Genomic DNA, 111,518 nt, shown 5'->3' on the forward strand with positions numbered 1-111,518 from the left:
TGTATGGGGTCAATTGACTATTGTTTTCATGTCTTATTTGTAGATCTTACTTTGCTGAACATTATTGCTGCTTACTGTTTATCTCTATCTATAATAATATTCAAGATAAAAACCAAAACCGAAAAAAAACATCCTTAAAATAATAAGTTATAAGATGTAACCCATCAACGAGTTGTCTGATTTGTGTGAAAATTTCAGGGCAGATAAATCTTGACCAGATAAACAATTTTTACCCTCCTCAGATTTGCTCTAAATGTTTTAGTTTCAGAGATATAAGCCAAAATTATACATTTTACCCCTATGTTATTTTTTAGTCATGGCTGCCATCTTGGTTGGTTGGCCAGGTCATTTGACGCATTTTTAATCTAGATACCACAATGATGTTTGTGGCAAAGATTGATAAAATTTGACCCAAAGGTTTTTGTAAAAGTTTACTACGGACGAATAGTTATCAAAGGTACCAGGATTATAATTTAGTATGTCAGACGCGCGTTTCGTCTACATCATCTACTCATCAGTGACGCTCATATCAAAATATTTATTAAGCCAAACAAGTACAAAGTTGAAGAGCATTTGGGATCCAAAATTCCAAAAAGTTGTGCCAAATACGGCTAAGGTAATCTATGCCTGGAATAAGAAAATCCTTAGTTTTTGGAAAAATTCAAAGTTTTGTATACAGGAAATTTATAAAAATGACCACATTATTGATATTCATGTCAACACCGAAGTGCTGACTACTGGGCTGGTGATACCCTCTGGGACGAAACGTCCACCAGCAGTGGCATCGACCCAGTGGTGTAAATAGTTATCAAAGGTACCAGGATTATAATTTAGTACGCCAGACGCACGTTTCGTCTACATAAGACTCATCAGTGACGCTCATATCAAAATATTTATTAAGCCAAACAAGTACAAAGTTGAAGAGCACGAAGACAGACGATGGATGCCAACTGATGAGAAAGCTCACTTGGACCGAAAAACAAGCATTCCACTTAAAAACGTTTTATTACAATAGGTCATACATAATATTCCTCACTATAAAATAGTATCATAAATAGGCAAAAGAAAACATTTTATTTGATTACACTTAATTACAAAAGTGTAGCACAAAGTATCTTTTAATATAATATAGCATTATGTATAAAAAAATAAATAAACAGTAAAAAAAATTATGCCTATTGCACAGTCTTATGGACATCAAATGAGCATAATGAAATAAATAATATTATACATTTAACATAAAAAATTGAAATACAGATAAACAGAATTAAATTTGAATATCTGAATGAAATCACACTCATCAATAGATATAAAAAATGCTCTAAGCAACAGTCATTATTGGATCAAAAGTATGTTTAGAATGCAATGCCAAATAAATTTGTTTATAAACCATTATTTATAATTATACCATATCAATAACTATCTCCAGAGATTGCAAAAGAAAATTTATCAATGAATGATGTTGGACGTTTTGAAAATTGTAATGCATCTCAAGTTTCAAACTGAAAAAATATTTTGAACAGTTGGTTTATATTATTTACATTCAAACATTTTTTTCAAATGCAGGCCTGAACTAGTAAGTCCTCTACATACAACTAAACACATAAAAAATACCCAAGTCCTTCGAAAGCCCAAAATAAAACCATATACTAGTATGTCTTCCATTTTATATTAATATGGACAACAGTAAAACTATACTGTGGATTCATTAATATTCGTTGGATACCAATTTTCGTGGATTTCGTGGGTACAGGAGAACCACGAATTTAAATGTTCAACGAAATACAAATTTTGTAAAGGAATGAGTGTAGACTTTGCCAAAACCACGAAATTAAATATCCACGAATATGTAAGTTTTCCTCAAACCACGAAAATTGGTATCCACGAAAATAAATGAATCCACAGTATGCCCCTTTGGAACAGTTTCTTAAAACTAAATATAGGTTTGGTGACAGGTTTTCTAGTGTTGAAAAGGGGTAACATATATAACATGCATGAAAATATGCAGGAATTCTTTTAACCAAAATAAAAGTTTAAAAATAACTATGTTCCTTCTATTTGCTATTACGAATCAAAACAAGAGTTTCATGTGCAAGATGTAAATAAAAACCAGGAGTTGATTTCACAAAAAAACTTACGACTAAGTATACTGAATGGTTCAAGACTTACGACCAATTTTAGTCCTTAGTTTTTTTGTGAAATCGACTCCAGAAAAGGTTTGTTTGTTGGTGTTGAATATTTGAGTCATATGAAACAAGTGACGGTGAAAAATAATGTTTATCTAATTCTTGAACCAATGCATGTATATATCATAAACTTAGCCTTCTGTGCACAATTTTTCATTTTTCACGCAGATTTTTCAATTCAGGAAAAGCATTTTATCATTCAAATATATCATCATGTATCATGTCATGTATGAAATAAATTAACATTATGTTAACGTGTTAGTAAGTATAAATAAAATGGATTTCAATTATTTTACATGGAAGTACTACTATTGCAAATACACAAATGTTTTCATACATTTTTACAATTCCTGAAAAATATTCACTGCGCAAGATAACTCATTACAATAAAGGAAATGCTACACAAAATTGATGCTATTACACTGAAAATGTCTTTTTCTTCTTCTTCAAAACCTGTGCAGCCACAATTTTATAATAATTAAACATCACAACAACAAAATTGAATTTGTAGTATATAATAATAAACAAATACATCATTTTACAACTTCATTCAGTGATTGTCAAAGTTTTGCAAGAAAATAAGAACTTGTACATACTATTAATAAAACATTTCCAATTCAGCACAAAATACATTTGTAATATCAAATCAAAATGCTGCAAATTCGTACTGAATGCGAATATCAAAATAAGTGTTCAAATACTGTAACTTTTAATGAATGACAGCTTGATAAGAAACATTACTAGTATATTAAGACACTAGAATTTCAGTCAAATATCATCTTAACAAATGTTTTAAACTTTACTATATGGGTAACAGTATTCATTTACATTGGTCTAGCTAATTGTTAACATTAAATTCAAGATTAAGTCAGTCTTTCAAATCAACTTGGTTTTTTTCACAAGTGTCCCTGATTTTTTCAAAGCATAATGTATAATGGCCTAAACAAATCTCTGTAATTTATCTACCTAACTTATTCTAACAAGACTGATACTACAGGTACCAAAAATTATTTCAAATACATTGAAAATATCATTAATTAATGAACAAATTAGTATACTTTTTCAATAAATGAATTTATGATAAATATTTTTGATGATGCTAAAACGAATGTAACAATGATCTGACCACTAACAACTCTTTTGATAGCTTATACTATTGTTATTGTTTAATCTATACATACAAATGACTATTACATATCTTAGGAGAGACAACATGTGAATTCTCCATCTCTTTCTGGTACAAGTGGGAGCAGAGACTTACAATCAAAGAGATTGCTTTAAGGGATACGATTGTCTTTGTTTTCATTGACACATGTATACATGTAGCTGGATAATATTATTTTCAAAACTAATTCAACTGCACATTTGAAATGTAATTCACGTAATATGAATAGTTACAAAATAGCCAATCCCAGATAAAAGTGTATGAACAATGTACTTAGGCCCATTGTGTTTTATTTTTGTACTATAAATTCCAAGTTTACTTTCCACAGCAGTCACTGAGACTCAGAGTGAGAGAAGGTAATTCACTTCATATCTTATCACCTATTTACCTATGTTTATTCTAGGAGGAACCCCATTCCTAACACTTTAAATATTTAATTTTCCTTTGGGTCAGTTTTCATGACCGCTTTTTGAACACAATCCTCGGTTTAAATTGTGAACGTTTTCAATATAATACGACTTTTATCGTCATAACGAGTTAATTTTTCTTGACATGTATTTTGATTCAGAATTGGTGAAAGTTACTTACGGAAGGAAGACAACTCAAAACAATAATATGGTGGTGGGTTGTATATAAGTTAGTGACATATCTCCATTAATCTTGGTAGGGAGTGTACACAGATTCCACTGTACCCTCACAGCATTCGAGGGGTGCTCCTTTCACGGAGGGATCTTCGTACATACATCAAACATTTCGCCAAAAGGGGTGTTGTAGTTACACCTTTACGACATGGATAACATTTATTTCAATTTAAATGATGCATATGATTTAAAATTATGCAACAACAATAACCCTCAATAGCAGACAAATTTTGATGACTTGATAGAAAATCTGGACCTTTTGTTCTCTGTTTTTTACAATCCAAGATGGAGGAAGACACCCATACCACCTTAAGCGTGATCCCTTTGTTTGTTTTTACATTTTAAAGCAAGACAATCATAAGAATATGAGATGTTCCTGAATGTTTAGAATAAAACAGTTGACATGAGGGCCCTGAGCCAATGGTATAAGTCTACAGATTGCTTGAAAGCAATTGTATCTCAAAAAATAATCTTGACTGATACTGAATAATATTCCTAAAAAAAATCTTAAAGACAACAAGTAAATTTTTATAAAGCAAAACTCAACTTAAACATAATCAGCTATCATAAACAAGGAAGTTTCTACAGATAACTATGTTAACAAATAAATGTAGACACACTTATTATAAATTATCACAGACAAGCTTCAATAAAAATGTACAAGTGTTTGACCTTATTTACATTGAATGCCACTGGAAAAGGAAGTATTGATACTGTGTGTTATTCATCTGACTTCCATACCCTACTTACAAAGCATTCTTCATTAATTTACAATTATCAGTTTATGCAAAAACATTTTCACCTTACGGGATTCAGAGGTTTACTTATTCCTGTTATACTTTCTTTAAAAAAAATCAAAATAAAAGATAAGAAAAACACAAAAATAAAACCTCATGTACATGTTTGAAGTAAGAATTGCAAAATTTAAAATTGGATGCAACACCTAAAAAACATTTAATTTTTGTTGCAGTTATTGATGTTATCTTACAAATCATGACTAATGACTAGAATCCCTATAATCCCCATAAACTTTGTTAAATATTAAAATAAAAGCACCAGATATAAGTATGAAATATGCTACTATGAATCCATTTATATTCATAGGATACCAATTTTGTGGGTAAGGGTGAACCACGAAATTCAATGTTCAATGAATGACAAATTTCCTATAAGCTTGTATACAGTCTTCAGCAAAACCATGAATTTATATATCCACCAGCATGTAAGATTTTCTTAATCAACCAAAAATGTGTACCCATGAATTAAATGAATCCACAGTATCATAACTGATGATGATTCTTCAGTGCTTGTGCTAATAATTGTGATATAAGAATGACCACAGTTAATGGATATTCACATCATTATTAGTTATTACTAATGGCAACTGTAAAGACAATCCACATATGATGACTATAAGATGGTGATAGTTTAAGATAACAGAAAGATGACAGTTTTGGTACATTTATAACTTGGCATTGATTGTGACTGTTTTGGATGACACATTGATGATGGCCTCTGGAATATGGGGAACATCTATATATTTCTCTGAAATATAAATATATTTTTCTATATAGAGACTAATAATTATATGAAATATGCTATAAAACATTAAGCTTCATAATAATTTTTTAAATACTGATCTTATCAGGTAATAATTTGGGATACTTTTTTTTCCAAGTGCTAAGAATTGCAAAGAACTATTTGAATTGCAACAACAACAAAATGCATAAAAAACTTTTATCAATATGACAAATAACCTCTGCAAGTTGGTAGGTGCAAAAGACACAATCCTTAAATCTATATGTGTAAATTTTGGAGACAAGTTAAATGAAGTTGTCTTATTTGCAATCATTAATCCCATTTTTTTGTTTGTCTAACTACTATTGCGCCCCCTTTTTATCGTGTCTCAAACTTGACAAACCACATTCCTCTATTCTTTTTTGAAGAATAGAAAATTTTCAAAGCAGCATAGGTAGAAAAAGTTGAAATATGATTGGAATATCGGCAGTGATTAAATTCTATCTTACCTATTTCTGAACAAACAGCTGTAAGTTTGACTGTGTTTGGGAACATGTATGTCTGGTTATCTCTAAAATATGAATTAGTTAAATAAAGGCAACAGTAGTATACCGCTGTTCAAACTCATAAATCCATGGTATAAAAACAAAATCGGGGTAACAAACTAAAACCGAGGGAAACGCATTAAATATAAGAGGAGAACAACACAACACAGTGTTGCATTTCAGTGTTGTGTTGTAATTTACACAGACAGGAACGGACCAAGCATCAGACAAAATCCCACTAAAATAACACATATAACATCTAAATCAAATACATGAATTTGGGATAAACAAGTACCGCGCCACATCTTATCTTAATATCTCAAAAATAAGAGAAAGCAAACGACACAACATTAAAATGCAAAACACACAGAAACGAACAATAATATAACAATGGCCATCTTCCTGACTTGGTACAGGACATAGTTAAAATATAAATTTAAGGTAAATAAGATAGACTTTTATTTTCATCATAAATAGTGTGATTAGTATCATGTACATGTACAGTTACCTGTAATATTTCACATCTTTGAATGAATATTTGTCTTATTGGCAAGCATGCAATATCTTTAGTTTTATATGAACAGATTCAATCTTATACATTGATATTACTTGTAAATGTTTAGGATACTTCAGATGTCTTTTTGATATGATCATTACGGTGGTATTTTTTGTGTGGTGAAAACATAGTATAAACTTTCAAATTTGCATCCTTGATACAAAGCATTTGTACTATATACCTTTTTTCTTTCCTTACAGCACCCATTTGATGTAAGGAGTTTATTCCATTACTGAGTAAATCTAATGACAGAACTTCCAGATGTCTGATCTGTCCCTCCCTCAATAGCCTTGACCCCAGGATCTGTGATTCCTTGGTGATTGACTTTGGAGGCTTGGCTAACGGTTTCCCATGAGCATCATTGTGCATTGACAACATATATTTACAGGCGATCTATTAAATATGAAAAAAAAGAACTTTAAATCAGGCAATCTGTAAAATGTGGTCAACACAAACAAACACAAACAATAAGTAATAATGTGAAATATTTTGCATTCTGAAAAACTAAGTAATGTCCGTAACTCATGTAAAGTAATTTAAATAAATGATGTACAGTAAAAAAAGAACAGTCAAACCAAAATGATTGAAAGATGTCTTAGATGGATCAGTATCAATCAGTCCCATATACATGTATATCACAAATTGTAAGTGATATTTTATATATTTGTAGGCAGCAATAAAAAGCATTTATTTACATAGTATTGCATTATGACGATATTGTACAAAACCTAGATATATCTCCATAATAGCAGCACACCACATTTGTTTAAATATTTTCTTTAAACTTGTAAATGAAAACTTCAACCATAATGTCATTTATAAGACAAAAAAAAAATATGTGTGTTTCTTATTACATCTTTGAATAGGGATTTTTTTGAATTTTTGAATTTTTTTCCCATTAAGTCTATGGGAAGGACATTCCAACTTTAACAGTGCTAATTGAAAAATTAGGAAAGGCTTTTTTTTAGCTTATAAAATAGGGACGGTAGGATAATAGGAAACGCACATCTTTTTTTTTATTCTGTCTAAGTAAGCACTTCCTAACATTGTTTTCTTGATCAATAAATAATTCCTTTGTTTTCTAACAGGAAGATACTGTTAACTTGTAATTTGAATATTTTTATCTATAGTAAATACTTATCTGCTGAGAGAAAAAGTGAAATAATTTACATTATCTGAAATCAGCAAAAACAGTATTTCTCTTAACTATCAACTTCCTACATTTTAACTTTTTTTCTAAGACATGTAAGATATAAACTATATTAAGATACTTTTTTTTTTTAATAAAGCTATAATTTGTGTAGGTTCAAATTAAAAATTGAATCCTCACTACAAATTTGCTTTTAATACTGGAACAACTAGCAACACTGCTTAACCCTGGATATATATTTATGCTGGAAGATAGGCTATATAGTTGGCCCATTTAAAATGTCATTCTAAGAACTGAATTAGACACATTAACACTTCAATAATCAGAAGATATTCAATATTTGCATGTACATGTAGTATAAAATTGTTTAACACTTTTTTAAATTTTAATCATCATGGCTTAATCCATATTTCGTCATATAAAGGGAAAATTCCAGTGGGCTGCCAAATATGACAAGAATCTAGTAACAAAATAAAAAGGAAATGTTAACAGCAGGTTCAATCCACCATTTTCTACATTTGAAAATGCCTGTATCAAGTCAGGAATATGACAGTTGTTGTCCATTCGTTTGATGTGTTTTATAATTTGATTTTGTCTTTTGATTAGGGACTTTCCATTTTGAATTTTCCTCTGAGTTCAGTAATTTTGCTTTTTCCAAAAAAACTTTGACACAACAAAATTTCAGAAACTTTATGAAAAAGTGAAATTTACACCAGCACCATTATATTTAGTTATAAATATTAAAATCAATATACTATATGTATAAAGATAATCTAGATATACATCTCTGATCAACAATTGATTGAACAGGGAAGTTAAAAATTCTAAACCATTGATTCATTTTTATCCATATCAAATTCATGTTAATTATTGTTAAAGATTTGAATTATATCTAGTGCAATCATCAGTAGCCTTAAATTCAGCAAAATGGCATATTCAAACTCATCTTTTAGAGGACAAGTTCCATTATCTTGTCAGCTGTGTGAAGAATCAAATCAGATCAAATGGAAATGTTATCAATGTGACTTTCTCTTGTGTACAAAATGTCAAAAACTTCATATGAAAGTGAAATCTAATGACCAACACACCATTATTAATATCAAAGACATTGCTTCACAGCAGGCAAAGGATTACATTCCATGTGAAGTTCATAGTGGACAAAACTGTGCCTCATTTTGTCAGACATGTGATGAAGTTGTTTGCCCTTTGTGTATCACTAACACTCATAGAAAACATCATATGATCGAATTAGCTGATGGATATAAACTAACTATCAAGAAAATAAAAACTTTTAGTTCAGAGCTTGTTAGGAAATTATCAAATTATGAAAATGGAAGATCAACCCTGTATTCATTCAAATCTTCAGAGGAATTCAAATATGAAATAGAAAAGCAAATAATTCTGAGTCGAGGAAAAGTTTTAAAAGATGAAGTTGAAATGCACACAAAAAATCTTCTTGAAGAACTTGATCAAAGATGGGATCATCTTAAGCAATCAGTAAATGATGTTGATAATACAACACAGACGATAAACAAAAATTTAGAATTTCGATCTGAGAGTTTAACCAATGCCCTAGCTTCTGTCAAATCTTTTGATGTTTTCCAAGCATACAAAGAAGAGAAAACAGCCAGAAAACAAAACATAGAACCAGTCAATGCTCGTTTCAAAAAACTGCCACAATATATTCCAGGAAAACTACAAATTCAACAGTCATTTCATGGAGAACTTAAGGAGTCTGATGATGATTATGAGTATGCACTTGACCATTATGAACTGAAAGTAATAAAACAGTATAAAACTGAACTGAAAAGCATTGCTCAAATTGTTTGCTGTGACGATGAGACATTGTGGATAAGAGACAATAACACTAAAAAAATACAGAAAATACAATTTTTAAATAAACGGGTACAAATTGTTCAGCAGTTACAGTTTGTGACAGCCGGCATGGCATTAGCATTACAAGGAGACTTATATTTCTCTATTTCAGAACCTTATCTGAAACTGCTTTGCCATACCACTGGAAAAATGATAGAATCAAAAAATAGTGTAGGCACCTTAATAACTGGTCCCATCCACATCACTAAGCAAGATAAGATCGTAATCAGAGTAGGAGAGAAAGGACCCCTCTTCCCTATCAATGAACCGAGAAAAGTGATAGTGATGGATCAAGATGGAACAATAGAGAATGTGTATGATCAAAACAATAATGGAAAACCCCTCTTTTCTGCTCCACAAAGAATAACTTCAGACAGTGACAATAACGTTTATGTTCTAGATTGTATCAATAAAGACTGGAGTGGTAGGATAGTGGCATTAGATAAAACTAATGGAGTGAGATGGATATATAGTGGTCATCCAGATATCAACAATCCATTTAGACCTAGAGATTTAGTGGCTACAAATTTAAACAATGTCATAATTACAGACAAAGATTCTCATATGATTCATATCCTGAACACTTCGGGAGAGTGTATTCATTACATGAACACTAAGGATCAATTAAGTATCCATTGTCCATACTCTTTAGATATTGACAATAGAGGCACACTGTACATAGGATGTTTTACACATCATGGCGTACCTGATGAAGCCAAAATATATACTGTTCAGATCTCAGGATTTTAAAGTGCTCATTCTAATTATATTAAAATTACTTTGATGATAAGTTTTAAATTTTCTGTTTGGCCAATTGCAACAAGAACGTACCATGAATAATAATAAGTGTTTGCATGATTTTTATTTAAGAAATGTAAATTGTGAAATGCCTTATGGAATAGATTCAAACAATCAAAATTTAACTTCAAAGCATTTTACTAAAGCTTTCTAATTTTTAATTCTGAATTTCACAATTATTATGATTATCATTTTATCAATATTATTATTATTAAACAGTCATGTATTCCACTTTAATCAGATGCTCCCCAGGGCACAGCTTTATACAACCTCACAGGTCAATCCCTGGACAGTTGGGGAGTGGACACAACATTCAAGCTTGATACAGCTCTGAATTTGGATTTTGATTAAATAGTTGACACAGCAAAGGTTTCTGACACAGAATGAATGTGGCCTCATGAAATTAAAAAAACTTTTTTTTTGCTTTTGAGCAAAAAACTATGCTGTTGAATATAAATCCCCCCCCCCACAAAAAAAAACCTTTTTAATTTTTTAATTTTTTTTTCCTTAACTAATAGGACCATAACCCCCAAAATCTATCTCAACCTTCCTTTAGTGGTATTGAACCTTCTGTTAAATATTTAAAGAGATCCATTCACTAAAACCTAAGTTTTTGTCTGGAAACTAAATGCGTCTTCGGACAATGACGACGAGGATGACAATATAATAGCATTATACGACTCAAATTTGTTTTTGCCGTCGTATAAAAATAATCTCAATTAAAATTTCGAATTAAGTTGGCAACAATAACTACTCATTTAAATACATCATAAGTGTTAAAATATAAAATAACTTAGTCATGGTTAAAATGAATATTCATAAACAGTAACTACTAAAAACAAATTTACAGCAACACATCTCAAGACAATTATCACTTCCTTTTAGGGCAATAACTCCTTAAGGGGTCAACTGACTATTTTGGAAATTTCACTTCTTTGTAGATCTTACTTTGCTGAATATTATTGCTGTTTACAGTTTATCTCGTTAACAATATTTAAAATAATAGCCAAAAAACGGCAAAATTTCCTTAAAATTGCCAATTCAAGGCCGAGGCAGCAACCCAACAACCAATTATTCGATTGGCCTGAAAATTTCTGGGCATATAGATCTTGACCTGATAAACAATTTTACCACTGTCAGATTTGCTTTAAATGCTTTGGTTTCAGAGTTATAAGCCAAAATCTACATTTTACCCCTATGTTCTATTTTAAGCCATGGCGGCCATCTTGGTTGATTGACCGAGTCACACCGCACATTATTCATAATATATATCCCAATGATGATTGTGTACAAGTTTGGTTAAATTTTGCAAAGAAGCTGTTTCAGAGGAGAAGATTTTTGAAAAAGTTATTGACAACGATGGACCCCAAGTGATGAGAAAAGCTCACTTGGCCCTTAAATAGGGCCATGTGAGCTAAAAAAATGTAATTCGGAGTGACAGACAATAAAAGAGTAGCACTTTAAAATATTTTTTAGTTCTTAATAAAATGTGAAATTTATGAATACATTTGCTGCTCGTGAAAACCTCACAGCAATAAAATTGAGAATGGAAATGGGGAATGTGTCAAAGAGACAACAACCCCACCATAGAACGACAACAGCAGAAGGTCACAAACAGGTCTTTAATGCAGCAAGAAATTCCTGCACCAGGAGGAGTCCTTCAGCTGACCCGAAACAAATATATATACCGGTGCTAGTTCATTGATAATGAACACCTTACTAAATTGTACACAAGAAACTAAAATTAAAGATAATGCAAGACTAACACTCTAGGCCAGAGGCATATTCAAACAAATAAATGGCGAATGTGTCCATGGGACACAGATGATGCCCCTGCTGGAATATCATATAAAATAATAAAGGAACATAGCTGAAGAACAGTAAAAGTGACGTTACCCAAATTCCTACTTGATTTGACTTTAGTGGTAATAAGTATTGTATATAAAATGTACAAGTTTCATAATGGAAACCAACTTTGGGACGTACTGACATACATACATATGGATGGAAGAACAGATGTACAGACCTACAAGGGTAAAACTTAATGTCCCCTCCTCTACAGAGCGAGCATAACAAAAAGCTTAATTTAAATAATGATACTTGATGTAATTCATTTTGTAATTATAAGGATCGAATGCTTCTTTTTGTAATTCTATAGGGTCATGAAAACACTGTTTGAAACAGTGATTTTGCTAGCGCTCGTCATTTTCGTATTTTACGAAAAGGATTTCCAAATGACAAAAGTATTTCATATCAATTTCGTCACTTAAATTTGGAAAGTGTAAAAATATTTAGACATCAAATTACTTGAATTCGACCTGCCTTTATGTTTCTGACAAGTTAATTACCCTCTGATTTCTTCAAATTCAATGTTTAAGTTCCATTAACATGACTAAGGACTAGAAATTATAATCAGATTTACATCTAATATTATTTTCTGTGAGAAATATTATATTAAGAGGCTGTACAAGTAAATATATTCAGGCAAATCCTATGATATGGGTGGCACAGAATAATATTTTTTCCACTGATTTTTTGGTTCCAATGCAATGTTTATATCATACAAAGGATATATATGTCAAAAGATATTTTTGAATCTACAGAGGATGGCTGGGAGGATTTTAAAGTTCACTAACAACTCAACAAAATGTTGTACAAAATTAAGAGTTATCTCCCCTTTTCAATGAATTTTCAGTGCTTTCTTTGTATGTTTTTTCTCTTTATTTGTTACAGTTAATAAAAAAAACAAAGTTTAACTTTGAGAAAGACCTAATTTGTGATATGAAATAAATGAAAACATTTTGAAAACAAAATGTGTCATGTGCCATCCACTGCCTGGTTTTTCCATGGACACCTTCTTAATAGATAAAATATAAAGTTTTGTATAGTTATAAACACTGATCAGCTGATTGCAGAATTATTGATATTTTAAAACAAACTATAAAAATACTTAATTCACTTTTATTTTGTTTTATCAGGTGTATGTAAACATTTTAACAAATTATATGTACAAATATAGTGTAGAGATTACTGAGAGAGATCTAATTAAATAAACATGAAATATGAACACCTGAATAATAAAGTAGTACGATTTTTTGCATTGAACATACACAGTGTTTGAACAAATGCATTATCTTAATTGGCAATATTCAAATTTTCTCTAGAAGGGACAAAGTTCAATGACATGCAGAATATCTGAGGAATCTAAATGAAAAACTCAAATATCTACACCCCAAATGGTACCTTCATCATTCATTGTATACATTTAAATACTAAAATCAATACATTGGAAGAATAACCTTGATTTACCTATTTAAACAAATTCATGTCATACTACTAACTTCTATCTAGTTAAACATGTTAAATATATCATTTATTTTTGGTACAACAATCACATTCAAGCGTGTTCAGCATAATGACATTTTCAAACTCGCTATGTCATGGACAAACTCCAATGCTTTGTCAGTTGTGTGAAGAATCAAATGAGATCAAATGGAAATGTTTACAATGTGATTTTCTCTTGTGTACAAAATGTCAGAGAATTCATAACAAAGTAAAATCTACCGACCAACATACCATTATTGATATCAAAGACATTGCTTCAAAACAACAAGAAGCCAAAGATAACACAGATTTCAGTGCAATAAAAGAGGAAAAAGCAGCAAGAAAACAAACCAGAGAACTGCATCAGAGTATACCAGGAAAAATTGGAGAGGCGCTGTGTGGAGATGATGATTATGCATGTGAACAATATGGAGCTAAAGTTATAAAACAGTATAAAACTGGACTAATACTTGTCGAACGTGTTGTTAGCGGTAATACTGGAACATTTTGGATAAGTTATACTAAAGACAAAATCATAAAGAAAATACAACTATCAAATGAAATGTTGAATATTGTGCAAGAAATACATATAAATTGTTATGGTATGGCATTACTACAGTCAGGAGACCTACTTATATCTTCTGCAGAATCAAATCTTAAAATACTTTCTCATACCACTGGAAAAATAATTAATTCAAAGTATAGTGTAAAACCCTTAATAACTGGTGGAGTCCATTTGATACGGAATGAAAAGATTGTAATCAGCGCCAGAAAAGAAGGACCTGTCTTCCCTGTTAAAGGTCCACGACAAATTGTTTTGATGGATATAGATGGAAAAATAGAGAAGGTGTATGATTTAGACAACAATGGGAAACCTATCTTTTTTGCTCCACAAAGAATAACAACAGACACTGACAATAACATTTATGTTTTGGATACTTTCAATACAGAGTGGAATGGTAGGATAGTGGCATTAGATAAAACCAACATTGTAAGATGGATATATAGTGGAATTCCAGATGTCATCAAAGACAAAACATTCAATCCAAGAGACTTAATTAGTACACAATTAAACAATATTATCATAACAGATATGGATAGCTATATGATCCATATCCTCAACACTTCAGGACAGTGTATTCATTACATGAACACTAAGGATCAGTTAGGTATTGTGTTACCATACTCTGTAGATATTGACAATACAGGAACACTGCACATTGGTTGCAATACAAGTAAACAAAATAAAACCAATTTATATATTGTTCAGTTTTCAGGATTCTGAACTACTGATTCTTAAAATTCACATTTTAGTTTTGAAATGTTTGAAATACAAATGTACATGTCAATTTACCTGTGTACTTTATTTTATTTAACACTGCTTAGTCCAAGGTTATAGTTGTCATTTTACATCTCCCCTCCACTTTTTATATTAATATCGTATTCATATAACTGTGAATAGCCCTATTTTCTTGAATTTCGTGGGTACAGGTGCAACACATTCAACGAACTGCAAATTTTCTATACAGGTTGTATGCAGATATAGGCAAAATTATGAAATCTTCGAAATTTGGTAAAAAATGGAATCTTTATGCAGTTCTATGTTTTTCGTTTAGAAATGCAAACTACTTCAAAATCATTATCATTCAATAACATTTCATTATTTTTTTCTGTTACATAGTATCTCTCCATATCACCACACCTTTTTATTTTAAAACAGTCGTGTATTCTAATGTGTAAAATATTTGATAGGGTTTTGGGGATCAATCTATCATTTCTAAACTGATTCTATCAGACTATGCTTGTTTAATGTTAAAAATTTGTAAGGGTTCCGCGGAACCCAGTGTCTCGCCTACTATTGCTGTAAATCGCAGGCTCAGCAAAAATGAGGACAAAAATCAATAAAATATATTCCTCTTAATATTATCTTTTGATTGTAAGTAGCTTCTGTCCAAGTTTGGTAAAAATCTAGGATAGTTAATGAATCTAATAAATGTTTTGGAAACTTTAACTGCAGACTGTATGTAATGTTAACTGGAAGAAAATCTAAGTCCATTTAAAAGTAAAATACAGAAAAAATAGAGTTATCTTTTTACAAAATTTACTTCTGGATACTATCTTATGATCATAAATAAGCTTCTGTCCAAGTTTGGTACTTACCAACGATAGTTTAAGAAAGTTATTAAAATTTTAAAAACTTTAACCACAGAGTGAATATTATGTTTCCCCGCAGAAAAACTAAGTCCATTTAAAAGCAAAATATATACAGAAAAAATGGTTTTATTTTTTTACAAAATTTACTTCTGGATACTATCTTATGATCATAAACAAGCTTCTGTCCAAATTTGGTACAAACCCAGGATAGTTTAAGAAAGTTATTAAAATTCTAAAAACTTTAACCACAGAGTGAATGTAATGTTTCTCCGCGAAAAAACTAAGTCCATTCATAAGTAAAATACAGAAAAAATGGAATTTTATTTTTACAAAATTTACTTCTGGATACTATCTTATGATCATAAACAAGCTTCTGTCCAAGTTTGGTAGAAATCCAGTATAGTTTAAGAAAGTTATTAAAATTTCAAAAACTTTAACCACAGAGTGAATATTTGTGGACGCCGCCGACGACGACACCGACGACGACGGAAAGTAGGATCGCTTAGTCTCGCTTTTTCGACTAAAGTCGAAGGCTCGACAAAAATAAAAGAAGAATGTGTCCATGGGACACAGATGATGCCCCCATTTGCATATTATATGAAGTTATAAAGGGACATAACTGAAGAACAGTGAAAGCCACGCTAACCATATTTGTACTTGATTGAGGTTTTGAGTTAATGGTAATAAGTATTGTCTATAAGTTTCATAAAATTTGAAAGAGAACAGAAATGAAAAATTCAGCAATTTTTACATTTTTAAAGGGACATAACTCTAGAATGGTAAAATTGACACCACCTGCAAGCTTCATCTGTGTGTTGTGGTAATAAGCATTGTGTACAAGTTTCATAACATTTGGTTGACGCTAACTTTAGTTAGAGAACAGAAACAAAAATTTTGGGACGTAGAGATGGACAAGAGTAAAACTTTATGCCCCCTCTGTCACAGCAGGGCATAAAAAATCCCTCAATCTTATTCTGATATACTTCTTTGATGGTTACATAGAAACATGTTCCGATCCTTTGAAAGAGATCATGGATTAGAACCCCGGCTGGGTAAAACCAAAGATTTTAAAACTGGTATTTACTGCCTCTTGGCTAAGAAAGCTTCATAAGATAGCAAAGACTGTTCAACTCATAGTCAGATAAATGTGTCTGGGTAGGGTTACATGCCCTCCTGAGGACTGCTACTTTCTGAAACTGCATGTTAAAAATCCAGCTCAGTGAGTTGGTCTTGTACATAGCAGGTTTTATATTCATAAACATGAATTCGTCCTGAATACAGTATAGCGGGTTATATTTATGGGTGTAAAATTTCACATTTTTCATTGAATAAGGTATACGTTATATTTTGGTGGTTATTATTTTGGCAGATTTGAAATTTTTATCAATACCTATGCATTTACACTTTTATTTTAATTTATTTTGGGGATTGTGTTCTATCCGCGAAAAAATAAGCAAAAATTTACACCCCACAAAAATAACCTGCTATATGGCATGTATTTAATATTAACAATGGGCCTAAAATAGTCATCCATCAATTCTAGAAAATAGTGGTCACCAAACTCCAGAAGTTACAGCTAATTCAATTTTCATTATTCATGAAATCTAAAAAGTTGAGGGGTCATTGTCGGAGGTTTGTATTTTTTTAAGAGGTTTTCAGTATTATCGGTATATGTGTGTTAGGTGTTTCAAAATATTTTTTTATTTCCAACCAATTAAAATGTTGAAACCAATTTTTTCATAAGGACATTTTAAGAAATTGCTAAGTAGAGAATCTTTAGAACTGCACAAGGAAGAAGAGACTTGAGACACTTAAATACAAATTATGAACAATTGATTTTCCAACTTCAATTTAATTAATCGTCATATTCCATACTTGACATAAAAAAACAAGAACCAATACTTACTGTGCTCAATTAAGTAACATAAAAGTTATTGTACAACTTAATACTGAAAATAATGTTGGTATTTTGTTCAATCACTTATATAAGAATCTTAGAAACTGATAAAATACTTTCATAAACTGCTTAAATTTGATATATAACCCTTTCACAATAATTCATAAATAGTAAAATGCTATAAATTTTGATAAACAAAGGAAATAAATGCAAGTCTACATTTAAAATTTAGTAGTTGTTTTGCCTCTTTTTATATTATTCAAGGGCAAATTACATGTCTACACTTGGAAGCAGATAACTAAAATAGAGTTTCTTATTTTCTGAAAGTCATTTACATGATATAGTTTATATGATTAGTTCAAAGATATGTTTTAATTCAGAGTGATAACATAGATCTAACAAGATGTGTTTATGGCACACAGATGCCCCACTCACACTATCATTTTCTATATATGATCCCTGGACCGTGAAATTGGGGTTAAACCTCTAATTCAGCATTAAAATTAGAAAGATCATTTCATGTGTTCTAATTTTCAAGTTGATTGGACTTAAATTTCATTAAAAACTACCTTGTCCATAAACTTTAACCTGAAGCTGGACAGGTGGTCAAACGGACAAACCAACAGAAAATCATGATGCCCCTAAGTGGAGTAATACAAGAATGTGTCCAGAGTACATGGATACCCAACTTGTAATATCATTTTCTTTTTTCAGTTGACCCTGTAATTGAGGTCAAACCCCTTATTTGGCATTAAAATTCGAAAGATCATACCATAGTTAACATATGTATTAAGTTTGAAGTTGATTCAACTTCAACTTCATCAAATACTACCTTGTCCAAAAAACTTTAAACTGAAGCGGGACAGACAGATAAATGACTAATGGACGAAAGGACACACATACCGTAAAACATAATGATCAAATACAAGCAACAAACATTAAATTTTCGTCTGAATAAAACTTACCCAATATCCCAGTAAGAATGGTTCAAACATCTGACTAAAGAACGTTGTATATTTATTTGTAGATTTTTTAACTTGTAATAAATCATCTTCTACCACCACTCCACAGTTATGTGTTAATGTCAACATGGCATTCTCAAAATCCTACAAAACAATCATAAAAAAGTTTTATATTTAGTAACTTTATTTGACCAATTTTGATGTTGCCTCATAGATACCATAAACAACACAATATAGATACCAATACAGACTTCAAAATCCTTCTTTCTCTCTGTGTGTGAGCCAGAGGAAGGGTTGGATCAGGCTTACATGTTTAACCCTGCCACATTCTGTATTTCTGTGTCTGTCCCAAGTCAGGAGTCTATAATTCAGTGGTTTTCATTTGTTCCTGATTAACATATTTGTTTGTCTTTCTTTCATTCTTTATACATTTATCTGGCCATTAGTTTTCTGATTTGAGTTGTTTTACATTTGTGATTATATGGCTTATTATAGCTGACTGTGGTATGGGCTTTGCTCATTGCTAAAGGTAGTAGATCGACCTATAGCTGTTACTTTCTATGTCATTTGGTCTTTTGATGAGAATTGTGTTATTGCCAATCATATAACATCTTCTTTTTTTATATACAATCAAGCATTGTTGCAATCTTTTACAAATTATTCAAAGTTAGCACACAGACAAAATAACTAACAAATTGATGGACATCTAAAAAACTAAATAACCCTTCACCTTTTTGTATTGTGGATACAATATCTATGTGTTGTAGAAATTAAGATTTACACTTTCTTAATTTCTACAACACATAGATATTGTGCATTTTCAGTTAACTTACTTGTTTTGTACAGCCGGGCATAAAGATAAAATCTCTATTTAGAAGATGTTCTAAAAACTCATATTTACTGTAAAGTTCATCTGAAATGTAAATAAAAAAGTGTTAGCATAAAGAATGAAGAAAAGTCTGAAAAAATGTTTCTATTTTAAACTAATTTGTTTATACATTTTTTTTAGAAGAAGATCATCATAAAAAAAAAATATTGCAATAACAGTTTCAAACATATATAGCAAGCTTAGTAGCATGATAAATGGATAAACTTTCAACCAAAGTAAGAAATCTACAGTATATGATAGGTTACATTTGATTAATAAACCAAACTTTCAATTTTGCTTGGTTTGGCTTTATTTTACTCTGTATAACAAATTAAACATAAAAAACCTTTAAATCATCATAATTAAATATTTTAAATCTGATTCATATTCTTTGGAAATCAAGCTTAGGCTGCTGAAATCAATTTTTTTTAATATAAAATTATTTCTATTCTTAGTAATAAATCATACTTACTCATAGACATTGTTTCTTCTGTACATGAATTGATAGATAACGTAACCATAGAAACTCTTACAAATATATGCATCAATTGATTTTTATAAAGTGTTATTATTAAATGTTGAGCAGCAGCTTGCATTAGTTCATCTTGGCTGCCTCTGGTTGGATGCTGAATCTCTAGAAGATGGACTACGTCTTCACTATCTACTTCGGCAATGTTTTTATGTAACGCTAAGGTACTTCTAAGGACTGCATCAGCTGACTCATTACCTGCAATTATAGATACAGTAAGATACATGCTTTTGCACCATGTGATTCCTAAGTGTTTCTCTTTTCTCGTTTATCTATTGATTCGACTGTTGGTTTTCTCGTTTGAAAGATTTTACAAACTAGTATTTTTTGAAGCCCTTTATAGCTTGCTGTTTGGTGTGAGCCAAGGCTCTGTATTGTAGACAATTTGTGACTTGAATGGAGAGTTGTCTCATTGGCACTCATACCACATCTTCTTATACCAAATTATACACAATCCCTATTCCTGACTCAATACCTCAGACCCGAATAACTTATTAATAAGATCTGTGTGTACAGTGGCGGATTCAGAGGGGGGCGTAGAGGGCATACGCCCCCCCCCTTTTGCTCGGACATTTTTTTTTTTTTTTTGGTAAAAATGATTAATCAGACTAGACTTCGTGAACTTTGCCATTTTCCGAGTATTTAATTTTTATACTATAATTCTTTACTTATAAAGATATTTTTCGCTGGTATTTACTGATTGTCAAATAAAGGAAACAGTAGTATACCGCTGTTCAAAACTCATAAATCCATGGACAAAAACAAAATCGGGGTAACAAACTAAAACCGAGGGAAACGCATTAAATATAAGAGGAGAACAACGACACAACACTGAAATTTAACACTCACAGAAACGGACCAAGCATCAGACAAGATCCCACGAGAATAACAAATATAACATCAAAACCAAATACATGAATTTGGGATAGACAAGTACTGTGAAGTCGGCATGTGATTTGCTATGGTGGAGTTGACCAGTGCGTTAAAAAAACGGCACTCGGTCATTTTGAAATTCAAATTACAGTAATACACATTGCTTAGGCTGAGAATGTCATGACAATCAGGAAACCTTCAAAGCGACACAGGATTGAGCAAGAAAGTATTGACTTCTATGTCACTATTCCACCAAACAGAAAGTAATAGTAAATACTCTATAGACTATTACACTCTCATGAAAAAAAGTTCCACAATATTATTTAACAACGAAAACATGTTTAACCCCAACTACCCCAACCTATTTTATAAATAACAAAGTTGAATAATGATCCTCAGTCAGTATAAGCTCCAGAAAGATTTCAAGTCTCATGTACGAACCATTTGATTTGAGGAGGCAGTCTGAGATATTTGAGAGAAAAAAAATTGACTCTGATTCTTGTCTTAAACAAAAATTCTGGCCATATCTGGATTGAAAACAATAGTCTTGTCCACGTTTTTGCTATAAAAAACGAAAATTTCCAACAAAATTATTAAACATGAAATGAAAATAATGAATAAAAACGGGCGTATTTTGTGACCGGGGTTTGCATGTCTGACTGGAATGTCTGTTTCGCTTGACTTATACATATTGAATATTTTTTTTAAAGACAAGACTGTAACATGCCTGCTGGGTGTGACCTTTATTTCTCTTTTTATCGACCGTCATTCACAACTTCGTTGTCATTTCAGACCCTTTCGTAGTCATTTCAGACACTTTCGTCGTCTTTGATGGATTTGGAACCCCTCACTTCGGTTCCCTAAGTTACGTTTGGTGAAACATATCAATCCAATATTTTGATTATTACTGCTTGATTGTCTTTTGAACTCGTGTAAGTCGTATTGTAAATTTCATCGAATTTCCATGTCTATTTTTTACTGACAAGTAAACATCAAATATATCAGTACATAGCATTGGATCAATCCTATCATTTTATGATAGACAATTAATAGGGAGAATACAGCATAAATAATGTCCAACCCTTACACTTTACAACAACTATAAAATATACATTCCCCACGCCAGGAACCGTTTAAATAGTGTATATTACACTTATTCTATGTTTTTTAGCCCCAAAAAGTTCCCCAAAATTAAATTCAAAATGTTCGCCCCCCCTTTCCAAAATCCTGTATACACCCACCCTATTCCTTTCTGTCCAATTGTACAGAAAATAACAAGTCAGATGATTTTGGTATCATTTTGATGAATCCGGGTCCGTTCGCGCCCATTCACGTTCGCACCCTCTCATGTTCGCCCCCTTTCACTTTCGCACCCCACATGTTCGCACCCAAAATCCGTTCGCACCCTACATGTTCGCGCCCAATTTTAATTGGTTTTGTGTTTAATAACTTTGATATCAAGTTTTGGCAAGTAGGTATTCTTAAAAGTATAATTGATTTCATTGTCTCAAAATAAAGCGAGACAGCATTTTGTATGTGTTGAATAAATCTTAATCATGTTTTTAAGAGTGTATTGTTAAAAAATAATATTCCTTTCTAATTAAAGTGGGATTCTGTCAACGTTTTATTTTGTGTTGAATAACACTTAATCATGTTTTGTTTAGTGTATTGCCTATAAATTTGTTTCATTGACTTGTTTCAAAATGAAGTGAGATTCTGACTACGTTTTTTTTGTGCGTTGAATAAATTTTATCATGTTTTGGTTTATATTATAGTGTATTGCTATATTTTATTATGTCATTGTTTCAGATCAAAGGGACCAAGCTGTTAAAAACAATTTTCTTTTGTGTTTTTCATTTAAAATATTCAATCATTTACTCATACCAAGCTATAAATACATTCAGTATTTACATCAAAGCAATTAAAAACAACAATCACGATTTTCCAATTATTCCACTGGAATTTGTATTAAAATTGGGCGCGAACGTGTAGAGTGCGAACGGACCTTGGGTGCGAACATGCGAGGTGCGAACGTGTAGGGTGCGAAAGTATATTGGGCGCGAACGGACCTGATATCCATTTTGATATTGCAAAGGAAAATTTCTAAAACACGCTGATGTGGAAATTGTATGGATTCCTTTGGGTCAATTAACGCATAGCATTGTACTAGAACTAGTCATGTGTATGTGATATTGTTCTGGCTCAACAACAGAAAAATCTATAAAAAGGTACTATACTTGTGAATCATCCAATTTACTATTTTCGACCTAGTACTGTAAACCAACTTATTTTCGTGAATACTTTATTTCACGTTTAGCCCTTTCGAGTCCATTTCCAATTTAATTATGGATTTTTTAATTAACTTATGTAGTCAAATAAGGAAATATCGAAGTTTTACATATTCGAGACGATTTAAATTCGCGATATTTTCCTACTCGCAAAAATAAATCGCTCGAAAATTAGTTGGTTTACAGTATATATCATAAAGACAGTGTTGAGTGTCTATTGTACAATAATTTAAATACTTTATCCAAAATGTCTTTAATTGTTTCAAGGGAGATAACATTAGAAAAAGTTACATACAGTTGACTCTCGTTATCTCGAAGTCAGCCGGACCGGAGAAATATTTCGAGATACACATAGTTCGACTCAAACGAAAACCGGAAGTTTGACTGAACAAGGGACACAACTCTTGCCTAGCATGGTAAAGCTAAAATAAATCAGGGTGAATATGGGAAGGGGATCGATATTCTGGTATCAGATCGATGTATTTGTATGTCATGGTCTTTCGTTATTATAATAACATTGTTTTACTTATTCAATTGTTTCAGTTACAATTGTTTCCTATGGCTTTTATCCGAGAGAGTAACTTCCAATCGATAGTTTCGTTATTCAGGTCGTTTAAAGTTGACAAAATTGTTTATTCTCGGATACAAAAGACTTTAAAAAATTTAAATTCCTCTTCATTTTTCTCACTCTTTCTTTTAATAAAAGAAAATACAACAAGATTAAAGACGCCGATTGAGTAATTTTTAGGTGATCATCAACGGAAGTCATAATCCTTACTTCATACACACCCAAGCTCATTAGTGTAAATCACAATTAATTGTTTTGTAAACATTTTAAATACTTTTTCATGAACATAAACAATGTATCACTCATTATTTATAAAAATTCTATATAAGATAATCTTAGGTAAACACTCGTGGAAACAGCATGTCATAAATCAATACAGTGGTCAGTTACTGGAAATTTAATTACACGTGTATTGTCAGATTAACTCTTCAATCCATTTAAATACCGGAGGTCATGTTTTGACATATGTGTATTAGTTCGAGATAAATAATAAACTTTGAATGGTTTTGTTAACCTTGGGATCGTAAATTTAGTTCGACTCAACCGAAATTTCGACACATCCAATTTCGACTCATCAGGAGTCGAATTACATACGTTTATATGGAACAAAGTTCGGGACCACGTGAAAACTTCGACTCATCCGAAATTTCGAGTCAACCGAGTTCGAGACAACGAGAGTTAACTGTATAACCATGATAACAGACAAATGGAGATCTAATGCAAAAGCATAAAAAGTGCCAGTTTATCTGAGTATAAATTTACATGTTGTGTTGTGTGCAATACATTTTAAGCTTGTATGGTGTAGCAGACTTGTTGATATTCAAAACTTAAGTTTAATCAACAGCATGAAAGAAAGTTAATCTTCAATTATTGGGAATAAGCAGCTCACCAGTATTCTGTCCTGAAGTAAATATTTTTGTTTTATAATCTTACAAATTATTTTTTAAAGGAAATATATTCATGGTGTTGAAGGGGATTTTAGACAAGGTGTTTTCATCATTTATCATGTTTATGTTTTATTGTTTTCAAAGGCAACTTTTTCATCAAAGATAAATTTTATACAAAACACATTGCTCTGGTGGCAGGACATATTTATAGATTTCTGAAAAATGTGAAACAAGCAATAACTACATCAGCATGAATATTTCAACACTTATCTGTCATTTGAATCACAAATGATGCCATGATTTATGACTTGTTACCATTCTAATATGGTATCAGTGAAGGCCATACAATAACCTGTAATTTTCATTACTTTGTTGTCTATCTTTAATCACACCATTTCACCTTTTTTAATATAATTATAGAAAAAATATGTTGTTGTAGTATTTTTAAATACCTCACTATTTAGCTACTTTTATTCACGGTCGCGAAACACGTGACTTGCTTGTGATCAGTTTCACGGAAAAATGGCGCCGGTCTGAATAAACAAGTTCGCTTGGAGGCAAATTTTGAACGTAAGTATTTACATATCATCGTTTTCATACTATAGGACCCCCTCATCATATGCGGCGTTTTGTTCCGAATATTTTGATGCCCATTAAGTTATATTTCACTGTTGGTTTCATAGAGAACATTCACAGAATATTTCAGATCTGCCAAAGATTGATCAGGATTGTGTACACGATATGGCCGTAAACTCACTATAAATCCACTTATGTATCTTATTTTCGCCAATCGTGTACAGAAACTTGCCCACATTTACTTATTCATTCATACAAACTAGCGTCAGTGTATATTTTTGACATTTTTGTCAGCTGAACGCAATAATATTTTTTTTTTCAAAAAATGATCAGTATCCACGGTATGAACATTACATGATCGGTTCCACGGTATGAATCTGAATCGATATAATAATTATATATAAGATCCCATAAACGTTTTTTTATGGACAGGAAATACATGCAAAAAATAATTTATAATTTTATGCAAAAGTAGTACTGCCTGACGCATAGGAAACTCCGCCCTTTTTATCTAAGATTTTTTATGCATGCCGCTTAGATAAAAAGGGCGGAGTTTCCTTAACTTAAGTGTTTACTAAGGAAATTCTTAACTTAAGTAGCTTTATGCATACGGGCCCTGTTTTTTTTCCGCATGACGGGACCTATAGTAAGATAAAAATATCTGAATTAGAATTTATTACCAATGTTATTTCTACTGATCGGGCGGCCGGAGCTAGGTTTTAATTTGCATAAGGACAGTCTATTTGGAGATATGTGTGATAAGGATGATTGCCGTTATAACTAGATATCATTGAGATGGGAGCCTTCTCTGTGGGCCCCGCTGTCAATAACGCGGGGTAAATAAGTTGTATGGATAATCTGATATGAAGCATTATTTGAAGTTATTACTAAAGTCTCATGTGTGATATTAATCTAAGATTTTAAGTTAAAACTGATAAATATTCTCAACTTACTTTCATAGTATAATAGTGATATGACTGCATGATGTGAACTCATTGTTGACTACTCTAAGGTGACTTCTGGATATATGGATTAATGTTTGAACAATATGTTTAAAGGTGCTGCCCAATTGATATTTGTCACATATTTTTAGAATTATGCCTTCAATATATTATGACCCACCAAGTATAATGTATGAAATATTAACGGTTCTCGAGAGGTAGAGCGGACACAATTTGTTAAGAACAACGAACGGATGGACAGACCAACGGACTGACCTTTGACTTAGGATGCATACATTATGACACATTCTCTGGTGTTGGTTAATATATATGTTTAGTTGAAAATGTTTGTCAGATATAAAGTATGAAATAATAACAGCTGTCCTCTCAAAATATAGTGTGGATCAAATTTGTTACAATGGACAGACCAACAGACAAACAGACCTTTGACCTAGTAAGTGGTACATACATCATGACACACCCTCTGGTGTTGGTTAAAATGGATGTCAAGTATAATATTTGAAATCATAACGGTTATCTAGATATGGAGCGGACATGATCTTCATCACAGGACAAGGGGTTGTCAGCTGAAACCAAAGTTTTTGACCTTGACCTTTGACCTAAGAAATTGTACATACATCATGACACACCCTCTGGTATTGGTTAATTATCATGTTAAGTATTAGGTATAAAATCATCACGGTTATCTAGATATGGAGCGGACACTATCTTCACCAAAGGACAAGGGTTGTCAACTGAAACCAAAGCTTTTGACCCTGGCCTTTGACCTAGGAAGTTGTACATACATCATGACACACCCTCTGGTGTTGGTTAAAATGGATATCACGTATAAACTTTGAAATCATACCGGTTCTCAAGACATAGAGCGGACACGATCTTCACCACATAACACAGGGTTGTCAACTGAAACCAAAGTTTTTTTACCTTGACCTTTGACCTAGGAAGTTGTACATACATCATGACACACCCTCTGGTGGTGGTTTATAAAAATGTAAAGTATAAAGTATGACATAATGGTTCTCTAGATATGGAGCGGACACGAAAGTGTTACGGACGGACGGACAGACTGATCACTATAGGGCGACCCGCCTTTTAGGCGGGGCCCTAATTATTACTGATTTCTAATCACCTATCAGTGTCATGAAAGGAATTTACAAAGAATTACTGTACACTTCATTGATGAGTTTATCCTATCTATAGATGGACTGGTTTATTGTGGAGCGAACAGGTTAAACTCCGCCCAGTCAAGTGAAATAAACTGAGTAATAACTGTGTCGAAAAAAAGGAAATGTTGTTTCCAAATAGGGTCGAAAATATATTGTAGAAGTCTGATAGAAAGTATATTATTGATGCGTCAGGCAGTACTACTTTTGCATAAAATTATAAATTATTTTCTGCATGTATTTCCTGTCCATAAAAAAACGTTTATGGGATCTTATATATAATTATTATATCGATTCAGATTCATACCGTGGAACCGATCATGTAATGTTCATACCGTGGATACTGATCATTTTTTGAAAAAAAAAATATTATTGCGTTCAGCTGACAAAAATGTCAAAAATATACACTGACGCTAGTTTGTATGAATGAATAAGTAAATGTGGGCAAGTTTCTGTACACGATTGGCGAAAATAAGATACATAAGTGGATTTATAGTGAGTTTACGGCCATATCGTGTACACAATCCTGATCAATCTTTGGCAGATCTGAAATATTCTGTGAATGTTCTCTATGAAACCAACAGTGAAATATAACTTAATGGGCATCAAAATATTCGGAACAAAACGCCGCATATGATGAGGGGGTCCTATAGTATGAAAACGATGATATGTAAATACTTACATTCAAAATTTGCCTCCAAGCGAACTTGTTTATTCAGACCGGCGCCATTTTTCCGTGAAACTGATCACAAGCAAGTCACGTGTTTCGCGACCGTGTTATTGCTCACACAGATTCAGATATAGACAACTTACTGAACTGTTTTTAAAACTTTAAACAGTTCAAAGGGCTCAAGATTAACTGTTCAAAGTAACTAAATATTGTCTTTCCCAAAAATACATTTCTTTAGCTGCTTTCAGCAACACCTTCAGAATTGTGGTTCCAAAATGCTTTTCAACGTGCTACTTGATTTTGCCATTTAAATTTCACGATTCCATCATTGCTGATGAGTCTTTTGAAGAGCAGATGCATATTTGATGTGAAAAATTTTAAGCCTGCTATTTTTTCTGATTTTTTTTGTGTATGACTAAATGAGGAGTTAAGACACTCACCTGGCCAGTCAATATAAGCTCCCAGGTTAGTGGCCTGTCTTTTTATCCATTCCACTTCCTTCTCAAGCTGTTTGATTTTAATACCATCTTTATTCTGTACAAGGACGGCAGCCATTAATGACCAAGGGGAAATAACCATATGTTCCTGATGGAGTAACAGTACTTTATAACCTAAATTTTGTATAAGTTTATTTTCGTCATCTGAAAGGCTAGCAATATACCTGGAAAAATAAAAGTTAAAGACATTTGATGAAAATTTAGAAAATTTAAGAGGAATACACCTATCAATAAAAGTTACGTTAAATTTTGACGTCATAAAAGAAAATGTATGACTCATTCAATGCAAAAAATAATTGTTGTTTAACCTTAATAGTTCAAGTGTCACAAAATCTGAGGTCAACTGTCTCCGACTATAAGGTCTTTTATAACTGATATATGGGTTAAATAAATTGAAATACTGAGTAGGTACCTGTATAAAAACTCTTAATGAACTGAGGTCAATTGTCATCAAAACTGAGGAAATTTGATGTATTTGCTTGATTAATACTGTGCCACATAAAATGAAAAATATTTTGTGTTTTTTGTATTTTTTCACTTTTTTATGTTTAATGAAGGTAAATAAGTGTATTGCATTCTTTCTGTGTTTGCAAAGATGCTGATAACGTATTGACATAACATTATTCATATTTTGTCTGGAAAAAGCCATATTGTCCTTAAACTTGGACCAAACAATAATTCTATCTTCCAAATGCCATTCTTAATACTTGTGACTAACTGATGACACCATACAAACAGAAATATTCAATAAAATTCACCTTGTCTATTGGTCAAAATGGAGAATTTTGAAACACAATGGGGATATGAATGTTAAATCAGGACCAAGCTATTGGGTGCTTTAGCCTTACCCTTCACAGATGTTTTTTTATAAAATATACATGTCTTGATGCATTAACTAATGAATTTAAAAGATCAAAGAAAATTTAATGCACATCTCACTTTTAACTTTTTTCGTTCTATCATATTTAATTACACTTCTATGAACAAGTTTACCTGGGTGCTAAACTATGCACACTTCTATCTACTTTTCCATCTGTATATTTTCTAATTGACAGAGGCTCACCAAAATGTACATGTACATTTCCAAAATCTTCTGACAATAAATTTCTAGCTTTGAATAAACCCTACAATTAAAGAAAAGGTGAATTAGTGAATATTAATTCTGTAAGATAGTGCATGCTTTTGATATATTGTCAGTTTTGCTTGTTATAGGAAAAGACATAATTATATATTTACACAACCAACAGTGCATAGCAAATACATTTTTGTGGATAGTTGTCTCATTGGCAATCATAAAATTGAGAAAGGACATGGTGAATATGTCAAAGCGACAACCACCCGACCATAGAGCAAACAACAGCCGAAGGCAACCAATGGGTCTTCAATGTAGCGAGAATTCCCGCACCCGTAGGTGTCCTTCAGCTGGCCCCTAAAAATATGCATAATAGTACAGTGATAATGGACGTCATACTAAACTCCGAATTATACACAAGAAACTAAAATTTAAAATCATACAAGACAAACAAAGGCCAGAGGCTCCTGACTTGGGACAGGCGCAAAATTGCGGCGGGGTTAAACATGTTTATGAGATCTCAACCCTCCCCCTACACCTCTAGCCAATGTAGAAAAATAAAAGAATAACAATACGCACATTAAAATTCAGTTCAAGAGAAGTCAGAGTCCGATGTCAAAAGATGTAACAAAAGAAAATAAATACCACATCTTCTTTTTTATATTGTAGTTTTTTTTGCAATTATCTTATTACTTGACTTGCATATTTATTTTCTATACAAGCTGTTACTTGACTTGCCGGTTAATATATATTTATCGTATGACTTGGCTTGTGCCCGTTGCTTTTGTAAATATCTTGTTACTGATGAATAGTACAGGTATTTTGTTAATTTCTTTATGCTTGTACAGTCATTTTGTGTAAATTTAGTCACTTGACTTTGTAAAGATCTTGTTACTTGACTTTGTAAAGATCTTGTTACTTGACTTTGTAAAGATCTTGTTACTTGACTTTGTAAAGATCTTGTTACTTAACTTTGTAAAGATCTTGTTACTTGACTTTGTAAAGATCTTGTTACTTGACTTTGTAAAGATCTTGTTACTTGACTTGTACATCTATTTTGAGCAACTTGTCACTTTAACTTTACAACACCAGACATTTCGTACAGTTACATTGAATATTTATCATGACTTTGCTTATACAGTAAGTTTAAAATTGAGAATGGAAATGGGAAATGTATGAAAGAGACAACAACCCGACCATAGAAAAACAACAGCAGAAGGTCACCAACAGGTCTTCGATGTAACGAGAAATTCCCGGTAGGCGTCCTTCAGCTGGCCCCCCAAAAATATATATATCTTGTATATATCTTGTACTTACAGATGTAGACTCTTTAGGCTTAGGTACACCTAATATTTCATAAGCATACAAAGCTTCTTCTAAAATCTTGTCATAACTTATACTAATTGGTATAACCATGATATCTGGTATGTGGGCTTTAAAATAGGGTTCTAGTGATGCAGATAACATTCCTGAAATAAAAGTTTACTAAATTTGTTAATTTTTCTAATGATGGCACAGTTGGGGCAATATGCGCAATTGTTCCTCCAAAGGCCGTAATGGTAACGTTTTCTTCTGTTGCTCAGCCCACATCGTAAACTTGTATATGTATGATGGCTTGTTTCGAAGCTAAGACATTTTTACATATGTGGTTAAATTTTCGGGGTGCGAAGTGTGATTCATTTTTCCGTAATTTAGCAAACCCCAGGTATCCTTTTGCGATGTGGCTCCTCATGATAAAAAATCCCATTTTTAACACAATAACTTCCTTGAAATTTTAATACTTTGAACACATTTAATAGCTCCATGGTTTTTACACATTTATTCTGTGTTCCCTTACTTTCTAAATTAACACTAATGGTTCAGCTCAGTCATTTGTTTATCATAGAAATGTGACAAATATCACTACACAGAGATTTTTGTGTTCCTCATTTCAAGGGGCATTAGGGGTATTGTCCCAGTTGAAATAGTTTTGTCACAGTCTCTAATACATCAGATTTGCTTTTGCAAGAACTTTCTCTTTAAATATTATTAAAAAAAAAATAAGATCTGCGCAAGTTTTCCCCTGTAGCTGAATAAGCATCAGAATCTTTTTCATTTTCTCATAGATGCCAACCCCCTTATGACACAATCAGTAACAAACTATCAAATTTTCCGTATTATTGAAAAGTTTTCAGTAATCATTCATAAACGTGCATTTACCAATAAAAAATACTGACAAGTGGTTGCAAAGTGATGAGCACTAAAATTTGTTGTTTAACATGTTGTCTGTAGTATGTATTCCATTCATTAATTGTTCAGATGTTCTATATCTATTGACTCATATTTTTTGTTTTCTCAAGGAGGAGTAGAGAAAGGAAGGGGGAAAGCTACTTCATAAAATGCAAGTTTGCCTTTTTGGAAGTGAGTTAGTTACCCATCAATAGGTTGATAACTCCTGAGAAACCGAACATTACATTGGCGATTTCCAAATACTGGACCAGGACGGAAAAGTAATGATAAAAAATCGTGTTTTACAAAATTGAACAGAGATAATTGGGAATCCATAACTATTCCACTTTGATCGTAATAGCGTAGTTTTTATTGCAAAATCGGAAAAACTACGGAAAAATCGTAATGGTTGGTATCTATGTTTTCTGGCTTTGAAAAAGCATGTGGTTGGTGAAGAAAAATCTCTAAAAGGTATCTCAAAGATCCGAAAGAGATTGTCACTATTTTGTTTGTTTGTAAAAAGTACTGTTTATGAGTTCATTATTGAAAAGAATAAACAAATACATGTTTATACTACATTCACATTAATTACATGATAATTAAATAGGTATGAAAAGTATAAAGAACCATTATTCAACTCACAAGTTTGTCTGTGGCAATTTTGATTAATTGACATTAACTTTTATCAATCATCGACGTCAACAAACAGAATATGCACAACAGCTTTCAAATTGCTTCGTACATTTGCATTTGTGGTAAGATTCACTTATGAGGATGCAATAAAATTTGTTTTGCAGTGCAACAAACCACTGACAAATTATTTGAAAAACAGCAGGTCAGGACTAAAAAAATATTTTTTTCAAATGAGGATAGATTAAAGAGTTAGATTCCTCAAAAACTAAATAGTTAGTTGATATATATGATAAGTATAATTTGTATCTAAAAGATTCAACATGTTCAATGGTTCACAACAATATTCTTCAATAATCAACTGACTACCATAAACTAAAACATAGAAAGTGAAAGCAGATCAAATTTAGATTACTAAAATCATATTTTCTCATCTAATGGGTTGCTGCGAACTTGACGTTTACTGAAATGTGGAGGCTACAAAAGAAATATTCAAACTTGAAAACCAGCTGACAACTACTTGCCAAAAAATGACATTTAGTTCATTTTTAAAACATACCAAATTTTGGAGCATATGACTTTGACGTTCTGCTTCTGGTTCCCTCGACATAGAATTCTATAGGATGATCTCCATTGACCAGCTGTGACTGGACATATTCTGTAAATACTGCCCAGTATAACATGTCATCTCCAAAACTTCTCCGAATATAAAATGCACCACTGTTTCTCAACAGCCATCCAAAAAACTTCATACCCATAAAATCTGAAACAAATACACTATTTTGTATAAACTGGTATATTTTATTTACAGTGAAAATTTTGAGTACATATTTTAGTTGAACATTGAAAAAGAAAAAGAATATTGAATTATATTCAATGATGTATAACTCAAGTTAGTTTATAAAATAAATATATTTGCTAAGGCTGTGTTATAATTTTTACATGATATCATACAAGTGTTTTTAGCCATGTAAATTAAAAGAGTGTGGTATATTTATCAATTTACTTAAAGCTGTTTTATTATTTTTCTCATTTAAATTGTGTTTAATTTTTTTCCTTGTGACAAAATAATTTTTAAATATTTTCCTACGTAAATCTACAAACCCATAGCAGCAGCAATAACAGGCAGTGGAAGATCGTAGGAATAGAACACATATGACATCAAAAGAAAGTCAAAATAACTTCTATGGGTAGGCATCAATAGAACTGGGTATTCTACTAACATCTCTCTGACCTGATAATAAAGAAAAGTATGTTAACATATCTTTTATGGCTGGCATCAGTAATAGGGGGTATTCTTTCAGCATCCCCCCCTTGAAAATAGAAATAAATCATTCTATTTTTACCTAGGTAACATGTACATCTAATAAGACTATTTTGACAGTAACATCAATTCATTTTTATCTATTTTTAATAGCCTTCGCTTTTTTTTTAAGATTCCAACATACAGCACTTAGAAGTTCTCAACTATTTGTTTCATTTTTAAAATAACATAATAATAGATGCCTATCCTTTCTGTTTCATTGTTATTGGTATTAACCCATTCTTTTTCATGATATTGTGATTGTTTTCATGCATGTTTTTGGTAAATTCTAATGCAATTCTTTTGTATCAACAATTTTCATTGGACATTGATAAATCAGACCTGCCAACTTTTGAAAATATCCATGGGGGATTTAGCGTGCGACAAGATTTTTAAGGGTTACAATTTTAGCTACTTTTCTGTGAGCATTGTTTTTTACTACTAAAATAGTCTTTTTTTGTTGGTCGGGTTGTTGTCTCTTTGACACATTCCCCATTTCCATTCTCAATTTTATTATTAAGTTCTCTTCCAGTGTTCTCCCTAGGCCCTTAAAGGACCACGGGCCCACGATGTATAATTTTCTGCCGCGGTGGTATCGTTCTTGCCGCGATGTATAATTTTTTTCCGTGGTGCTATAGTTTTCGGTAAAAAAATCGTATGAAAATCGGTAAAGTTTCAGATGACTTCAACTTTACATCAAAATTGACCAGTTCTAACCAGTTTAATCCAGTATTGACAAGTAGATTGTTTACACCATGTGATCGATTTACCTGTTTAGGTTAACCTTGATGATTGGATTTAATCGATGTACATGATTCTTTTGTGTTTTAATTAATTAAGAGATCATAATTTTAATAACAGACTTGTGAGGGACAAGCAGACATTTGTTAATGAACCCTATGACGCCAGTCTCAAGTCAAAACAATTTGCCTTTTAGGAATTAATTGTGGAGTTACTTCCCCTGATTTTGCTAATTACAAATAAATGCTCCTCACATATAATTTCTCATTGCAAATAAAAATAAAGTACAAATTGAATGCAAAATTATTTAAGAATGTTACATTAAGGATAAAAACATTCTTAGAACATACCAACAAAAATGTTTTGCAAATTATTTTTGATAATCATACCATTATTGATGCACAGTCATATTATGATAAATAGGTATTTTTAATGAGACTGAAAATGTTTCACTGGCAACAGGTTTAAAAGCCTACTGCCACATCTTTAATGCATTTAAAAAACATATTTAAAGTACTCTCCAAGTCTGTAACAAAGTATTAATCATATAAACAAATTTGATATTGTCTAAAATAATCAGGTCTAAAACTATGGAAAAATAATTTTTAATTTACTGAAGGTTCTGTACCAAAATCTTGTTCAAAGTTCATTGTTATGGGGAATGTGTAGTGTAACTACAAGTATCGGGACAAAATGGCTTGATCAAAATATAAGAAGTGACTTTAGCTTAAAGACTAATTGTGCTTTCTTTATTTATTCTTCAAAGATATTAAAGTATACAAACTGTTATTGATTTACTTTTTCTACCAATAATTTTCTGACCCAAAGTCCTACAACACAGTACCACAGTAAACAAAACAAAGGCAAACAGGTAATGACAAAAAGTAACAAGAAAAAAAATAAGCGACACAACGCGACACAAAATACTGTAAAATTCATTTCGTCACGCGTTACCCTGGTGCTATCCAAAAATCCTGGGGAGAACACTGTCTTCTTTTTTCTTTTGGTATACTAATGATGAGCTTATAGGCCTTGATTTCTTTTATTTGCATGATTCTTGTACTATTATATTATAAAATTGACAATATAACTGAAGAATAGAGAAAATGGCATTAAAATTAAGGATTCAAAGTAGAGACTAACCCCCCCTTTTCCCCCCTCCAAAGACCTTCTCATCTATGAACCTTGACTCAAAACACCTAAAACTAAAGTAAGAAGGATGAAGACATATTTTGATTTAGTCTTACTCTCATGGTCTTATCAGTATCAATGAGAAAATTGATACAATTTTGAGTTATCTTTCTTTATATTCAGAGGTGCTCTTACCGGCGGAGGCTTAAACAGTAACACAGTAGAAGTGTATACAAAATGGCGTCGATTTTAAATCAACAGACACACGATGTCTGGTTTCAAAAATTAAACAGATTTCAAGATAAACGATGTTTTCTTGAGTGTTCATTACAGTTCTCATCTTTAAAATTAATTATGATTTCCCTGTTGAACTACAGCAAATATGCAAATTGTGCTTGTATGATGAATTGATTAAAATTGAAAGGCTGTTTGACCAAATTTGTTTATAAAAATTAATTTTGAGAACTGTTACGACCCATTAGGTAATCTGATTACATACAACCACTAATTATGACACCTGTTGTGACTGTTGATTAGCGTAGGGTCATTAACTTGTCATAATATATCCCCAGGTAAAATGATTGATTTTTTAAAATTGATCAGAAAAACTTCAAAATCAGTAAACAATACTTTTTTCAGGTATATTTGTTAAAAATCGGGATTTTGACTAATTTTATGATCCCGATATCGGGATTCGGATTGAGGGGTAAAAATCGGGATAATACCACGAAAATCGGGATAGTTGGCAGGTCTGATAAATGTTTTGAAGGGGTAAATTTCACGTTTTACCAGTCCACTTTGCGTCGCTAGGTAAACTCAATTTGTGACAATAAAATCTAAGTTTTTACGAAGACCAAGCTTTAAATACAATACAGTTATCTCCTAATTTTACTTTCCTATCACATACAAAATAATACATTTTTCTCCTGATTATGTGATAGAAAAACAAGTACTGTAAATTCAGAAATTATTGCATGCATTTTAATATTATTGCGATTTTGTCAGTTTAGACTTAAATGCGATTTTAATTTTTACGATTTTGAGAAAAATCCTGTTTAATCCATATAAAATATATCAAAATGTGAGTTTAAATTATTGCGTTTACAACTCTGTCGCATTTTTTCGCAATAATAAAAACCTCGCAATAATTTCTAAATTTTTAGTATTCTACCTTTTGTATTCCTTCTGTATTGACATAAACTCTTTTGAACAGTGATTTTAAAACTTTGACGAGAAACATTGCAAATCCTCGAATGGCTCCCATGCTCAGATTGTGGGACATTTCCTGCATAACTTCTTCCGCCTGCTTCCATACCTCTTCAATGGGTAATCCACTTTCTGAACAAACCTGGAAGATAAAAAAGATTGACCACAATAACATTAAATTGAAGAAGTTCTGACATTATTACAAATATCAATCTATACATTATATGTCTGGTCTTTTTTGTTGGTTTGGCAAAAGAAAGTCAGTTTTATCTCCACATGTTCATTGTTTTTGTTGTACAGCCTTTTACCTTGCAATTGCATTTTAATATACAGTGAAATGTTTGTTAAGAGTAAATTTTGCACTGTTTAAATGGCTACCCTTCTGTTGATAAATTGTCATAGCAAAAAATTATTCACATGTAAATTATGCACAATAAGGTTTCTCCGTGGCCAAGTCTATTAAGTAGTTAAATTGCTTCATTTGCCAGTCAACACTGAGTTAGCACCCAGCATGTGGCAGGTCTGTTTGAATACAATCTTAAATGACTAAAATGATCAGATGAAAGTTGGTGGAACTTCTTATGCATCCTGTCTTTCACAACCAATAAAGAAAAGGTTGCCACGATATAACCAAAAGTACTGAATTTTGTGTAAAAGTAACACAAACATTTCAAACAATTACACTAAAACAGAAAATACCTTTTCAACAGCATATTTGACACGATCACTATGCATAACATGTTTTCTGATCTCATCGGGTGTTCTTGGTTTGTTGTACTTATATTTTGGTTCTTCTCTCGTCCTAAATGACCAAACAACATCACTTGAATGTCTTCTGTCCTCCAAAATATCTTCATAAATGTCTTTCTGTCGAGCAGACACTAGCCTGGGATTATCTGTAAATGAAGACAATTTTTAAAACACTCAACAGAAAACATTGTGGTATACATGTATCTTAATATACATAATACTTTATAATATATGTCCAGTGATGGACTATCTCAAATTGAGGTATAATCTATCGATTAATGGTTATTTCTGACCTTTTTACATTGCCATGTTTAATCTGTCCCGTTTTACCATATTTTGTACATAAGTTTCTTGACAGATACTGCATATTAACAACAATGTCTTGGATTTCAGGCCACGCTAATATAGCCAGGAACAAAATAGCAGACTAGTTTGTGAAAGAGGCTGAAAAAAGGTCTTATTACTAAATGGCAAATAAGTTAACAATGTTGGATGTAAGAAGAGAAGTGCAATCAAGTTGTCTACAATACAGAAATGGCTAAGTGGGCCAATCTGGTTAAGTACCTATTGTTGGGCTGTTGTTCAACTTTATAACCTAACATTAAATAGGATGAATGTTGTAAGAACTAGTTCTTTCTTCTGTTGTACTGTTGCACTACTGGTGCCAGGTTAGAGGAGGGTTTGGATCCCACAAACATATTTAAACCCACCACATTCTTAATGTACAAAATGTATGTGCTTATCCCAAGTCAGTAGCCTGTAAATCAGTGGTTATTGTTTGATAATGTGTTACATATTTGTTTTTCGTATATTTTTTGTACATAAATTAGGTTCAATGTTGGTTTTCTCGTTTGAATTGTGTTACATTTGTCATTTGAGGCCTTTTATTGCCAACTATGCAGTATGGGCTTTGCTTATTGTTAAAGGCTGTATGGTGACCTATAGTCGATAATTTATGTAATATGTTCTCTTGTGGAGAGTTGTCTTATTGGCAATCATACCACTGTTACATCTACTTTTTTTTTTATAATTATTGAGATGGATGCCATCTATATGGGCCCTCTGTGAATAATGTGTGCTAAAAAAAATTGTATCTTTACATTAGGATATGGGGTTGTCAACTGAAACCAAAGTTATTGACCTAGGAATTTGTATATACATTATAACATACTCTCTGGTGTAGGTTAATATTAACTTTAAAATCATAACCATTCTCAAGATAAAGTGGACACAACCATATATCAACTGAAACCAGTTTTTGACCTTGACCTTTGACCTAGTAAGTTGTAAAAATATTATGACACAGCCTCTGGAGTTGGTTAATATCCATATCAAGTATATAGTATGAAATGATAACAGTTGCCTAGATATTGAGCAGACACAATTTGTGACCAATGGACAGACAGAAGGATCACTCACGGCCAAGGCCCTTATTAAAATCTCAGTGATTGTCATTGTGCAGAATAAACTAGAAATAATGGTTGTTCTATAAGTACTTAATGACAATTCCCTATTGACAGCAATGCTGATTGTCAATTTTGAAAATTCAATTTGCCAAATAATTTGTACAATATAGAATTATAGTTTTCCAACCACTCACTAAACATTGGAATGGAAGTGACAGCTCCCCTAAAGGCACACATGACGTTCACTAAAACCAGAGTTTTTGATGGAAATGCATCAAACCAGAAAGTTGTCTATTGGTACAAAAATGTATTTTTGTAAAAAAAAAATTAATAGCAATTCATTATCCAAAACATGATTACAAATTATTTACATTAATTTTTTTTTGTCAGAGTCCTTATTCCTTATTAAACAATAGAAAGAAAAAAAAACGATTTAGCAATGCACTTACCATGACACAAAAAAAAACCATCAGAATCTCACTTTATTTAGAAACAATAAAAACAATTAATATGGGGACGAAGTCCCCAATTACGGTAGAAAAATCAATACAAAAAAAAAAAAAAAAAAAAAAATCGGGAAAATTTCCCGAATTTTTCATTGTACTAATGAACTCAAAATCGTTAACTTTTTTTTTCAGATCTACTTCCTGTTCCAGTTTTCCCCGCAATTGCGCATATATCTGTCTTGTTTGCATGAGACTTTGAAATAAAAAATATATTTATCAGTCTAGTAAAATATAAGATTGGATCTCAATACAAATTCAAATTTAATAATTGTTTGATATGATAAAAACGTTACCTGATGAAAGAGTTTTTTTTGTTTACATCGAATATGACGTCATAACTTAAAGAACGTCACAGCTAATTCCCTAACAACAGAACCAAAATCGGGAACGTTACGTACGGTATTTCAGTTTCTTTTATCAACATGATAAAAAGAAATACATACAGACTTCGTTCCCATTTACAGGTTATGCCTGCCTCATATTACACTTATAGCAATACACTAAGTGACTTACCAAAACTCGATTACAAACCATCAGAGACATATGGTATTATATGTCTCTGAAACCATCAAACACAAAACCAATAAAAATTGGACGGAAACTTGATGGGTGCGAATGGACTTTGGGTGCGAACGTGTAGGGAGCAAAAATGAAAGAGGGCAATGTGAGTGGGTGCGAACGTGATTGGGTGCAAACAGACCAGGATTCATTTGACTTGTGATAACTGTCAATTTCCTTCAAATGTCATGAAGTACTACATCAGTACATCATCAACATGTATAACTTGTAGGATCATGAATTATGACCAAAATAAATAAGAGAATAACATGATGAATGTGAAATACAAAATTTTCCTTTGATACCTTGTTTAATCCACGAATTCCTTGACTGGTCTGACATATTTGAGGTTAGTTAATGGTCTTGCTTCCTTCAGTACGAATTCCAAAGTTCTGCAAATGTTGTTGGTGCTTTTTCTGGTTCTCTGTAAATAAACTTTCAGCATAACACTAGGACAAATAGTAAACCGGAATACAGTTCTACCGGTGGCGTGATCGATCAGGGTTAATATTTTACTTATTTCTGTAATCGAAATGCCTAACTTTAAAACACAATCAATACTTGGATGACTAAAAAGCGATTTACGACTATATTAAATAAAAATTATTACAAACTATTTACTGAAAATACTGTTTTTGTCATTATATTATGTTTTAAACACGACTCTAGCATTAAAATAATATTAATCAAAAGTTTGAACTTGATTAATGTGGTACCGAGTGATGTCGTAAAATGAAATTCGTCTGCACCTGAACAGGTGCTTGAAAAACTGACCACTTCATGATAAAATGGCCTTTGATTGCACTGAAACAGACATTAAAAGAATGCTTCTACTCGTTGGAATAATCTTTATCACAATGGACATCACATCCTGCAAACTTTCAAAGAAAAAAGAAAATGTATAAATGAAAACACTTGCCAGTTCCAGGGGCAGTTTACTGTTTGTCTGTTAATACCTCAAATTCAATGCATGGAGTTTCTATACTTACTTAGTTAGTATAGAAAGTCGCTGCTTTAAATAACTATTGTTTCATGCAAACAAATACAATTATGTTATTGACACAAACGCAACAGCACAATAAAGGGGGGATCGTCCTATCGGGACTCTGGGATCGAGTGTTTTTCAGATCAGTATTTCGGGATCCGGGAATTCCTTTTTCGAATTTCGGGACCTCTGGATTTCGTGTTTTTTAAGCCCGGGATTTCAGGATTTCGTATCTGTATCGTTACGTCGAAGGTACCAGTAGTGGCTTTTACTCGACGGGAGAGAGAGCGCCTATTTACGACGTTGGAGAGCTGTTTTGAAGCTCTCAACTGACTTGGCGCACACTACTGCTTCTTCCAGTTGGTTCCAATGAATGACAGTCTTGACAAAGAACGAGTTTTTAAATTGTTCAGTTTTACAGTTTGTAGTATCAATTGCCTTTGAGTTGTTATTAACTGAGTTGGTAACTATGTTTGTGCTCTCAAAGTCTACAAAACATGTCGGTTTGATTGTCCTTTTGGTTTTGCTTTTCACCAAAAATTTGTCAGGTTTGATAGCTGGGACCAAACCCTCAACCACTTTGTACAGAAATACCAGTCTTTGGCTTGTTCTCCTGGACTGTAGATTTTCAAGTTCCAGCACTGTTAGCATTTTGGTGACTGATCCTTCTTCTCTTGATTTATAATCCCCTGTGATGAAACGAGCTGCTCTTCTTTGGATTCTTTCTAATTGGTTGATGTTGTTTGATGTATAAGGGTCCCATACAATTGCCCCATATTCCATCGTAGATCGTACCAATGAAATGTATGCTGTTTTCTTGCAGTCTTTTTGGCAAAATATTAGGTTGCGTCTAAGAAAGCCTAGTGTGGAATTCGCTTTCTTAGTTACATTTGAAATGTGGGTGGTCCATTTCAGATCGTCTGATATCTGTAGTCCCAGGTATGGATTGTGTTTGACCTGTTGGAGTATGTGTCCATCAAGGGTATAGAACTTCTGACTTTTGTTCTTAATGCTCAGGATGTAACATTTCTTTGCATTGAATCGCATACCCCAGTCTTTGGCCCATTTTTATATGGTAATACACAACAAAATTGACATTCTAGAGCTTTAAAATAGCTTTAACTTGTAAAAGCTGTCTACTGTTAAGGTTAATTTAGGTTTTTAAACAAGGAAAGACAGGCTTAGAAGGTATAGTTTTAGAAAATTTACTAAAAAAGGAGAAAATGCACTTTGACATGGCATGTTTCATAAAATCACTTTTTTGTTGCATTTCAGTGTCAACTGCTAACCTTCATAAAATATTTATTTCTGAACCGATTTTCAAAACTAGCAGGCGAAAATGCTCGTTTTAACTAGTAGAAAACAGAAATCAATTTAAAATGGAATTGGGAAAAAAAATGTTAATCCTTAAGGTAGCAATACACAGTTAGAAGTTTAGTTTCACATTATGGCCCCTGTGAATTTTTTAAATATGAAAGTTTTTGTACAATAAAATTGATTTTTAGATAATTGAAGAATAATATAGCCTTCTTAGTGGGTTTATATGAACATTTAGATTGATTTGAACATGTTTTTTAGGCCATTTCAATGATTGACAGTCCGTATTTTCCTATCCGTACCGTTCATAGGTCCATAAATTATTGTAGTGTTTATCAACAAAGATTTTGCGCTCGATCTTTTCAACTCAATTTTATGGAAAAACGAGCAGGAAGACATATGATATTTTTTGGACCACTTGATAGATATAAACCTATGGATTCAGGAAAGGTATCACTGTAATTCATTGAAATTTTCCTTTAGACTAAATTTTGGAGATTTTTGTGACATGTTCACCCCCCTTTTTTGCTCTATTTTGTATCTAAGAAATGTAGATTGTTGCCATGGTTACACCCAAAAGGGATTATATTTCACCCTTATGACCATTAGAAATCAAATCTATGGAAGATTCTCTTTCTACAAGTATATACATGCATAACACACATATAAAGCCTTCTTTGTTAGACAGGAAGGGAAAGAGGGTGTTTAAAAATTATGAGTGTCAATTTTAAGTTTTTCTCCTAACTGTGTATTGCTACCAGAGGAAGAGAAGGGGTCCGAGTACGGTTCCTTGTGGCACTCCTGAGTCCACTGTAGCTTCTTCCGATTCCTCTCCATCAATGACAACCTTCATCCTTCTCTGAGTTAGAAACATTTCTAGCCATTTATTCAGTGGTCCTCTCACACCATATTCGTCTAGTTTGCGTAGGAGTTTGTTGTGTGGCACTGTGTCAAATGCTTTCGAAAAGCCCAGGATAGCAACATCAATTTGGTTTCTAGCATCGTGTGATTTCATGAAGTCGTGCAGTGTGACTAGTAGCTGTGTCTCACACGAGTATCCTGATCTGAATCCATGGTTGAGTGATGTTAGTACCCTGTGCTTGTCTAGATGGTTTAGTATATGTTTACAGATGATATGTTCAAGTATTTTGCATGGCACAGATGTTAGTGATACTGGTCTATAATTTTCTGGTGCATGTTTATCTCCTTTTTTAAAGACGCTCGAGATGTTAGCGTTTAACCAGTCTCTTGGCAGTTCTCCAGTATTTATTGACTTTTGGTATATTATTGAGAGTCCTGGTGCAAGTTGTTTTGAGCACTCCTTAAGGATTCTATTAGGTATACCGTCTGGTCCTGAAGCTTTTGATGGATTTAGTTGCCTCAGTAGTTTTTTAACTCCTTCATGTTTTATTTCGAGGAATGGGTTTGAGTTCTTTATGTGCTTTGTTGTTTTCGGCAATGTTTTGTCGTTGTCCCTTGTGAATACTGATTTAAATTGTTGTATCAGTAATTCTGCCTTCCCTTTACTATCATTCACTAATTGGCCATTGCTTTTCAAAGGTGATACTCCAATGTTGTCTTGTTTCCTAGATTTTATGTACTTCCAAAAAGGTTTTTGATTGTTGTTTTCCAGTCCCTCCATAATGGTGTTGTTGATGTATTCCCATTCAGCTTTACAGACTTGTCTTTTACATCTAGTTTGACCAGTTCTTTGTTCTCTTTGCTTGAAGGTATAGCCTGGTTTTCTTTTTGAACATTTTTCTAATTTTGTGATTTATCCAGGGTAAGCTTGCTTTAGAGCGGATGAGTTTTGATGGTATGTTCTTGTCCAAATTTACATTGAGTTCGTATTTAAATGTGTCCCATAATTCTTGAACTGTGGCATTGTTGTGGTTCATATCCCTGATTTTGTTGGATAATGTATCCAGTTCTTCATGGAGATCTTCCCATTTTGCTTTCGAGTAAATGTAGCATTTACGTGGCTGTTTACTCTGGTAGTGTGATTTTGTATCACAGTCTGTTATGATCATGTTATGGTCAGATATACCTGGAGCATTTGTTGATGTTTTGATTAGTGATGGGTTGGTGGTTAACACTATGTCCAGTAGATTTTCACCTCTTGTTGGTGTTTCATGGATCTGAGTGATTGAGTGTGACATTAGGACTTCAATAAGGGCTTTTTGTATTTCTTTATCTTGTGCGTTTGGGTTTATTGACATTGTGTTCCAATCAATATCTGGACAGTTGAAGTCTCCAGTAAGTATGAAATTGGTATTTTTATTGGAGATCTGGTCTAGTGATTTATCAAGTTCTTTTATATCGTTAATGTTTCTATGAGGCATATAAAATGAGCCTATTGTTAATTCTTTTTGGTCTTTCAGTTGTATTTTCACCCATTCAATCTCGCACTTTGTAACTAGTTCTGGTTTTCTACTGCTACTGCTACTATGTCGTTTTGTACAAGGACAAATACTCCTCCCCCTAGTGTACCCCTATGTGGTATAAGAGTGTCACAAGTATAATCGAGTGAAAAAATTTTATCTTCATTTTCTGGTTAAGTCTGTTTATGTGGTTCCAAGCTGTTGGTTTTTAACTGTGGATGTTATCAGTATAGCTCGTGTTTTTAAGCTTGGGATTTCCGGATCAGGACCCCTTCTACCCTCCCTCACAATAGGGAGGGGGTAGGAGGGGTCCTGATCCCCAAATCCTGGGCTTAAAACATGAAATCCAGTAGTCCCAAATTTAAATCCTGACATCCCGAAATTCCCTGAAAGGGTCTATCCTCAAATCTTGAGCTTAAAAACATCTGATCCCGGAGTCCCGATAAAGGGTCAATCCAGAAATTCAAGCTTTAAAACACCTAATCCCGGAGTCCTGATAAAGGTCCTACCCCTCACAATACCATGAGGGTAGGAATCCCTGCATTGTTAGGTGTTAAACAGTAATTTTTTGCTACTGTGATTTTAAAATTTTATCTTGTTTCTTTAGAGGTCTCAGATTATTATTCATTGCAGTTATTTTTGAAAAAAAAAAAATGAGAAAATGTACATTTCATTGTCATCAACTAAAATTACATCATTTGGAATTCTTCATAAAGGTACCTTCAATACAATCTTCAAATATGCTATGTGCTATTGAGACTATACAAAAGAAATTAAATACAATTCAATAATGAATTGCACTCAGTAACTCACCAGAAATAATGACTTTTTAGGAGAAAACCAGAGTAGCTCTTTAAGCCTCTTGCTGCCAGTTGTTTTTCAAGGTTGCATTTTGTGTGCAAGAAAATATGACAGGTTGACGTCAGATGTCCAACAATGATGTCATTCGATAGACAATCTAATTAAAATTAAATCCTTAAATTGCTCCTGTTCTGATATGTCGCCCACCTTGATGCGCGACATATCAGAACAGAAGCAGTTAAAGGATTTTATTTTAATTAGATTGTTTGATAGATGAGAGCAATTAAAGGATTTAATTTTAATTAGATTGTTCGATAGATGACGTCATGCCAAAATAACTGTTACATAATTTGGGATGCATTGAAGAAAATGTTGACCTGTTTGTTTTTTATTTGAAAAAGATACAGCAAGAGGAGAAGCTTTCTTGAATTAAAACATGGACATCAATGTCCCTCTGGCAGCAAAAGGGTTAATGGCAGTGAACCTAAATGTTGTCTATGCTGTCAAAATCAACCAAACTGTTTATTATTATATAGTAAAGAAACCACGAGGCATTCATTTAAAAACCTGGTTCTATACGTTTGTTTTATTTATAGATATGAATTTGCCTTTTGTATCTGAATGGTGCGAGTGTTCCCTTTTTGGAAAAAAGATTTAAATCCATCTTAAAAATATATATTTTTGTCAGTAATAACTTGTTTCAAGTTTATTTTTTATATTCTGTAGAATGTTCAAAGTTTCTTGGAAGATGAATTGAAGGAAGCAGAAACTAAAGGCAATAAATGTTCTCTGAAGAAGATAAATGTGAAAAGTGTTAACCAAATTAGATGGACTAGAACTGTAAGTACATGTTACCTCTTTTTATTTTGAATAAGTTTAAAACATCATACAAATATCATCATTAGGACTAAGTAATTTTCACACTTGAATTCTGAGAGACATGATTTGTAAACATAGTTCTACAGAATATATAAAGAAGATGATCATCTTTTGATGGTTAAAAAGAAAATACTTTTGCAATATTTATGGCAAAGCATGCTATTTTGCTGTGGTAATCTCATAACAGGTCTTTATAATTGTTCTTAAATTTCTTTAACAAATGGTTTGGTAATATTATTTTCATGAGACAAATTCTACTAAACTTTCATCTTTTCATCAGTTTGTCCATTTCATAAAGTGTTTTTTTTAAAGGAAATAAAAATCAGAGCTTCCTAAAATTTGGAATGTAGCTTCATTTGATCATTCTATACCATGTATACTGTGTGATGCATTTTTAGATTCATCAGTCATCAAATTATCATTTTACCACAGACATGACATACTTTATTGTACTTTTTAGCAGGGTATGATAAATAAGCAAATGTTCATAGTTCCACTGGTTCTATTTTAGGCTAAGGAGGTGATTCCTTGTGCTATCAAGCTCCTAACAGACAACAAGAATGATGGATTTCTATGGTCAGTACTTGGTACTTTGTATGATAATGCAGATAAGTCAACAGATGCAAACTTTTGTTTCAAACAAGCAACCAGAATAACAGGAAAGATAACTCCGTTTATCAAACAATGGAACTATCTGGGTCCTTTTGTCATCGGAAAGACAGAATTTGATGGCGACCCTTTAGAGGCATTTGGGGGAATCTACAATGTATCAAAGTATAGGGAACACAAAAATCAAAAGTTTTACTCAGAATTTTCTCCGGGAGGGGAAATAACATGGCAGGTATATAACCAGAGACAGCCAAAAGATGTGATGAAAATTGCCCCAACCGTGAACTGGAATGAATTAATCAATACATTAAGCTCTATGGGAATCACAGAATGGCAAGGATGGGTTATAGGAGAATTTTCTTTGAATGACAACAGACAAAATGTTGCTTTACAATGTCTTGGCCACCATACTATATATGTTGATGGGATACCAGTCACAGGAGATGTTTACCATAGAAACCAGTTTTACTTTGGCCTTCAACTCAATAGAGGTTTACATTCTATATATGTCAGACTAAGAGGGAAAGTTGGAGCTAATTTGATGTGTAGCCTACAGATTAAACAAGTCCCTTTTGAAATTTTGAATCCTCATTATCTACCAGATATTGTTGATGGGCATGTATTTGGTAAACATATAGCTATACCAGTTGCCAACTACCATTTTTCAAAGTGGATAAAAATATCAAAGATTAAACTAGTTGACCAATCAGATGGCAATGATATGAACTTTGAACTCTTAAACCAAGTTCATATTGCACCAGGTCAGATTCTACCTATAAATATTGTTTTCGAATCGTCAGAGATATTGCCATGTGAAAATATACAATTAAAGCTAAAATTATTGACTTCAGAAGGAAATAGAGATTTTCTAGTGAATTTGAGATGTAGAAAATTAAAGGAGTCTTTTCTGTTTACGTTCCTGGATCATGATGGTTCTGTCCAACATGCTGCAGCAATATATCCACTGAGTAACTGTATGGGAGAATCTTGTCCTGTTCTGTTGACTCTTCATGGGACAACTGTTCCACCACAGAACCAGGCAGATAGCTATAAATATATGGTTGATAAAGAGTTTGTGTATGGGGTTGATGGTGCATGGTTGTTGGCACCTACAAGGTAAAACTACTTTAAAAATAATAAGGGGAGATAATCCAAATAAAACACATTTACTATATACATATTCGTCATGTATGTCCATTAGTTTTATGTGATGCTGAAAATGTGCAATATCAATGCAAATGAATTGAGAGTTTTTTTGTTTGATTTACATTTTTATTGTTATTTTCTCAATATAGTATGTTCTTGCAAGTGTTGAAATACAGTGCAGGGGCGGATCCAGGAATTTATTAGGGGGTGGTCACCTTTTGAAATCTTAAATTTTTTTATTTTTTTTTTATTGGTATCATGAAAATAGTTATAACTATAGAAGACAAAAGTTACACATTATTTATAAAATTGATTCCAATTTCATTTTTCTTGGATGCCTGCGTGCAAATATGTCAACTATAACATCAAGTTCGGTTTGCTTTTATACGTTCATTCATTGCTTTATCAATAAATGTTTGAATATCAGTAGTCCTTTGCTTAATGTTGTCAAGAAAATGTTGAGCTTTTGCTCTAGCTTCAGTATGACTTTTTTGCATGATTTCTCATCATGGCCGAAATGCTAGTTGTACTTGCATGTGCCATACCTGTTAATAGTTTGCATGATAATGTTCCCAAACTATCAACCTCAAACAGAGCACAGTATATGCAGTAAGCTCCTTCTTGTGAAGGTGAGTACACTAGCCCATCATAGCAATTTAGCAAATTCAGCTGTAACAGTCTGTTCTTTCCTGCATATTTTTTATAGGAAAGTTATAGTTTATTCCAGGTTGGAAATGATTTCTTATTAAATTAAATTTCTCTTTGTTTGTTAATTTACGTGTTGGTTGTTTTACAAAACCAATGTCGTTTGTACTTATATGTAAGTTGGGGGTTGTTTCTTTAATCTGATCACTTTTATTCGTATCAATGCTAGGTCAATTTCAAGTCGTTGTTCTTCAAAGGGGGCTGATTTGTGGCGTTTCCTGAAGGAAAGAGGGTATAAGTTACTTAAAAATTGGAATGAACGAAACTTTTAGACAAACAGATGATGGAACGGGGGTATTCATTCAATATAGAATATTCATGTGACTTTAAAACTTTAAAATTATTTTTGAATTTTGGCATCACAGTAAAAAAAATATCATTGGTCGAGAAAAGTTATTATACAAACTTTAAAAATTCAGATAAACGTAATGTAAAAAAAGTATAAATTACCTGCTAAAAACATTTAAGATTGTGGACTGTCTTTTTTAAACTTTAACATCAAAGAAATCGACCAAGTAACTAGCAATTGTTGATTACATGTTCATTGTATAAACATACCTGTCACTGGTGATTACGATAAACAAATTGATTTGATCGACGAATTTATTTTTCAAAATGTTCAAGGTGCACAATTTTTTGGTACATGGTGCACCATTTTTGCAAACCCAGGGGGTGGTCACCGGCACCGGGTGACCACCCCTGGATCCGCCTCTGCAGTGTTTGGAAAAAATATGGACAATAATTCAAAAAATTAGACTTGCAATTTCCACACTTTGTTGGTATATTAATATGTAAATGATACCAACAACAGCACAGAAAATAACAATTAATATTTTATACTTTTGTAGACATGGAGCTCACAACTGGGAAGGGCCAGGAGTACTGACTGCTCTGACTGCTTTAGACACGCTCTCTAAACTCACAGATGAGTATTCTTGGTTGACAATGAAAGCTGATCAAGAAAGAGTTATTTTTTCAGGTAATTACCAGTTTATTAAGGTAAAAACAATGTTTTTTTGTTGTAATTTTTCCAACAGGTGTTATGGTTTTTTGTTTTTTTTTAATAATTTTTTAGGATAAGGAATAAATAAGCTCTACCTTCCTATTTATTCTACCGGGGCTACCCTGTTTGTTGGATTGTGAATCAGAAAAAAAATAATATATATATTTAAATCTGCATTTGTAACCATAAATATATTTCACTTACAACTTGTCTGATATTATGTTTTGCCTACTAGGGGAAGAATAAATAATCAGTGAAAATATTTCTTGTGTTTTTTTCCTGATGACTTTTATGTAACAGTTATTGCACTGATTATTGTACAAAAGTAACTATTACCAATTAAATACTTAACAGATTTGAATTATGGGGAAAATAAAGTAATTGTTCCTAACACAAATTATTTTTGATGAAGATGTGATATGAAGTATGCTGGTGCATTTAGGTTCAGAAATTATACATTTATATTTTTAAGGTCATTCCATGGGAGGTCATGGTGCACTAAACTTAGCTACACATTATCCAGACAGAGCATTAGCCCTCATCTCTCTTGCTGGTTGGATAAAGAAAGAAGAATATGGTGATAGTAACCTGTTCTTTAGGTAATTATATCTATGGATGATTTAAATCCCTGCTTGGAATTTATTTCTATAGCTCAAAATATCTGTATCTGCAGCTGGGTTCAATTCCCAGTGTTGGGAAGTGGCATACTGTAAATGGCTGCCAACTTTTTTTGTGCAGTAACTTATTAACCTTTTAATCAATGCTTTTCTTATTTTAATTTGTAGATACTTATAACAATTAGAATTGGCCAAGTTTTGAATTGACATTTTTCACTGTAACTGTTCAGGAAATATATGTCCACTAGTCCTTTACGGGCTGGAAAATGGCACTTTCTGATGTTTTAGTGCAATTACTTATTAACCATTAATAATTTCATTTTGGATGTAACACCTCTTCTGATTGGCTGACGATATTTTGTTATCAGCCCATAGACATTATTTAGTCATGTGACCGTTACCTCATCAACGTTTTTTCATAGTTTTCTACATTTTACTGGTGATTAAAGGAAGGTCAAGTTAAATATTGATTTTTTTTACTTTTACCATTCAAGACATGATCTTGATATATAAGCACACAGCGGACAAGGTACATGTGTATGTTAAACTAGCCTGAAAATGCCATACATAAGAAAAATTAATTTCAATCACAATATGTCAGTTTAAACATATTTAGTGGATTGGGAAACAACTTATATTAATCCCTTTCCACTTTGCGGTGTGAGTGCTGCCTTGTTGCGGCATTAGCCTACTCTTTTTCGAAATGTACAAGGGTGTCTTTAACGTGCAAGAAACATGGCTCTCTCTTAACACAGGTTTATTGTCCCCTTCCGACTATCATTGTTTCCTCAAGACCATACTCACAAACGGTGTCAAAGGAGAGCCAAAAATTGAGTTCCTGAAATTTTCATCCTGAACAGGAATCGAACCAGGAACCTTTATGTTAGTAGTCCGATGCACTAACCACAGCTCTCATACTATAATCACAATATGTTGTAGCTGCCCTCTTTAAAAGTTTTTAATTTTAATAAACCGAAAACCAAATTTGCTGTCAATTTGAGGGCTATTTTTTGGTTTAAAATGGCTATTCAATCATACAAGTGCAATAGATATAATGTTATTTGTCAGATTCATGATATATATACTGTAAACCAACTAATTTTCCCGAGCGATTTATTTTCACGACTTTCACGAATATGTAAGCCTTGGATCTTTCCTTATTAAACTTCATCCAGTAAATCAGAAAAATCGCGAAATTAAATAGCCGCGAAGTGGTCAAGAAATGGTAAAACGTGAAATAAAGTATCCATGAAAATAAGTTGGTTTACAGTAACTATTGAAATATTTTGTATTATTGTCTTCAGACATGACATAGCTGCAAGCCATGTAGACCCAGGTGTGAAGTTTATCATGGAATCTTCTATCACAGAAAATGACGTTGATAGACACGTTTCTAACTTGAAGGTTAGTATGATCAAAATATAGGTGTAAAGAGGGAAAGTTAAAGAGATTTTATTGGTTTCAAATGCAAAATAATAAGATTATTACCAAAATTTCACACAATGCACATTTGGTGTATGATTTTGACTTGTCATACAGAAAGGCAGATGTTATCTTAACAAAATGATATTTATTAAATATTTACCTAAATAGAAGAGCATTAGTTTAAGAATATGATCAGTTTTTATGAAGATTGTTCTGTTGGGTTAACTTTTAAAATCAGACTTCTGTCAAATATAATTGTACATTTGAAATTACATGAAATTATTTTCAATTCTTAAAATATCCACATTACTTATTAATACATGTATTCAAATCCAACCCTTTAAGGTAATCTCTGATATGACCAAACATACCTGTAGCCAGGGGGGTTCGGGGGGTTCTGTCAGAACCCCCCCTTGAAAACAAATAAGCACTGTTAAAGTCAATGTTCTGTTCGAATTGTGACTGTTAAAATCGAGTTTGTGAGTCCAACGAACCCCCCTTTGGAAATTCCTGGCTACAGGCCTGCAAAATTATAAATTATATGCCAACAATGCACAAGATCTAGACTACAGATTTCTACATTTCGTTGACCTCCTGGGTTGAAAAGAATTTATAATAATTTTGTCCATGATGGAAAGTGGTAATTTGACGATTGATTAAATTGTCTTTTCCACCATCTTAGAAAAAGGTTTTGACCATTAAAGGATATTTATAAGGAAACCTAGTTATCTATAAGTCATTTTACAATTATATTGTAGCATGTCCCTGTGTTGATCAGAACAGGTGCTGCTGACAAGACTGTACCTCCATTCTACCTTAGAAGGATGTATCGATTGTTGAGGGAGATAGGGGCTATGGTTAATTATACAGAACCAGAGGGAAAGGAGCATTGGTGGTGGGATACAAAGTAGGATATATTAGTTATTGGTGTTAAGTATGAATCAGTTACAACAAATAATTTCAAAATTAGTATTGACAATTTGAGTTTAATTTGATGGAATAACATAAAATGTATGAATATGGAAAATGGGGTTTAGAGAAATTGGGGGTCCCTTTTTGATTTTCATGTCAATAGATAAAGATGCTCAGAATAAATGAAAACAAAGAAATGTAGGTTGAGGTACAGTGTGGTACCTAGCTGGAAAGAGTCAAAACCTGTTTATTTAGATATCAAGGTCAAATAGAAAAAAAAGGTGTGGTATGATTGTCAATGAGACAATTATCAACCAGAGACTAGGGTGGATATAAGCATCAAAGGAACTATAGGTTACTGTACTGTGGCCTTGAAAGACAAATAAAACACATACCCTATTGTTACTATTAAAGCCCAGCATGTCAATAAATGTAAAACATTTCAAAAATTGAAAACCATGGTCATTGACCTTTTTTGAAAATTGAAATAAATCGATTGATCATTCGATCGATAATTTTCAAGGTTATGCAATTGAAAAACACACAAACTCTTTGGTAAACTCTTAATAACTCCCACTATTAAATGTATGGCATTATCAGATTAATGCTGATTTTAACTTTTTAGAGAGACAAATGATGGAGGAGTAGTAAATGACAAGTACATCAGAGATTTCACAGCTAAAGCTCTGGAACAGAAGTTGGGTTACTGTCGTGACGATAACTGTAAACAAGCCAGTGATAATAAATACAGTAAACAAGATCATAGTTTTACCTACACATGTGTGAATCCAGCTTTCGGAGAAGGTCTGCGAGGATTTCAAGTCATTCAGCAAATTACACCTTTCAGACTTAGTCAGATAAAGGTAGATTGCATCAGTGCAGTGAATTCAATTATTACAATATCTTTTTTAAACGTAGGAAATAAAAACTTTTGTATTTTTATTCCATAAATTTCTTCAGGATGAATAAGTAAAGGAACAAAACACTTGATAAATAAAAACAATGTGAAAATGCATTAGATTTCAATGGTTCTCTTATAGATAAAAAACATAATTTGGTTCATGAAAACTTATTTATTAATTGATGAAGTTACAGAAACACTATTTTCTACTCATTTTTCATGCATTTAAAAAACTTTGAAAATTAAGATATAAACTGTTTTAGCCAAACACTGCCAAGAGAATAAAAATATCTTTGAAATCACAATCCTTATCTGGAGTCATAAATTAAGGAACTAATTTTCATTGAGATTCTCATAATGTTTTGGATTTTAGATTCTTTATATTTTACATCTTCACATTTGTTAAAGATTGTATGTGCTTATATATGGTAATGTTATCTGTTATAACATTTAAACAACTACAAATATGAATTTATATTTCAGGGTTCCATGAAGGATGATACAATGATAGTTGATACAACCAATGTACTGAGATTTTCATATAAAAAGAATAACTTGAGGTTGCCCAAGTTCAAATCGTTACAGGTATAAAAACGAAGTACGGTAATAGTCTTTCATTTTAATATTTTGCAATGTTAGCAGCTAGTCTGCAGTTGGAATTTCTTCCTCTATGTTATTGATATAGATAAAAGAAAATTTATCTTAGAGTTTTTTCTTCTGAACAAGATTTTAACCATTTCCAAAAAAAAGGCAGGCATTTTTGTCCAATTTTAGAACAAATGTTAAATTTTAAAGAAATTTAACTCAACTACTGATGAAAAATTCTTTTTTTGTTGGATCAAAATTTCTTGGTTTTTTTATGGGCATTATGTTTTCTGGTCATCTGTGTACTAGGGACATATTTTTGTTTAGTCCATTCACAGTATGATATCAAAGCATTGATTAAGCTATTCAAAGTAAATCTATTTACAGAATTATATAAAATATTATTTGTACTGTAATGGAGTTTTTATTTTTTATAGGTGGATGGATCTTCAGTGAAGAAATTAGAAGACAAACTGAAAACTTCTTCTACTGTTTACTTTTGTAGAAATATAGGTATGACATAGAATATGGATTCTAATGCAATAGACCACTTTTGAGTTTATTGCATATGCATCAAAACTTTTGTTGTTAGAGAACATCATTGGTGTATTCAGGAGTATCAACACTTCCCATGATGAGCGAGTGTTTGAAAAAGTTTGATGATTCATGTATATTGCACTATTTTTTCGCCAAATTAAATTCTTATAATTGATAATCAGCACTGCTGGCATTAGGGAATTATGATTTAGCACCTACAAAAAAAAACATTATTTCTAGTTTATAATGCATAATGACGATTATGAAGACACTTGATGAACTTTAACATGCAAGAATGAGACAACCCTCTCCATTACATAAATGATGTCAAAAAGGCAGGCATAATTGATGATATTTTCCGATATAGGTTATAAATAGAAGGTGGTATAATTGCTTGGATGGCATCATGTATTTATACAAACAAATTATGACATAAAGTATTTATTGATTGCTTTTGATATACTGTATAGTGGGTTATTTTTGCAGGGTGCAAATTTTCGCTTATTTTCACGAATAGAACAAAATCGTCAAGATAAATTCTGCTAATTTAAAACAACACATGAAAAGGTATTGATAACAGTTTTACACCCTTAAAAATAACCCACTATATGGTATTTCTGTTTATAATTTATTTTAGATAGCTGGGAAGTATGCACAGAGGATTTGGGAGATTCCAGAGGACCTTCATCTTATGGTCCTGCTAGGAGAGTAGCTGAAAAGAAGTTCTATATTGTTATTGGTATGCTTTTTATAAAATTAAGTAGTTTGACAGTCAATTTATAATATTTAAACCAGATCCAAGATTACAGAGGCTTATAATTTTATAAACCATAACATTGATACCAGAAAAGGTTACTTATTGGTGCTGAAAGGGGGATCTAATATCTTGACTATTGAGAAAAAACAAATATATAAAAAATGAAGTGTATAATAGGATGCTTCTTCCTTTAAGGGATCAATACAGAGTTTAGGTGTTTACAAACTATTGAGCAAACTAATGACTCAAAAATACATTATTTAAGAAATGGTCACGGTCACATGACTCAATTATGTCTATGGGCTGATAACAAAATAACGTCAGCAAATCAGAAGATGCGTTACATCCAAAATTAAATTATATAAAGATATCATCAAACATTTCGTAGATACAAACTATGTCATAGTATTGTACTTGCCTTGAATAAGGTGATCAAGACTTCAGTTCCAGGCATGGCCAAACCGAAGAATTTATAGTTAAGTGTATGCTGCATTTTCATTATTAGTGCATCAATATAGAATATGGACAAAGAAAGTGTTTAACCGTGAAAATATATGCATGTATCTTGTCTTCTTTTTTTAGCTTTTCATCAAAGAAAAACAGAAATACAAAGATTATTGATGAACTTAGATACAAAATGATATGATAAATTTTAATGTTGAAGGTACACAAGATCCTAATGCAGCAGTATACATTCAGAAGTTTGCTGTTTACATAGCCAACCTGTTCTTTCTGACATCTGATACAACAGCTGTAGTTATAAAGGATGAGGAGCTTGAGAATGATCAGATAGGTAAAAGTTTAGCACAAATAGGGGGGTGGGGTGCTGTTTACATAGCCAACCTGTTCTTTCTGACATCTGATACAACAGCTGTAGTTATAAAGGATGATGAGCTTAAGAATGATCAGATAGGTAAAAGTTTAGCACAAATAGGGGGGTGGGGTGCTGTTTACATAGCCAACCTGTTCTTTCTGACCTCTGATACACCAGCTGTAGTTATAAAGGATGAGGAGCTTGAGAATGATCAGATAGGTAAAAGTTTAGCACAAATAGGGGGGTGGGGTGCTGTTTACATAGCCAACCTGTTCTTTCTGACATCTGATACAACAGCTGTAGTTATAAAGGATGATGAGCTTAAGAATGATCAGATAGGTAAAAGTTTAGCACAAATAGGGGGGTGGGGTGCTGTTTACATAGCCAACCTGTTCTTTCTGACATCTGATACAACAGCTGTAGTTATAAAGGATGAGGAGCTTGAGAATGATCAGATAGGTAAAAGTTTAGCACAAATAGGGGGGTGGGGTGCTGTTTACATAGCCAACCTGTTCTTTCTGACATCTGATACAACAGCTGTAGTTATAAAGGATGAGGAGCTTGAGAATGATCAGATAGGTAAAAGTTTAGCACAAATAGGGGGGTGGGGTGCTGTTTACATAGCCAACCTGTTCTTTCTGACATCTGATACAACAGCTGTAGTTATAAAGGATGAGGAGCTTGAGAATGATCAGATAGGTAAAAGTTTAGCACAAATAGGGGGGTGGGGTGCTGTTTACATAGCCAACCTGTTCTTTCTGACATCTGATACAACAGCTGTAGTTATAAAGGATGAGGAGCTTGAGAATGATCAAATAGGTAAAAGTTTTTCACAAACATACACATCATCAAATTAAGGATATTAATTGAGTTATCCTTGAGCATATATTTGTATACCTTCTCCCATTGAATTTCATTTCTATTTTGTATATTCTCCGTCCATGTGTATTACTTGTAAAAAGTGTTTTTTGTGTGTAAAACATCAACAGTAAATTACTCAATTGAATATAAAAAATGATGATTTATTCACTAAAAATAACATTACTGTGCTCATAATATTTTTCATTTATACATGGTAAAGTGTTCTCATTGTCGTTCTGTGTTAAAATAAGTGATTCCCACATATGTTACGAGATATTTATGCATATAGAAAGTTTTTAATTTTCATTTTGAATATAGATTCCACAACTGCAACAAGTGTGTTACAATATTTCTCCATTCAAGACAGTTTAATTTTGATATTTAAAGTACAAGGCTTGCCGAGCTTTTTAAATAATTAAAATTTAATTGTTGAGAGTGGAGAAATATAGTAATACACGAGTTACAGTGGTGGAATCTGTTTCTGTTATGATTTTTATCCTTCCTTTTCAAAGATTTGAGGAAAGTTGTGTACTTTTGATATTACATCATCAGACATGGTCGCCTTTTTTCATGCAACACAATAAGAAAATTCAGAAGAAAACAAGAAAATTAAACGTCACAATTAAATTTCAATTAATCATTTGCAGAGAACAGACTTTTAACTAGTAAGGAGAAATATTTTCTCACACCGGTCAGGAAATGTGAAAATAGCACAAAAGTTAGAGAATCATTGTTTCATCATCCATTGTTATAACTTTTTGTATACTATTGATGCTTAAACTATGGAACAGACATCACCTAAATGGCACTCTCCTTATTAAAGTTTTGAATTGAACAAAGTTGATTCATACATTTTCTGAAAAGAAAATATTTGTGAAAGTTGGTATTGATCAAAGTTTATTCACACATTTTCTAGAATAAAATAATTGCAAAAGTTAGACATCAAATTTAAAATGTACAGGTTATTTTGGAAACAAATAGATATCAATTGTTTTTCTTCCCTTTTTATAGAAAATTCTAATTTGATAATCATTGGATCACCAAAACAGAATTCAAGGACAGATATGTACCTTAAGAAAATACCTGTAAAGGTCAAAGGTTAGTAGAAAATTACTTAAATATAACATATCAGCTCTAAAACAAGTGCAATTTTTTTACTTTGGACTATAGAATTTTCGAATAACACTTAATGAATAAGGTATGTTAGAAGCACTTTATAGCTCAACTGGTCCAAAGGGCCAAGTGAGATTTTTTCATAACCTGTCGTCGGTCATCATTGTTTCCCCTTAATTTTTTTTAAGAATTATATTCCTCTCCTCTGAATCTCTTAGACCAAAGTTAAACAAACATGGGAACAATCATCATTAGTGAGTCAAGTTTTTGCCTATAATCTAAAACTATAATACCACTTGATAAATAGAAACTTAAACCAGCAAAACCTACTATTGTAAAATCAGCAATTATTGCATGCATTTTAATAACATTGCGATTTTAATTTTTGCTATACAATGTATTGTAAAAAATCCTGTTTATTTCATATAAAAGATTTCAAGATGCGAGTTTAAATTATTGCAATTATAACCCTGTCGATTTTTTTGCAATAATAAAAACATTGCAATAATTTCTTAATCTACAGTATTAATAAGTTATGGCAGGAAGAATCTTAATTGGAGTTAATGCTCTATAATGATTATTTTTACCCTTTTTAGCTCACCTGGTAAAATGTAGGCTTTTAACTCTGAAACCAAAGCATTTAGAGCAAATGTAACATGGGGTAAAATTATTTATCAGGTCAAGATCTATTTGCCCTCAAATACTTCAGATGAATCAGACAACCCGTTGTTGGGTTGCTGCCCATGAATTGGTAATTTTAAAAGAAATTTTGCTGTTTTTGGTTATTATCTTGAATACTATTATAGATAGAGATAATCTGTAAACAGCAATAATGATCAGCAAAGTAAGATCTACAAATAAGTGTTGACCAAAATGGTCAGTTGACCCCTTAAGGAGTTATTGCCCTTTATAGTATATTTTAACAATTTTCATTAATTTGGTAAATTTTTGTAAATTTTTACAAAATATTTTCTTCTGTGTAAGTAAAGGGCCAAGTTTATTATAGATTGAGAAAATTGTAAGTAGCAAGAATGTTCAGTAAAGTAATATCTACAAACACATCACCATCATCAAAACACAATTTTGTCATGAATCCATCTGTGTCCTTTGTTAAATACATGTATGCACATAGACCAAGGTGAGCGACACAGGCTCTTAAGAGCCTCTAGTTTAGGGTTTTTATCAATTATCTTGAAGATTATAATAAATACTTAGAAAGACAAGACAAGACCTTCTGCTGTTGTTTTTCTATGGTCGGTTTGTTGTCTCTTTGACACATTCCCCATTTCCATTTTCAATTTTATAAGATCTACAAATAAGACAACATGGGTAAAACAGTCAGTTGACTCTTTATTGGAGTTGCTCTTTAATGGGGATATTTTCTGTTTTTGCCCACTATCTTGAAAACTATAAAAAGATAGATAGACACCTTCAATAGCAAAACATGATGAGCAAGATAAGATCTACAAGTGAGTCTATTTTTGTAGAAATTCATAGAAGACTCTTTCTATGAGTGATTGCCCTCAAATGACAAGGTTTTTTTTTTCCTTTTCTTTTTGTGTTTTGGGCAAAAACTAAAGGAGTTGGAGAGGAATTGTAAACAGAAAAAAATATAAGCAATATAAGATTATGGTAAATATTTTGTCAGAGATATAGGAAGATGTGGTGTGAGTGATTTCTTTTCTAGTTTGCAATGTTTTAGGGTGTCAGTTATTAAAGGTGTACAAAGACCTAGATGAGGAATACAAGTTCTTTTGAGCATCTTGTTTCAATGAAAAAGACAAACTAGCAGTATAAAATCTTTTATTATGCTATGAGATAGCCAGAAAACCAGCTATATGGGTAATTTTTATGACTGTGAATGGTATAACTGCCTTCAGACTTCACTGCAACTTGGTCTCCTTTCTTCAGATGTAATATAAAATTGGCCGTTCCAGTCTCATGACTAGAACCTTTCATCCATGTAGTTTGTTGCCTGATATTATTATGAGAAATGTAGACAATCAGATGCTTTCCACTTAGACTCATGACTGTATAAGAGAACTGATAAACTCCAGCAACAGGGGCAGTAAAAATACCAGTGGTTGGGTTAAAGCCTTTTTGTGTATTGATGATAACTTTGTCAAATTTGATAACACCATTGTTTCCAGGGGTTTGTGGATGAGTCAGCATTGATTGAAAGGCTGGGATTGTGGTTCTACTGAAACACTGACAGCCTTTATCTAAAATGAAAGTATGAGTAAATGAAATGAAAATGACAGTTATGAATAAAACTTGAAAAATATTCAAACTGCTATTTTAAAAAATGTACATAGAAGATAGCAAAAATAATGTGTAATGAAAGGGGTTTTATTGTAGACATTCACATTATGTTTGAACCAGCCTCAAAATAAAAAATATTTAATAAATCATCAAGTTACTGTTTTACAATGCAGTCAACTCAGTTTTTTTGTCATTTGGGTTGCTGTCTCAATGACAAATAACATAGCATCTCCTTTAATTCATTGTTCATCAGCAACAAATTATCCATGTTTGTCTTGGTATAAAGGTTTAAACTACATTTTGGTTGACTTCGGCTGTTGTCTGCTCTATGGTCGGGTGGTTGTCGCTTTGACATATTCACATTTCCTTTCTCAATTTTATTAAACTACATTTTGTGTAAAGTTGTTATATAAAAGAAATGAATTATGTTATAAATTATGTATAGATTAATTATAAAACCAAAGTTTATGCATTTGCAGCATTTTGACTGCACAAAAAGCACATTTTTAGCCCAAAATAAATTATATATGAAACTAACCTGGACTCTTATGTTTCAACGCCATTTCTACAAGATCACCAAGAAGAGAACACTCTGAAAACAAATATTGCATCATAAAATGTTTTGTTTTAAGTATATTTAATAAAGGTTTTGCAAGTTCATAATTCAACATGTATGCTTAATATTTTTTCATTACCTGTTATACTGAACTCACAAAAAACACTTTTGCTCCTCTGAATTAAAAAAAAATGTTTGACGCAATAACTTTTACCCGCTTTATGCATGTACCAAAATTAGAAAAAAAACATATGTTTGTTATCTTATAAGCCAAAAAAGTATATATTTTACCCAGTATGTTAGTTCATTCAAGGATTTGTATACAAATCCTTGGTTCATTGTAATAAAAAAAAAAATAATATTTTAATTTATAAAGTTGAAAATAATATAATTTTATTTACCTAATTTTGTGTCACATGACCCCATAACTATCTCTGCAGATAACACTAGTGTCAATATTGTGGTATAGAAACTCATCTTGATATCAATGCTGACTTGGGCAAGAATGATTGTATCTGTGGTGTGACCCTTTTATATAGTGTTAGTAATGGTAGAATTGCCTGACTTGATGCAAACAAGCTGTCAGTTAATATGTAATGGATATGGTTAATGAGTTTTTAACATGCACTCTAACATGACAGCAATATTTACAATTCAAGAACTTAATACTGTATATGTCCTTTTTATGCTAGTACTTATTTTCACAATTTTGGTATTATCCACTAACTCACATGTATTTAATTTTGTGGTATTTCCAAAAATATCAGATCTTAAATAACAGACTAACAGTGATATATAGTTGTTAATTTCTATGACATTTAGACTCTTGTGGGGAGTTGTCTCATTGGCAATCATACCACATCTTCTTTTTAGCTCACCTGGCCTGAAGGGCCAAGTGAGCTATTCTCATCACTTGGTGTCATTCGTCTGTAGTCTGTTGTCATCATTAGGCCCGAGATCACAGTTATTTCGTAGTGCATTTCTTTTAGACAATAAATTCAAATTAAAAAAATCGCACCTGCTCTTTCTCAAAAATATTTTTACAGTGTAGTGTACTACCAGTGAGACGAATGATATCAAAATTATAGAAACTTCTACCAGCTCTAACTCAAAATATTGACAATTCTGTGTTAAGGGGGTGTAAAATTCAGTTTGACAGCTTCAGACGTGATAAGATTTGACCTTTTAGACCTGGACCAATTCACTACTTAACATAAAGTTTCAGCACCCAAATTTTTTTGACATGTAATTACATCCCCCTACTTAATATTTCATGTATTAAAGAAATAAATTGGGAAAGTGTATTAAATAAATCATGCAAGTTATACACTGTTTACACTAGGGACTATATTCGTAGACAACAAAAACCAAAGGACGATAACTGTGTCCTTGGACCTAATAGGACAGAAAGACTTGACCAATCTTTATAAAACTTTGCATAACCTAATCTTAGGTAATAATGAGATAGTTTGCCAAGTTTCATGGCCATATGTCATATATAACAGAAACTGGGGTCATTTTAGTATTGACATTTGGATGTTTATATTTGACGTATAAATTAAATATCTTCAACTGTCAAGATTTTGGCCTAAAAAATTGAAATTCTGTAAAATTTTGCTTTTAAATGCTCTTGAATATTAGATATTAAGTATTAAAAGCATCTGCACACTCATTTTATTTATCAGATGTTTTGTATTTACTCCAAAGTCAAATTTATATGTGCCTATGCCTGAAAATAGAGATTTTCCAATTAAGGGAAACCTTATATAAATATGCATTTTTCTCAGCCAATTTGAAGTTTTTGAAGTTTTTTAAGCCTAAATTATTCTTTCATATAAATTAAATGTACTTTCAATGTATAGAAAAGTTACTAAAAGTATACCACATGAGTATAAAATGGTCTTGGACCATGTAGTACTGAGAATTATTTAGAGTCAATTTAGGCGGTAGTCCATATTGACATATAAAAATGCACACAGAAGCTATCAGAAGTGAAAATGTGTTACTTTTTGTTCCTTTCTATGCTAAGGTGTTATCATACAAGAAGTCTAAATGCAAAAGGACTCTTGCATTTAAATTTTTTGAAAGACAATATGGTCTGTCGGCCATTTTTTTCACTTTTCGATGGAAAACTTGCCTTTAGTTTTAGTCTCAATAGGCATAATTTGGACCACTTACTATCATACAGGGGAAAAAAATGGTAGCCTTTAAAGAAGTAAGGCATACTGAAAATAGTAAAAAGCTTTTTTTACAGATTTAGTGAAATATTTGTGATGGACTACAGATTTGATGTACAAAGCGCTTCACATTTTACATACATCAATTAGGTCGTTTAACCAGGGCAATGAATACAAAATATTCTGCACTTTTTTTCTGTGATAATCTACTTTTCTCTTTATTCAGAGTTCACAAATGGTTAATTAAATTTGATTTAAGCATAGAAACACAAATATCAGAAACAATAATACTGTAAGATAGAAAGTCAGCATGCCTCTTAGGCATAAAATGTAAACTTCTTTAAAATGCTTATTATAGCCGTAGAATGCCAAAATGGCACTTTCGAACATAATTTCTGTAAACCAAAGGTGTAAATCCTTTACTTTTATTGAGTTTGACAAATTGAAATCTGCAAATCATTCAGAAAAGTTCCCAAAGTACAGAATCTAGATTTAAGGAATCCATCTCTTAGGCCCGAGATCACAGTTATTTCGTAGTGCATTTCTTTTAGACAATAAATTCAAATTAAAAAAATCACACCTGCTCTTTCTCAAAAATATTTTTACAGTGTAGTGTACTACCAGTGGATGAATAATATCAAAATTATAGAAACTTCTACCAGCTCTAACTCAAAATATTGACAATTCTGTGTTAAGGGGGTGTAAAATTCAGTTTGACAGCTTCAGACGCGATAAGATTTGACCTTTTAGAACTGGACCAATTCACTACTTAACATAAAGTTTCAGCACCCAAATTTTGTTGACATGTAATTACATCCCCCTACTTAATATTTCATGTATTTAATATAAAGAAATAAATTGGGAAAGTGTATTAAATAAATCATGCAAGTTATACACTGTTTACACTAGGGACTATATTCGTAGACAACGAAAACCAAAGGACGATAACTGTGTCCTTGGACCATTAACTTTTAACATATTGAACCATAGCAGGAATGTTCCTCATGAGGTCTTGACCAAGTGTTGTTACTTTGTAGCCAATCCATCATTCAAGATGGATGCTAGCAGGGGACTTAGTTTAACATAGGACCCTATAGGAAATACATATAAATGTAGTCTTTTAGAGAACCACTGAATGGGATGAAACCGAACATAGCAAGAATGTTTTTTATCAAATTTTGTTGAAATCCCAAATAGACTCTTTATAGGAGTGTTGGGCCTTAAGTGACATTTTTTTAATTTATTATTAGCTTTGGGCTATGTAATTTTGCGGGCAGTACCATTTGAGTTTTTTTCTCCACATCTTATTTGCATCCTTTTTTTCAGGGTGTTTTGGGCAAAAATTAAAAAAGATAGAAAGGAACTTTTAAACAGAAAAATGTAACAAAACAAGATCATGAAAACAAATATTTTTGTGATGAATTCTATTCTTGTCCGCAATGTTTTAGAATGTCCATTGTTGAAGATGTACATAGAGTTTCACCCAAAATATAATGTAATCATAAGTAATCTAAAGACAAATTATCTAATGTAATCAATTACATTTAAAATTAGAGGTTATTTACTTACTATTTTGAAATTAAAGTATAGACCTGTTAGATGCTTCTAACATTATATGGATATAATTTTTTTTACACTAAATGTAAATCCAAGGTTAAAAGTGGACTACTTTTTTATTGCCTTCTATTTCCCCTGGATAGATGGTTTCACTTTGTAAACAGGGACCCTTAGTCTGATCCTGGACGTCTAAGGTAATTGTTCACAGGAAATATTTAGGAATAAAACGTTTATATGTCTTAAAAAAAAAAAAAAAAAAAAAAATTACATTAAATTAGCAAAGTGATTGTAATGCAATTGATAACATTTCAAGGTTATCAACTCTTAGGTTAAATGAAAAATAAAAATAAAAAACTAGTTGTATTATATATTTTATTGTGCTATTAGATAACCAGAAAATGAGCTGTACAGGTTAGTACTATCACTATAAATAGTACTAGAACACACCCGCGAAGTCGCGGGCATTCAGAGCGTATTTGAAAGGATGTAAAGTGCTGTAGGAAGAATTTTGTAAAAGATTTAATGACTTGAGAATTTCAGGAAAAGTATCAAAAGTCATAGGTACTTGGGGACAGGAAAATGTTTTTTTTTTAACCCTCCTCCTTTATTTCCAAAATTCTCATTTTTTGTTTTCTATTAATTTCATTATCCAGTGGCATTATGAACATACATTTAGTGTACATGTATTATGAACATACATTTAGTGTACATGTATTATGAACATACATTTAGTGTACATGTATTATGAACATTTCAGTCAGAAGCCTGTAATTCAGTGGTTCAGTGATATTTGTTTTTGGTTCTTTTTTTTTACATAAATAAGGCTGTTAGTTTTCTCATTTCATGGAATTGTTTTACATTGTCATTAGAGCTGTCTCATTAGCTATTAGTTTTCTCATTTGAATTGTTTTACATTGTCATTTCGTAGCCTTTTATATCAGACTATGCAGTATCGGCTTTTGCTTATTGTTGAAGGACGTAAGGTGATCTAAATACATGTTAATTTCGGTGTAATTTTGGTCTCTTGTTGAGAGCTGTCTCATTGGCATTCATACTTGAGAATTTCTGAAAAAGGTATCAAAATTCATAGGTAATTTGGGACAGGATAATTGTTTTTCTAGCCCGGCTCCTCCTTTTTCCACAAAAAAATCCTTTTTATTTGTTTGTTTTCTATTAATTTTAATGACACATCAATAATTTTAGCGCTTATCTGTATATTATGAACATTCATTAAAGGGGGTCGGGGCAGAGGCGGATTTAGGGGGCCCGGTCTCCCCCCCCCCTTTTCTGGAAAATAATTGGTTGCTTATATAGACAATCACTGAAGCATAACCGCAGCGGGCCCATCTTAGGCAATCAACGGGCCCCTGCGTATGAAAATTTCTGGATCCGCCACTGCGGAGGGGCCTTGATCCCAATATCCCGGGCTTAAAAAATGAAATCCCGAGGTTCTGAATTTACTATACAAATTGAATATCTCGACATCCCGAAATTCGAAAAAAGAAATCCCGGATCCCGAAATGGTAAATCCTGAAATTTTGATCTTAAAAACACACGTTCCAGACGTCCCGAAAGTGTATTTTCTTTTTACAGTCAATTCTCAGTTTAATAATCGATCCACGGCGTTTATTGATATATTATACAGACACTCTCTATTTAATAAACTCTGTGACCGCCGATGATAGTAAACTTGAAAATGATATCAGACAGAAAATACACTAACTTTATTCGTAGTATATGTATTTGTTTCAAAGTAAAAAGAAAAACGCAAACTGGAGGTCTAATCTGACTTAAAAAATGAAATCCCGAGGTTCTGAATTTACTATACAAATTAAATATCTCGACATCCCGAAATTCGAAAAAAGAAATCCCGGATCCCGAAATGGTAAATCCTGAAATTTCGATCTTAAAAACACACGTTCCAGACGTCCCGAAAGTGTATTTTCTTTTTACAGTCAATTCTCAGATTTAATATATTATTAGCTGTTCCAGTCTCAAAAGTCGAACCTTTCAGCCATGTTCTTTGTTGTTTGATATCATTATGAGAAAGGTAGACTGATAGATGCTTTCCAGACTGACTCATTACTGTATAAGAAAACTGATAAACTCCAGCGATGGGTGCAGTAAAAATACCAGTGGTTGGGTTATAGTCCTTTTGTATGTTAGTGACAACTTTATCAAATTTGATAACACCATTGTTTCCTGGGGTTTGTGGTTGAGTCAGCATGGATTGAAAGGCTGGGATTGTGGTTCTACTCAGACACTGACAGCCTTTATCTAAAATGAAAGTAAGAGAACATAAAAATAAAATGTAGGAAACTTGAAAGCTATTAAAACTGCTGTCTGTAAACCTTGTTGTGTTTCATTTTTTATAAGTCAACTTTAATGGGAAATATACATAGACTGACATGAAATAAAAAGTGTAATGAAACATAGAATGCAATTTAATTGTGAATATTCACATGATATTTGTTCCAGTCTCAAAATGAGGGAAATGTCATCAGTTAGTTAACTCAGTTTTTTCTGTCATTGGGTTGCTGTCCCATTGACAATTACATAACATCTCCTTTAATTCATTGTTATAATGATTGAATTCAACAGTGTACAGTTATTCATATTTGTTGTTGTAAAAAGGTTTTACTACATCTTTTGTAAAATCGTAATATAAAAGAAGAAATTATATATATAAAATTAAATATATTTAAGAATTTTATGCTTCTTTTTGGGGTGTTAAAGCATTGACCAAAGTGCATATTGTATGAAGCGCCATTTTTAAAATGTGCACACGGTCAAAGCTTTTGCAACCCTATGAAGTTACAAAAAGAAGCATTCAATACTTATAATTACAATTTTTAGCAAGAATCATGAAAACACGTTTTTTATCAAGTTTCAATTTACCTGTGCACTTCATTGTGGGACCTAGTGTCATCATGAATGATAAAATTTGATTGTGTAATGAAGTTGCTTAAGGATATGGCAAGATATCAGAGTAGCCAATCAGAATCACATATTATAATGAAACATACATCTAATGTAATTATATGACACTTACCTGGACTCTTATGTTTCATGGCCATTTCGAGGAGATCACCAAGAAGTGAACACTCTGAAAATAAAATATTACATCATAAAATGTTTGATATAAGTATATTTGAAAGTTCTTTTTGCAAGTTCATAATTCAAAATGTATGCTATATAATTTTCCTTACTCTTATTGCTTCTCTTACTTTGAAAAAAAATATTTGAAGCAATAATTTTAACCTACTGTATTGCATGTAACAACCTTAGAAAAAACATATATAGATTTAAGAAGACGTGGTATGAATGGTTATGAGACAACATTCCATCCAAGTCACAATTAATAAAAGTATGCCATTAAATGTCAAAGTACAGTCTTTAAAACAGAGCATTGGCTCACATTGAAGATATATAGGGCCTCAAAAATTACTAGTGCAAAACCATTCAAACCGAACTAGATTATTCAGAACAAGAGCTTTTAGCCAGTAAATTAGTTCATTATAATTATTCTTTATTTTATAAGGTTTAAAATAATATTAATAATTTTATTTACCTAATTTTGTGTCACATGATCCCATAACTATTTCTGCCAAGAACAGAAGGGTCAATACTGTGGTGTAGTAACTCATCTTAATCTCAGTGCTGAATGGCGACTCAGGACAGAATGATTGTTTCTTGATGCGAGTATTTTATATAGTGTTTATACAAACAAGCCAAGTTTGTAATCTGGTGTCTCCTATTGTTATTCTTTTCTGTAGTCTCCTATTTGTTTTTCTAAGTGTAATGTTTTATATTCATTGAGTCTCATAAAGTGAAATATTGTTTCTGTACTTTTAGTATGATGTTGTATAATTTGTATAGTTGTTGGAGTGAGTGGTTGCCAATACTTCTTGTCTTTGCTCTAGTGTCAGTGATCAAAACATTTCAGGTCACCAGTGGCAGGCTTACTAAATTTTTAGAGACATAAATGTATTTACCTTTCCCAAAGATCAAGGCATCAATAAGCAAGCCTTCCATTGATAAGATGAAATGTTTAATGATCACATCAACTTATATTTTAACAGGTGTAACTTTTGAGGTAAAATTTTCTTCTGTTTGTATTAATGAGCAAGTCTTGACTCTACACTTACTCAAAGTAAAACTCTCATACAGAACAAATCTCAATTAAAGTCCAGATCTCATCCTTGTAATTGAGCAAATACCAGCTCCGAAAAACAATACCAAATGTAACATAAGGGATATCTGTGTGTAAACCAAAACATGGTCCTAGCAAATCATACTGGCTTAAAGCAGAAAGATATATTAGAATGAATAATAATTTTATTATAAAAAACAATTAATCAATCTGGTTTTGGCCTTAGGGAAACACTCAGCATATAAAACAATTTTGAGTTCCTGCCTGAGCAAGTCAGCTTGCAACCTCCAGTGTGAGGAAGAACCTGCCTGCCCGACAATACGCCAGCCGGGGAATGTGAAGCGAGGGTTCTCCACTTAGGTGACGAGACTAGGCGTCTCATCTGCAGCCGGTGTGTGCAAGGTCTGCATGGGGATAGCCCATGTACTTGTGAAGTAGCAGGGGTCTATCAAACTGGCGCTGGAATAAATTTGATAAAATTTTTCCCCGAAATGCTTGGGGATGAATGAAATTTTAGAAATAACCAGTGATAAAATTCCATCAAGGAATTGAAATTAAAAATAAAATATATATCACTAGTAAAAACTGAGATGTTTCCCTTGTCATGAAACATTATTGAAGGTGTTAGGTAGGTGGATGGCGGGTGGTAAATTAAATAATAGCACTGTAAAACTATATCAACTAGTCAAGCCTGCTATGAACCAAGAAAGTGATTATACAAAGACCATGCATATGGCTTCACACACAGATAGGGTACATCAATCAACAATGGGAGGAGTCTGGCCTCACTGACCTTTAGATAATGTACTAATTGTTGTGTAATTATTTTCTATAAGATCTGGTATCATAATCTGCATTTCTTCACCAACTGTGATTGTTTATGACATGTATCTGATTAAGAAAAGATTAGAGTGTGCCTCCTAGTGAGATTCCAGTTGTAACTTCAAAGTGTCAAATGCCAGGGATTTAACCTCTAGATGTACCAAGTGGTCTGTGTATGTTAATTAAAAGTATCAATAATGTCAGCATCTTTATTATCACATTAATTATTAAGTGTAAGCTGGAATGTCAGTTTGTATAAACAGTACTTATATTATTATATATAAGTACCATATTTATACAAACAAGCCAAGTTTGTAATCTGGTGTCTCCTATTGTTATTCTTTTCTGTAGTCTCCTATTTGTTTTTCTAAGTGTAATGTTTTATATTCATTGAGTCTCATAAAGTGAAATATTGTTTCTGTACTTTTAGTATGATGTTGTATAATTTGTATAGTTGTTGGAGTGAGTGGTTGCCAATACTTCTTGTCTTTGCTCTAGTGTCAGTGATCAAAACATTTCAGGTCACCAGTGGCAGGCTTACTAAATTTTTAGAGACATAAATGTATTTACCTTTCCCAAAGATCAAGGCATCAATAAGCAAGCCTTCCATTGATAAGATGAAATGTTTAATGATCACATCAACTTATATTTTAACAGGTGTAACTTTTGAGGTAAAATTTTCTTCTGTTTGTATTAATGAGCAAGTCTTGACTCTACACTTACTCAAAGTAAAACTCTCATACAGAACAAATCTCAATTAAAGTCCAGATCTCATCCTTGTAATTGAGCAAATACCAGCTCCGAAAAACAATACCAAATGTAACATAAGGGATATCTGTGTGTAAACCAAAACATGGTCCTAGCAAATCATACTGGCTTAAAGCAGAAAGATATATTAGAATGAATAATAATTTTATTATAAAAAACAATTAATCAATCTGGTTTTGGCCTTAGGGAAACACTCAGCATATAAAACAATTTTGAGTTCCTGCCTGAGCAAGTCAGCTTGCAACCTCCAGTGTGAGGAAGAACCTGCCTGCCCGACAATACGCCAGCCGGGGAATGTGAAGCGAGGGTTCTCCACTTAGGTGATGAGACTAGGCGTCTCATCTGCAGCCGGTGTGTGCAAGGTCTGCATGGGGATAGCCCATGTACTTGTGAAGTAGCAGGGGTCTATCAAACTGGCGCTGGAATAAATTTGATAAAATTTTTCCCCGAAATGCTTGGGGATGAATGAAATTTTAGAAATAACCAGTGATAAAATTCCATCAAGGTCCAAAAACTCAGATGGAAACAGCTGAGTGCCCCCAAGGATTTAGGATTAAGATTTTTTCACCTTCAATAAAGTCATGAGAAAGAAAAAAAAAATATATATATATATAAAAAATAACAATGGAAAAATCTATGTACATGAATGTGTAGATCTGCATTCTAAAAACATTATTATGTTCATGTTAATATTTTCCTAACAATTCTTGTGCATATTTAATTGAAGTAGATGACACTCTTATATACCTGCAGTAACTATCAGAGGACCAGCGTCCTAGTGTTTTGACCAAATGGTCTTCAATATGTGCTTTACCTGCAGTAGTGGCAGCTCCTATGCGTAGGCTATGACCATTATAGTGATCAGGATTGAAGCCACATATACTAAGTACTTGTTTTATACAATTAATGAAATAATTCCTTTCTAATGCCAAAGCATTTTGTGAGATAAAAAGTGGATCAGATTGGAGACCTTGTTTAAGACTCTCTCTAACTTGTAAATATTTGACTAAGATTTTAAAAGGACAAATTTGATTTTTTACTTTATGGAGTTGAATATCTACACCTTTCCTGAAAGGGTCTGTTTTAGACTGTTTCAATTTCAAAATTATCATATCTTTATGCAAAATAATATCTCCAATACATAAATTAACAGATGGGTCAAATTGGTTGGCTTTCAAGACAGTAAATTCTCCACATCTCATAAAGCCATAAAAACCTACAGTACATACTGCTTCTAGCATTAAATCAATGAAAGGGGTAAACACACCTTGCCTTAGACGAAATATAATTTTCTCTAAAATTTCAAAAGTGATAGGTAATCTTTTCTTGTTATTTGGTTTTTGAAGTTTTTTGACAGAGTTCAAAATGTAGGAGAGTCTATCTAAGGGTGTGTTGTTGTCAGATTCTAAGGGATCCTTACAATTATTTTTTTAAATATTTGTATCTTATTCCACATAAATACAATTTTATGGTAGAATACTGTAGTTTCAAAAAATGAAAACAATATGCAGTAAAATAAATCAAAATGTCTTCTGAAATAGGTGGTAGGTAATTAAATTTAAAATTGTTCAGCAACATAAATCTCTCAAAATGTTTAAATCCAGTTTCATATGCACTTCTTGTTTTGCTTGCAATAGCAATATCCCAAAGTTGATGAACTATTTTGTTCAGGACCACATTACTTCTGAACTGGGTGGGCACTGATGAGGTTGAAGTGCTGCATTTGGAGCCAGCCTGCGGAAACGATCCATCTGAAATCGAGACAAAGCGTCACTTATTTCATTTTCATATCCTGGTACATGTTTTGCACTGAAATGAAAGTTATATTTACAGGCACACCATGTTAATTGTCGCATTAAACTCATGATCTGTAAGCATTTAGATCGACCTTTTTTCACTATTGCAACTGTTGCCTCATTATCACACCAGAAAAGAATACGTTTTTTAGACCACTTGGAACCCCATAGAATAGCTGCCACTACAATAGGATACAGTTCCAGGAAAGCCATTGAATATTTTTTCTCATCTGGTAATTCCAAATTTCCTGACCATGAAGAAGAAAACCATTCTCCTTGATGATAACCGCCGAAGCCTTTAGTTGATGATGCATCTGTTAAGAGTTCCATGTCAAAGCTTGAAATGTAATCTAAATTAAATAATAGCACTGTAAAACTATATCAACTAGTCAAGCCTGCTATGAACCAAGAAAGTGATTATACAAAGACCATGCATATGGCTTCACACACAGATAGGGTACATCAATCAACAATGGGAGGAGTCTGGCCTCACTGACCTTTAGATAATGTACTAATTGTTGTGTAATTATTTTCTATAAGATCTGGTATCATAATCTGCATTTCTTCACCAACTGTGATTGTTTATGACATGTATCTGATTAAGAAAAGATTAGAGTGTGCCTCCTAGTGAGATTCCAGTTGTAACTTCAAAGTGTCAAATGCCAGGGATTTAACCTCAAGATGTACCAAGTGGTCTGTGTATGTTAATTAAAAGTATCAATAATGTCAGCATCTTTATTATCACATTAATTATTAAGTGTAAGCTGGAATGTCAGTTTGTATAAACAGTACTTATATTATTATATATAAGTACCATATTAGTAATGGTAGTATTGCCTGACTTGATGAAAATAAGCTGTCAATTAATATGAAATGGATATGAATAATGAGTTTTTTTCATGCAAGATAACATGGCAGCAATATTAGTAGTTTAGATTACATTATTTTCTGCTGAATTTTTTTTTGGTATGACTTTGGATTTTGGAAGTATATAAAGGTTTGTCCTTGACAAAAGGTCCTGGAATACATTGCTTTACAACTGAATAAAATAGACCCATATTTACTACTTCATATACTAGTTGAACCCTCAATTTTTAACTCATATGGATCAAAAGGTCCATGTGAGGTTTTGCCACCAATTTTGCATCTGTTTGCCATGTTCTGTAACCTTCACTCTGCATTTGCTTTTCAAAATTCTTCTTTGAAGCCGCTTGGCCTCATTATCTAAATTTTGCTTACAAGTTCATAAGGGTACTGTAAATTCAGAAATTATTGAGTGCATTTATTATTGCGATATTGTCATTTTAGACTTGAATGTGATTTTTATTTTTAGGATTTTGAGAAAAATCATGTTTAATTCATTCAAAATATTTCAAAATGCGAGTTTAAATTATTGTCGCATTTTTCGCAATAATAAAAATTTAATTTCTGAATTTACAGTATCTAGTTTGTCACATTTTGTAAGTCAAAGATGTATGGACCTGTAACTTGTGACGATCTCTCTCTCATATAATCTTTGTTTGTTTTGAGATATATGTGTTTTAAAACGGATTTCATCCATTAAAAAATTAAAAAAAAAGTATGATATATAACTCAAGAAATTGATGTTTTTAATGGTTTTAATGTGTAAATTTGATTTGAAAAAAAAATTCCAGATAAGCCGAAAAGTGTAGTGAAGTAAGCATATTGCAAATATTCCCCAGTTAATGATGCTTGAAATATCACTAGATGAAAAGTTTCTTTTTATAACAGTTTCAATTTTGTTTTTTACAGATTCTTCTTTTTCATTATCAAAATGTAAATTCGATGATCCTAGATCAGGCCTTCTTACATTAGCCCCGAATGGTAAAGACAATCTTGTATTTATATTGATGTCAAACTCTTATGAAGGACTATATGATGTCATATCCCTGGCCACTCCGACTATTCCACCAATGACAAGGTCACCTGTAAGTATTATTTAAATAGACGTACGGTTCCTTTCCCACCATTTTCTGTATTTTCAAAGTCATCTGTGAATCATCCAACTCAAAACTTTATTGCTGCCTACAAAATCATCTTGATGGACTTATTTTATTTCCATTACATGATAACCTATTTTGCAATTACTAAGTCAAAAGCATTTTCATGAACAATATGATACATCATGATATTTCAAGTTGTTTGGTTTTGGCAGAAATAAATGTTCTTTTTCTAACATTTTCTAATCAAAAGATTATTTAATGATTGTTGACTTTTTATAAAATTACTGTGGAAAAATAAGTAAAATTACTAAAATACTGAACTCCTAGGAAAATTCAAAATGGAAAGCCTCTTATCTAATGGCAAAGTCAAAAGCTCAAACACACCAAACAAAAGGACAACAACTGTCATATTCCTGACTTGGTACAGGCATGGTATGATTGCCAATGAGACAACTATTCACAAAAGACCAAAATGACACAAACATTAACAACTATAGGTCACCGTACTGCCTTCAACAATGAGCAAAGCCCATACCGCATAGTCAGCTTTAAAAGGCCCTGATAAGACAATGTAAAACAATTCAAACGAGAAAACTAACGGCCTTATTTATGTAAAAAAATGAACGAAAAACAAATATGCAACACATAAACAAACATCATCCACTGAATTACAGGCTCCTGACTTGGGACAGGCACATACATAAATAATGTGGCGGTGTTAAACATGTTAGCGGGATCTCAACCCTAACCTGGAACAGTGGTGTAACAGGACAACATAAGAACAAACTATAAAAATCAGTTGAAAAAGGCTTAACTCATCAGATAGACAAAAATACAAGTGGACGTGGCCGGGTACTTATACATCCCGACACAAAAAGACACAATGAACAGATCTGAGAGTACCGATACTCGCAGTTATCTGACAGCTAGTTCAAAGCCACTAACAACTGATAAAAAAAATCATGCCTCTAAGACTTAACACTCAACTAGCTTGTAATTTTAAGGATCATTAGTCTGTCTAAAATACTGTACTATCAGCATTTAGAGAGCCGTGGTGTAGTGGTTAGGGCATCGGACTACTAACACAAAGGTTCCTGGTTCGATTCCCGTATGGCATGAAAATTTCAGGAACTCAATTTTGGCTCTCCCTTGACACCATTTGCGAGTATGGTCTTGAGGAAACGATGATAGTCCGTCGGAAGGGAATGATAAATGGCTGACCCGTGTTTAGAGAGAGTCATATCTCTTGCACATTAAAGACACCCTTGTAGATTTCGAAAAAGAGTAGGCTAATGCCGCTACCAGGCAGCACTCGCGTCCGCAAAGTGGAAAGGGATTGATATAAGTTGAAAAACTTGTTTCCCAATCCACTATAAATAAATATGTTATTGGGAAGCCTATCTTAGTTTTCCACAGATTCATTTGCAAGTTACCTGTCGATTTAAACTTTTGTAAGTTCTATTGTCCCATCTAACAGATACAACAGGTATTGTTCTCTGTATAGTTTATTCACTGGGACCTTTAAATTTCTTCTAGGAGAAATATATCACTCATTGATTAATTTACCTGAACAAAAAATTTAACTGACAATGCTGGAAATACATGTACAAATAAGTCATTATAAAACTGCATATGATGTTGTATTTATTCAATCAATAACACATTTTCAATTTGTTTGATAGAAACACTGATTTAAAAATTAAAAGTTGATTTCTGATCAAATTTCAACATTTTACCTATTAAAATTTGCTATTTTTAGTCTGTTCACAAATAAAAACTTATAATGAAAATGTTCTAATAAAGGTCTTCATAAATGTATTCTTTATAACTGAAGAACCATGAAAACATGCAGATTCTTTGAAAAATAAATGCATGCAGTACTTAAAAAAAATCAGAAATAAACTTTTTATAATTAAATCAGTGCATGCTTATATTGAACAGATTGAATATATATTATTGATATTGAATAAATACTGTATCACATGCAGTTTATGTGAGTTTATACATGTATTTCAATCAACAAAGAAGATATTTTTTTGGTCAAGCAAATTAATCAATGAGTGATAGATTTCTCCTAGAAGAAATTTAAATGTCCAAGTGAATAAACTACACAGAGAACAATAGCTATTGTTTTGATTCAATGGGACAGGTAAACTTGCAAAAGTTTAAATACCTTGGTAAAGAGCAGATGACTCTGTGGAAAACTTTCATTTGCTTGGCAATAAAACTATCAATTTTTCTTTATTTCAGTTTTCTAACCTACTACCAGATTATGTAGTTACTGGTCCAGAGTATGGTCTGAAAGGTCCTGGTGGATTTTTATGTACTGGATTCTGGGGAAACAGTTGGGAATACAGAACTGACATTTCATCTTGTGTTTGCTAATACTTACTTATTTTAGGATTGCTATGTTATGGTGATGGTCATTTTGTTGTTCTATTTATAGATAATTAGATGTGATTATTTTTTATCCTCATTTAGAAATGTATTTGATTTTTTTTGTTAAACTGCCAAGAATCACTTCCTTATGATCTTTATTAGCTCACCTGGCCCAAAGGGCCAAGTGAGCTTATGCCATCACTTGGCGTCCGTCGTCTGTCGTCTTAACTATTTCAAGAATCTTCTCCTCTGAAACTACTAGGCCAAATACTTCCAAACTTTAACTGAATGTTCCTTAGGGTATCTAGTTTATAAATTGTATCCGAAGTTTTGATCTATCAACAAACATGGTCGCCATTGCTAAAAATAGAACATAGGGGTCAAATGCAGTTTTTGGCTTATAACTCAAAAACCAAAGCATTTAGAGCAAATCTGACGTGGGGTAAAATTGTTTATCTGGTCAAGATCTATCTGCCTTGAAATTTTCAGATGAATCAGACAACCCCTTGTTGGGTTGCTGCCCCTGAATTGGTAATTTTAAGGAAATTTTGCTGTTTTTGGTTATTATCTTGAATATTATTATAGATAGAGATAAACTGTAAACAGTAATAATGTTCAGCAAAGTAAGATTTACAAATAAGTCAACATGACGGAAATGGTCAGTTGACCCCTTAAGGAGTTATTGCCCTTTATAGTCAATTTTTAACCATTTTTCGTAAATCTTAGTAATCTTTTACAAAAATCTTCTCCTCTGAAACTACTGGGCAAAATACTTCTAAACTTTAACTGAATGTTCCTTAGGGTATCTAGTTTGTAAATTGTATCCAAAGTTTTGATCTATCAACAAACATGGTCGCCATTCCTAAAAATAGAACATAGGGGTCAAATGCAGTTTTTGGCTTATAACTCAAAAACCAAAGCATTTAGAGCAAATCTGACATGAGGTGACATTGTTTATCAGGTCAAGATCTATCTGCCCTGAAATTTTCAGATGAATCAGACAACCTGTTGTTGGGTTGCTGCCCCTGAATTGATAGTTTTAAGGAAATTTTGCTGTTTTTGTTTATTATCTTGAATATTATTATAGATAGAGATAATCTGTAAACAGCAATAATGTTCAGCAAAGTAAGATCTACAAATAAGTCAATTTGACCAAAATTGTCAATTGACCCCTTAAGGAGTTATTGCCCTTTAAAGCCTTTTGTACAATTTGTTTATCATGTTGACTTACTTTAAAAAAATCTTCTCCTTTGAAACTGCTGTATCAATTTCAGCCAAACTTAGGCTAAATGAGTTTCAGAGTATTTAGTATAAATTTTATATTTTATTTCCTTGTATGTCAAGAAACATAGCTCCTATGGCTAAAATAGAACATAGGAGAACATGATTATTTTTTTTGGCTTTTGAAGAAAATAGGACGATCCAAAGAACATTTAAATAAATTGAAAAGCCAAAATAATCATTGATGAGAGATTTAACCAAAAGAATTAAGGTGAGCGATTCAGGCTCTTGAGAGCCTCTTGTTAAAATTGAGAATGGAAATGGGGAATGTGTCAAAGAGACAACAACCCGACCAAATAAAAAAACAACAGCAGAAGGTCACCAACAGGTCTTCAATGTAGCGAGAAATTCCCGCCTAATTTTTGTCCCCTGCATAACACTTTGAGGGGGACATAGAAATATCAGTATGTGTGTCTCTGTCCATCTGGTCTTGTTTGCCCTTTCACAGGTGCAATTTTGCCAGATTTTCATAAAACTTGTACAGGTTAAGTTTTATGAAAATGTGGTAATAGTAATATACTATAGGTTATTATCAGCAACATGTCAGACAAGTAATATAATGGAAGACATCAACTTTTTTTTTAAACAGTTATGCCCCTTGGAAATATAAAATTTGTGCAACGTGGGGGACATTGAAACTCAGTTCTTTTATTTCTATAGTACCAATATGGCAAGTATCCAACACCAGGGCAAAATAAATTTTATCATTACCCATCTGTCATTCCTAAAATTCCTGGAGACTCAATCTTATTTAAGTGATGTATGTTTACCCCTCTTATTTATTCCTTCTTCAGAATGATTTTTGGGGTTTCTTTTAGCATGACATGGTCTCTGTCATATCCTAACACTACAGTACACATGTGTAGTTTCTTCTGCTAATCCCCTACTCAGAACCTTCAACATATATTGCCATTGTTCACCTACTTCATTTTTTCCCTTAGCAAATCAACCTTTTCATTGTTTTTCTGGAGACATATCTACTTTGTATGAGCAATTCCTCATACTTGAATTTATTGAACCTAGTTCCTTTCTATTTTGGATTTGATCAACCTTGTTTAAGGTTTTTTTTTCTTAACTTATATAATTTGTCATTCCTTTATTTTGGGTTGGGATACCATTTTGTGGACCTTTTTTTACCATTATTTGCTAGTAGAAAGATTTTATTATTGAAATGAAATCCATTTTTTAAACCTTTCAACCACAAGTAATCTTTTTTCCCTCTTGTCTTTTTCATCTATAGCTGTCTTTCACAAATCATGGATACATTTTTATATTCAAATCCTAGTTACAGTAATCCTCACATTGCCTTTCATTATTTTTCAATTGTTCTGTTTCTTGACCTTTTTGAGGTTTCCATTAACATTGGATATTTTGACCCTCAGAGTATTTTGTGTTTTGTATAGTTGATACATACTTTTATATCTAAGCACAGCAAGCTTTTTTATAACATTTATACATTTTTTTGTTATTATCAAGCTTCAATTTTTATGAAGAAAAAAAAATCACCAGAAAATAGAGAATGGAAACGAGAAAAACACTTACAAGTTATAATTTGTAAATTGCTATGTAGTAAAATATTTTCTTGTCCAGTTATTGATTTGTGTGTGTATATATGCATCATGGTTTTCAGTGTCATCATAATGTATATAAGCTCTGTCCATTTTTGAATTTTTCCTCCTAGATTGAAAAAAGTAAAAGACTAATTTCGATAGCTTATATACATATTGTTAATGGAGGTAGAGGAAGGGGTTGCAATAGAGCATAAAAAGGATAAATTTTACAGGATATCAATAGGATTGTCTGACAAAACCTTATCCCCTTCAGTAGTTACTATTACACTTTACTGTACTTGACAGAGTCCATATATAGTCTCCTAAAATACTATAAAAATATATATTGTATAATCTGATTTGGGTTATAGCATATTTTTTTTTTACCGTTGTCTCGAAGTTGATGTCATTTTACTAATTATAGTTCAGATTGCTTTTTTTATTCAATAATTGATTTAGAGGGACAATTTTGTATTGATGAATGACCAAGATTATTAGATGATGAAATCAAATGATTGTTGTGAATGTGTTAATTTTCTTGATTATTGTGAATGTGTTAATTTTCTTAATTATGTTAATTTGTGATATTATTTAACGATGAAAAAAATTTCATTCTGAAACAATTGATGTGAATATGTTGATTTTCTCAATTATTTTTTAATAATATATTTTTATATTGTTATACATTGTTATTGCTTTAATAAAATATCTATATGCTGTCTGATTTATTCTGTAATTGTTGTGGGTCTCATTGGGGTCTAAGCGTGACGCAGTATTGCCTATTTTATTGTGTTGTGAAAACGGGAAATGAGATCTGGCGGAACCCGGGAAATGACAAAAAAATGAGACTTGCTTACGTACATAGTGTAAGCAGGAAACGGGAATCTGACAAAACAGTAAGCGGGATCCAAGATCGAAACCCCCCAATGAGACCCCCATTGTCCCCCAATGTTGTGCTGAAGGAGACATAGAAAAAACTTGGCACCCTTCCATCTTTTTGTTTGTCTGTCCTTATTAACCCTGTCACATGTACAAATGTGGCAAGATTTTTATGAAACTTACATAATAGATTTATATTAGCATATCTCTCAAAATCTATGAATGTCAATGCTGATAAATTATTTTTAAAAGAGTTATGCCCCTGAAAAATATTCAATCGTATGGAAATTTGCATTGTAAGCACTCTCAATTTTTGCCTTGATTATGAAGAATGATTTAACTAACATGAGAGCTAAAATAAATCAGCATTTTAATTGCTTGCACTTACAAAATTGTTGAAAATCATAGAATGGAGACTTTTCCAAATTTCTTGGGGCAGGGTGAAGTTCATTTATAATGGAATTTGATGTGTTTACCAGAATAGTGTACATATTCATATTGAATACAAGTATATAGTGCATTTAAACCTTTAATTTGTTCTACATATATACTTGTGTCACAAACAACCATTCAATACAAAACAGAATATGTTTAAACTAAAACAGAAGGTAGCAACATATAAGATAGATAGCTAACAGGGTACACACACAATTGAAACTCAAGACATATCATGTAAAATCAACAAATTACAAGGAAAAATTTAAAGCATAACTACAATATGCTTCTACCATACTGTGACTTCCTAACTTGATACAAAAAATGGAGGTCATACTAAACTCCAAAACATATAATTGAACTAAAATTAAAATCATTCAAAGACTAACAAAAGCAACAGGCTCCTGACTTAGGACAGGCGCAAAAATGTGGCGGGGGTTAAACATGTTAATTGAGATCTCAACCCTCTCCCTAGTTATACCTCTAGCCAATGTAGAAAAAAACACACTGCATTGCGTATTTTATAACTTTTTTTAATGTGAATGTTTGCTAAAATCTTATCAAGTGATTCAGGCATTACAGAACTAGAGACGCTCACCTGGTTCTACTTTTGTTTTCGAAACATGTAAACATCTATTTTTACATTGTTTCCAAAACATATTTGATTTCATTCCATTCAGTGGTTTATATACAAAAACATTGTTATGTAATTCCTTATAACAAGCTTGTTGCTTGTGGCCATCTTGGATGACAAATCAGTAACAAAGTTACAAAACTTGGTCAGTACTGGCTATTAAGCACCTAATAAGGATCATTAATACCATGTGTTGGTTTCAATCCATTCATAGGTTCTATAGAAGAAGGCATTGGTTACATATTTACACATAGTGTTCGTTGTTTAACTTTTTATAAAAAAAAAAGAAAAAAAAAGATCCTCCTGGTGGATATCTTGAACAGTAAATCGGCAAAAAATTAGCAACACTTGATCACCGGTGACCTCATAATGCCCTGTCTGGTTTCATTCCATTCAGCACTCCTGAAGAAGAGCATTTAGTGTATTTCCCATAGGGTCTTATATTACACTATAAAGTCCCCTGCTGGTGGCTATCTTGGATGATGGTTTGGCTACAAACTAACAAAACTAGGTCAGCACCTCGTTAGGAACATTCATGCCATTTTTGGGTTCATTTAATTCAATGGTTCTAAAGAAGAAAACATGTGTATGTATTTTCCATAAGTTCCTATGTGAAATTTTCTCCCCAGGCTGGTGGCCATTCTTGGATGATGGATCAGCAACAAAGTAACAACACTTGCTCAGCACACCAAAAGAATATTTCATACCATGTGTGGTATCATTTCAATCCATTCAAAGGTTCTTTGAAGAAAACATTTGTTTATATTTCCCATATGGTCCTTGGTTAAACTATGTCCCACATTGGGAGTCGTCTTGGTTGAAGGATTTGCTACAAAGTAACAACACTTGATCATCACCTCATAAGGAACATTCTTGACTTGTTTGGTTGCATTCCATATAGTAGTTCTTCACATAGGGTCTTTTGTTAAACTAAGTTCCCTGCTGGCAGCCATCTTGGATGATGTAATGGCTACAAAGTAACAGCACTTGGTCAGCACCTCATTAAGAACATTCGTGCCATGTTTAGTTTCATTCCTTTCAGTGGTTCTACAAATAATACATATACAAATACAAATATTTTATTGGCACAAACACAATTACAATAATTGGCAAAGGCCCATATTACAGTGCATAACAGAAAACATTTGTATGTATGTCCGATAGGTTACTATGTTAAACTAAGTCTACACTGGAGGCCATCTTGGATGATTGCCCGCCTACAAAGATACAACACTTGGTCAGCACCCCTAAAGAAACATTCATGCAGTGTTTTATTCCATTAAGTGGTTCTCTAAAAGAAGACATTTGTATGTATATCCTATAGGGTTTAAGTCCCTGCTGGAGGCAATCTTTGTTGATAGATCAGCTACAGTGTACCAACACTAGGTCAGCACATCACAAGGACTATTCCCGCAATTTCACGCAATGTTTGGTTTCATTCCATTCAGAGGTTCTCCAAAAAAAGTTCAAAATGTTATGAGTTACCGACTACGGACGATGGATAAATGCTGAGAAAAGCTCATTTGGACTCTTAAGGCTAGATGAGCAAAATTAGTATAATATGAATTTCCATTCGCTTCACCCTCTCATTAGGTCTTAACAATTTCTCGTCTGTTTCATTTATTTTTTTTTACAGTTCTGTGTTATCTCAATCGAATTCTTTTACATTTGTCATTCTATACCTTTTATAGCTGACTAAGGTGTATTGGTTGTTCATTGTTGAAGGCTCTAAATTGACCTACAGTTGTTAATTTCTATGTTCCAATTCTATATCAATTCCTTCAATTTGGTCTCTAGTGGAGAGTTGGCTCATTGGCAAGCATTCTACATCGATCGATAGTTGCTACTAAACTAGCTCTTGAGTATTGTCGGGCCAGAGGGAAAATCATGGCTTTTACATGGAAGGACTTGACACTCCAAGTAGTTTTTTTTAAAACTATTAATAATGCTTTCGGTGTCTCGCAGATATTTAATTTCCTATAACTCTCGATCAACAGTTCATATAATATATAGTTCATATTGAAAAGTTTATGTAAATATTATTGTCTGGAAGATAAATGATCACGGATTAAACAGATGTACTGCAATGTTTTTAAAATAAAGGCTAATTGAAAAAAATCGGTATAAATGAAAATAAATACTAGTATGCATGTGCACTTTTTGTTAATGCTTTAGTTATCTATTATAACGTTATTTCAGGGTTACTTTAACACTAACCCAAGACTGATTTTTGATGTGAGACAGTGGAATGCTATTTTTTTGGCAGCGGCGCTAAATTTTTGTATAAAGCTTTATATAAAAGAAAATAGAGGACCTGGGTCTCCAGAAGCAAATTATTAGGGAGGGGCCAGTCCCCTTTTTGTGGGAAGAAATTACTTGATTCGCCATTGGTTTCTCATATGTCACATGTACATATGCCTTACGTTACGAAGTTTCTGTCTGACTGTCATATGTTCATTGTCCTTGACCTCGTTTTCTTTGTTCAGCGACTATATGCTTAATTGAAACTGTATACAGCTTTTTGTCATGCGGATATTCTTAATTATTGTGACTAATGACATGACTATATACTTAGTAAATGGAAACCTTGCAAGATTTATAAATCGGTCAGACAGGGTTCACCATACCTTGACCTCATTTCACCTATCAGTGATCAAAGTTAACTGTTCATGTTCAAGTCCGTATCTCAGATGTATACTATGAATAATATGTCAACTGTATTTCGTTAGGCAGGTTTCGAGTAATATGCTAGCTATTGCTGTTATATTATCAAGCTAATCATCCCTTATCATGCAGGTAGTGTGTCTATCTTCTTTGACACTGAATCTTTCGAATAAAATTGATAATGGAAATGGGGAATATGCAACGAGACAACAAACCGACCATGCATAGAGCAGACAACAGCCGAATGTCACTATAATTGGCCTTCAATGCAACGAGAATCTCCGGCATCCGGAGCGTCCTTCGGCCGGCCTCTAAACAAATATGTAGATAAGTTCAGTGGTGATGGACGTCATACCAAACTCAAAATTATACTCAAGAAACGAAAATAAATCATGGAAGACTAACAAAGGGCAGAGGCTTCTTATATATACTTTGGACATGCAAGCGAAAAATGCGGCAGGGTTAAACATTTTTATGATCTCAACCCTCACCCCATACCTCTAGTCAACGAAGAAAAACAAACGCAAATTGTACGCACAGCAACACTCGGTTTAAGAGTAGCCTGGTGAATAAGAAACAATAATGTTTCGATAACTGATTGATTAACTGGTGTTTGCACCACTTTCAGCACGATTGGCAGTGTGTGCTATTTCGTAGCGATCACTGAGGTTTTATTGATGTAGAAAGCTGGAGAGAACCACCAACCTTCGGTAGGAAAACTAACTTAGCAATGTTAGTCAATTAAGATTTGAGTCGAGTGCAACTGCCACGTGGGAAATTTGAAGTAACAAACCTCTGGCTATGGGTTGTAACTTGCCAAGCTAGTAATATATATAAAAGACAACTTGGAAAATGAGGCACCTCACCCTAAATCGAAGTGTAATAGTTGATTTAATCAATTCTTGTCTTGTTTTAATCTTTAACTTATTTATGTTATTGAAAACTTCTATTTAAGTTACGTTTGAATAACTTACTTTTTTTTGTATTAAATCAGGAGATAAATTCATACCTTAAATTCAATTTGTTTAAACCAGGAACTTTCCATACTAAGAAAGTCCCTTCTTAAACTTAACTTACCAATTTATAAACTCGATGAATAAAATACAATGATGTTTCAATAATAATTCATTCCAAACAGTAGTCTTTATTGAGGTGTGGTGTGTGATATAGGATTTCACTTTCAAACCCATCATTGTGTGTGGATCAACAGTTTATTTTTAAAAAGTCAGTTTATATCAGCCCTCCCCCTATTTTCCCATAAAAGTCGTTGCTTTCTACTTTCTTTTAAATTTCAATTATTCAGACTAAAAAAAGTTGTCATGTCCACAAATACCTTTGGTGCTGAGGTAGCAATACACAGTTAGGAAAAAAACTTAAAATTGACACTCATAATTTTTAAACACCCCCTTTCCCCTCCTGTCTAACAAAGAAGGCTTTATATGTGTGTTTTGCATGTATATACTTGTAGAAAGAGAATCTTCCATAGATTTGATTTCTAATGGTCATAAGGGTGAAATATAATCCCTTTTGGGTGTAACCATGGCAACAATCTGCATTTCTTAGATACAAAATATAGCAAAAAAGGGGGTGAACATGTCACAAAAGTCTCCAAAATTTGGTCTAAAGGAAAATTTCAATGAATTACAGTGATACCTTTCCTGAATCCATAGGTTTATATCTATCAAGTGGTCCAAAAAAAATCATATGTCTTCCTGCTCGTTTTTCCATAAAATTGAATTGAAAAGATCGAGCGCAAAATCTTTGTTGATAAACACTACAATAATTTATGGACCTATGAACGGTACGGATAGGAAAATACGGACTGTCAATCATTGAAATGGCCTATAAAACATGTTAAAATCAATCTAAATGTTCATATAAACCCACTAAGAAGGCTATATTATTCTTCAATTACCTAAAAATCAATTTTATTGTACAAAAACTTTCATATTTAAAAAATTCACAGGGGCCATAATGCGAAACTAAACTTCTAACTGTGTATTGCTACCTGAGGAAGAACTATTTTGTTCACCTTTGAATGAAATTTCACGGTCAATTTTGGAAAATTCAGTTATCAAAAATTAGAGTAAAAAATAACTTTTTAATATCGGTCATTTATTCTTTTAAATTGACAAATATGTTATTCAGTTATATAACAGCAATTGATTAATTGATTAATTTTTAATTCTTTCGTTGCACGATTGTAGTAGATTTACATCATTTTTACAAAAGTAACACGAGCACTGCTTTGAATTTTCGCGGGGTGTAAACACATTTTCTCTTCCCGTCATACTCAAAATGTGACGTCACGAAGCAAAACAATCTTAGGAATAGAAAGGAACTGGGTGCTCTAATTCTTAGTAAATTTATGGTATTATTGACAGTCTATATGGTTCTGCGAGGAACAGATAGGTTAAAAGACAATACTGGCATCCTCGTCAGACTCTGAAAACGGTGGATTTTCGCCCCCACCGCGTAAAAAACAGCGAATTGCTGAGAATATGCAGTCGAACGGCTGTCCACAACACAATGGAACAAGTGGGGAACCTGCATCGACATCTCAACAAAACGGAGCTTGTCTGACAGTATCAAACGGACAACATAACGACAATCCTTCTCAAACAAAACCCATGTCTCAAACTGACCAAGACATTGTTAGATTAATTGCTCAACATCTGAGAGGACTTGGATTGGAGTAAGGACTTATTTTGTTGTCAATGTTTTGATTATTCAACAAATGATAAATAAAAATAACTTTAGATTCAAAGTCATGGAATAATCACAGAAATATGAGAAAGGACATTTAATTACATGATAAGTAATTTGTGTGTGTATATTTTTATCAATGATGAAAGTAAATTTGCATATATAAAGCCAACTGGTAATTTATTATACCAAAAGGGGTTCTTTTGGGGGTCATATTTTAGGTCATATTTATTGCTGCATTATAAAAAGGTAGAAATCATTAATGTGTATTTAAAAGAAGGTAAGCATAAATTCTATTGTGTGCATAACTTAAAAGCAAAAGATATGTTTATGTTTTGCTTAAAATTACTTTAATCTGTTTATGAACCCCAAACATTTTTGTGTGTATCTGTAAGATATGGCAATTTCTATACACCCTATCGCTTTTTGTCTGCTATTTTATCTCACAGGTTCCCGTAAAATTTTGACGTCATAAAACAAATTATCTGACGCCACAATCAAAAAGTGATTGTTGTATGCATCAAAAGTTTAAGCGGCCGGGATTAGAGAAGAGTACAGCTCCAGTCATGCTTCAGTCGTCCCTAAATAATCAACTTAATTTTTCCTCTGAAAGGGTCTTAATAGGGGCCTGGACACCTGCCCCCCTTAATTCCCAATATTATAAATAAGCCTGCATAGCAACAAGTTCAAATAAATTTTCTGTCCATTAAAAATCCTGATACTTTCCCCATTAAAAACCATATGCCTGTCCTCCAACAACATGAAGGCAGTACTTGTGGAGAGTTGTCTCATTGGCAATCATATTACATCTTCTTTTTTTATAAATACAATGTAGGAATAACAGGATGTGAAATGGGGTTTATGTTTACACTCAAGGAAAAGATCTAGTTCTGTTAAATGTCAATTCAATTTTTGTTTCTGGGTCCTCTTTCTAAAAGTGAATTTTAGACATGGATCGGTTTCAGATTAAGGCATGCACTTAATGAACTTTTGATCGACTTCTTGTGACTATTAAGGGTTTCTCAGAACAAGAATTTTCCTGATTACTGTCACCATTTCTTCAAGATTTGACCAATTGATAAGGATGTGCCTACATTTTGTACCTTTTGCCTTTTTGGTATGCATGTACATGTACGTATTAAAAACAAATGAAAAAGTGACTTCAGAACTGCAGGCATTTTTTTTTTTTAGCTCAGTAGAAAATTGTCAATCTAAAATCCTGAGCAAAAAAACAGCCGATCCCAAAGTCCTAATAAAGGTCCTATCCCCCCTCATGTTTTGTACTGTGTTATAATGTATTATATATATGTACAAAAAAGTTATAAATGAAAGTGACTGGTAGCTTTACTATTATTGATTGATGTTATAAACTCCATTTTAGCCAAACAGCTGAACAATTGATAAAAGAATCGGGATGTATGTTAGAACATCCAGCTGCTGCAAGACTTCGGTCCCATGTCATGGATGGTGAATGGGTTAAGGTTTGTACAACTGTAAACATTATGTCATTTATTGTCCTTCCCTACACCTATATGAACTGATGTATATCACCTAATATTACCTTTTCACTGGAAAAAACTGGTCAATTATACGCGCCTTTATGATGTCATTTACCAGATAGAGGGGGTCGCCTGATCTTCATTGTGCAGGATAAACTAGAAATAATGGTTGTTCTGTAGGTACATTTACTAAATGACAATTCCCTAATGACAGTAGTGCTGATTTTCAATTTTGATAGTTCAATTTGCCGAATAATTTGTACAATATAGAATTATAGTTTTCCAACCACTCGCTCAACATTGGAATGGATGCCCCTAAATGCACTAATGACGTTCACTAAAACCAGAGTTTTTGACTGAAATGCATCAAACTCAAAAGTTGTCTATTCAGTTCCTCCATAATTCTCATAACACAGCTTTCCAACAAGAGCAGGCATTATCAGCAACGTCACAAAAAGTCTGTAGAGAAGTTATCAGAGACATTATAATGTGGATGAGAGGTTATCAAGCTTGCTTTTGTCAAGAGTAAAACATGTCTTGTGGCGTTGTAATTGAACGATAATATGAACAGATAATCAGGTTTTCTTTTTATAGATATGGTGAAATATCACTTGTTCACTCTTCAAAAAGGTTTACATCGTGGCGTGAGGCTGATAGTTTACAATATCCATGTGCAGATTACCTGATAATCTAAACATATTGTGCCAGACGAGTTAAAAAGGAGAGCTGTGGTGTAGTGGTTAGTGCATCGGACTACTGACACAAAGGTTCCTGGTTCGGTTCCTAGGATGAAAATTGCAGGGACTGATTTTCAGCTCTCTCTTGACACCATTTGGGAGTAAGGTCTTTAGGAAACGATGATAGTCCATCGGAAGGGGATGATAAAAGGCTGACCCGTGTTAAGAGAGAGCCATATCTCTTGCACATTCAAGACACCCTTGTAGATTTCGAAAAAGAGTAGGCTAATGCCGCTTCAAGGCAGCACTCGCACCCGCCAAAGTGGAAAGGGATTAATATAAGTTGCAAAACTTGTTTCCCAATCCACTATAATAGATATGTTTAAACTAATAGTGCAATTTGAAAGGCTGCATGAATGACCGCATTCTGATACATTTTGAATAGTAATTTTCATGACACTATATAGCTATAACACACGTAATAAATAAATAATCATACTAAGTTTAACATCATTGGTTACTATAAAAATTAAATTAAATTCTTTGATCATTTACTTATATCAGAATGTAAAAAAAATCATAAATGATGTCATGGATGTTGTGTGATGAATGATGCATTAAAATTGTTTTAATATTTCAGGCTGAATCTGACCTGGAGGACTTGAAATCTCTGATAGAATCTTCACATGGACTTATTGTAAGTATGCAACTTGAGTCACTTGAGTATAAGAATAAGGTGATGTGATATGATTGAAAATGAGACGACTTTCCATCGAGACTACATGGATGTAAGTAACTAAAAGCTTTGATAAGCACACATTTTTATGTGGTACATGTATTTCTGTACTTTGTCCTTTTTCCCATTTATAGTTCATATTGCATTCCTTTAACATTGTTTAAGGTAATGAGAAGATAATATTTATTTGAATTCTATGCTTTCCACATAAATGGAATTACTAAAAATCTGTGAACCTAAAATCACATGCATCATCATCATTTATAAAAAACTCAAGGGAAACACATTATTAATGTTACAGAATTTCTACACTGTCAAGGACTCCACATGCAGCATGTTCGATAAAACTTGACTGCTGAAATAGTGTGGTTTCAGTATAACATTCTGTTGTAAGACAAGACAGATTTATTGTTTCAAAGTAACAAACACTTGTTCTTTTCTTCTGCAGCTGTACTCGTTTAAAAGTTACATATTTGAATGAACACATGCAATTTCTTTATTTATAGAAAATGAAGTTCATGATACTTGAACAAAAGTATTTGGAGCTTCTAGAAGATGGTCGCGAGATGGAGGCTCTACATTGTCTCAGACATGAACTGACCCCCATGAAATACAACACAGAAAGAGTTCATGAACTTAGCTCGTAAGTTATTGTCTTAGACCTAGCCTTGAAGGCATAAAACTTTGCTCAGTGCTCGGAGCACAAAAATCATGCTCAAAACATGAAATCCAGCAATTAGATTGGTTGATTTTTTGACTCTGAGTACAAAAATCATGCTCGAAAGTTTTATGACCGTAAGGCCTGATCTGAAAGTAATTATCCTAGACATGATTTAATTTGTAAATAAAAAATAAAAGAATTGTGTATACATCTGTGAGGCAGTTACATGTACCCAACAACACATGAACAATTAAAAAAACCCAGAAAAGATAGTCAGTCTTAAACTTTAGATAGATGTCTTTACCAAAATTACTAATGTTTTTTATGCAATGATTTGTAAGTCATAGTTAATATTTAGGCAACATGGATTTGAAAGTATTGCACCTTTGTACGATCTGAATGGTAATTAACATATATAGATATAGGAAGATGTGGTGTGAGTGCCAATGAGACAACTCTCCATCCAAATAACAATTTAAAAATTAAACCATTATAGGTTAAAGTACGGCCTTCAACACGGAGCCTTGGCTCACACCGAACAACAAGCTATAAAGGGCCCCAAAATTACTAGTGTAAAACCATTCAAACGGGAAAACCAACGGTCTAATCTATATAAACAAAAATGTACAATTTTTATGAGACAGCAAACTTACAGTCAGGGTTCTCACTAAGGCGAGTCCATGAGTCCTGGACTCATCAAAGTCTATCTGGACTCACCATGTTTAAAGCTGGCGAGTCCACAGATGCATCAGTATTAAAACATTTTGTACAAGCTAAACACAAGTACCGGTAAACACAAATATCATCATTTTATAGCAAAAGTTTAAAAGTTATCTAAATTTAATGTCATTTCATAGCTCTGTTAGGAAATGGAAATTTAAATTTATATTATATTGCAATAAAATATTTTCTTCTTGCTGTTGGACTATTCATGGTTAAAAATGACAAGTCCCTGGACTCCCCTTCAAAAATCTTTAGCAAAAACCCTGCAGTAACAGCACAATATACAATAAAGTTTTATTTTAGTTTGCTTTGAGTTTCTGAAATTCCTGATGGAATTTAGTGCCCTCAATGAATACACTATATCCTTTCTTCTCTATTACTTTCAATTTATAGAAGATAGCCTTAGATAGGTACATTTTATTATTTTAAATTCCTGAAATCTTTTGACAGATATATGATGTGTTGTAATGCTGAAGATTTACGTAAGACTGCTAATTGGACTGGTAAAGGAGTCGATTCTAGATCTTTATTGATAGAAAGGTTACAATGTAAGTATAAATATTCTACACTGTAAGTACAATGCATACATGTTACATAACTTTCTTAGATTCATCTTATAATGTTTTTGAATGATATGTATCAATTGCAATCTTTTAATTTTGATCTTTGTTTTGCTGTTTTGGTAAAGATGCATACCTAGCAATGCAAACCAATTCTCAAAATAGTAACTAATGCTGTTAAACTTTCCAAAATTCTCTTGGAAGGCAATTAATGACTCCTTTGTCTTAAAGTGTTACAATGCCAACAAAATTGTTTTCTTCTTTTGCAATCCCTCAACTTTGCAGTTCAATTTTAATATTAAATATTCCATTCAAATTGATTCCTTTATAAAAAAAAAGATTGCTACCCTCAGTTTGTGTATTTATTTACTCTATCTAATATATTAAGGCAAAAAAAACTTCATTCCATGTAGTACTGACCAAATTGTTTGCTGGAGTTTATCCATAATCCAATTATTCAATTTTACTCTAAATTTCATTTGAAAGTTTGATTTAAACCAAACACACTTAAAGTTTTACCAATGTAATCTTAACACATATGAAAGTATTCTAGCTTACAAAGATTACACAAATTCAAATATACAAACATACTTTTTAATTTTCTTTTAGCCTTCTTACCACCCACAGTTATGTTACCTCCTAGACGTTTGCTGACATTACTTAACCAGGCGGTAGAACTACAGAAAGATAAATGTCCATATCACAATACCAAGATTGATAACAATCTGGACGCTGTATCATTGCTCATTGACCATGTTTGTAGCAGGTAATTGTCTGTAATTATAGATTATCGTTGATTATCTCAACAAGATTGATTTTCTCGCTTGAGCTGGTGCAGCGAAAGTGAGAAAAGCAATCGAGTTGTGAAGACCAATGATAATCTGTTTATCGCTATTTTACATATGACGACGTTGTCAATTTCGTAAGCAACACCATGTGGTCCCTTAGTTTCTAGTGATAATTTTATCCATCTCAAACGAGAAGCATGATATGAAAATTATCACAAAAAAAGATCAAATGAAAAATGCACAAAATAGCGATAATAGAAGATTCTCTTGAAATAAGGCTTCATAACATAAACTTTAGTCTAAAATTGGTTGGAAGTATTCAGAATTTTTTATGAAGACTTACTATCTCAAAAGTTGTCTCAGACAAAATGTTCTTATTTTAAAGGGCATCAGTCAAGAAGGTCTTAAAATAGGTATATACTATTTACCGGTAAATGAGAGAATTGAAAAATAACTTTGATTTTTTTAACATTTTTTTTATTCATAGACATAGACTTTGTTGTCCTTTTTTTTTTTATCTAGATACTAAGTCATATTACAGAAATGCTTCTTCTTTTTGTTTAATCTGCATTTTTCAAAGTAAACTGTATGTAATGTTTTAATTTACATTTGGTGATGTTTTTTATTTGCTTTATACAGAGAACAGTTTCCGTCCACCACAATACAGATATTAACTGACCACTGTGATGAAGTTTGGTTCTGTCGTTTCTCACCAGATGGCACCAAATTAGCCACAGGATCAAAAGACGGTTCCTTGATCATCTGGGAAATAGACATGGTAAAAAATACATTTATGATTAGCATGTAGTATAAACATGAAATTATACGAGTTTCAGGGTTCTAAAAAAAGTTGAGCCAAGTGAACAATATTTACTCTATAAATGTAAACTCACTCTATCAAAAACAAAAAAACACCTAATTTTATTAAACTTACATTATATTGAACCCGAAGCCCCATAGAAAGCTGCAAAAACAAACTGGTAGAAAAAATCAAACCAAATATACAAGTATTTACGGTAAATAGATGTATGTAGCTTTACAATGCTGAGCTTCAGGCAAGTTCAGTTAAATGCCGCCAAGTTTATCTATCTACCATGATCTTAGTTTATATTTGAAATTGCATGACCTTTCACATGAGCTCATTAAAGGACCATACTGTTTATTTCGAGGCAAGAGGTAAAATATTTTCTCCTAATGTAAAAAAACAAAACAAAAACAGAATATAGAACTCAACTGGATTTGAAATAGAAAAATATAGGGAACTTTAATCTGCGCTTTTGGAGTTGAGCTGGTATAAATCTACTTCATTATTCTGTAGAAAAAAAACACAATGCGTTGATAGCATGAATGTTGCAGCTAAAAGCTTTTCTACTATGCATGATATTTCTTATAGTAAGATAAACCCAATGAATTACAGATTTTAAACCTTTTTTTTAGGTCACATATGAACTTAAACACAGACGATCATTTGAGAATCATGCTTATGGTGTTTCATTCATTGCCTGGAGTCCAGATAGTACACATATATTGGCATGTGGCCCTGATGACTGCTCAGATCTATGGATGTGGAATATAGAGGTACTGAAAATTCAGAAATTTTTTACAATATAAAAAAGAAGATAAGGTATGATTGCCAATGAGACAACTTTCCACAAAAGACCAAAATGACACAAACATTTATTATTTAGATTGTGGAATAAAAGATACAAATGAGAAATTAATTACTGGGATTTTGTGAAATGCTGCATACAGATAATGAGAGCAAAATTTTTTAAAATGCCATTTTTGTCGAGCCTGCAACTTTTGTTGCAGAAAGCTCGACATAGGGATAGTGATCCGGCGGCGGCTATGGCGGCGGCAGCGGCGGTGGTGTTAGCTCACTTCTTAAAAGCTTTATATTTAAGAAGGTAGAAGACCTGGATGCTTCATACTTTGTATATAGATGCCTCATGTTACGAACTTTCTGTCAGTCACATGTCAAATGTCCTTGACCTCATTTTCATGGTTCAGTGACTACTTGAAAAAAAAGTTAAGATTTTTGCAATGTTAAATTCTCTCTTATTATAAGTAATTGGATAACTATATTTGGTATGTGCGTACCTTGCAAGGTTCTCATGTCTGTCAGACAGTTTTCACTTGACCTCGACCTCATTTCATGGATCAGTGAACAAGGTTAAGTTTTGGTGGTCAAGTCCATATCTCAGATACTATAAGCAATAGGTCTAGTATATTCGGTGTATGGAAGGACTGTAAGGTGTACATGTCCAACTGGCAGTTGTCATCTGACCTTGACCTCATTTTCATGGTTCAGTGGTTATAGTTAAGTTTTTGTGTTTTGGTCTGTTTTTCTTATACTATATGCAATAGGTCTATTATAATTGGTGTATGGAAGGACTGTAAGGTGTACATGTCCAACTGGCAGGTGTCATCTGACCTTGACCTCATTTTCATGGTTCAGTGGTTATAGTTAAGTTTTTGTGTTTTGGTCTGTTTTTCTTATACTATATGCAATATGTCTACTATAATTGGTGTATGGAATGATTGTAAGGTGTACATGTCTAGCTGACAGGTGTCATCTGACATTGACCTTATTTTTTATGGTTCAGTGGTCAAAGTTAAGTTTTTTAGTTTTGGTCTATTTTTCTAATACTTTATGCATTAGGTCAACTATATTTGGTGTATGGACATATTTTATGATCTTTATGTTGGTTATGCTGGTTTTATTTGACTTTGACCTCATTTTCACGGTCCATTGCTAAGTTTTAAGTGTTTGTGTGTTTTGGTCTGTTTTTCTTTATTTATAAGCAATAAGTCAACTATATTTGTTGTATTGAAGAATTGTTAGCTGTACATGTCTGCCTGGCATTGTTCATCTGACCTTGACCTCATTTTCATGGTTGATTGATCAATGTTTCCTTTTCTTGGTTAATGTTAAGTTTATGTGACAGTTGTAATAAAGCTTTATATTTAGGTCCATCAAGACAGTATCAAGGATTAGTAAAGAAGGCGAGACATTTCAGTGTGTGCACTCTTGTGATTTTTTAAACCTATTGAAACATATGAGACAGGCCAAGAATGGGTTAAGACTCTTTTAGTCTGGTCAAGATAAAGTTCGAGTATAAATCCAGACTGTTTTTAGTATGGTTCAGACTAAAGTCAAGTACTATCTGGTAAAAATAAACTAACTCAGAATGAACCTGTAAAATTCAGTATAGTTGAGTACAAATACTGCCCTTTCAGACTTTTACTGATATGTAGTGGTAGTTTTTTGTTATAAGGGATTTTTTTTAAAGAACAAGAAAAAAAAATGAATTGATGTTCTTTATACTTTTATTACATATGAGCTTTTTCAGATAGAAATCAACCTTATGCAGGTGCACTTATACATATGTTCAAATTTCATTGAAATTGGAATAATCCTTTACGAAAGAAAAGTCTGGTCCTATTTATGTAGGGTTCTAATAATAATCCAATTACATTTCAGACTGGGACTTTACGATTTAAAATGAGTCAGTCTCAGGAAGATAGTTTAACTACTGCAGCTTGGCATGCCGATGGGAAAAAGTTTGTCACTGGTGGAATTAGAGGACAGTTTTATCAATGTGTAAGATTAATATCAAACTGCTATCAAAACATTATGAAATATGAAAGCCTTTGTTTGAATAGGGAATTTGTTTTATGGAGAGTAGAATTTGATAGTGGGATGTGGCCTTGATGACTGATTTCTTGTTATTTATTTAATGATTCAATTGGAAATACTATTGATTATGAGAAGGGGATGCACATTACCTTGCCTGGTGTTAATTATGTAAATTTGTTTATGCAGTAATTTGAAGGAACCATTATTGATTCGTTGAAGGTGCACAAGTAGGGCTTTCCAGATATGCGAACTGTAAATTCAGAAATTTCACATGTATTTATTGTTGTGATGGTTGAAAGAAAGGACTGAAATTCAGTACTTATTGAGAGAAAAATGCTGTAAACAATAATGCCATCAAAATTTTAAAATGCAAATTTTACTTGTGTTAAAACCTGAACTTCACAATTATTGCAATATATGAATTTACCGTACTGTATTTATTCAGGGAAAAAGATGGCTCTTAATCCTTCAAGAGTATGATAGAATATTTTTCCTGTTTATATATTTCAGGATTTAGATGGAAACATTATGGATTCCTGGGAGGGTGTACGTGTACAAAGTATGGCGTTCCAGGTAGATGGGAAATACGTATTAGCTGCTGATACCCACCATAGAATAAGGGGATATAACTTTGATGAGTTAACAGACTTTAATATGTAAGCAGTTGTTCTAATTATTTGTATACATCCCTATTTAACTATTTTTCAATGTTATATATAATGGTGAAACTGGGACCACAGTATGGAATAAACAAAAGCTGTGGAAATAGCAGAGAATCATACGAACAGATTTCATATAACGTTTTAGAAAAAGAGTGAAACTACATTTTTGATAAAACAGTAAACAAAACATTTAAAATAGAACAATAAACCAACTTTCTTTCATGACCATTTATTTACAAATACTAAAGAGTGGATTCATTTAGACCATTGACCAATTCACAACTACTACTAAGCTTACTTTATCACCAAGGATTTTATTTCTAAAGATAGTGATCTTAACTTTGCACAACATGGAGTGCAACTTCTCATTTCGTTACTCTTCTTTTTTCATATGATATGATATTTTTTCATTTAAAAAAGGTAAACTTAGTTTTTTGTTGAGCCTGCGACTTTAGTTGCAGAAAGCTGAACATAGGGATAGTAATCCGACGGCGGCGGTGTTAGCTAACTATAATATAGTTAAGTTTTTATGTTTTGGTCTGTTTTGCTTATACTGTATGCAATTGGTCTACTATATTTGGTGTATAAAATGATTGTAAGGTGTACATGTCTAGCTGGTAGGTGTCATCTGACCTTGACCTCATTTTCATGGTTCAGTGGTCAAAGTTAAGTTTTTGAGTTTTGGACTACTTTTCTAATACGATAATCAATAGGCCAACTATATTTTGTGTATGATTTTATTTGACCTTGTTCTCATTCTCACAGTTCATTGCTCAGTGTTAAGTTTTTGTGTTTTGGTTTGTTTTTCTTAAACTATGAGCTATATTTGTTGTATGGAAGAATTGTTAGCTGTACATGTCTGCCTGGCATAGTTTTAAAATCATGTTTATCTGACCTTGACATCATTTTCATGGTTTATTGAATTGATCAATGTTTGGTTTTCTTGGTTAATGTTAAGTTTATGTGACAGTTGTAATAAAGCTTTACATTTAGGACTATCAACATAAAATCAATGATTATTAAAGAAGGCAAGACATTTCAGTGTGTGCACTCTTGTTTTTAAATTTCAGAATTCAAGAAGATCAGCCAATCATGTCTTTCACATTAAATGAACCAGGACGACTAGCTCTGCTAAATGTAGCAACCCAGGTATGCTATAACTCTACATGGAAAATTGAAAATTTGGAAACAAACTGTAAAGTGCTTTTGTAAAATGTGATGCCAGGAAAATTAATGCACTTAATATTTTACTGAAAATAAAACGATATGAAAAGGTGTCTTTAGATTATAGAAAGGGTGTATGAATATAGTTAATTATTCTGTGTGCCATACATTTAATGTATCATAAGTCAGAATTGTGCATTTAAAAGTTGCAAAGTTTGACATAGCATTTGATTTTATAAGTTTATCATTATGATTTTCGTTCATTTATATATATGTTTTACCACCGTTGAATTGAATAAATATTTTCAAATTCTAACTCTGAATAAACATTTCATTTTGATTTATAATCGGTTTATTTTTTCCTTTCTTTTTTTTTCTAAAATCTGAAGAAAAGAATTTGTTTCCTTTCATTGTATTGATACATAAAATTTCAGTTGCTATTTAAGTTTAAATGATCTTTTATATTTGAATGTAAATATCTTTTAAGCTTTTCAGAGTAGAGGTAAAGATTTTATATTTTCAAGTGTTTCTTGCATGACTATAATTTTTTGGATTTGAAAAAGAGAAAAGAAATGTTACAATTTTACCAATTCTTACTCAAGTTTCAACTTTGATAGATTGAATATTATTGAGTTTTACAATTTTTAGATGTATTCTATATGAAAACTTCTAATTGTGTTAAGAAAATTCTCTCATTGAAAGTGGCAAGAATTGTAAGGATCTTAACAATATTTTGGATACAGAACAGTAATCAAATATATATAAACAAAAAAGCATATGATTTGTATATTAACACATGTAATATGAGATAAAGTTAATTAGAAATAATAAATAATATTTTTCTTAGTATTACCAGTAACTTCATATTACAAATCAAGTGCTATATATGATGTTGTTTTGGGCTGTTCCATTTCAACATACATTGAAGGCACTTTAAAATGGGATAACCATCTGTATAGGCAATTTAACAGAATTAGAATTTATCTTACATTTTCACTGTACAACAAAAACACCCATATAATATTGTAATTTTAAAGAGCCTTTCCTTAGAATTGTATATGTTTTTACGGAACAGTCCTTATGCATTTTTAGCTTAATTAACACCTTTTTTCTAAATAAACTTAGATAACAACATATATATGACTTTGATGAGCAGTTTGTGATGTTAAATATTGTAATGTCATTTTAGGGTGTTCATTTATGGGATATTAAAGATAAACTTTTATTAAGAAAATTCCAAGGAGTAACACAAGGATTTTATACAATACATTCCTGCTTTGGAGGATTAAACCAAGATTTTGTAGCTAGTGGAAGTGAAGGTAAGTTGGTTAATTTGATTGAAAAATAACTCATGATTTTCAACAGGACAGACCCAAATCAATATTTGCCTCTTTAAACAGTGGCGTTAAGGGGGTGGTGAGGTATCTGCATGGAAGAACTCAAATTAAAATTGCCATTTCATGATGAACAAACAATCAAAAATGTCTAGCACGTTTATCTTTTTACCGATTTCACAAAACACAGTGAATAACAGACTTTTTTCACGGCTGCAAGTGAAATAAAAATAGCAAATCACGTTGCACGAAAATTACCCTTTACCACCGTCTTTAAAGAAAATCATATAATTGGCAACAACTACCAATTTAATAATGTACTTTTTGTCCAGGTGATATCAATAAAAAATCATCACTCCAGAATCAGAGTTAAAAATAGGCAAATGTTCTAATTAAAAACAACTTTAGATGTGTTTTTACTTCTTTATATAAGTTTTATAAAGATTACAATTAAAAATGTGTAAGAAATTCAAATGTAGAATTTCAGAAAAGTTCTTTATATATGTATACAATTGTTAGGTTTTGAGGTGTTAGTACTTCTCGTTGTGTTGAATTAGGACTCTCAATAAAATACAAGCAAGTGTATGGTTCAATATTCATTCAAACAAGCATAGAATCATAAGTTAGAAATACATAGAAACGTGACGTCACATTGTTAGTGGCAACGGCACACATATGAATGCATAACATTCACGCAATCCTCGATAACAATATTTGGTCAGTGTCACAAAATTTTTAATTGTATGAGACTTTGTTACTAGAAACAAATATACGAATTACAAAGCTCTACATTTGGTTTAAATACATAACTTTGGATCGCCCTGAACATGCATGAAATATTTGCCACTGGATGTTCAGCAACCAGCTATCAAATTGGTATTGTATAGCAATTAAAATTGGTTACAATAATGTCAGTTTAAGATTTAAAACAAAAATATAACTTATTTTCTATCTCTATTGAATAAACCTACAATTGTGTTTTTCAGATCATAAAGTTTACATTTGGCATTTAAGACGTGAGATGCCTATATCTGCATTAGAAGGACATTCACGAACTGTTAATTGTGTTCATTGGAATTCTAAACTTCCAGGAATGTTAGCCAGTGCTTCAGATGATGGAACTGTAAGGATATGGGGACCCATGGATAAACTTAAAACCAGTGAGTAGTAATGGGTTGCATAGTAGTGCCAATTTCTTCAAAAACTATTCACCAACATATTAGTTCTTGTTACTACTAATTGATTTTGAATAAAAATATGCAAAGGCTTGCTCTTAGGTGTGAGCCAAGGCTCTGTGTTGAAGGCTGTACTTAGACCAAAATTGTGAACTTTTTATACATTGTGACTAGGATGGAGAGTTGTCTCATTGACACTCATACCACATCTTCTATTTTATAAAGGAATTCATGTAGAGTACATTGAACATGTCACTTTATCCATTGAATCTTACTAGGTGAATACACAAAATCTTCCAGATTGTAACTTAAAACAAACCCTGACCTCCATTCCCTTAATTTTTAAGAAGGAAACTCATAGACACACATTTTTCTGTTTTGTATAATGATACTAAAATAACAAAATGAAGAATGAAGGAGGAGTTTCTTTTAGACTTTTTACAAGTACCACTTGTTTTTAACGATTTTGACTAGCTATGAGGGTCTTGCATGGTAAACCTCCAAATGATGACTGGCTAAGAGCTCCACTTTTTCTAAATCCTAGAAGCCGACATGTATACTTATATGATATGTCATCATGTTTATTTATACTTTACAGGTAATGGCTGTGAAGAATCAGGCAGAAGTACACCTGTATAACAGTACATCATCTGTAGTTTTAGCAGCAAATTACCTCTGTGATCTCATTGGCCATAACTCATTTAGGAACAACAACAAATCGACTGTGTCATTGAACATCTACACCAGAAACAACTAATCAATTGTGTCTTATAAAACATCTACATCAGGAACAACAACAATTCAACTGTGTTATCAACATTATCTACACCATGTTCACTGGGAACTACATCACATCAACTGTCATTTTCAATAACTACACTGGGAACATCAAATCAATTGTGTCATATAAATCGACTGTGTCGTTTTCATCTACATGAGGAACAAAAAATCAACTGTGTCATTTAAAATATCTTTAACATCTAAAACAGTAACAACAAATCTATTGTGTCATATAAAATATCTATAACATCTACACCAGGAACGACAACAAATGAACTGTGCTATCTACAACTTTTACTTGAGGAACAACAAATTTGTTGTGTCTTATAAATAAAATATCTGCTCCAGCAACAAGATCTACACTGGGAACAACAACAAATCAACTGCCATTTATAACATCTACTGCAGGAACATCAAATCCATTGTGTCTTGAAAATCATCTACACCAACACTTAGAATGACAAATCAATTGTGTCATATATATATAAATATCAACTATACCGGTAATAACAACATCAATCTTGTCAATTTTAACATCTAAACATATCAAATACATTAACGCATTCTAAGCTAAGTTGTATGGAACAATCTTGTTACAATCTATAACTTGGCAGTTTTGTCCGTTTGTGACAACTTGCAAAAGCTAGGATGTTGACTCTGACAAAGCTTGTCTTTATCAATTTAGCTTTGCATTTGATTCCTATAGTTCCCAATTTATTGCCTAATTTTTGTCATTTTGGTTTCACATTTTATACCCTTTTTGTTATATTCCATCCAATAAACAATGGTATCCACAAGACCACACAGATTAATGATTCCACAGTACACTGTCATAATTCTGATATTTCATTTCAAAGTAAGTCTGTTTTAACATTTTACTTAGTAACTGCTGATATATTGTAGAATATGAAATAAGGTCTAATATCAGTCAGCTAATTAGTGACATCTGGTATAACTGAGAAAAGATAGTTCAATATGTGAACTTCAACCTTGACCTCACATACTTATATATTATTTAGTTATGCAAATTTGACTTGTGTTTTCTTCTGTTTATTAATTACAATTTACACTGTATTAAAACTTCCAACAAAGTTGCATTCAAGTTAAAAATGTTCAAATTAAAAATTTGATGGAGATGTATTTTTTTCATGTTATGTTTCTAATATTGTTTACTTTCAATTCTAACATTGTTTGTCTTCAATTCTAACATTTGTCTACCTTCAAATCTAATATTATTAACCCTTAACTTGTTATTGAAACCTATTTGAACTCATGCTGTGTATGTCCTGTGTTAAAACCAGAGATAGTAAAATCATTCTTTTCCAATTTATGTGTATGAAGACTGAAACATTTCGCTGCCTAATTTTTTTGAAAGTGTAGCTTTGCATTGAACTCTTAAGATTATAAGTCATCGGAGTATAATATTATATTTCTATTGATGTTATGAAAGTGATGAAATCTATTTCTTATAAATATATTTCTTACCACAGGTTTAATTTTTTATAAAGACCACCATTTTAATAGAAAAATCCCTATATTCAATGTAGTTTAGTTTCTCAGAAGATTGTGCCAAATTTTTAAACCAGCTGAATGTACAGTAAGTGAAATCTAAAAAAAACATACTTTGAAATTATTTTGACAAAAAGTTGTTTATGTAGGTTGATATTACAATACTAAATTAATGAAAGTTATATATAGTAAAGGCCTGATTTGTTATTGAAATAGATCCTTAAGATGTAAAAATAGTGTATAGACCTTAAAAATAATTTGTATTTTATCATATCAAATATGACCTACAGTTACTTAGCCTCAAGATGTATAGTATGAAAAAGAATATTCTTAGTATGAGTAGGAGTATATATATAGGACGGTTGATGAGTACTGTTTATTTATAGAATTCAGGATCTATTGAGATGTTTTTAAATGCCAAAAATGTGACAGAATAAGCTTCTCAATAATTAAAATTGCTTTCCCAATTTCAGTATTGATTTCCATTTTTGCAATCGCATATATTAGATTCTGCATATTTTCCAATGTAAAGAATTCACTATAATATAGGCATGCATTATTTTATGAAATAAGAGTAGTTTCAATTAGCATAGTAAAATCAGCTAAGATTTACCCTTATTGTTGCTTTCATGTGGCTTTGATCTTGTTTTTAACAATTTTCGAAATAATAAAAACATCGCAAAATTTCCTGAACTTGCAGTAACATGTTATATCCTTCTCCCCCACATAGCTTACATCCAGTATTTGAAGATGTTATGTTTGAATTATTTTACCTTTTTGAACTTTTAATGGGGAATCCATTGCCAAATATGGCTGTATCGTTACTACCACTTTACATTAAAGTTACATCAACTGAAGTCCTTATCCTTGCCTTACAGTAACCTTTAGATTTAACCTTGACCTAAACTGTTTCAAAGTTGTCATTCATGGAAAATACTGTAATCCAACTTATTTTTCGTGAGCGATTTATTTTTCACGACTTTCGAGATAAAGAAAATAACGCAAATATAAATCTTCATGAATATGTAAAACTCAGATCATGTCATATTAAATTCCACCAACTAAATAAAAAAATTGTGAAATTAAATAGCCCCAGAACAACTTTATAAAAGGTAAAACATGAGATAAAGTGTCTGAGAAAATAAGTTGGTTTTCAGTATGATATAGTATCAGGTTTGCCCTAATAAAAAAGCACCTCCTAATTTCAGTAGTGATGTTGCTTAATAAATTTTTGGAAGAAATTTAAGTAATCTATAGCTTCAGGGTATAACCAGCATTTTAAGGAGAGGTAATAGATATCATATTGTATTGACTGTAACCACACTAACTCTATGGTGGTAGTATGACATTGAAAATGATATGTGACAATTAATGTGAAGCAAAACTTCATAACTTGTGATATTGTAACATAGTTGTACCCAATGTATGAAATTTTGAAAAATATGTAAGTTTGAGAAGAAATTAAGTTGTCAAAAAAATATTGTCCCCCAAAAATGCTTTTATCACTTAATGCATGTTTTGAAAGCTCTTACAAATTCATTGATGCATGCATTTTAGCACATGTATAGAGAGTATAGGAATAATTATTAACCATCTCTTCATTTGTGAAAGTTATTTGAGTTTGATTATGTTCATTGGCATGTAGGATTTCAACATTTTATTTTTGTTTGTATTTTTTTTTGCAATGTAAATATACAAGAATATATGAAATGATATAGATGCAAGCATGGCTATATATGAGTGATTTTTTTTGTTTTGTTTATTTGATAATTTGTATGTTTTTTTCTTGATGCAAGATATTCTGAAAAAGTTAAGTAAACTGTAGTTGTATAAAGAATTGTCATCACTTTCTTGTGTGTTGTTTTTGTTGGACAACATCATCAGAAAACTCTAAAATTGTGGCAGTTTTTTTAAACCACACGTCTGCTACAGAAACAGATAAATTTCCTTACATACATGTAATTCTGTAGTTTGATAGAGTTAAATGACTAATAAAACAAGCTTTAAAAACCAACCATGTCTAACATGACAATAAAACAGCTTCTTGATATGTTATGAAAGAGTGAATATTACCTTTTTTACAGATCCACTACAGCTTGTAAAAATTATTTGCTCTCAACAGACACATTCACACAATTTACTTAATCTGTTATTGTAAAGATAAAGTTTTCCATGCACACTCATAGTTTACTGAAAGGTAGCAAAGTTTGTGTTGAGAAATCTACCACAAACCAAATTAGCTTATAAGAACTCCAGATCTGAATGAATGGTTTGAAGAGTCAAAATATATCTGACATTAAGTAAAGAGTATCTAAAAAGATTGTGAACTATCTCTTGGGAAGTTGACAAGGGATATAAAATCGAGGGTAAATCAATTCAACATTTCAGAATCTAATGCATTCTGGGTAATATATTCAAAAGTTTATAACAAACTGTTGTGATTGGTTGACAAAGTACCAAACATTGATTATTGACCAATGATGTTATGTTATTTTCAGTTTACTGTAAAAACAATGAAATTACCCAGAATCCTTTACAATCTGAAACAGCGAATTATAAATGTGTAAAATCTATTTATTTGGAATAACAAGCATCGGGTGCTTTACAAAGTAGCATTTGTTTTGAAGAGATAAAATTGTTTATTTGTTTTGAATGTTTATATATTTTAATTAAGCAATATATTTAATTTTGTGGATGTGTATTATTTATATGCATTTTAAATTGTATGATAATTTATTTTATTGTGACTTATTATTTGTTGGTGAATGAATAGTCAGTGCTTTTATAATTTGTAACTCTATAAAGGTGTGAGAGGTTTTACAATGTGTGTTTTTGTGTATGTTAGAAATATTAAGTATATATATGTAGCTTTCTCTTTATTTAAACGAGAAATACAATTTCATTTCATTATAATATAAATTATAAATTTTAAAATTAAATGGCAAAACTTAATATTGATCAAACATACCATTTTACAAAATCTAACAATGTTTGTGTTGTAAAACAAAAAGCTTTTTTGCTAACTTAGTTCCTTTTCAAAAATTGCTTGCAGACTTGGAATTTCTTTTTTGAAATTATGTAATATTTGATTCTGGAAAATCTCACAATTCCTGCATTCCACAAATTCTTTCACTCCAGCAGTCTATTATTAAGTATTTTGAAATTTTATGTAATCATCTTAATCTTGTCTAAAGAAAGCATTGAAAAATAATTGTTGGAATGAAATGTTAAAGAAAACATAACAAGTACATTTTCGATTCTGAATCAAGATATAAATATGTTTTAAAAACATCTGTAATGTTTCTGAAGTGTTACAGTTTTTTCTTTGAATTTTTCAAGTTCATAAACATTATTCTGTGCCATCTATTGTTATTGATTAAATCATGAATAAATGAATCTATTGTCTAACTGGAAAATGATGAATGTAGAAACACTAACACAAAACATTTTGTATATTCTCAATAAACATTATACTTTAATGACTTATATGTTTTCCTTGAATGATGCCACATTTTTTTTCGAGGACCGAATTCCTTAAATTTGCCATTTTCATAGCATTCAAACAAAAATGTATTTTGGGTAACGTATAACCAGAATAATTATGTCCCTTTCTGTATCCATCTCATCTACTTGTAAGCACATGAATTCCAAACACAATAAAACTGCATGAATCCTGAATTTTGATAGATGCCCTGAAGAAGAGGTGATTTATCAGCAATCATCTCAGTTTTATCAAGACAGATTAATCCTGAGCTAATTCCAAATACTAGATCAGAGATTTTTCATTAGCATTCATCCATTAATGAAATAATTGTAGATGTTCAGGTCTAAGGTAATGGAATAACCTGGGAAAGTAGTTGAAAAACTTATGTTCTGAATGATTCAGTGCTTGCAGTAATTTTTGCAAAAAAAAATCCAACATGCAAAGCTGTAACACCCAGGTTTCAGGCAGAGTGAAACGTGAAGGAAGATGTGACCAACTATCAGGATCTCATTTCAGCTATGTCCCCTTATGACTAATGGTTGATATACTTGTTAGAAGTATGAAAAGTGGTGTTTATATGACTTTTCTTTGTCATGACCTTCAAAAGTAAAGGAAAATCAGTTTAGTAAAGAGTACTAGTAAAGTTTAGTAGAGTACTTGCCCTCAGTGTTGATAAAACTACAGCAGTCTCACAGAGGCCTGCTTTCTATAGTTCAGGAGATCATGGTCTCAATTCACTGCAAGGTTAATGTTGAACAAAAACAAGAATGTTTCCATAGAAAAGTAGACAGACGCCCACTCTCACTATCATTTTCTATCTTCAGTAAACTGAGAAATAGGGGTCAAAACGAATTTGTCATTAAAATCAGAAAGATCACATCACAGGGAACATGTGTACTAAGTTTCAAGTTGATAAAAAATTACCTTGACCAAAAACTTTAACCTGAAGCGAGACAGAGGGACAAATGGATGCACAGACCAGAAAACATAAAGGTCATAAATAGGGCATAAAAATCAAAATTGGCTTTTATTGTTTGTATACCATCCACACAGTATTGGGGAGTAAGAGCTGAATCTGACAGAAGCATGTCAAAGGTGATATATTCTAAGACTGATTCCATGAGAGATGTGTAAAAATAAGGAGATGTGATTTCAAACAAGACAAATCTCCACTAGAGTTTAAAATGACAAAGAATGTAAATAACTATAGGTCACTGTTACGACTTGAACAAAACGTAATATTAAACTCTATTTTCTGCTACCAAAGGCCCTCACATGATAGCTATAAAAAAAAGATGTGGAATGATTGTAAATGACACAACTCTCCACAAGAGAAGAAACCAAAATGACACAGAAATTAAGGTCACTATGGCCTTCAACAATGAGCAAAGCCCATTAACCATACTCAGCTTATAAAGGCAACAAAATGTCAAATGCAAAACAAGCTAGCATGTTAGAAATCCCTACTCAGCATTACAATACAAAATAGGTTGTGATCTTTAACACATTGACATGGTATTGTCTTAAAGACGCATGTAATGTTTGTCACTGGATGTTAAGCAGTAATCAATCAATATAGCATATGGTGGTAAGCTGCAGACAAAGTGCTATAAATTGGACTACCCTGGTATTGTCAGTTTATGATTAACCAGAAAAGTGGGCAAACATCAAGTAGACTACAACCCAGTGACACAAATAGCATATACTTTTAGGGTAGATATATATGGGTTCTAATTAAAAACCATACAACCATTTCAATCGATAGTTTAACTTGATGAAGCTTCTTGGCTAATTCTCACTTGAGCTTTGTCCTACACAAGATTGTATTATTGTAACTCCCTCTAGTTTTATAAACTATAGATAACCAATGAGTACTATAACAGTTTAATATGCTCTTAAATTAGACTGTTGGTTTTCCTGTTTGAATGGTTTTACACTAGTCATTCTTGGGGCTCCTTTATGGCTTGCTGTTTGGTGTGAGTGAAGGCTCTATGTTAAAGACCATACTTTGACCTACAAGTTGTGACTTGACTGGAGAGTTATCTCATTGGCACTCATACCACATCTTCTTATATCTATCTAGATGTTTTCAATGCAAATGAAAACATGTTCTGTGGCTCATCTGCCATTTCTCGACTTACGTTGCAGGTTCTGAGATGACATATAACAAACAAGGAAACATTTTAATATTTTTAAGAAACTGCTGCATTTAACAGACCAATAATTGATATGAAAATACACAAATATGATTATATACTAAAAATACAAAATCTTTCATGACACTATTAAGAGGAGATTGTCTAAAAAATGTACTTTCAATGTATGGCAAGTTGTTATATACTAAATAATTCCATAAGCCTTATGGCAGAAAAACTTAACATTAACTGCCAAAACAAAATAATTAAATTTTTAGCGTGACACTGTATTAAGTCTTAGAAGATTTTACAAAATCATTATCAACTGGAAGCAAACGAAAAAATGTTTTAAGGTAAGTAAGGGGCATAATATTATTTCAATACATTCACATTTAACTTGACATGTGTTTCATGGTTCATGAAAATGAGTAAAAATTTAAAAGATTTAATCTAGTGTTGCTTAAATTTTCATCTGTTAACTTTACTTGAGACAGGAGAACATGTGCATCACTATATACCTCCTTTTAAAAGGGGTGAATACAAAATAATGCATGATGGGATAGAAGTATTCCTTTTCCACTCTTTCATTTATTTTATTTTCTACAGACGTAGATTTAACTGCAAGGGGTGTATTTTTACAGCAGAATTATATCAAATATTTAAAATGTTTTAATGGGGAGATCCCAATTAGTTAACACTCCTTAGAAAATAGATCTTTGGGTGAATTAAATTTTTTTTTGAAGGAGAGCTTACACTAAATCAGGTTGAAGTGATATCTTTGACAAACATGTTCATTGCTGAATGTATCAATTGAAATTAGTATTTTACAGGTTTCTAACAACATAATTATTAATAAAGCAAAAACAACAATCTGGTTATGAAAAAACATTACTTTCTATTGAGATCAAGAAGTGCAAAAGCTACATAAAATTTGTTGAACACAATGCCTACAGCTATATAATTACATTAGATGTATGTTTCATTATAATACGTTATTCTGATTGGCTAATTGCACATCACATGTTATTCCGTGAGCAATTGCATCAGACAATAACATTTATCATTCATGATGACACGAGGTCCCACAATAAAGTGCACAGGTGAATTAAATAAAACTTCATAAAAATCGTGTTTTTATAATCCTAGCTAAAAAAATGTAATTATAAGTATTGAATGCTTCTTTTTGTAACTTTATAGGGTTGTTAAAGCGTTGACCGTGCGTACATTTTAAGAATGAAGCGCTTTCGCGCTTCATACAAAATGTACTTCAGTCAACACTTTTACACCCCAATAAATTTACAAAAAGAAGCATTCAATTCTTAAATAATTACATTTGGGGTCTCATTTGAGGGTTCAGATCCCAGATCCCCCTTACTGTTTTGTCAGATTCCCGTATCCCGCTTACACTATGTACATGAGCAATTCTCATTTTTTTGTCATTTCCTGGGTCCCCCTAGACCTCATTTCCTATTTTCAGGACACAATAATTTGACTTTCATGTGTCACGCTTACAAAAGGCAATCCTGCGTCGTGCTTAGAACCCCAATGAGACCCACTTCATATATTTTGTTCCATTTGTTTTATACATGTAGTAAAATTATAAATATTTTTGTGACAATACAGTAATATTTATCAACTTTATAGATAGAGGATACCTCTTATTTTGCATTCTTAAAAGAACAGCTATTTGAAAACTAGAGGCTCTAAAGAGCCTGTGTCGCTCACCTTGGTATATGTGAATATTCAACAAAGGACACAGATGGATTCGTGACAAAATTGTGTTTTGGTGATGGTGATGTGCTTGTAGATCTAATCATCTAACTTTACTGAACATTCTTGCTGCGTACATATATCACCATCTATAATGATTGGCCCAGTAGTTTCAGTTGAAAGTGTTAGTAAAAATTTACAAATTTTATGAAAATTGTTAAAAAATTGACTATCGATTTGTCTGAAATTTTCAGGGCAGATAGATCTACATGATAAACAATTTAACCCCATGCCAGTTTTGCTCTTAATGCTTTTGTTTTTGAGTTATAAGCCAAAAACTGCATTTTACCCCATGTTCTATTTTTAGCCATGGTCGCCATCTTGGTTGGTTTGACGGGTCAACGGACACAATTTTTAAACTAGATACCCCAATGATGATTGTGGCCAAGTTTGGTTAAATTTGGCCCAGTAGTTTCAGAGGAGAAGATTTTTATAAAAGATTAATAAGATTTACGAAAAATGGTTAAAAATTGACTATAAAGGGCAATAACTCCTAAAGGGGTCATTTGACCATTTCGGTCATGTTGACTTATTTGTAAATCTTATTTTGCTGAACATTATTGCTGTTTACAGTTTATCTCTATCTATAATATTATTCAAGATAATAACCAAAAACAGCAAAATTTCCTTAAAATTACCAATTGAGGGGTAGCAACCCAACAACAGGTTGTTCTATTCATCTGAAATTTTCAGAGCAGATAGATCTTGACCTTATAACCAATTTTACCCCATGTCAGAATTGCTCTAAATGCTTTGGTTTTTGAGTTATAAGCCAAAAACTGCATTTTACCCCTATGTTCTATTTTTAGCCATGGCGGCCATCTTGGTTGGTTGACCGGGTCACCGGACACAATTTTTAAACTAGATACCCCAATGATGATTGTGGCCAAGTTTGGTTTAATTTGGCCCAGTAGTTTCAGAGGAGAAGATTTTTATAAAAGATTAATAAGATTTACGAAAAATGGTTAAAAATTGACTATAAAGGGCAATAACTCCTAAAGGGGTCATTTGACCATTTCGGTCATGTTGACTTATTTGTAAATCTTATTTTGCTGAACATTATTGCTGTTTACAGTTTATCTCTATCTATAATATTATTCAAGATAATAACCAAAAACAGCAATATT

General features: G+C 32.2%; 6 protein-coding genes across 7 annotated transcripts; 4 read left to right on the plus strand and 2 right to left on the minus strand.

The window, feature by feature from the left end:
• Window positions 1-1,110: 1,110 nt before the first annotated feature.
• On the minus strand, window positions 1,111-40,634 carry LOC134710104 (dihydroxyacetone phosphate acyltransferase-like). The gene is made up of 14 exons (XM_063570298.1): window positions 40,469-40,634; window positions 37,643-37,839; window positions 36,909-37,085; window positions 33,667-33,796; window positions 33,122-33,325; window positions 31,042-31,193; window positions 29,646-29,776; window positions 28,596-28,816; window positions 20,112-20,366; window positions 19,605-19,684; window positions 18,775-18,915; window positions 6,793-7,004; window positions 6,020-6,081; window positions 1,111-5,537 (listed from the first exon to the last, which is right to left on the minus strand). The coding sequence occupies exons 1-14, from the start codon at window positions 40,503-40,505 to the stop codon at window positions 5,455-5,457; spliced, it is 2,082 nt and encodes a 693-aa protein (XP_063426368.1). The 5' UTR covers window positions 40,506-40,634; the 3' UTR covers window positions 1,111-5,454.
• LOC134709319 (uncharacterized) lies at window positions 8,689-10,407 on the plus strand. The gene has a single exon (XM_063569487.1). The coding sequence runs from the start codon at window positions 8,689-8,691 to the stop codon at window positions 10,384-10,386; it is 1,698 nt and encodes a 565-aa protein (XP_063425557.1). The 3' UTR covers window positions 10,387-10,407.
• On the plus strand, window positions 13,735-15,082 carry LOC134709210 (uncharacterized). Its single transcript, XM_063569382.1, has one exon. The coding sequence runs from the start codon at window positions 13,850-13,852 to the stop codon at window positions 15,041-15,043; it is 1,194 nt and encodes a 397-aa protein (XP_063425452.1). The 5' UTR covers window positions 13,735-13,849; the 3' UTR covers window positions 15,044-15,082.
• A 255-nt stretch (window positions 40,635-40,889) lies between the features above and the next one.
• On the plus strand, window positions 40,890-77,098 carry LOC134709942 (uncharacterized). The gene is made up of 15 exons (XM_063570064.1): window positions 40,890-41,062; window positions 46,374-46,487; window positions 47,038-48,251; window positions 49,835-49,965; window positions 50,462-50,588; window positions 51,911-52,010; window positions 52,790-52,938; window positions 53,569-53,806; window positions 54,328-54,429; window positions 54,867-54,942; window positions 55,604-55,705; window positions 56,388-56,516; window positions 58,410-58,496; window positions 74,376-74,551; window positions 76,817-77,098. The coding sequence occupies exons 1-15, from the start codon at window positions 40,952-40,954 to the stop codon at window positions 76,949-76,951; spliced, it is 2,991 nt and encodes a 996-aa protein (XP_063426134.1). The 5' UTR covers window positions 40,890-40,951; the 3' UTR covers window positions 76,952-77,098.
• Window positions 60,298-68,729, minus strand: LOC134710105 (collagen alpha-2(VIII) chain-like). Its single transcript, XM_063570299.1, has 3 exons — window positions 68,635-68,729; window positions 68,116-68,169; window positions 60,298-60,733 (listed from the first exon to the last, which is right to left on the minus strand). Exons 1-3 carry the CDS (start codon window positions 68,708-68,710, stop codon window positions 60,318-60,320), a joined length of 546 nt encoding a protein of 181 aa, XP_063426369.1. The 5' UTR covers window positions 68,711-68,729; the 3' UTR covers window positions 60,298-60,317.
• A 9,600-nt stretch (window positions 77,099-86,698) lies between the features above and the next one.
• On the plus strand, window positions 86,699-102,502 carry LOC134710106 (WD repeat-containing protein 26-like). Of its 2 annotated transcripts, XM_063570302.1 has the most exons (15): window positions 86,699-87,083; window positions 88,476-88,575; window positions 89,911-89,967; window positions 90,513-90,649; window positions 91,841-91,938; window positions 92,560-92,716; window positions 93,378-93,516; window positions 94,176-94,316; window positions 96,223-96,342; window positions 96,889-97,034; window positions 98,111-98,189; window positions 98,692-98,706; window positions 99,394-99,523; window positions 100,525-100,698; window positions 101,312-102,502. In XM_063570302.1, the coding sequence occupies exons 1-15, from the start codon at window positions 86,890-86,892 to the stop codon at window positions 101,350-101,352; spliced, it is 1,728 nt and encodes a 575-aa protein (XP_063426372.1). In that variant the 5' UTR covers window positions 86,699-86,889; the 3' UTR covers window positions 101,353-102,502. The 2 variants fall into 2 exon arrangements, with proteins under 2 accessions (XP_063426372.1, XP_063426373.1); XM_063570303.1 differs by lacking the exon at window positions 98,692-98,706.
• Window positions 102,503-111,518: the final 9,016 nt, after the last annotated feature.

Source organism: Mytilus trossulus, chromosome 3, assembly GCF_036588685.1.
Source record: "Mytilus trossulus isolate FHL-02 chromosome 3, PNRI_Mtr1.1.1.hap1, whole genome shotgun sequence".
NCBI lineage: Eukaryota > Metazoa > Mollusca > Bivalvia > Mytilida > Mytilidae > Mytilus > Mytilus trossulus.

Excerpts from the sequence above, each read along its gene's own strand:
- LOC134709319 (XM_063569487.1), top strand. The coding sequence starts at position 8,689 with ATGGCATATTCAAACTCATCTTTTAGAGGACAAGTTCCATTATCTTGT.
- LOC134709210 (XM_063569382.1), top strand. The coding sequence starts at position 13,850 with ATGACATTTTCAAACTCGCTATGTCATGGACAAACTCCAATGCTTTGT.
- LOC134710104 (XM_063570298.1), bottom strand. The coding sequence starts at position 40,505 with ATGTCAGACCAGTCAAGGAATTCGTGGATTAAACAAG. Across the intron at positions 6,082-6,792 it reads GCTGTAAGGAAAGAAAAAAG|AGATAACCAGACATACATGT; the intron begins GTATATAGTACA and ends TTCATATTTTAG. Across the intron at positions 5,538-6,019 it reads AGCTGTTTGTTCAGAAATAG|AGAAATATATAGATGTTCCC; the intron begins GTAAGATAGAAT and ends TTTATATTTCAG.
- LOC134709942 (XM_063570064.1), top strand. The coding sequence starts at position 40,952 with ATGGCCTTTGATTGCACTGAAACAGACATTAAAAGAATGCTTCTACTC. Across the intron at positions 52,011-52,789 it reads GACACGTTTCTAACTTGAAG|CATGTCCCTGTGTTGATCAG; the intron begins GTTAGTATGATC and ends ATTATATTGTAG. Across the intron at positions 54,430-54,866 it reads CCAAGTTCAAATCGTTACAG|GTGGATGGATCTTCAGTGAA; the intron begins GTATAAAAACGA and ends TATTTTTTATAG.
- LOC134710105 (XM_063570299.1), bottom strand. The coding sequence starts at position 68,710 with ATGAGTTACTACACCACAGTATTGACCCTTCTGTTCTTGGCAGAAATA. Across the intron at positions 68,170-68,634 it reads ATCATGTGACACAAAATTAG|AGTGTTCACTTCTTGGTGAT; the intron begins GTAAATAAAATT and ends TTTTATTTTCAG. Across the intron at positions 60,734-68,115 it reads CATGAAACATAAGAGTCCAG|ATAAAGGCTGTCAGTGTTTC; the intron begins GTAAGTGTCATA and ends CTTTCATTTTAG.
- LOC134710106 (XM_063570302.1), top strand. The coding sequence starts at position 86,890 with ATGCAGTCGAACGGCTGTCCACAACACAATGGAACAAGTGGGGAACCT. Across the intron at positions 93,517-94,175 it reads TCATCTGGGAAATAGACATG|GTCACATATGAACTTAAACA; the intron begins GTAAAAAATACA and ends CCTTTTTTTTAG. Across the intron at positions 100,699-101,311 it reads CATGGATAAACTTAAAACCA|GTAATGGCTGTGAAGAATCA; the intron begins GTGAGTAGTAAT and ends TATACTTTACAG.